The 130383-nt window shown below is 41.7% G+C and overlaps 4 protein-coding genes and 1 pseudogene across 10 annotated transcripts in view; 1 reads left to right on the top strand and 4 right to left on the bottom strand.

The window, feature by feature from the left end:
• Positions 1-7978: 7978 nt before the first annotated feature.
• Positions 7979-16703, bottom strand: LOC113155167 (toll-like receptor 13). 3 transcript variants are annotated; one of them, XM_033326196.1, is made up of 5 exons: positions 16645-16703; positions 15679-15756; positions 12380-14982; positions 10634-10751; positions 7979-9145 (listed from the first exon to the last, which is right to left on the bottom strand). In XM_033326196.1, the coding sequence occupies exons 3-5, from the start codon at positions 14919-14921 to the stop codon at positions 8908-8910; spliced, it is 2898 nt and encodes a 965-aa protein (XP_033182087.1). In that variant the 5' UTR covers positions 14922-14982; positions 15679-15756; positions 16645-16703; the 3' UTR covers positions 7979-8907. The 3 variants fall into 3 exon arrangements, with proteins under 3 accessions (XP_033182087.1, XP_026205507.1, XP_026205508.1); XM_026349722.2 differs by lacking the exon at positions 16645-16703 and having other exon boundaries at positions 12380-15740; XM_026349723.2 differs by lacking the exon at positions 16645-16703 and having other exon boundaries at positions 8982-9123; positions 12380-15743.
• A 16-nt stretch (positions 16704-16719) lies between these two features.
• On the bottom strand, positions 16720-21129 carry LOC117152919 (annotated as a pseudogene).
• Positions 21130-21624: 495 nt separating this feature from the next.
• Positions 21625-25654, bottom strand: LOC113153564 (toll-like receptor 13; the record flags this gene model as incomplete). The annotated part of the gene is made up of 4 exons (XM_033326197.1): positions 21625-22017; positions 22463-22580; positions 22828-24683; positions 24948-25654. Coding segments are annotated over 4 exons (2916 nt in total), but the record flags the coding sequence as incomplete, so codon positions are not given.
• A 4869-nt stretch (positions 25655-30523) lies between these two features.
• On the bottom strand, positions 30524-118816 carry LOC113155173 (toll-like receptor 13). 4 transcript variants are annotated; one of them, XM_026349736.1, is made up of 4 exons: positions 118702-118816; positions 115543-118116; positions 114347-114461; positions 30524-30879 (listed from the first exon to the last, which is right to left on the bottom strand). In XM_026349736.1, the coding sequence occupies exons 2-4, from the start codon at positions 118028-118030 to the stop codon at positions 30642-30644; spliced, it is 2841 nt and encodes a 946-aa protein (XP_026205521.1). In that variant the 5' UTR covers positions 118031-118116; positions 118702-118816; the 3' UTR covers positions 30524-30641. The 4 variants fall into 4 exon arrangements, with proteins under 4 accessions (XP_026205521.1, XP_026205520.1, XP_026205522.1 ...); XM_026349735.1 differs by lacking the exon at positions 30524-30879 and adding an exon at positions 113360-114163; XM_026349737.1 differs by lacking the exon at positions 30524-30879 and adding an exon at positions 113360-114163 and having other exon boundaries at positions 115543-118105.
• An 8027-nt stretch (positions 118817-126843) lies between these two features.
• Positions 126844-130383, top strand: part of LOC113155170 (toll-like receptor 13) — a 4627-nt gene continuing 1087 nt past the window's right edge. For both annotated transcript variants that reach the window (XM_026349730.1, XM_026349731.1), the window contains exons 1-2: positions 126844-126880; positions 127780-130366. In XM_026349730.1, coding sequence (XP_026205515.1) covers positions 127867-130366 — 2500 coding nt within the window. In that variant the 5' untranslated portion in view covers positions 126844-126880; positions 127780-127866. The remainder of the gene's footprint in view (positions 126881-127779; positions 130367-130383) is intronic.

Here is a 130383-nt window from a genome sequence, read left to right as displayed (position 1 = left end):
GCAGAGACATTAATCCACAACAGCTCCGCTTATTTCCACAAAACGGGAGCAAACCGGCGGGAAAATCCTGCTCCAGCCCCGAGAAGCTTCAGGTATAAATCCACCGACACGCAGAGCTGACAGCGGGACACACGCTGCGTCCTGTCCGGTCCAAACACACAATGAGGCGGCTCTGCGCAGCTCAGCGCCCCCGCCTCCAGACCACGCCCTCCTGATTATCATAACACATGCCCGAGCCAATCAAAGCTCTCCGACCCCGCCCTCTAATTTAAAAGAACTATTATTCTTATTATAGTTTTTTATGTTGGAAATAAATAATATTGATAGACAGCACGTGTCTCATCATCAACATGACATTTAATGATTTAATAAACGTCATGAACAGTGATTCATAGAAAACGTGAAGATCAGAATCAGCACGTTTGAACATGAGATCAGACAAAGAGCTGAACAGAAACATCACACACACACAGACCCCTACAGAACAAGCTGAAAAAGGAAAAGTTAGAATAAAATCAGCTTCAAAAAATGATAATTACATGATTACTGAAGATCATCATGTAACGCTGTCATTATTAAATGTTATTATTATCATATTATAAGAATAAAGTGTCAGGATTAAACTAATATTAAATGAAAATATTGAAACTTAAATGCAACAAATATATTTTCATCAACTGAACAAATTCTAATAACATGACATTATTCATATAACCTGACAATCCATGAATCATTGAACACAACACTAGAAGACACAGACGAGCTCAGAGAACATGAACTCTGATTTTCCTCGTCTGTGTTTCCAGGTCGACATCAGAATAACGAGCTGCTGCAGGACGAAGAGGCTGCAACAGCACAAAACCCCAAACTGTGATTATTTAACAGTCTGATCATGATTTTACATTTGATAACAGTTGATTCATCATTTCATATTAAACATCAGAACATATTTAAATGTCCTTCATGTTAAACCAAAGGTCCTCAGATGATTGGACTAATGAGTTACTATAATTAATATTCTAACTCCACGTCTCTCTTACTTTAGGTCAGTAGAATCTCTTCCTTCCCTGTTCTTCTGTTACAGCACGTGTGTGTCAGTACTAACGTCTTCCATCATGTATGTAGTAATAATGATGAATATCATAAGAATCAGCTGCAGAGATTAAAGGTCAAATCTTTATTTCTTATGTACCTACTCAAACATCAGTGTGTAGAAGTACTGCAGTAACTGTTGACTAACAACACGGAGCGAGTCCTCTGCAGCTCTTTGTGGATGTGAAATTATTTCCACCAGGAAACTTCTATTAAATTTCAAGCTGACAAATTGAGTTTGTTTCTCTGCAGGATAATTAGAGACGAGTGAAAAAAGAAAAGTGATGGAGACGCGTCACACGCTGCGCTGGGATTAGACACCAACCCCCCGTGCTCCGTCTGTCCGCACGTCTTCCGTCTTCATATCTGTTTGTCCTTCCTCCTCCTCCACTCAGTGTTTATGAAAAACAACACATTACAGGATATGAGGACTGCTGATGTCTGGGGAAATAAGCTTTTGATTGTGCTTGAGTTAGCGTTCCTGTGTGCCTGATTAAACTGTGATGTCTGCATCTTCACTGTCTCTCTGCAGAACACTTGTTTGTGTTTACAGTGAAACAGTTGGAGGAGAGAAACCAGAACCAGCAGGAGGTCCAGGTCAAGGAGGAGCATTCAGAAGGTGCAGCCCACGACCTCACAGGATCAGGATCCTCATTCATCTCATTATCAAATCACACAACGGTTCAAAGTGTCGAGTAAAGCAGCTGCAGGCATTTCAGGGATTTTCAGTTCAGGGTTTTTAGATTTGAATGGATGGTCTGATGTTTTCTGGAGCAGACACACTGTCCTCACATGAATGACACTCACAGCTATTCATGCTCCAGTCCCAGTCTGTCACAGGATGCAGACGAATCACAGCTCACATGGACTTCTGTCTCCAACAAACCCACCAGTCTGTAGACGTCAGTCCAACAAGTCCTCTAACTTTTATGCCCGATCCTCTCATATGACCAAAGTCAGTTTGTGGTCACTGAAATGTGGCTTTTTAAAGGAAGTTTGTCACATGACAACATGATGTTTGCTCCGCTCACGTTGGTCACGTCACTGGTAACACTAACGTCAGTAGAAGGTTGTCTTATACTGACATCCATCACCATCCATCCCAACCTTGTCCGGACAAACCCTGAGGGTGCTAATAGCTGGTGCCCGTTCAATCTTCACTGCAGCTGCTTCAACCTACATGTTATTTATTACAGCTGTTACAAACAGCGGGGCGGTCTCAGTGAGTCTCTCCACTGCTTTGGTTCAAACTCTTTATTTTCAGTTCAAAGTTCCCTCAGGAAGAGTCGTACCGACTGTTGTTTTGTTAAAGTATAACTGGTGCTTTCATCAGCCTGTACTTTAACTAAGATGCTGATCATGAGAAACATTATACCTGCAAACACGTTAGCGTAACCGTGCTGTTATTGTCTCACAGAGCTGCTGCTGTGCTGAAGAGATGTAGGAGCTCAGTTTACTGCTTCATGTTGTTTCAACCACTGAGTGGATGTTATAATGGGAGCAGTGAATGGAGCCGGTGCCTCAGACACAGACTAGGAACCAGTATGAACTTGTAATGAGGCTTTGGTTCAGTTGGTGGAATGTCCTCCATGGTGAAGTGGTTTCTCGTTCATGTAAAAGAAATTGAATATCTTATAAAAGAGTTCCCGTTCAGGCTGCTTGTGAAACTGTGTCCGGTTTCCTGTTAACATCGTCTAAAAATGCTGCTACTGAATGTAAAATCTTCACAGACAACATGTCGTATTTGTTTTCTGCCAAAATATCAGACGTTACACTAGAACGTTTAGTCGTAGAGACTGTGGCGCCTTCTGCTTCTTATTAGACTCTCAAGGCTTCTTGGTGAAGACAAAGGTGGCGGTCGGCTATGAAACAGTTCACAGTGACTCCAGACAGAGTAAATCCTTATTTACCTTTAAACAAAATCTCCTCTGAAGCTTAACAAACGGATTTTCGTTTTCTACTCTAACACAGACAAGTGGGTGGATGTGAACTCTGGTCTCTGGTGTCACGGTCCTGCTCTCTTGTTTTAACAAACCCCATCTACAGCCACAGACCTCGGGCAGTTGTTGACTTCAACATCTTTGTGTTGTGATCGTCATGTGAAATCAAGTGACATACAACAACATGCAGCTTCAGCTAACACTAGAAATCAATCTGTTCTGCTCCAACCACCCTCCATCTTCCTGCTCTGCTATACTCTTCTACTGTCTGCTTCGCTCCTCCACGCTCTGCTAAGCCCTTCAGGTATTCGTCATTATCATATCATACTGTGCTCTGCTGCATCTCGAGTTTTGGAAAATATTTCTACTCCAAAAATATTTCAAATGAGTAAAAAACACAACAAACTGCTGAAAATCAGCAGCTAAATAAGACCTGATGTCAACAACAACAACAACAACAACAACTGGCAACAAACTAAACAGAAGAACAAAACTGAAGATATACACACGTTCATATATTTTTATTGCACTTGAAACCCTCAGATCTTTACAGCTGAATCCACCTTCCCGTCCCGTCTTGTGTGAATTTATTATTTGATGCTGTTTGGAATGAAAACAGCAGCGGTATCGTCCCGGTCTGCAGTCTCATCTCGTTCAGATGTAAACAGCAGATTCCAGCACAGCTCACATATTAAACATCAGCAGCCTCGCTGAGACTCAACACAATGAAATGCATGAAATAAATAAATGCATGAGCGTTTCCATTTCACCCACTGACTTCTGCAGCTTGAAGCCGTCACTCGAGCTGCTATCGAAACAATAAATCAGAAACGTCCATCCCCTCAGGGCTGAAACGTGAACACACACTGAAGCACATTAGAAAAAATCATAGAAACACACAGTTGATGAGTTTAAAAAAGGCAAAGCCATCATCAGGTCCTGTGAGTGGTCCCATCGGAGCCACACAGAGTTAATGATGGAAGAAATGGATCAACCTCTGCACTGAAGGACTGTTCAGAGTCTCTGTAATTCATGCAGGAGCATCATAGTGTAAAAGCATCTTACACACGGCTGAGAAATAAAATGTGAGTACGTGAAAGGATAATTAGAAAATATGCCCATCTGGCCCTGAATTAATGTGTTCTATAAATCTAACACACCGGCTCAGAGATCAGCTGCTGAGCACACACAGTACTTTCCTGAAAATGAGTCTTTGGTGAGTAAATGTCTGAGAGGAACCTGCTGCAAACGGCCCTGTGTTTGGTTGTTGCCTCTGCAGGCCACCGTACCTGCTCTGTGACCTCCACAAAATGGTGCTCACCTGTTTTCCAGCGCAAAAGCCTGCGAGGAACCAAAAAACAGAAAGTGGAACAGTCTCACGCGTTTTCAGATGAAGATAGAATTATATTAAATACACATCACAGCTGCTGCTCCTTCGGTTATTTAAATCCTGCTCTTGGGTTTTACAGGTTTTTCTTCTGCTGCATTTTATCAGCTCAGCATGAAATTGGACCTTTGTGTGAAACAATGGAGGAATTCAGAACTATTTCTTCTAATGTGACAACAGTAACAGAAGATCATAGAAATATCACTATAGAAAATGTGATTTTACTTAATTACATTCTGTGTGGTGTGCAGCACAGTGGTTAATTGGTGACTCGAAACTTCCCATGGGTGATAGACTGTTCACCTGTCCAGGTGTACCCCGCCTCTCGCCCAACGACAGCTGGGACAGGCCACAGGAATCCTTTGAGAAAATGGATGTTTGCAGTGTTGAGGACACAGCACTGACTGTGAACAGCTGCTGACATGAAAACCAGCAGGAGGCAGCGGGACTCAGTGTATTTGTGAATTGGTTCATCACTGAATGTTGGAGCTGACTGATGATGGGCTCTGTCATTACTGCACTTTGGTAGAAATGACTCCAGCACCAACCTGTTGTCCTGGCCTGAGGGTGTGGCTGAGCTCTACAGATCCTGTAACAGCTGCTCCACCAGCACACACAGACACAGGAAGTCTCCATAATAAACAGCGTTAATAATTCATGTTTCAACTGCACGTATCATATTTTGTCATTTAAACTGTGTTTGTTGAACACAGCATCATTAATCACAAGATGTCTTCCTCACGGCCTGTGAACCGGCTCATCACATAGTCTGAGGACGAATCTAATCAGAGCTCCTGTCGTTCTCTGCTTCGTTCCCTTCATCCTCCTTCTTCCTGATTTGCTTTCATCCCTTCATTCTTTTCTGCTCCACCTCATCTTGCTTTTTCCGCTTTGCTTCACATACAAACTGTGTAAAATCTAATGGAAGTATATTAAACTAATGTTTCTGTCCATGACGTCCTTTTGTGGGTGTGTATGTGGGAAGGAGACGGTGCTGCTCAGGCAAACATACAAAAAATAACTTTTATTGTCATTTTAAGTGATAATTCATGTTGATGTGAACATTACTCTTTATCTCAGTTCTTCTCGTTTATGGATCTGTGCATTTTTTTGGTGTGTGTGTGTTAAACTGTGTTAATATTCACTTTCTTTTTCACTGACTCAGTGTGGTGTCCTCATTCCAAGCTTGAGAGACTCTTACTTAGAGAAATTAACCTGCTGCAGCTCTTTTTATTTTCTCCCAGTGGAGACACATTCTCATCTGTTCACCACCAGGAGCCTGTTCAACGTTCACTTCACTGTGCTGGATTTCAGCAGTCTGCTGGTCCAGTCAGCAGGTTGTTGTCGGTGGGACCGTCTCCTGTCTCCAGAGCTCTCCGGACGTTCTGCCAGAACACTCCTGTGTGTTGTCCAGCCTGAGGCCAGCTCAAGTAGGTGCTTCCACATACAGTAGTATGGCGACAGGAACTGAGCCAGGATCTCCTCCAGAAACAGGTGGATAAACACGTCTTTCTGCTCATCAAACAGACGGAAACTGTAACAACACACACAGGACAGACCAGGACCAGGACAGACCAGGACCAGGACAGACTATTCAGAGGAACCATCACTTACAGTAAATACTGTAGTGTCAAATCCAACCTAAAACCATTCCCAGGCCCCTATTAAGGTCATATTAAGGTCAACACTTTACAGAATTGCAGGGTGGGCGGCCATCTGCCTCGACTGGTGTGAGGGGAAAGTGGAGAGAGAAAAGAACTGCAGCATCAAGAAGCACACAGAGCACTGTCCTGGACCACGTTTACATCAGCAAAACTAAGAGATGGTTCAGAGTCACCTGAGTCATCCCTTACTGTGAGCTGTATCAAAAAGGAAAGTTTAAAGTCTAGACTTGATCTTGGAGCTGATTCCACAGGAGAGGGGCTTGATAGCTAAAGGCTCTGCCTCCTGTTCTACATCTGGAAACTCTAGGAACCACAAGTAAACCTGTGTTGAATGAAACGGAAACAGAGATGTGTTTTCTCTTGTAAATCCATCTAAAAAAAAGAAATAGTCCAGTCAATGAGTGGTGAAACGAGCTCGATCATTCCAGGGACTGAGAAAGCAGATTCAGGTGACTGGAAAAGGAAGTAATGTCTGGGGAATGTGGTGTGAATAGAGGAAAGAATCTCAAGAGATAGTGACTGGAGAACGTGAGAATAAGGCACCATGAGCCAACAAAAGAGGATCAGGACGGGGTTTCTTCAGTCTGTCTGTCAGTGAGTCAGTCTGTGATTTTTACAGAAGGAAAAGAAGCAATCATGACACATTTTGTTATATATATTGTTGATTGGCTTCCTTGAGTGAACTTCCTGCTTCAGGCTTCAGGTCCACAGAAACAATCCAGGCCAAGAACTGACTTCAGCTAATCCTAATCTAACAGAATGACTCCTGTGTTTACTGTGATTGGCTGACATTGTTGGACATTGATGCTAACCACTGTAAGACAGGCCTTTGGTTTTTTAGACATCACCCTGTGACCCTGCAGACCCAAACACGCCTTGCTCTTGGGGAGGGTAACCAAGCTGCATGTTCTTCTGCATGTCTGAAAGTCTGCAGTGAGCATCAACAACTTTACATCTTCAGAAAACTCCTTTGGTTGAGCAATGACACAAACCTGTGTTGTCAGGTTCATAGTGAAGAACCAGATTTCTCTTCTTTAAATAAAGTAGGGCCTCCCAGACGCCCCCACTCATCACTCTGATTGAGAACCTGACTCAAATTTCTAGAATGTTATTAGAATGTAATTCTTGTTGGGTAAGAATCCCAGAAAGACGTTTTATGTAAGATCACAAATTAAATATTCCGTCATAAGAAATGGTCCAAAGACATTAAGGAAACTAACTTAATGACAAAGGGTGAAACTATTTGGAATATTTATGGTCTGCGGGACAGAAAATATGATTATATTACTTCACAGCACAAAACTAAAACCAGACAGAGATGGAGGTCGAGCTCACAGGTAGAGCCTCGTGGCCGGTTAGTGGCTGGTTAGTGTAGTAGTAACATCACCACCTCCCATGTGGGAGACTCGGGTTCAAATCCCAGCTGTGGTCCACCTCCAGTAGGGGTCCTTAGGCAAGACCTCCTCATGCTGCCCTGCCTACCATTGTCTCAATTTGTAAGTCGCTTTGGATAAAAGCTAAATGTAATGCTAAATGACTAAATGTAAATGTAGAGCCCACAGCAGCTTTTCAAACCTTTGACCCAGAGATTGACACAGGGTGTCTGACCACGAGGGGCCTCTCATAGTGGACAGCATCTGATGAAGTGGGCTCTGAAAGAAAAGGATGTGAAACCCAGCTGTGATCAAAATAAATCCGCGGTACAGTACACTGTGTTAGTTTTGCATCTCAAACAGGAAGAAGTGAGAGGACAGTGGCAAATATGTAAAGTAAACATCCCGAGCACTCAAAGTCTGTTTGGTTCATATCAACTCAGCTGCACACGTGTTCCTCACTCCACGGGTCGCGTACAGTGACATGCCAACCACTACAAGTACAGCCACTCAGGTTGAAGTGAGTGATTACTACTTGGATGATGTGCTCCCTTGTTCCTTATTGTCTTGTTTGTGGTTAGTATATTTTGAGCCAGGGGTGTTGACTTTGCCCTGCTGTCTTGAACTCAACACTGGCTTCGTGGAAACACTGGTCAGGCTTCTGCTAACAGAACTACGTAAGTGTTATGGTACAAAATGATGAATAATTAAAAAATAAAATGATTAATAATTGTTCAAACTACGAAGACACACAGTTACGTTTAATAACGACTCGCATGAGTGTGAAACGTTTGCACAGAAAACACAGTGTGTAAGCAGCAGGTCAGAATCTGTTGAGGGGGCAGTTTAAGTGCAGGTTATTAGTTGTCACTGGTGTTGTACCTGGTTGGAAGTCAGACAGCGTCTCCAGCCCTGCTGTCCTTCAAGTACTGGAAGATCTCCCTCTTTAAAAACAGCTAAATATTCTTGCTCAAATCTAAGAACTTAGCATCTTTGGGCCTAGTTAAAGATTTCTCCTAATGCCGACAGCAGGTTATCACTCATCTCTAAAACATTCAGGTCATTTAGATCAGGTAGAAAAAACAGTAACATAAACTGCTAAGGGAAGAAATGTTTGAGTTTCATGACGTACAAGATTTTAAGTTTTTGCTTTTAATTAAGGACAAGAAAACGGGCATTAAGGTGCTGCTTATGCCACGCTTTCTGTGGAGGCATCATTAACTGAGTTAAGAATCTAATATAATATAAATTTGAAAATATTTGAAAATATTTAAAATATACATTATTAAGCAATTTAATGTTGGGCTCTAGCCACTAAATTCTAAAACTTCTCTACTTGAGAATCAACATCAACATTTTATCATCTTTACTTTTGTTATTATGATTTGTCCTCTGTTCACCACCTCAAATCTTTTCTCAGTAAGTATTGACATGTACAGTACAAAACATTCTCAGCACTGTGCTGGTCCAGTCAGCAGGTTGTTGTCGGTGGGACCGTCTCCTGTCTCCAGAGCTCTCCGGACGTTCTGCCAGAACACTCCTGTGTGTTGTCCAGCCTGAGGCCAGCTCAGGTAAGTGCGTCTCTTCACCAGCTTCCTCATCCGGTAGTATGGAGACAGCTGCTGGTCCGGGATCTCCTCCAGAAACAGGAGGATCAACACGTCCTTCTGCTCATCAAACAGACGGAAACTGTAAAAACACACACAGGACAGATCCGGACAAACTGTGAGGACCAGGACACAGGACCCTGAAGTTAAACATGAGCCTCTGGGGTTTCAGTCCTTTACATTATACACCCTCCATGTTAAGAACTGTGGAACTTTTATCATTCGGAGATCTAGCAGAACATAATTAGTACGTGATTGAATAATATAGAATATAATTGCATTTACAGTTTGCATTTTGCAAAACATAGTTTTTTAGGATACAGGAATATTCTAAACATGTTAGAAAATAAGTGCAGGTAAAACAACATACTGGAAATATATAACAACTATGAGCTCGAAGATGCCCGATAGAGGTGCACAAATTGTAGATTGAGTTGACATTGTGGATTGAGTTGAGTTGCAGATGCTAATGGAACAGAAGCTGGTCATGGTATCAGCAGCTTCACCTGACAAGACAACATTTCTATTCTTCACGATTTCAAAACTGTCATGATCCTACAGGGCTTCCTGTCCTGCTTTTAGTTTGGTGGCTGATTTCCTGTTTTTCTTTCCTGTTGCTGGCAGCTTGTTTCTAATTATCCAATCACTTTCAGCTGCTCATTGATTTCACCTGGTGCCAGCTCCCTTTATATTCTGAATCTTCCCCTGAGAGAGCTGCCAGATTGTCCTGGCACTGTGTTTGACTTTCCAGCCTTTCTAGTTATCGTGTTTGCTTATGTGTTACAGACCGGACCGTATTCTCTACCCTGAGTTTTTGCCAGTTCCTTAGAAAGACTGTGAGTTGATTCTCTTTGCCTTTACTGGTTTTGGACTCCTGCTCTCATTTGGACCTGCTCTCCTGCTCTTGCCCCTGTCTAAAATACTGACTGAGGATGACTGTTGTGAGTACTGGACGTGTACCTTGTGTATCTGCGGGATCTCTCTCTGGCCTTCTCTTGGATTGTCTGTATGTTGTGTGCACACGAAGAGGAGGACCTAATCCAACCAGCTACACCACACTGTGCCTAGCTAACCTCTTCGCTGACCCTGGGCCTCTACAGGCTACTCACCATTGCTCCCGACCCCTGCTTCATCATCAGCTCTCCTCTCTTTATCCATAGGTCAGTACATGTCTTCTGCACATTATTCCCTCATTCTCGTTCATATTCTTACCCTGCTTTGCTCCTGCAGATCCTCGCACTCTGGCTACCTGGGTCCTGCAATCAGACTCCTACCCATCTATTCATAATCTATAATAAAGGGCTGGTTCAACAACGAATTCTGGTACTGGCATTTTAATTGGGTTCAACATCCCTCGCGGTGGGTGGTTTAACTCGCTGCTGACAAAAACCTGATGGTTACCAACACAAGAGCTGATCTCCAGCCGCACTAGTTATAGAACAACTTCATTATGGGAACACTACTAGTGATTTTTGTTTTTCATTTCACTGTCCTCCCTCTGTCCTTTTGTCTATGAAGTTGTTTTATTGAGTCTTTACCAAACACAGACCAGTGGAATGCAGCACCCCACCTGGCCATCTGGATCTCTCTGGAGCACCACTCGCTCTGTAGGTAGTGTTGGCTGATCACACAGATGGTCTTCCTGCTGCCGTAGATTGCGTCTGTAATGTTCTCCATGATGGGTTTACCTGTGCAGAGAAAACTTTGTGTAAATATGTAGCCATCACCTGCAAAACCTGTTCACAGGTTTTTATTTGAAGATGCTCTGTGTGTGTGAATCAAGCTTTATTCAGAGTTAAAAAAAAAAAAAAAAAAAAAAAAAAAGGCATTCTCTTTCTCAGTTAGCAAAAAAGTGCCCAGCCTTAGGAACATGTGTCCCATGTGCCACCACATGCACAGAAAATCAAAGTTAAAATAGTAGAAAGAGGTCAAAACCAGGAAGCCAATACAATTACAGGTTAGCACAATACAACAGTGTACACTACTAATACATTTTCAGTTCAGTTTACAGTAACACACTGTACACAGGAAGAAATCTTCATCTCTTTGCAAGTCACACTCTTGTTGTTCAGTGTTCTCCCAATAGTGAACTCATGAACACGGAAAACAGCTACTGCTAGAGATGCTTTTAGTTTCCTAGACATTCCCCTGGTGTGTCCTGTGATTCCCAACCTATCAGACACCTGCTCTTGGTGTGATCTTTGTTGGTCGACTGCTCCTGGCGACGATACCAACGGTGCTGAATTTTTTAGTTTGTACATGCTCTGTGCGACTGTTGACTTGTGGAGTTCAAACTCTTTTTGTAACCTCTTCCCATTTGGTGAGCCTCTTCTACAAAGGTCCTTTGTTCGAGCCATGACACACTTCTACAAACCTGTACTGTCATTTTGATAGTGTTGGGACTTTAGTGAAGACTACGGTCTACAGCTGTGCAGCCCCCTACACAGCCAGCTGTGAGGCACGATGTATTAGGACACCTGTTGATCAGTGTCACCATTACATTTTTCCTAAGCTGAGTTCTGTGTAGTGCCAATATGAAAGAACACCAGTAATAAATGAAGTGGTGCGTAAATTAACCTTCCTACATCTGGCTGGAGTAGAGCTCACAGCAGCTTTTTGAATCAGTGTGACACGAGGGTCGACCTGACTACTGAGAAACACTAAATGTTCTAATTCAAACCACAAGCTGCATCAACACGTTGGAAGCAGAAAAAAGGATATGAAACCTATAACTGTGATCTAAATACAGCACACTGTATCTGCTGCGCATCTCTGACAGGAAGTAGACAGTGATAAACAGACAGAGACAAACAAAATGTAGTAGTAGTAACAGACCTGCTGTCAGCAGCAGACTAATCAGAAGTAAGCTTATCTTATATTCATTAAATCTCTAGTGGGACACAGTATAATTAAACTTTGAGCCTAAACTAGCAACTCAACCACTGGTACAAACAGGCTTTATTAAAATGCTGAGTACTGTAGCACTGGTTACTACTTGTTTGTGCTGCTTATGTCCTGCTACCTCAAACCAAACACTAGTTCAGTGTGCTCACCAGCCACGCTTCGTTCCTGCTGCCTATAGAAGTTTTACACACTGACAAGTGAGCTCAGTTAATCAGTTCACCTGAAGACACGAGGTTGTGTTGGAAAAACTGGAGCTACTAAAATCCCACTTACACCACCGACAGGATCAATCATCTACTTGCCCCACTAGCTGCTGCACCATTTAAAGTACAGGTATTGCATATAGTGTCTTAATGCTAAAGCGCATGTTAAACTAAAGCGCAGTCTCATAGTTTTAAAGAATGACATTTACCTGGTTGGAAGTCTCTGTGGTGCAGACAGAGTCTCCAGCCCTGCTCCTCCTCCAGCACTGGAAGCATTTCTCTGTAAACCCAGGCCTCGTCGTGAACGTTGTAGGAGACGAAGGCGTCAAACTGATGAGGAGTTCCCTTCTTCTTCTTCCTGCTGTCATAGAGGAAAGCCAGGAAGAGGTAGAAGCCGTAGGATAGTTGCCATCTTAGAAAGTGGTAGATGAAGGATGAGAGGAGGGTCAGAACAACCAGACAGGTGCTGGAAATGAAGCAGAGGAAGCCGACATCCATCCAACAGGACTGGACGTCAAAGTCCAGCAACTTCCTCCCCTGTTCAGCACCAGGAAAGGAACAGGTGTACTGATGGGCGTTGACAACCTGAGTTTGGTCGTTACTCGTCACCCACTGGATAAATCCAGCGTTGGAACAGTCACAGGTGAACGGGTTATTGTCCAGGTCCAGATATGTTAGAGCAGGGAGAGACTGGAAGACCGTCTCATTGATCACTGTGAGCTCATTATCTGTCAGTTTTAAATATCTGAGTGCTGAGAGGTCGACCTGAGCTAGAAAATCCAAAGACTTGAGATAACAGTTGGAAAAATCGAGGACCTCCAGATTGGGGATTGGGTAAAACAGTTCAGGATCCAGATCAGACAGATCAGTGTGTCTGATGGTCAGATTTTTGAGGAGGGTGTTAAACCTAAATGTGTCCGGAGCTGGTGCAGTAATATAGATATTGTCAGCTGTGAAGTCCTCCAAATGTCTCATACTCTCAAGTGTTTGCATCGGTATGTAAAGCGGGAAACCAAAATGATCAATGTTGCATATTACTGTGAAAACCTTCAGTGACTTTAAATGATAGAAAGCTTCATAATAGTTTGGATCAGGATGTTTGAAAGTGCCCTCCATATAGACATAAATTGTAAGAATTTCTAACCGCTCTAATCCTCTGAAGTTATAATACTGTTCAGATGGAATGGATATACTGAGAGTTTCCAGGTTTTTCAGCCCCTCAAAGGCACCATGTTTTACTCTTATGTTGTTATTTGTTGCATCCAAATCTTTGAGGGAGCTTAAACCTTGAAAATCCCCCTTTTCAAAAACAGTTAGGTAGGTTTTGCTGAAATGCAACATTTCTAGTGCCGGTGGACCTATTTTGAAGGAACCTCCAAATGTACGCAGCATGTTATAACTCAATTCTAAAACCTTTAGATTATGAAGCTTTTCAAACACACAGCTATGCAGTCGGGTGATGCCGTTGATGTCCAGATAAATCTCCGAGAGCTGTGTTGTGTTCAGAAAATCATCACAGCCCAACTCAGAGATATAATTATCACTCAGGACAAGGATTTCAAGGTAGGAGAGACTCCTAATATCATCTGGCACTTTGGTGAGAAAGTTTTTGTCCAGAGCCAGGGACTGAAGTCTCTTCATTGACTGTAATGAGCCTTTAGACAGTTCAGTCATGTTAGTTTCGGACAACTTAAGTTCACTGAGCTGAGAGCAGGAGACAAGTTTTGCACTCAAATTGGGGACCTTGTTCCAATACAGATCCAGCTTCCTAAGTGTTGGTATTTTGCAGACTGTAGCTAAGAGATGTTTGTGGATCAACTTCTCCATATAATTCAGTCTCAGATGTTTCAGTGAGTCCAGACTCTGCAGGACTTTCTGGATTTCTTCCAATGAAATCAAAGTCTTACAGAAATACAGCTGAGTTACGTTCTTCAATAAAGCCTTGTCAGGTATGTCCCATTTCAGACCATCATCTTGGCCACATTTAGAAAGGTCTATGGATTGTAGGTGAGGAAAGATCGGTGTAGTGATGCTGAAATAATTCAACTTGTTCTCAGAAAGATCCAACTCCTTCAGACAAGAGGACACATTAAGCTGCAGATCTTTGGTTTCAAAGGACGTAAATAGATTCAACCTAACGATCAGCTTCTGTAAACGAGGTAGCTGCAGAATGGGCTGAATCTCAGTGATTTTATGGAGATTGTTCTGTTCTAATGACACGTTTTTTAAGTTGGTCAGAAACTGAAAGGCCGATGCATGAATGAACTGAATTGTGTTACTGCTGAGATCAAGCACGGTGAGGCTGGAGAGTCCCTGAAAGATGTTGGCTGTCAGGCTGGTGAGACTGTTTTCATTCAGAAAGAGCTTTGTCAGTGCACCCAAATGGATAAAAGATCCATCGTCCACATGAGCAATCTTATTGAACTGCATGTGTAAAATTCTCACCTTCGACAAGTTGCCAAAATCTTTTTTGGTAATCCGTTCAATATGATTGTTAGAGAGATAAATCAAGCTCACGTTTCTGGGGATGTCATTTTCAGGTACAGTAGTCAGTTTACGGTTTGCACAGTTTAAAACCACATCAGCTGCAGGATTCTTAGAGTAGACGATAACACAGCTTCTCAGTGAATAAGCCAATAAAGGGTTAAGATACAGCTGGAGAAACGCAAGTATGACAAGAAGTCTCAGGACATGGTGCAACAACAGAGTTTTCATTGTTGGCACACTGATCTCCTGGAACATCGCTGACATGTTTGTAGAGTTACTGTGTGGTGGAGAATTGTTGGTGATGATGGTGTTGAAGAATGAACATCTGAAGAGAACAAGAAGCTTTTTCATTCTCATGATGACAGAAACGTGATACCACTCTTTTACCTGTTTGACAATTTGGCAGCTACAACAAGAAAACTAAAAACTGTTCCTATGCAACTGAACTGCAGTTAAAAATGTGATGTGTTGTACATCTGTCAATGATCACATGTTCACTATCAACGTAAATGTGTCGATAGTTGACATTTCAAATGTACACAGTGAATGTTTTCTGGACAAGATACCAAATCACCAACAACCTGTCTTCTCTTCTGCTAGAATGTCTGATGTACAGTTCAACATCCAGATATGTGACACAAGCATATTGAAGTTTTTTACAGCGTCACTAGTTTAAGGTCAGGGAAGAACTGAGAGCTGGATCTATAGACAAAACTCTAGCAGTCACCTTAAACAAACACGACTGCTTTCAAATTTGAACAAAAACCCAATCTTTCTCTAACTCTAACTTCAGGACTTTTCTTGTCTAATCCCAACGTCAATACTTTGACTTTGGTCTCAAACTCAGCTCTGCACATTTCTGAAACACTGTGATACAAGTTCATTCCTCAGCAGGATGTCGAGTTCTCTTTAGGACAAATACCTTTTTGACTCTTAAACTTAAAGTTTTTAAATAATTAATTTGAACTTTAAAAAGTTTTAACATAAAAATTGATCAATTGCAAATATTTCTAATACTCACAACTCTTCTGTACATCACCACCAGTGAGTCGTCAGCGCTCAGCAGGGAACAGAGAAGTCCGGTTTCACTTCTCTATTTCTGCAAAAGCAACAGGGGCGTTGAACATCAGTTCACAACTGACAGCAGTCACTTAACTTCCATTTACATTTTACTAAAAACTGTGACAGAGAAGTGTTTTTCACAAATGTATTCAGACACAGCTCATTTCAATAGTAGAAGGAACATGATTAAGCTGTATAGGCTGAAGTAGGACTCTTTGAGAACTGGGCTTGCAAGTACAACATATACACCACATTGTCCAACACCAGTCTAACTTGATCTAATATTTAAAATACCAATACTAATACTAATACTATTTTAAAAAAAAATTGAATAAAACCACCATGGTACTGCATCAAATATAATACACTGCCTTCTGAGCTGTAATGTACCAAATTTAGTAGTAGTAGTGAACTCTAAGAAATGATTTGATTCAACTCATAATTTTAAAGTAAATTATGAGTTAAGACATCAAATCAGAACAACTAATGTTTATAAGTTCTATCTATAAAAACTCAAAATTTAAAGTTGAATCAACTTGAAAATAGAAAACATAGATATTGAGGTTAACATTATTCAAAAATACTTTCCATTTACCATCTCTAAGTACTAATGTAAAGGAAAATTTTCACACATTGGTTGATTCCATGTGACAGAACTATATTCTACATTTGTATATTTATACTTATATATATATTACATCTTATTATCACAAAGCAAGAGGCTCTGGAGGCAGTAGTTCCTGTTTGGGGCGTACTCTTTAATGTACAATGATGACAATGATCACTGGATTATTTTGGTTCTGAAGAAAACTTTATTAACATAATGATTCTTATGTGTTATCTGTGCTTTTTCAGTAATGTATGTGAAGAAACATCGTTTCTGTTTTAATAATTTCAGTTGTCTACACGGCAACTGTGTACTTACATGTGTAAACATGATCCAAACCGTATTATTAGACTTCAAATCTATTTCCTGCATTTAACAACAGTGTGTGTTATTAGTGGTATGTACGTTCACAGGTTCAGTGATATTCTCAGCACTGTGCTGGTCCAGTCAGCACGTTGTTGTCGGTGGGACCGTCTCCTGTCTCCAGAGCTCTCTGGACGTTCTGCCAGAACACTCCTGTGTGTTGTCCAGCCTGAGGCCAGCTCAGGTAGGTGCGTCTCTTCACCATCTTCCTCATACGGTAGTATGGAGACAGCTGCTGGTCCGGGATCTCCTCCAGAAACAGGAGGATCAACACGTCCTTGTGCTCGTCAAACAGACGGAAACTGTAACAACACACAGGACAGACAGGACCAGGACAGACCAGGGCCAGGACAAACCAGGACCAGGACAGACCAGGGCCAGGACACACCAGGACCAGGACAGACCAGGACAGACAGTGAGGACCATTAATAAAACTGAATAAGAACACTAGACTTTAACATAGGAGACAGATGTTTCCTGTTTCTAACAACAATCGACATTGTTTCTTTTAACTTTGACATTTGCTATCTTTTATACTTATTATTAATATTAATATTGGAATGCAGCACCCCACCTGGCCATCTGGATCTCTCTGGAGCACCACTCGCTCTGTAGGTAGTGTTGGCTGATCACACAGATGGTCTTCCTGCTGCCGTAGATGGCGTCTGTAATGTTCTCCATGATGGGTTTACCTATGAAGACAAAGGTTTGCGTGCGTATGGAACCATCAGCTGCCACAGAGTTCTATCTGTGAGAATCCAGTCTTACCCAGAGTAAAACAAACACCACCATGTTTTCTCTTGCTCTGTTAGTACAAAGGTACCCAGCCACAACAGTTGCTAATATTTGTTGTACGGTTTAATTTATTTTGAATTTATTATTTTAGTAGTGTACTAGTAACTTAAAAATTTATAATTGTAGCTGTGACACTTTTGCCAACATCAAGTGCTTTGTGCAAAGAAACAAGCACTTTGTCATTTTATTTGTATTTAATTTTTGCTTCTTTCTCACAGTGTGTGAATGATGTCGAACACAGACAGCAGCATATTAATTATAACTGGTGTTGTACCTGGTTGGAAGTCTCTGTGGTGCAGACAGAGTCTCCAGCCCTGCTCCTCCTCCAGCACTGGAAGCATCTCTCTGTAAACCCAGGCCTCATCGTGAACGTTGTAGGAGACGAAAGCGTCAAACTGATGAGGAGTTCCCTTCTTCTTCTTCCTGCTGTCATAGAGGAAGGCCAGGAAGAAGTAGAAGCCGTAGGATAGTTGCCATCTTAGAAAGTGGTAGATGAAGGATGAGAGGAGGGTCAGAACAACCAGACAGGTGCTGGAAATGAAGCAGAGGAAGCCGACATCCATCCAACAGGACTGGACGTCAAAGTCCAGCAACTTCCTGCCCTGTTCAGCACCAGGAAAGGAACAGGTGTACTGATGGGCGTTTACAACCTGAGTTTGGTTGTTGCCTATTACCCACTGGATAAATCCAGCGTTAGAACAGTCACAGGTGAACGGGTTATTGTCCAGGTCCAGGTATGTTAGAGCAGGGAGAGACTGGAAGACTGTCTCATTGATCACTGTGAGCTCATTGTCTGTCAGTTTTAAATATCTGAGTGCTGAGAGGTCGACCTGGGCTAGAAAATCCAAAGACTTGAGTTTACTGTTAGAAAAATCGAGGACCTCCAGATTGGGGATTGACCTAAAGAATACAGGATCTAAATGTGACAAATCAGTGTGCCTGATTGTTAGACTCTTGAGCTTGGTGTTAAACTGAAATATGTCCAGATTTGGCAGTGAAATATAGATGTTCTCAGCTAAAACGTTTTCTAAATGGATCATACCCTGGAGCATTTGCATCTTTACTTCAAAGTAGGAGCAAGGAAGGTCCGCATTGCAGATTATTGTTAAAAATTTCAATGACTCTGAATAAAGGAAAGCTTGAAAGTGATTTGGACTTTGGAGATACTACTGACCATACGGAAGTAGATTGTAAGATTCTTTAACTGTTGTAATCCTGTGAAGTCGTAAATCTCATAGGGTAACGATACCCTGAGAATTTCCAAATTCTTAAGTCCATCAAAGGCGTTTTTTTCAACAAATGTCTGAAACCACATCCAAATATTTCAGACACCCTAATCCTTGAAAATCCCCTTTTTCAAAAACAGGTACAAAGTTTGTGCTCAAATCTAAGAACATGAGCATCTTCGGACCTGTTCGGAAGGTGTCTCCTATTGTTGACAGCAGGTTATCACTCAAGTCTAAAACATTCAGATAGATTAGATGTTCAAACACACACCTGTCCAGTTTAGCAATATGTTTGGAATTCAGATAAAGCTTAGTGAGTCGTGTTGTGTTGATGAAATCATCACAGCCCAACTCTGAGATTAGATTGTCACTCAGATTCAGAATCTTAAGGGAGGAAAGGCTCCTAATATCATCTGGCACTTTGTAGAGGAAGTTGTGCTCCACGTGTAAGGCTCTCAGTCTCTTCATCGATTGTACTGAGCCTTTGGACAGTTCAGTCATGTGAGTAAAAGACAAGTTAAGTTCAGTCAGCTGAGAGCACGTGTCAAGTTTCAAACTCAAGCTGGAGACGTTGTTCCAAGACAGATCCAGGTTCCTAAGTGTTGGTATTTTACAGACTGTAGCTAGGAGATCTATGTTAATGCACCCATCCATATAATTCAGTTTCAGATGCATAAGTGAGTCCAGACTCTTCAGGACTTTGTGGATCGCTTCAAAAGGAATCAAAGATTTACTAAGATACAGCTGAGTTATGTTCTTCAGGAAAGTCTTGTCTGGTATGTCCCATTTCAGGACACCAACTTGGCCAAATCGACGAAGGTCTAGTGACTCTAAGTGAGGAAAAATTGGTGTGGTGATGCTGAACTTTTTCATCTTATCACCAGAAACATGTAATATCTTAAGGCCTGAGGACACATTGTGCAAATCTTTGGTCTCAAAAGACGGAAAAAAGGTTTCTCTTAGGTTCAGCTCCTTTAAGTGTGGTAACTGTAGGATGGGCCGAATGTCCATGAGATGTTGGAGTTTGTTGGTGTCTAGCATCACTGCTTGTAAGCTGGCGAGGAAGTGAAAAGCAGAGATATGAATGAACTGAATCTTGTTGTAACTGAGATCAAGCATATTGAGGCTGGACAGTCCGTAAAAGAGATGGGCAGTCAGGTTAGTAAGCAGATTGTTGCTCATGTAGAGTGTTGTCAGTGCACTCAAGTACATAAAAGATCCATCGTCCACACGAGCAATCTGATTATCCTGCAGGGACAAAATTCTCAACTTTGACAAGTTGCCAAAATCTTTCCTGTGAATCTTTTTAAGCAGATTGTGGAAGAGTTTTACTGAGGTCACATCTCTGGGGAGGTCATCAGGGACGGTAACAAGTTCACGGTTTGAACAGTCCACAAAAACATGATCCAGAGGATCGTCAGAGTAATCGATGGTGCAGTTTTTCAGTGAGTACGCCAACAACGGTTTAAGGTGAACCAGAAAGGACACAAACAGGACAAGTCTCTGTACAAATTGTGAATACAAGATTCCCATTGTTTGCATGGACTGTTCCTTTTATGTTTGTTTGAGTCACTGTGAGGTGCTGGTAATGATCTGTAGAGGACATTAAATATACCACACATTACTTGAATCCCTTAAAGGGATATTGTCACATTTTGGAAAATGTGCTTGTCTCCACCACCTCTCCACAAGCAGCATGTCTACAAGATAAATATGCAGCTTAATGATCATTAATAATTAGTTCTATTTAAACATCGACAGTTCCAGCTGAAGAAGATAAATATTTGTAACACTCACAGTTCTTCTGTAGAGCGTTAGGTCGTAGCTGTCACAGCTCAGCAGTGAACACAGAGGCTTTGTTTCACTTCTTTAAGATTTCCTCAAAAGCAGCAGAAGTCACGTGATACACGCATCTGGCAACTGACACTTCACTTCCTGTATTGCAGACAGAATCTTGACATTGGGCTTTGAAATGGGTCATTACCCAAATGTTTTTCATTGGATATTAAAAACATTTGAGCAAATCATTAAAACTGTCTGAAAATATTAAATTTGTTCAATGCCTGATTAAGATTCAATAAATATTCAGCAAGTTATGCTCATATTTCAGAAGGTTTTGACTTGAGACTAGTTTCAGTCAGTACATTTTACATTTTAGGAATTTTAAAGTCAAACATGTTTAATCTATGTTACAGACTTCACAAAGGAGTGACATGCAGACTGATAAGATGACCAGGAAAAAGCAGAGAAAGGAGACATTAGTTGTCTTCATTCAGCCCTTAATAAGCATACATGTCTTTCATTTTTCATTTGATTCCCTTTTTTTATTCATATCATAACTTCCACCATTAACTTTAGAGTCATGGCATTTCTAATAAAACACAATATAAGCTACATTTCACCTGTGATCTTGTCCATTTTTTCTTATTTCTTCTTCTTATGTCGAGTCATTGTCTCATCCAGCTTCTGAATCACTGACTAGTTAAGATGACAGTTTTGGTGGAGTTTCCAGAGACTGTAATAGCACTTGTAACTGTAAAGGCGTGACTTTTGAAAGAGACAAGACACATTAATGTAGTGCTTTAGGTTTAAGAAAAGGAAGCATTTTATTTTGGGTATGACATATTGTTGCACAGACGAGGGGATGGTTCTTAAGATAATCTATAAATGTGAGGAAAACAGTTCAATACAGTAAATCATCAAACATCATTAAAGAAGGATAAATACAACCTTTATGTTGCTTATGAGCAGGCACAGGTTCAGAAGGACTTATTTCACTTACCAGAAGATATTGTTAGATTAGAATAATTAGAAGATTAGAGTCTTTAGAAACTCCTACAGGTTAAACGAGACACATTTAGAGCTGAAAAACTGAAATACTGCAACTTGAAAAACATTTATTAGGGAGGTAGCATAATAAAAAACTATGAAGGCCATGATGCACTGGTTCTTGTTCAAAAACAGCATCTGACGTTGTCTATAATTTAAAGAAGAGAATTTCTGCAGCTCTATTTTTTTCCCTTAGTTAAAAATTCTGTGAAATTCTGATCTGATGTCACAGGTTCAGTGTTCTCAGCAGTCTGCTGGTCCAGTCAGCACGTTGTTGTCGGTGGGACCGTCTCCTGTCTCCAGAGCTCTCCGGACGTTCTGCCAGAACACTCTGTGTTGTCCAGCCTGAGGCCAGCTCAGGTAAGTGCGTCTCTTCACCGTCTTCCTCATCCGGTAGTATGGAGACAGCTGCTGAGTCGGGATCTCCTCCAGAAACAGGAGGATCAACACGTCCTTCTGCTCGTCAAACAGACGGAAACTAAAAGAATACAGAGGACAGACCATGAGGACCATATAGGGGGGAAAACTGAAGACTGAACATTAACATGGGAGGTTCCTGTTTAAACAATTGATCCATAACATTAATGTTAACAACAAGTTTTAATGCCAAAGTCATTTTATGTTTAACGATGCTAAACATAAAATGACCCTAACCTTTACCCAGGGGCGTCACTAACTGCCACACCGAGTACATCACTGTCTGATGCTATGACAATGATGGCGGCTATTTGTCGGACATCTCCTCATAACAATAAGTCATAAACTATTGGTTTTAGGGTGAAAACATGACAGTTGACTTTATGACAACTGGAATGGTCTCATTACAACCAAAAAATGTATGTGTAACTTACTGTATGCATCTTACACTATCTTTACACTTTGTCTTTTAAGAAAGTCAGAATAACAAAAGGTGTTGACCCCACCTGGCCATCTGGATCTCTCTGGAGCACCACTCGCTCTGTAGGTAGTGTCGGCTGATCACACAGATGGTCTTCCTGCTGTCATAGATGGCGTCTGTAATGTTCTCCATGATAGGCTTACCTGAAGAAACAAGAGCTGAAAATTTAGGAACCCATTCATGGAGTTGTTAACTGTTACTGTGCAGTGGAACTTATCATTAGCAGAAATCACGCATAGTGTGTGCTTGTAAGAAAAATCTATAGACACTGCCCACTGCAACTGAAAGACTGAAGATAGTGACAAGAAAAAGTAATCGAATACTGGTTTCCTGCATAAATTGGTCGTGAAATATGATGTAATCTTCACTGAAGTCAGTGGAGACATATACCTGGTTGGAAGTCTCTGTGGTGCAGACAGAGTCTCCAGCCCTGCTCTCCCTCCAGCACTGGAAGCATCTCTCTGTAAACCCAGGCCTCGTCGTGAACGTTGTAGGAGACGAAGGCGTCGAACTGATGAGGAGCACCCTTCTTCTTCATGTTCCTTTTGTCATAGAGGAAGGCCTGGAAGAGTTTGAAGGTATAGGCAAACTGCCACCTCAGAAAGTGGAAGGTGAAGGATGAGAGCAGAATTCCAACAACAAGACAAGTGCTGGAAATGAAAAACAAGAAGCTGATGTTCATCAAACAGGCGTCATAGTTAAAGTCCAGCAACTTTCTTCCTTGATGAGCCACAGGAAAAGAACAAGTGTACTGATAAGCATTTACAGCCTGAGTTTGCTTGTTGTTCAACACCCATCGGATAAATCCAGCATTAAAACAGTCACAAGTGAACGGGTTATTATCCAGGTCCAGGTATGTTAGAGCAGGGAGAGACTGGAAGACCGTCTCGTTGATCACAGTGATGTGATTGTCTTTGAGTATTAAACATCTGAGAGCAGACAGGCCGGCCTGAGCTAGAAAATCCAAAGACTTAAGTTCACTGTTAGAAAGGTCGAGAACCTGCAAGTTTGCGATTGGAAGAAACAAGACAGGATCCAGATGTGACAAATTAGTGTGTCTGATTGTCAGATTCTTCAGCTGGGTGTTGAATTGAAAAGTGTCTCGGTCCAGTGCAGATATGTAGATGTTGAAGGCTGTGAAGGTCTCTAAATGTGTCATACTTTGAATTGTTTGCTTCAATGCAGGAAAGGGGAAGTCACATTGATTGCCACTGAAAATTACTGTAAAAACTTTTAAGGATTTTAAACCATCGCAAACTTCAAAATCATGGAGATTAGATTGTTTGAAATGTTTGGAATGAGCAGCACCACTGAAGATGATTGTAAGGTTTTTCAATCCCTGCAGTTCTCTGAAACTGTAGTACCACTTGGACAGAAGAGATATCCTGAGAGATTCCAGGTTGTTCAGTCCATCGAAGGCCTTATCTTTTAATCTTACAATGTTATTTGACACATTCAAATATTTCAGAGACCCTAAACCTTGAAAATCTCCCTTTTCAAAAACAGGTAGTAAGTTTCTACTCAAATCTAAGAATGTGAGCATTTTTGGACCAAGTTTGAAGGTGTCTCCTAATGTCGACAGCAGGTTATCACTCACATCTAAGACATTCAGGTAGTTTAGATGTTCAAAGACACACTTATCTAGTTTGGTAATGTTGTTGCTGTCTAGATAAAGCTCTGTTAGGTGTGTTGTGTTGATGAAATCATCACAGCCTAACTCAGAGATATAATTGTCACTGAGAATCAGGGTCTCAAGGAAGGAGAGCCTCCTAATATCATCTGGAACTTTGCTGAGGAGGTTTTGCTCCACATTCAGTTTCCTAAGTCTCTTCATTGATCGTATTGAATCTTTAGACAGTTCAATTGTTTGAGTCATGGACAAGTCAAGTTCACTGAGTTGAGAGCAAGTGACAAGTTTGGCACTTACATTGATGATAGTGCTCCAGGACAGATCCAGCCTCTGCAGTGTTGGTATTTTGCAAACGGTAGCTAGGAGACCCTGGTTGATCCATCTCTCCATATTATTCAGTGTCAGATGCCTCAGAGAGTCCAAACTCTGAAGAACATTTCTAATGTCTCCAAAATGTATTGAAACATCACCAAAATACAGTCGGGTTATGTTCTTCAGTAAAGACTTGTCAGGTATTTCCCATTTTAGGACAGGGCCTCGGCAAAAATGAGACAGGTCTATTGTCTCTAGGTGAGGAAAGGTTGGTGTTGTAATGCTGAATTTTTCCATCTTATAACTAGAAATAACTAAAGATAAAGATAAAGATAAAGATAAACTTTATTGTCATTGCAACATCGTACAACGAGATTAAGGTGCCAACCAGTCTGTGCCATATATATATAGAATGAAAGGAATAAAAAAACTAACAAAAAACAGAATAAATAATCAGAGACAGTCAAAAGACAAAATAAGACACAAACAACCCTTCAAGTAATCAAAGAGGTCACATCACATTGTGCTCCAGACCAGCTCTCACTCCCACAAGTGAGCATACTGTCACTATGGTCCGTTCTTTATGGTGTTTAATGTAGTTATTGCTAAAACCTTAAGACCAGAGGATTTGTTTGTCAGCAGATCTTTGGTCTCAAATGAGATAAACCGATTATCTATGATGCTCAGTATTTGAGGTAGCTCCAGAACAGGTTGAATGTCAGTGATCTTTTGGAGCTGGTTGTTGTCTAGTATTACAGTTAGTAAGCTGGTCAGAAACTGAAAGGCTGATGTGTGAATGAACCCAATGTTGTTGTAAGTGAGATCAAGCATTGTGAGGTTGGCCAGTCCTTGAAAGAGGTTCGCAGTCAGGTTGGTGAGTTTGTTAAAGCTCATATAGAGTGATGTCAATGCACCCAACTGGATGAAAGCTCCATTGTCCACATGAGAAATCTTATTTAAATGTAGGTCCAAAAATCTCAGCTTTGATAAGTTGCTAAAATCTTCCCTGTTAATCTTTTCAAGCAGATTGTTGAGGAGTGTTGCTGAGGTGACATCTCTGGGGATGTCAACAGGGACAGTAACAAGTCCACAGTTTCCACAGTCTACAAACACATCAGCCAGGGGATTCAGAGAATATTTGATGGTGCAGTTTTTCAATGAATAAGCCAACGAAGAGTTAAAATGATGCAGGAGTGACAAAAGTAAGACAGACTTTCTGTTGTTAGCATGTTGATCTTCAGGATAATCACTGGTACGTTTGAGTTGTTGAGTTAATGTGAAGTGGTAAAGTTACTACAGTGCATAAATCTGTAGAGGACAAAAGACTAATGTAACACAACAGTTTGTTGATGAAAAAATCCACAACCAGGAGGGGAGGTTAGCTTAGCATTAAAAAAACAGCTGGCCTGGGTGCATAACATGCCCATAGTTTCAAGATTCAAGATTCAAGATTCAAAAAACTTTATTGATCCCAGAGGGAAATTGTTTTGCCTCATTACCATTGTTCTCAAAACAGACAGAAAGAAAAGGAACCACAACCAGGAAAGATCCAACACCGACATAAATACAAAAACATAAATACACAATACCATCAATACCGAAAAACTCAATATATATACAGAATATGTAAATAGATAAATGAAATTGGGTCAATATATGCACAGCAAGGTTATGACAGTATCACTTCCCCCACACCTTACAGAGGGGGGAGGAATTGTACAGATTGATTGCCACAGGTAGAAAGGATCTCCTGTGGCGCTCTGTGGAACATTTAATGTTAATAAATCTTTGGCTGAACGTGCTCCTCTGTCCAACCAACACACTGTGCAGTGGGTGGGAGGGATTGTCCAAGATTGAGAGGAGTTTGGACAGCATCCTCCTTTCAGCAACAACATGTAGGGTCCAGCTCCACCCCCAGAACAGAGCCAGCCCTCCTAATCAGTTTGTTTAGTCTGTTAGTGTCTGACACCTTCATGTTGCTGCCCCAGCAGACCACAGCATAAAAGATGACACTGGCCACCACAGACTCATAAAACATCCGCAGCATGGTGCTGCAGACGTTGAAGGACCTGAGTCTCCTCAGGAAGTACATCCGGCTCTGAGCCTTTTTGTTCAGTGCTGATGAGTTTTTGGTCCAGTCCAGTTTTTTGTCCAAGTACACTCCCAGGTATTTGTACTCGGACACAACCTCCACCTCCTCTCCCTGTATAGAGAGAGGGATGACAGGACTCCCAGATTTCCTGAAGTCCATCACCAGCTCTTTTGTTTTGTTGATGTTCAGTTGCAGATGGTTGAGTCCACACCAGTCAACAAAACTGTCCACCACTCCACGGTACTCCGTGACATCTCCACCCTTAATACATCCTACAACTGCAGAGTCATCAGAGAACTTCTGAAGATGACAGGACTCTGAGTTGTACCTGAAGTCTGAGGTGTACAGGGTGAAGAGGAATGGAGACAGAACTGTCCCCTGTGGAGCACCTGTGCTACAGATCACAGTGTCAGACACACAGTTCTGCAGGCGGACGTACTGTGGGTGGTTAGTGAGGTAGTCCATGATCCAGGAAATCAGGGGAGTGTTGACTTGCATGTTTTTTAATTTCTCTCCCAGCAGTGCAGGCCGGATGGTGTTGAATGCACTGGAGAAATCAAAGAACATGATCCTCACTAAGCCCCCAGGCTTGTCCAGGTGGGTGTAGGTGCGATGGAGAAGGTGTATGATGGCGTCATCCACTCCAATATGGGGTTGGTAAGCAAACTGGAGGGGGTCAAGTGAGGGTTTGACCAGAGGTCGGAGGGACTCCAGGATCAGCCTCTCAAAAGCCTTCATGATGTGTGATGTCAGAGCCACTGGTCTGAAGTCATTGAGGACTCTGGGACGTGGCGTCTTATTCACTGGAACAAGGCACGACTTTTTCCACCCTAGAGGAACTCTCTCCAGTTGTAGGCTGAGGTTGAAGATGTGTTGGAGAACAACACATAGCTGAGGAGCACAGGCTTTCAGCACCCTTGGGCTGACTCCATCAGGACCTGCAGCCTTTGTGGGGTGAAGCCTGTGCAGCTCTCTTCTCACCTGCTCAGCTGAGATTGTTAGGGTGGTAGCTGAGTCGTGTGGGGGAGGGACTGAGGAGCAGTTGGTGAACTGAAGTGGGCTCTGTGGCTCAGCCTGGAATCGATTGAAGAAATTATTCAATTCATTGGCTCGGTCAACAGTCCCCACATTCTCCTGGCTGCTGGACTTGTAGCCAGTGATGGTCCTCATGCCCCTCCAAACCTCCCTGGTGTTGTTATGCTGAAGGCTTTGTTCCAGTTCTTTCCTGTAAACCTCCTTCCCCTCCCTGATCCTGACAGACAGCAGTCTCTGGACCCTCTTTGCTGTCTCCCTGTCTCCTGATCTGAATGCCTTCTTTTTGTCATTCAGGATGGCTTTAATGTCTTTAGTGACCCAGGGCTTATTGTTTGGGAAGCAGCAAATGGTTTTTGTAGGTACCTGGGTGTCCATACAGAAATTAATGTAGTCAGAGATGCAGTCCGTCAGTCCATCAATGTCCTCACCATGAGGTTCACAGAGAGTCTTCCAGTCTGTCTCTTCAAAGCATCCCTGCAGGGCAAGGTGTGCCCCCTCTGTCCACCTCTTTACTGTTTTAATGGTGGGAGGCTGCCTGTGAACCAAAGGTGTGTATTGTGGGAGGAGATGTACCAGGTTGTGATCCGACTTTCCCAGAGGGGGGAGGACAGTGGAGCTGTAGGCATCTTTAACATTAGCATACATCAGGTCCAATGTCCTCTCCCCCCTGGTGGGACAGCTCACAAACTGTGTAAAGGTAGGAATAGTCTTATTGAGGGTGGCGTGATTAAAGTCTCCAGAGATCATAAAGAAGGCGTCGGGGTGTCTGGTCTGCAGGTTGGAGGTGACCGTCTGAATGACGTCACACGCAGCAGCGGCGTTAGCGGATGGAGGAACGTAAACAGATTAATATGGAGTGAGAAAACTCTCTGGGCAAATAATATGGACGAAGTCCCACAGCCAAAAGTTCAATATTAGGGCTGCATACACGCTCTTTCACAGTGACATGGCCAGGATGGCACCACCTGTTGTTAATGAGAACGGCGAGCCCCCCTCCTCTCCTCTTACCGCTCTCCTCTCGCCTCCTGTCCCAGCGCACGGTGCTAAAACCGTCTATATTAACACTGGAGTCAAACCTCAGTAGTTAACATTTTATACAGTGTTAGGACTGAAAGTAACACTTGGGTTTATTGATAATTAATAAAAATAAAGATAATTAATAGAAATAAAGATTCATCAACTGCAAATATCTCTATTACTCACAGTTCTTCAAGTGTTAGTCGTCAGCAGCTTGTAGTCAGTTGCTGATGTTTCATGGTTGTCACTCCACTTCCTCTTAAACGTATTTAAATGGTTTCCTGTATTTTTTATGAAGCAGAGTGTGAACACGCTTTTTAGTCTAATTGAAATACTAACGAGATGAATATAAATAAGTAATAAACTGTCCTTACAGTGCACAGTTCGCAGTTTCAACATGATGCGTTATAGATAGAAGATAAATTATTAAATTATATACATCTATACTTCAACAACTACAGCTAAAGTAGACAAATATTTTTAACACTCAGTTCCTCTGTTGAGCATTAGGTCGTAGCTGTCAGAGCTCAGCAGTGAACACGGAGGCTTTGTTTCAGTTCTTTAATGTTTCTGCAAAAGCAGCAGAGGAGCTGACGTGATATTCACGTGATACACACGTGGCAACCGTCTGGATAAAATATAAAACAAAAAAATACAATAGAGACTAAACTGTCTGCTGAATATTATGAACACTAGTACAAGTCAGGTGAATATTTGAGTGTTAAACACAACAATAACTTAATCAAATGTTTGTAATGTACAGTACTGACACTCAATCACCTATTTTACATGACATTACCTTACATTAAAAACTTTGTTGAAGCTCTTTGAAAGAATTTACAGCTTCAAGTCTTCTTGGTTTTGTCTCAATAGACTTCTAACAACTGGATTTTGTCAGATTACCCCAGTCTTCCTGAAAGATCCTCTCCCTGTGGCCTACCTCTAGTAGGGGTCCTTAGGCAAGACCTCATTTATGCTACCCTGCCTGCCTTTGTACCTTGTACCTCACTTGTAAGTCGCTCTGGATAAAAGCTTGATACTAAATGAACAACTGGTCACTGAAGGGAAAATGTCACATTTGAAGCTAAATCAATCATTTCTGTGTAAGTTAAAGTTACTGAAGCCAGTCCAGGTCAGGGCCAGGCCACTTTAAGCAGTCATGTGTTTAAATTGGTGCATGAGTTCATATACTGGGACATATATTATATTATATTTTGTGTATAAACTGTTGGACACACTAATAACTCTTTTGCCCACATAGTTTAGACTTGCATCTGGTTTCAGGAACATAATTCATCATAGTTCTATGCATTGTTGAATTCTGTAAGGTCTTAAACTGTACCCTGTAAATTGATGTCATTTGTTGTGATCTGGCACCACATAAATAAATGAATAACCCTAACCCTACCCATGTAAATAAACTGAACTGAACCGAATTCTGTTCTTTCAGAATAGCAGGATCAGTCACAGTGGTGACATCAAGGAAACCTTCTCCCATCTCTGCAGTTGTTGGGGAAGATTCACCAGGTCATCAAAGTGAAGTTATCACTTTATCAAACTAACAAAAGGAAGTCCAGTTGTCATGAGTCAACTTCCAGATCTCTGCAGATGATTGCTTTTAGAGTGACCACTGGGTTTTGTGTGCTACTTTTGTCCATTATCCTAACAGCTTTAAGGGTTGAGGGAGTGCTGGAGCCAATACAACCTCAGTTATGGTACACCCTGGTCTATCATAATTTGTCATGGGGCAGGAAATACATTTAGAAGTTAGTTGAAAACACACTCTAAAGCAATAAATGTATGCACAAGGTTTGTTATTTTATGTTTTCTAAAATAACTTTTACATAAGCAGTTTGTTTGAATCAACTACTTAACAACAACTTAAATACAAGAAAAGACGATAGAGCTCCATTAACAGATTCTTAGCAAGAAGGTATTTATTTGAAGTTATTCTCATTGAAGTAAATAATGAAATTATGTCAATGATGCAGAAGATACATGTAATATTTCTGTAGTTCGTCACTGGTCCACATACATTCTGATCTGATCCCAACCAGGATCCTAGTGACCATAAAATTAACCTGTACTGTTTGTGATCCTAAATGTTAAGTGACGTTCTCAGCAGTCTGTTGGTCCACTCAGCAGGTTTGTGTCATCAGGGGTGTTCCCCGTCTCCAGAGCTCTTTGCACATTCTGCCAGAACACTCCTGTGTGTTGTCCAGCCTGAGGCCAGCTCAGGTAGGTGCGTCTCTTCACCAGCTTCCTCATGCGATAGTACGGAGACATCTGCTGAGTCGGGATCTCCTCCAGAAACAGGAGGATCAACACGTCCTTCTGCTCGTCAAACAGACGGAAACTGTAACAACACACAGGACACACAGAACAGACTGAGGACCATTCACAGGCTGGAATCACATTCGAATTTCAAAGAGGAGACCCTGGTTTGTTTGTTTGTTCAATGACCAACATCATTTCCTTTAACCATCACCATGATCGCTCTGGGTTTTTTTTTATTGTGATCATGACAATGAATGCAGTGTGTACTTGTTTTGTAGATTTCATGGCTCAAAACTAAAAATCACATGTTCATTATTTGTCTAAATAGCCAGTGTTCTTAAAGAACACAGTGGAAGGCAGCGTGCACACCTGGCCATCTGGATCTCTCTGGAGCACCAATCACTCTGCAGGTAGCGCCGGCTGATCACACAAATGGTCTTCTTGCTGCTATAAATGGCATCGGTAATGTTTTCCATGATGGGTTTACCTGTGGAGGGAAATTTAAAATCACTGAAACATCACAGAATCTTAATTCTTCATGATTCCATTCACCAGCACAAGGTCCCCGGTGCCTAATGCAACAAAACAGTCCCACAGCATTATGCTCCCACTACCCTGTTCAACTGCTGGAGTGGGTTGAAAGCTTTTTTATTTCTTCAAACAAAGGCAGTATCCATGTACCCAAGCAGCTCATGCAATTACACTCATTTCCATGGGCAAGTTAAGGTTTTGTTTGATTTCATAATGGGGCTTAATAGTTTGGTGTTTAACTGTATATGGGATTTAGATTTAGATTGGGTGGCTCGGTGGTTGGTGAATCTTGCAGAAGTGAATCTTGCATCTGCATCTTGAAGTCTTTAAGCTAGTGAACAAGAAATAACACCAGTCCCCAAAGAATTCTAAAGACATGTTGAACATGTAGTAAATTCTTCTAACATGGGGATCAGTGGAAAGATTGAAAGAACAATGCGACTTATTCCGTACAACAGGCTGAGGTAGAACTAACTGCAGGTTTTACAAACCTTTGACTCATATTTCGACAAGTAATTTGCTGAGAAGATCTAACAACACTGAGGTTTTCTAATTCTGGGCTAAAACCACAAGCTGCATCAAAACCAGTGAAGCCTGTTTAATGAAGTGAGCATCAGCCACATAGCAGAATATAGAGCCTATAACATAGAAATGATGAACTGAAAAAAGGATGTGAAACTCCTCTCTGCAAGAAAAATAGTGTATGATGTACCCACTGAGACAAGAATGAGAGGACAGTGATGAACAGAGATATAAAGGTCATTGTTTAAAAAACACTTCTTAGACTTAAGTTGAATATTGGACATAAACTGGTAAGTCAAAGTCAAATGGATAATTGTGATATCTCTTTATAAAGGTTATGAGAGTTATCTCTTCTATCTTAATGGACTATTAAAATGTTATTGTGGGCTATTTAACAAGGTGTGTCTTCACATGATGTTTCTTAACTGTATTAACCCTTGTTAAAGTAGTTTACTAGAATAACTGAAAGTCAAAATTTTAAGGTTTAATTCTAATTCTGTCTGAATGTGTTGGCTTGGCCAACCTGTACAGAGACTGCAGGAGTTCTTTATGGTGCTTCTACCCAACCAATAACTCACTAGTTCTTAACAAACACCCTGTAAAAGACAAACCCAGTTTGTTCTTTAAAGGTAAAAGTTGTCTCACTATCTATTAAAATTGTCAAGTCTTTTAGATTTTGACTTTTTATCCAAGTTTTAATTACTACAGTGTATTCCTGTAGTCATATCACCCTCATAGCTGATAGCCAAGAAACAAGCATTTAGAATTATTTATTCTCTGTCACACTGAATGAGTCTGGGGGCTTACATGATGCAAAACACAAAGTGCAGCATATTAATTATAACTGGTGTTGTACCTGGTTGAAAGTCTCTGTGGTGCAGACAGAGTCTCCAGCCCTGCTCCTCCTCCAGCACTGGAAGCATCTCTCTGTAAACCCAGGCCTCGTCGTGAACGTTGTAGGAGACGAAGGCGTCAAACTGATGAGGAGTTCCCTTCTTCTTCTTCCTGCTGTCATAGAGGAAGGCCAGGAAGAGGTAGAAGCCGTAGGATAGTTGCCATCTTAGAAAGTGGTAGATGAAGGATGAGAGGAGGGCCAGAACAACCAGACAGGTGCTGGAAATGAAGCAGATGAAGCTGACATCCATCCAACAGGACTCAGTGTTAAATTCTAACAACTTCCTCCCCTGTTGAGCCACAGGAAAGGAACAGGTGTACTGATGGGCGTTGACAACCTGGGTTTGGGCGTTACTCATCACCCACTGGATAAATCCAGCGTTAGAACAGTCACAGGTGAACGGGTTATTGCCCAGGTCCAGGTGTGTCAGTGCAGGGAGCGACTGGAAGACCGTCTCATTGATCACTGTGAGTTCATTATTGCTGAGGTTTAAGAATCTTAGTGCAGGTGGGCGAGCCTTCACCAGGAAATCCAAAGATTTGAGATAACAGTTAGAAAAATCAAGAACCTGCAGATTGGGGATTGTTTCAAACAGCATGGGATCCAAATCCGACATATCAGTCTGTCTGATTGTGAGATTCTTGAGGTGGGTGTGGTAATGAAATGTGAATCCATTAGGTGCAGAAACATAGATGTTCTCTGCTGTGAAGCTCTCTAAATATTTCATGGTGTATATCGTGTTCGTTGACACTTCATATGGAAAGTCAAAGTGATAGCCTTTGCAGATTATTGTGAAAATCTTTAATGATTTTAAAGTATAGAAAAAGTCATAATCATTTAGATCGGGATGGTTAAAACCATCTTCTACGTTGTAGTAGATTGAAAGACTTTTCAACTGCTGCAATGCGCTGTAGTTATAATATAACTTGGGTGGAACAGATATCCTAAGGCTTTCAAGTTTGACAAGTCCATCAAAGGCCCCCGGTCTTATTTTCTCAATATTAGTCACATCCAAATGTTTCAGGGACCCTAAACCTTGAAAATCTCCCTTTTCGAAAAAAGACACAGAGTTTCCACGCAAATTCAAAAACTCCAATTTCTGTAGGGTTATTTTGAAGGCGCCTCCAAACGTCCGCAGGAGGTTGTTACTCATATCTAAAACCTTCAGGTCATTCAGCTTTTCTAAGACACACCTGTGCAGGTTTACAATGTTGTTCATGTTCAGATAAAGTTCTATGAGGTGTGTTGTGTTAGTGAAATCATCACAGCCCAGCTCTGAGATAAGATTATCACTCAGATTCAGGATCTCAAGGGAGGAGAGGCTCCTTATGTCATCTGGCACTTTGGTGAGACTATTGGTCTTCACAGTCATGAACCTCAGTCTCTTCAGTGATAGTATTGAACCTTTAGGCAGTTCAGTCATGTGAGTATTGGACAAGTCAAGGTCACTGAGCTGTGAGCAAGTGACAAGTTTTGCACTTAAGTTGGTGACATTGCTGTGAGACAGATCCAGACTCGTAAGTGTTTGTATTTTGCAGACTGTCTCTAAGAGACCTTTGACGATCCACTCATCCATATAGCTCAGTTTTAGATGAATCAGTGATTCCAGACTCTGCAGGACATTTTGGATCTCTTCAAAAGGAATCCAGGTGTTACTAATAAGCAGCTGAGTTATGCTCTTCAGTAAAGTCTTGTCAGGTACGTCCCATCTGACAAAAGTACCACTGTTAATTTGACAAAGGTTTATTGTCTCAAGTTGAGGAAAAACAGGTGTTGAGATGCTGAAAGTCTTCAGCTTCTCACTAGAAACATATAACACCTTAAGGCTTGAGGACATGTTCAGCAGATCTTTGGTGTCGAATGAGGTGAACTGGTTGTCTATAATGTTCAGCTTCTGTAGATGTGGAAGCTGTAGAAGTGGTTGAATGTCGCTGATTTGTTGGAGCTGGTTGCTCAGCAGTATCACAGTTTGTAAGCTGGTCAGGGACTGAAAGGCCAAGGTATGAATGAACTGAACTTCGTTCCAGCGGAGACTAAGCACGGTGAGGCTGGACAGTCCTTGAAAGAGGTTGGCAGTCAGGTTGGTGAGATAGTTACCACTCATTTCGAGCACTGTCAGTGCACCTAGATCGATAAAAGAGCCATCGTCCACATGAGAAATCCAATTGATTTGCAAGTACAAGCTTTTGAGCTTTGACAAGTTGCTGAAATCATCCCTGTTTATCTTTTCAATTATATTATTATCGAGTTTTATTGAACTCACATCTCTAGGGATGTCATCAGGGACAGTACAAAGTTTACGGTTTGCGCAATTCAAAAAAACATCAGCTGTGGGATTGACAGAGTAATCGATGGTGCAGTTTTTCAGTGAATAAGGCAGCGAAGGGTTAAGATAAAGGAGCAAAGACAGAAGTGAGACAAGAGGTTTCATGATTAAGTACAAAGACAAACTGTCTTCTGTTGGCCTCCTGAGCTTTAGGGAATGTTTAAGAACCTGTAATGTAAGAATAAAGGTGTTAATGCTAAAATTAACAGAATAATAAAAAGGACATTTTCAGATTCAAATGTAAACAGCTAAATGACATCAACCTTATTTAACTCCTTTGTACAAAACATTTCCACTCAGGTGGATTTGATCGACTCATCAGAGGCTTGTTCAAACAAATCAACTTGTTCACTTGTTAAAAATATGACTGACCCTCAAGTTTCCAGAAGGAACCGGCTGAATAAGCAGCGCTGTGATGGTGGAAACATGGCAACAGAACAATATAAAGTAAAACAAAGAGGCGCTTTCTCAGTGTCATATCATGGCTGAACTTCATGTTCTGAAGTGCTTGGTTTTAACTGAGAAGATAAAGATCCGGCACCAAAAGTGACCCAACATGATTTGTTCACTGAGACGTAGAAAAGCTGATTCATCGTAGGCACAGACTTAAATACTTATAATAATAATTATATGTATATAATTATATGATTTATATTATATAAAAATACATAGAAATAATATATTAAATAAAGAAAACCAGAGCCCAGTCACATGGTCAATGCTGTTTCACTGTAGGTTAGATATACAGCACAGTCCAGTATAAAGAGTTTTCTTAATTCTTTGTAATGGAAACTAAACAAACAAATATGGATTGATGTGTCAAACTTACCGTTCTTTGAGTGATGTGCCTCAGTGGTTGACACTCAGAGCTGATCGCAGTCTGTGTTACATCTCTCTATTAATCCCGTAATAGATGCTCACTGAACACATCTAATAGGCTCTGATCACATCACTTCCTTTTATTTTTTTATTATGATTTCCTGTGTTTGAGAGCAGTGACACTCCCAAACGTACTGCGTGTTATTAAAACCAACATATTATCACAAAATGTTAAATAACATTTACTCTTAATGTGAAGGTGTTATAATATTTCATATTGTATGAATGTTGTGTACAATGTTGTGACTGCTGCCAGTTAAGTTGAATCTTGGGAATCCTCATCAAACACCTTCTTTTTGGTTCATACATAATTTATTTTGTATTCAGTTCTGTAACTTTTTTTGTATGTTGTTAGTCATTATTTCTGCTGTTGAGTAAAAGATGCACCCCTGGGTGCAGAGCTGTTAAAAACAGGAAGTAGCCAGTCAGGATGCACTGAGCGTCAGCCTCATCAGAGGGCAGTGATTTGCAGGTTTTGTATTGTTTTGGTTTAGTTGATGGTTTAAGAAGAAGTTAATTGACCCGGTATGATCCATTACATCGTTGGTTTAGATCCGGTCTGGAGTTGAATTTGGCAGCTGTTTACCTGGAGCGACCAAAATGAAGTCCAAGGAGAGCTCAATGAAAGTGAAGGAGGCAAAAAAACTACATGAATCAGTAAGAGAGGTACTAGGTGAGACGAGCTGGGTACATTCTTAAAAATAAAAAGATTCAGTCACTCTTCAGCACAGTAACACAACCGTCAGGTGCTCCGGTACGATGTAACACACCATACTTCACTAAGAGAGTGACCAGGAGACATCAAATATGAGCAGAGCCACAATCAGAGCCTTGGACTCAAGACAAACTATGGGACAATTAGCAATTCAGCTGTTGAACAGATGCATTCGCATGTTTGCAAAAATGTCTTTACACTCACAAATCAATAAACCACAAACGTAGACACACAAAGTCTGCAAATATAAAGCGACATCCCCTCTCTCTCCCATCACTTTAAATCTGCTGACTTGGTTTATTTCCTCTCAGGGTCGGGAACTTCATCATGACTCAGCAGATAGTTCATCCTGTGAGTATCGGAGTCTTCGTCAGCAGCAGCAACGATGTCCAGGATCCGCTGTGTTTACTGCAAAGAGGATTATGGGGCAGCTTTCCGGTGGATCTGTCTCCCAAGAGACCCACAGAACCTCAGTCAGAGTCTCTGCATGTCATGATTATTTCACATCAATGAACGTGTTGTTTTGTCTGTAATGCAGCGACAGTCAGTGTGATCATAACAGCTATTTATCAAGAGCATGAAACAAACGATGAATAGAATTAGAAATAGTGAAACCACTGTGGCTGTTTGTGAATATCACCGAGCATTGAGGGAACTGCTTGAATATTCATGCATGAAACTGAGGTTAAAGGTTAAACTGTGGCAGTAACACAACTTTGATGTCCTTTTATTAATTAGAAACTGTTCAGTAAATTAGATCATTTCTAGAAAATGATTTTCTCTGGTGCTTCACGCAGCACTGAAGTGTTATAAGACTGTGAGACAGCTCAGTTTGACCCGAGTTTCCCTCTCGCAGCCTGCAGCTCTGCTGTAATAAATCTAACATTAAATCCCATTTTACAGTCTCATTTGTCTTCCTGTAAATGCACCGTGAGGCTTTTTGCTGAATCACCCAATGTCCTGTGATTTAACAGGAGAAGTTGACATCTATTAGCAGCCACTATGTGGAGACTGCTGATCAGCTGGGGGGAAGTCAGGCAGATCTGACCTTTTGACCTCTGGCTGTCAGACAGAGGTCTGACCTCTGCACCACCCAGCAGGATAAAACACCACAGATCCTCCAGAGGTACCTGGAGGTTAAAGCTGGTTTTCCCTCAGAGAGACATTTAAGGTGCTGTTAACATTTCTGCACTGAGCCTTAAAATCCTGCAGGGTCACTGCTAAGTGGGCAGACATCTCCCAGAAGTCTCTAAGGCTGAAACAATGGAAAGATGTCGGTGAGAGGTCAGTGAGAGGCCACTGACGTGTACAGAGTCAGAATACAGTAGCAGAAATATTGATCTTTTACCTCGTCATCTCCTGGTTTCTCATTAACTTGTATTTAAACCAAACTGTGTGAGAACGACACCCAGGAACTTACTCCTGTATCTGCACACATCCATTCATCATGTTAACCACAGACGAGCTGCAGCTGTCACAGGTCCTCCTCCGTTCATACCACTCTGTGCCACCCGTTGTTAAGTCAGTGGTCCTGTTATTGTTTCAGTGTCATTTCCTGTGTGTAACATCCCAACGTCAAATCTGCATCTGGAGTTTAATTTAAAATCTAGAAACTAAGACAACGATCCTTTGTGAACGGTCCACACTAACATCTGACATCAGCAATAACTGGCTAATAGGTGCTAATCCCCATGACTATTTCAGAGCAGCTTCATCCAGACAGCTTGTCAATGCCCCGTCAGAGCTGCTGCACCAGGTTCCTGACAGGGTTCGGGGGATAGTAAAAGCACTTAACGGGCTTTAAGATGTCACTAAACCTCCTGGAGCCAAAGACTGAACAGGAGATGGTTGATCTAAATATTTACCTGTTTTAGCTCCTTCAGTTTGCATCATGTCCATTCTCCTCCTCTCATCTCTCTTACTCTTCTCTAGTGTTTCTCTGGTTTTATCCTTTTAGCTGGTCCGGTGTTCCCCCCTCTATCTGTTGCTGTTTGAAGGTTTCAGTAACCTCTGTGAATTCACCTTTCTGTCATTTCTCTGCCTTTAATCACAGTTTTTTATTAGGACAAATAGCAGCAGCATTAATGAAGCGAAGCACTCAAACAAATCAGCATCTTCCTCTAAAGGAAGGAGGAACAGGCCGATCGGGGGCAGCAACATTTACCCACAGACACACCGACTGCATTAATAGATCATGGAAATGGAAACTAACTAACTAACTAACTGGTTATAGACTGATGAATTACTGACTATTATTATCATTGTTGGTGTTCGTGACTTAACATGAGTGTTTGTGCTGCTGGACGTCAACTCTAATAGTTGTAAATTGTGTCTTGTGTCTTGTCTGTGTGGACATTTGTTAGAAATGAGACGAGTGTCTCATCAGCCGTGCTTGCAGATCACATGCTGATCACATATTTAACGTTGGCTTTTTAGAAGCTTATGAAGAAGATTTGAGTGTTTAGGCTTTGAGCTGCACTCGAGAGATAAACAGGAGCTGTGAACAAAAACAAGACAGATGAGAGCAGGATAAATGATGATGTTATTCAGTAAGGAAGCGAAGGAATACTTTAAAATAAAGTCAATCAGTGACAGGGATATAAAATAACTTAGCTTAACACAGAAATAAGAAATTAGAGATAGAAAAGGACATCAAGTGAAAAGAATAGAAACAAAAGAAAAAAATATCTCTGACATGTTGGAAAGACGTGATAAAGGACAGATGAAACTGGAGAGACAGAGACAGAAATGAGGATATGGAAATGTCACACGAAGAGATAGAAATGAAATAAAGAAAGATGAGGAGACAGTGAAAGAAGGAAAAATGCAAATGAGAGATGTAAATGTAGATAAATGAGGAGAGAAAAGGAAAGAGAGAGACGGGACGGAGAGGATGATATGAGTGATGAAGGTATCGAGACTTGAATCAATAGATCGAAGCATAAGTCAAGAGATCGATGGAAGAATAGATGAGTGGATGCTTGAAGGAACACGCAGGCCGACAGAAAGATGGATGGACGAACGAGGGGATAAATCACTGAAATGAGTTCGAGAATGATTTGTCATTTTAAAATGTCACCGTGGATTCGCCTCTCTCCATCTTCATCACTGAATCACTGTCTGAACATTTATCCATCTGTTCATCCACCCATCTGTACATCTTTCTAAAGTTGTACTTGTGCAGCTCTGATAATTACTCAGAGTTTTCATGACAAATAATTCCACACATTAAAGCTTCTGTCGCTATTTAATCCCGGCTCTGGTCTCGTATATGTAGAGCTGATAAATAATATAATCACAACACAGCTACTAACTGTGGTCGGTTCATTATGTTCACTGTTGGTACCTGTTCTTATATTAGAAAGAACTCTCCCTTCAACTTAGTCACATACTTATATGAAAATACTTCACACACAGTAGTTATGGGACGTCATGTCACACTGAGTCACAGCACATGGTGATGTTAAGTCACGTGACACTGAACCACAGCTCAAGATACGTTGAGTCATGTCATGTTGAGTATCGTTGAGTCATGCTCTGCACTGATGTTGAGTTATGTCAAGTAGAGTCCCAGTGACTCATGACTCACATTGAGTCACATGATGCTGAGTCACAGCTCATGGAGACATGTAGAGTCATGTAGAGTCTTGTAGAGTCACATGTAGAGTCATGTAGAGTCATGTAGAGTCACATGTAGAGTCACATGTAGAGTCATGTAGAGTCATGTAGAGTCAGGTCATGTAGAGTCACATGTAGAGTCACGTGTGGAGTCATGTAGAGTCATGTAGAGTCATGTAGAGTCACATGTAGAGTCATGTAGAGTCATGTAGAGTCAGGTCATGTAGAGTCACATGTAGAGTCATGTAGAGTCATGTAGAGTCATGTAGAGTCATGTAGAGTCATGTAGAGTCAGGTCATGTAGAGTCACATGTAGAGTCCCATGAAGAGTCACATGTAGAGTCATGTAGAGTCATGTAGAGTCATGTAGAGTCAGGTCATGTAGAGTCACATGTAGAGTCACATGTAGAGTCAGGTCATGTAGAGTCATGTAGAGTCACATGTAGAGTCATGTAGAGTCATGTAGAGTCAGGTCATGTAGAGTCACATGTAGAGTCCCATGAAGAGTCACATGTAGAGTCATGTAGAGTCATGTAGAGTCATGTAGAGTCAGGTCATGTAGAGTCACATGTAGAGTCCCATGAAGAGTCACATGTAGAGTCATGTAGAGTCATGTAGAGTCAGGTCATGTAGAGTCACATGTAGAGTCCCATGAAGAGTCATGTAGAGTCATTTAGATTCATATAGAGTCATGTAGAGTCACATGTAGAGTCCCATGAAGAGTCATGTAGAGTCATTTAGATTCATATAGAGTCATGTAGAGTCACATGTAGAGTCATGTAGAGTCACATGTAGAGTCCCATGTAGAGTCATGTAGAGTCATTTAGATTCATATAGAGTCATGTAGAGTCACATGTAGAGTCACATGTAGAGTCATGTAGAGTCATTTAGATTCATATAGAGTCATGTAGAGTCACATGTAGAGTCATGTAGAGTCATTTAGATTCATATAGAGTCATGTAGAGTCACATGTAGAGTCATGTAGAGTCATTTAGATTCATATAGAGTCATGTAGAGTCACATGTAGAGTCATGTAGAGTCATGTAGAGTCTTGTAGAGTCATGTAGAGTCACATGTAGAGTCATGTAGAGTCAGGTCATGTAGAGTCCCATGAAGAGTCATGTAGAGTCATTTAGATTCATATAGAGTCATGTAGAGTCACATGTAGAGTCATGTAGAGTCATTTAGATTCATATAGAGTCATGTAGAGTCACATGTAGAGTCATGTAGAGTCATGTAGAGTCACATGTAGAGTCATGTAGATTCATATAGAGTCATGTAGAGTCACATGTAGAGTCATGTAGAGTCACATGTAGAGTCATGTAGAGTCATTTAGATTCATATAGAGTCATGTAGAGTCACATGTAGAGTCATGTAGAGTCATGTAGAGTCACATGTAGAGTCATGTAGAGTCATGTAGAGTCACATGTAGAGTCATGTAGAGTCACATGTAGAGTCTTGTAGAGTCATTTAGATTCATATAGAGTGAGTGAAGTGTCCTGCTTGGTGGCTGAACCAAACCACATAGTGATGGAGGTGCAGAGGACAGACTGGATGATGGGGGTATAAAATATGGTCAGCAGCTCCTGGTGCAGATTGAACTTCCTGAGCTGTATTACAGCCTCTGGTGAGACTTTTTGTGGACTGTTTCTATGTGGGAGGACCACTTCATGTCCTGGGAGATGTGGATGTGGATCCTAGGAACCTGAATGAGAAGTCAGGAAGCTCCTGATGCACGGACACGTGGGAGCAGGTACGGTGGGCTGGGTCAGTTTATGGTCGAGTATCCCAGCGGTGATCGTGTTGAAGGCTGAACTGAAGTCCACGAAAAGGATCCTGACATACGTGCCAGGGAGGTCCAGGTGCTGCAGGATGTAATGGAGACCTGGGTTTACTGCATCATCAGCTGACCTGTTTTTCCTGTAGGCAAACTGCAGGGTGGTGATGGTTGACTTCTTAGGCAGCCATGTGGCCATGTAGAGTCAAATTGCATCATAGAGTTACGCTGAGTCAGGTCACACAGAACAATTCAGGGCATCACTTTGAGTCACATTAATAAAAATAGTTTTCACAATAAAACAACGATCAACAACAACATGTGTGATTAATAATGTTACTGAGAGGAAATAACGACAGTTCCGAACGTGGACTGAGGCTCCGACATCTCTACATCAGCGTGTGAACACAGAGGTGTGCTCACATTTACATCCATGCTATAAAATGTGATGTCATTGAATCAACAACACAAAGCTGACGTTCATTATGAACACACGAGTCGAGAAAACACCCACACACACACACACAGTTGACATCCTGTCACAAGATAACAGTCTCTTAACGAGCTCTGGCTCGACAGCTTCATCACTTCTTACACGACTTCATTAGTGGGAAGATTTACAGCAGATTCCTCCGCATCACTTCTTCAACATACCGTGGAACGAAGGCGACACCGATAATGGGAGTAGAACCTGAAAACAGTTAAATATGCAGTGTGAGTGGTTGTGACAGCAACTTCAGCACCATTAATGAATCAGGCTTTTGTTGGAGCTCAAACTGGTCTCAGGTGTGGACTTGACTGATTCATAAACATTCACCTGAGAGACGCACGAGACATTCACTCACAGACGGGACTGTTCCTGTTGGATCATATCAGCAGCCTCAATCTGAGAATGAAGAAACCAAAACTCAACAAAAGTGAAAGAAAACAAAGCAGATTTTCAAACTGCACGTTCGATGTCTTTGTTCTCAGGTGGCAGTAAAACAAAAAACACTGACAGGAAACAAACCTGTAACTGAACACCGACACAAAGAGTGTGAGAGTGAAATAAAATGACCTGTGACAGCTGACGGTGGTGATGTTTCCACTTCTGTTATCATCACGACTCCTCTGTGATCAGTCTGTCCTCAGCTCGTTCGTATCCATCACACCGTTGTATGTAACGATCATCACGCGTCTGTTTAACCTGACGCTTCCCTTTATAACACGTGATACTGTTCAAGTATCAACATCAGCAGGCGAACAGACGATTCTGTTCTTCTCAAGCTCGACCACATCAGATCAATGTGAGCAGCTTTGAACCCACACTGTGGATTCATGTTAGTTCACACCCTCAGTAAAGTGGGAGTCCTTATGTAAGACAAAATGAAACGTACACAACAGAGGTTGAGTCTGTTTTTTACCGTGTGGTTGATTTGAACAAAGCTTCACAGCAGGAGGTAAAAATAATAACATCACTGCATCATATACAAGATAAAACTGAACAGGACAGAACGTTGTGAGCTTCATTTCATTTTCACTGAGTTTGCTAAAACCTTGTAAATCCACGGTTGGTAACTGAGGAGGAAAACAGCTCCCAGGCTGCTGTTGTAAAGTTTATTGATGTGAATCAAAGGAAAACTTCATTTTTAATGTGATAACACCAAACAACAGTCGAACCTCTGATGTCTCTTTACAACATGGATTCATCCCACAGGCTCCTTCTGAATTAGATGATGGACTCAGAGTCAGGAACATATATAAATACAGGTACAACAACACAAGAGAGAAGCAGCTGACACGCGACTCCTTCCATCACGTTCTGCACTGCACTGACTGTTATTAACCACATCACAATAAATAAAATTGTGTCCCCTTTAGGTTTATAATGAGGTGCTGCCTTTGATAATTCTCAGTTTCGCTGCAGTCTCTTGTTTAATAGTAGTTTTAATTGAGTTTATTGTTGTCGACAGTGTCTATGAACGCCGCAGCACCGAAATTCAACTAGATTAAAACAGGTGTTAAACACCTAGCTGGTGAAGAATCAGCAGCAATGTGGACGTTGGACAGAACTAAAAGAAAAGTTGGATCAGATTCAGCTTCTTCATCAAAGTGGCAGCAGGACGCAGACTTAGTAGATCCCAGTTTATATGAACGGCGTCCTGACTAATGATTGTTGACGACATCGTCTGTACGAAGCAGCATCAACAACAGCTGCCTGCTGCTTGAAATAGCAGGTAGCTGTCGGGAGACAGGTTAGTTTTACCCAACTGATGATGTGTTGTTGCAATAGTAACTCTTACATTCATATATATGTTTTACATATGAAACAGATTGAAAACACAGAGACCTCTTTGGCTTTTGACATGTAAACACAAGCAAACACTGTTCTGCTTCTTCAGCGTCAGATGATAATCGTCGGTTTTGTGTCCTTGAAAAAGATCCTAAATCCAATCCCCAGTCCCCCAAATCTGTCAAATGCATGTAACATGGTCCCTCAGAGAGTCTGATCTACAGAGGGTCTCCAAAAGCTTTTTGGCTGATCATTCATCAAACTGTCTAACCCGACTTTTTGCTTCAGAGTGACATTTTGGAGCAGCACTGTTGTAATTAGTGAGGTTGACCTCACGTCGAGCTCACGTGGAGCTGACAGCAGCTCTGATCCTATAGATTTGCTTTGTGTTGTATTTATTTATCTCTTCTCTTCCTGCTTTGTCATTTATAAAACAGAAACCAGAGTAAAAAGGATTCGTGAAACCCATTTTAAATACATAACATCACATTTTTCATGGTTTTTCCTCATCTCTACCTGTTTGTCAGGAGATGGAGGGCAGGTGACCCTGTTTGGAGCGATCCGTCCTAATGACACTCAGAGCGGGGGGGCTGTTCACTAACACACAGACCGACATAATTAATGAGAGCCAGTGTGGATCTGAGGCACCAACAGAACCAGCGTTGTTTGTATGAGCGTCACGACCTCCCTCCATTTTCATAATCATGTTGATACACTCTCTCTCCTGCTTGTTCCTGTGACAGGATATTACACACACACAGACAAACACAAATGAGGATGTGTCCAACACCTCTGGTTGAGCTGCAGGCAATTTGTCCCCAGTTTAAAGGGACTTTGGTTGAGTTGATTCATTTTTGGGGCCACACATGCACAAATCTGTTTTTAACAAGTAGAATAAAAGCCACAAACTACTGAATATTAACGAGGCAGATTTATCCTCCCTCCAAAGACCAATGCTGTGAAACTCGTTCTATTTATTTACAATGTTCAAGCAAATGTTAATGAAATAAATTCTGCTCTGTCAGCTGCAACGAGGATTTGATTAAAAGAAGTTCCTGCTCAGATCTTCTTTCACGGACGTGTTAATGGCTCAACGCGATGCTCTTTTTCATAAATACACATTTTTCATTATAGTGGCAGCTCATTAAGTTGGAACATTAACATCTTGAGCCATCAAACACCTGAAATCAACCGAGTTTCCACTGGTGCTGACTTTGCTGATATGCACTGAGGTGGATTCTGTGCTTCCAACCTTCACTTCCTCTCTGCAGCAGGGGACTGAACACTCCTCTCCGTCAACCGTCTGACCTCCAGCACGATGTTCAGATCTTACTCAGCTGGATTTTCTCCAACATGCTGTATGTTTTATTGAGCTGCTGCTTGTATCTAATATGAACGCCCTGCGTCGAGGTGCAGCGGTGCATGTTGGGAGGTCCTCCTGGATTCCTTCACAGTCACGTCAGTCCATGTGTCATCCTGCATTCACTTTGTGATTCGTCTGCTCTGTATTATTTAATCTGAGCCCAGTGAAGCTGCAGGAGTCTGTCTGTTTGTCTGTCTGTCTGTCTGTCTGTCTGTCTGTCTGTCGTCCAGCTGAACACTGGCTGCAGGTATTATTACTGATATCACCTCCACACCTTCAACAGGCTGCTTTAAAACTACTTGCCCATGTCTACCTGTGAAGGTAGACCAGGTTTCTAATTGTCTTTTTACAGTGTAAACATAGGACAACAGGTCACAGGAGGAGAAAAGCGTGGAACTGACTAAAACTGAAAGTAACACAGAGCAGCCTGCAGAAGTTTGAACTGGTGAAGCTGCTTTGTGCTGTTTCTCTGTCTCTAGCTGCTCCCTGTGTAACGACCCCTCAGTAGTCGGCAGTAAATTGAGACTAAAGCACATTTCATCCTCACTCATAAATAATTACTAATAGCTGCGTGACAGTAATTTGTAAAATCTCTTGGAGCAGTGCATTGTGGGATTGTTAACAGAAAGAAGTGAACAGTGTGCACAGCTTATTTCATTTTTCATTTCTTGTCATTATTTGGGTGTTTGACTGCACTTTAACCCTTTCATGCATGAATTAGTGTTTTTATTCTCTATCTTTGCTATTGAATTTTTTTATGAACATATTTTTCATGCAGTTACAAAAAATGTACAATCATTTGACAAAGACCCGTATTTAACAAACCAACAGCAGAAACTGTGTGAAGGTTATGAAATCAAACGAATAATAATAATCTGATGTTTTCTCACATTTGAACACATTCTAATAACATCGTATTATATTATCATATTATACATAAGATAAGTCATATATGCTGCGAGCCTCCACCTGTGGACCAGTCAGCTTGTCCTGCTCGTGGTCTCCAGCTCGTTCTCTTTCCATTCTGACTGTTTCTCTTATCAGGCTGAACCTTTGTTTCATTTTCAGGTGAAAAACTTTTTGTGCTAGAAAATTTATCTTTACTTGTTGAGGCAGCAGAGACAAATTCTGATTGGACTTCTCCGATAAAAATCTCCTCAGCCGCTGTGACTTTGTGCGACGTGTGTGATTTTTGTTTGGTGGTTTTATTTATAGTTTTCAATTATTTTACTTTGCGTCTTTGGTTTTAAGAAGATAAAGATGATGATGACAAAGCTGTTTTTTATTCATTTGTTCGTTCTTTTTCGATCTCCCTACTTTCCATTTAAATAGACAGGAATAGAAAATATGCATCATTGTGCAGGATTGCGTTGGGACCCTGAAGCCAATTATTTCTGCAGATAACAAACCACATATTGTTGTGTTTTTAGGAGGAACTTCCCCTCTGAAAACACAGAAACCTGCAGGAAGTGCAGATCCTAATCTTGCAGTTGATGCTAAACTGAAGGATGTGGACACCGTCGAAGCACAGAGCAAAAGAAGTTTGTGTTAAATCTAATGATGTCATTAGTTATAACAGGTTGGAGCAGAGGGAGGAAACAAAGAGCTGGTTCACTGATATAAGCTCAGGCTGATTTAGTGTTGGAGCTTCTCTCTAATGATTTTCTTTTGTTTCTGTGATTGTGGTCTGCATTGTTACTGAAGCTGCATTTAGAAGAGACAGACAGATGTTGGGGCATCAGATCAGTAAATCTTGACCTGAACCTGATCCTTCCTGCCTGTTCGGTCTGCACATTCGATAAGGTGAAGACGGGATCGTGCAGCCTGCTGTTGATGGAACTTCATCTATTCAATTAGCTTTTTTCAGGTCAGACTCTTGGTTCATCGTTGTTGTACTATGCACTTGATGGACTGGATTTGTCTCGAGACCGAAGTAGTGAAATATTTACAGTGAATGTGTCGCTGATTAGACATAGTTAACATTCCTATCAGAAGAAGGAGACGAGATGCTGAGTGTGTGAGTCTGTGTGTGCATATGGACATCAGATGTGTGAGAAATCAACACTTGCATGAATTATGCATGAACACACACACACACACACACACACGACTAGTCATGCAAACATGCTACCATATGCACAGAAGCTGAAGGAGACGCACACACGTGGAGACAAATCAAACCTCACACATGGGAGGCAGATGTTTGATATAAAATGTTAGTGATGTTTGCAGCCTCAGCACAATCTGTTGGTGTGTGTGTGTGTGTGTGTGTGTGTGTGTGAGAGAGAGAGAAAGAAAGATGTTGATGTAGAGAAAAACACATCGTGTTAGCGCGACTCTTGTCCGTCTATATTTGTGAAAAACACTTTGAGTTGTTCATATCACAAATCATCAACACTTGTATCTGAAGCATCGCTCACGTACGACCACAGTCTGTGCTGTGTTTAATATTATTACCAATCTTTCAGTTACCGTGTTTTTCTCCAGGCGGGTGGTGAATTACTCAGCTGAGTTCATATAGTACAAACTAGTACAACAGACAGAATAAGATTTGATCCAGTTGTTGCAAACAAGTCAAAGTAAACACGGTTTTAAAATATAGTTTTATAAATATAGTATAACTAAACATGTTTAAAGTTTGGGTCCAGTATTCATGTCATCATACTTTAATGTGCAGACTAAATAGTTTCGACCCCTCTCGTCTCTGCCTCCATCAGCTGCCGGCCTCTTCCTCTCTTTCTCTGACATCATGTTATTTTTGATTTTGTACATTTAAAAAAAATCTGCTTTCATTTTCACTTTGCCTCCTTTTCTCAAGGCTAAAGAGCGCTTCAAAGTCAGCTGCGAGGATTGAAAATGGAGCTGCTCATCCACAGCCCCCGCTGCCTTTTCACCCTCCATCATATATAAAAGACAGATGAAAAAGATATTATTAAGGACATAAAAGATTGAAGAGCGGTGTCAGGGCTCAGGAGGCGAGAAAGAGAGAAAAGACGGAGCAATGTCAGCTTTGTTGGTGAAGGGCGATTAAGAATATTCCATAAAAAAGTGCAGCATTAACACATTTATCAGCCGGTGTCTCCTGTGTGTAATATTTCTCATTTAGTCGAGCGGGGGCCGGGGTTACTATCACTGAAATGTATGTTGTAATAACTTTCATTACTCATCGTTATTCTAGGGTCAATGTCACCCCCACAAAAGAATAAATCCACTGACATGCTATCTTCAGAAAAACTGAATCAGTGCAAAACCTCCTTCAAAATGTTATTTCAGTTATTTAGATGAAGTATCGCTCGGTTAAAGGTTGAAATATTTTTCAGAAACCAGTGAAACACAGACAAGATCAGGGACACGAAGTTTACACTCGACACTGAACGATCCAAACAGGTCGACTGTTTTATAATCCAGAACACCACGGAGCTGTGACACAGAGCTGTCTGAGAACTATGAGTGAATACAGACAGTGACGTGTCTGTACTAACAGCTCCTCACACTAATAGCAGCCTGAATCAGTCCTTCTGTTGTTGAACTTTACCCTCTGACACCAGACCAGTTTCCTTCTTAAGGCTGGAACACGACAGCGTGTGAAGCTCCTGTTGTTCATCAGCCCCCTGGACCTGGACGGCTGTCCCCAGACGACGGACGGATTCAGAGAAGCATCAGATGTTGGTGAAACTGCAGCTTCTACTGTCCAGTACGTCTTCAGTCAGTAGATGATCGCTTCACTATCAGACCTAAAAACATGTTTGTCTGCTTCACTTTGCAGCTGAAGTTAAAGTTCTAGTAGAACAAATTAGGGTCTGATTTCCTGATGATTTCCTCTTTTACTACAAGGTTGGATGAATCTGAATCCGTCCATCATGTTTTGGATCTGCTCCGTAGTGTCCGGACACTTGACGTCAGGATAAACCTGAAGTGGAAGGTGGACGCGTGATTCTGGAACAAAACCGTTTCACTTATTAAATTGGATTAAATGAGAGAAAAGACGATGACGGCTTTGAGTAAAAGTCAGAGTGGTGAAAGGAGATGATTAACGAACACGTGATGATGTCGAGGTCGACAGCGGTAACGACGATGGATCGGTTCATCTTCTATGAGGGTGAAGGGTCAGTGTCGATCCAGTGCTGTAATTAGAACGAATCGACCTCAGTGTCTTTAATATTTGGTCTTTCCTCTCCGTCTTTTTGTCTTCCTCGTGTCCTCTGTGTCTCAGTTTTTCTGATTATTCTTGTTATCGGTCTCTGAAATCTTCTCTGTCTCATTTCTTTCCCTTTGTCTCTGTTACTGTTCCTTTTCTTTACCTTCTTATTTCTCTTTGTATCTCTGGACTCTCTCTGTTGGACCTTACTCTTCCCATCCTGTGTTCACACTCATGTTTCTCACATTTCTGTCAACGTCGCCTCATTTCAGGTGTGAACTCTGACCCGGCAGTGATCCTGTCAGACGGATGGATTTGACAGAGAGAGAGAGTAGCACGGCTTTTACAGCCTGCTGTAAATCTCTCCATTAAGTCGCCCTTTACCGCCTGATAGAATTTATAGAAGATAAAGAGGGGGGGACCGGGGGAGGAGGGGGGGGGAGATGATAAAATAGAAATGGTAAAAGTGTGAGGGGAGGATGTGGAGTAAAAGGTGAGACACTTGGATTATCAGGAAACCTTCGGACACTGGCTCCTTTATGTCCTGTTGAGACTGAGATGACAGAAGGAGACGAGGAGACGAGGACACGAAGACAACAGACCCCGTCCACCCGTGGTGGTGGGACACCCCATGAGGGGGTTCTTAAAATAAAAGTTGACAGTGTCAGCAGTTGTTCCCACTTCTCCTCCATCTGTCCATTTCTCCTTTCATCCTCCAGCGTCATCTCACTTTTTGCTGGGTCTCATCATTTTTCTTAACTGACGCCACTTCAAAGTGTCTCTTTCATCATGGTTTTCATTCCACTGTCTCTGCTCTGTTTAATACGCTGTGTAGAAATAGAACGTGTGCATAATAAACAGATGGACGGAGGGACAGATGGACAGAGAGGCGTACGTCTGCGAGCTGTAATTGGTTTGTCGCCTCGTCAGGTTGCTGCTTGACGCTCAGTGTAATGGACAGAGACATTCAATTTACCCCAAACACAAACTGAATATCAATTAACTGCAGGATCGAGAGAGGGGAGGAGAAACTGGAGCAGAGAGAGGGAGCAGAAAGGAAAAGAGGGAGGAAATAAAGACAAGAAACGAGAGGAGAGAGTGAGAGGATGAAGAGAGACGGAGGAGGGTGGAGGTAGAGAAAGAAAAGAGAGTGATAATGACGAGTGAGGAACGGTTCCTTTGGATTTCAATGACCTAATGATGTTTCCGCTGATAATAAATCAAACCTCTAGACGCTGTTGTGTCTAATATTTAACGTTGGTTTCCACTTTGTACAGAGTCCAGTTTAGAAGCTGTGAGTTCTAAAAGCTCTAAAATGTTGTGGTCAGATGTTCTCACTGTGTTGAAATGCTGGTTTACTTACATAGAAACATATATTTTAGCTTTGTAGATGACAGTGAGATTTAAAATAACCCAACAGAGAAGAGAACCAAGCACAAAGGGACAGATTAGTGATCCAGCAAACTGACAAACAGGCCTGAAGAGACAGAGTGTCCTTCATCCTTCCTGGAGGTCGTGTCTGACTCCTGGCTTGAATTACACAGTGGCTGCATTCAGCGGACTATCCCTTTAACCCCGCCGGGAGGCTCACGTGTCTGATCGATTGTGCAGGGCTTCCCCTCAGCCTCCTGTGACTGGGACAGACCGCAGGAAAAAACAAACAAAGTGAAATGTATGGACGCTGTTTGGTCTCAGACGTCTGATCGATGTCTGAGAGAAAGTGCTGCAGCAGGTCACATCGTCCAGTGTCTCATTACAGACGGATCTGATCCAGACGCCGCCCTCGGTGCACGTGGCCGTGTGTTTTTAGTAATATTATCTTAATAATAGAATATCCATACTGTCCATGTGTAGTGGTTCACTGACTTATCCAACCAGAGCCTGTGTACAGGGTGAACAGACAATCACAGACATGCAAATTAGATTGAAAGGACTTCAACATGACCATAAATACGACAACACACAGCACAGAGCCAGATGTCCGACTGCAGAACCAGCTGATCTGGATTTGTTAAAACTCGTTCCAGTCACACCAATGTTACCTGACGACGCTTTAGAGAACAGAGAAGGGGAAGAAGAAGGCCCCTCCTCTCCTCTGCAGCTCCCTCTGATAACACAAACACAGAAATCTAATTACAGTGCTGTTTGTTCTGGAGCTGCAGACACACAATAAAAAGCTTAAATTACCTCCCTCATTAACCGGGGAAATGAGACAGACAGAAACAAGTCGCAAAAAGAAAACTGATGACGCAAACAGAAGAGAAACGCATTGTGTTGCTCGTTCGTTTCTTTACTTTTTTACTAATGAGCGGCTTTGCGAAGGAAATTAAAGCGACAGATGAACAAGAAATCATCTGTGAAGACACTTTGTGGTGTTTTGTTGTTTAAAGGTTTAATGTTCACCTGCACCAGCGTCAGTATTTACTGCGGTAGCATTGTGACCGGTACTGTGTAGTACTGATTGATCCCAGTCTGGTTTGGAGCCGACTGCAGTGGACAGAGAGGTGCACCTCACACACCAGGACCAGAGATGCTGCTACACACAGGAAATCCTCAGCTTTGTTGTTGTGTGGCAGCCGGTGGCACAGGAAGCTCTGCACAGATTGAGGGGAGAGTGAAGAGAGTCAAAGAGAGAAGAGGCTCCAAATCCACCAGGAATCACTTCAAGTCCCTGACAGTTCCCTGACCTGAACATCAGTGGAGATATGTGGGGGATCACAGACGAGCTTGAAGTGATCTGCAGAGGAGTGGGTGGAAAGTCATCAGTGAACGAGAGAAAGACTCTGAGCTGTGATTTCTCTGTGTTATATTTTACACATCATGAAAAACGTGGAACATCAACAAAGTGGGATTCAAACCTTTGCACACAAGTGGCTCTGGCTACATATATACATATACACACCACATGCAGTATGTAAATAGTACAATTCTATAGATTCCAACTTTTAGAATTACTCATCACATTTACACCTGAGAAACAGGTGAGTGTCAGTAAAATGACTTGACGGTGCTTTAAACAAACCATTAGCAGCTTTAAAGAAATCTGCAGTCAGTGCTACAATATCTGAATGTGACAGCTGATTGACGCCCTCGCTGGTTCTTCATGCTGTGGAAACCTCCTGGTTCAGTGTTGGAGATACCTGTCCGTGCTGCTCTGAAGCTGCCGAGCGTCACGTCTTTAATGAAGTGACACGATAATGGGAGAAAGTTGTGTGGAAAAGAACCCAGATGAAATTCCATGTTTGTTATGATATTTAGCTTTTCTGCTTGTGAAGGACGATTTTAGTTTAGAGGACAGTGAGTGATCTTCAGTGTGATGTTTGTTCACAGTGATCCTGAATCAGACGATGACATGTTCTCTTTATTCCTCTGTGCGGATTCCAGTCTGAACTCACTCTGGTCCAACTACACTGGGGATGAACTCAGTGAACCTGTGGAAGGAATGAAGTAGCTGAAGATGACGTGTATGTAGTGGCATGAACTGCGAGGATCCACAGCCCAGTAAAGAGCTGTGCTTCCTGTACGAGGCTTTTATGAACTCATTGAATGTCGTCAGCAGCTTTCATAGAGAGATAAGTCAGGTTGAAGGGACTCCGTGGAAGAGCCACATGCTACGGCTCTTAAAGTGTGGGTTGAGTCAGGAAGAGAATCACATAATAACCACACAAGTGCTCTTTGATTTATCAACATCATGAAGTGTGACTCAATTCCTAGAAAATAGTGAGGATAACAACGATTATTGGAAATACAGTAAGTTACGAATAATCACAAAGCTGCAGCACAAACATTATTAGGATTGAAGTTTACTGTGGGAAATGAGAAGTTCTGAATATGGGAGATGATAATGGAGGTGGGATGGATCATAGAACAGCTTTAAATTTAAATTAAATTAAATTTGACAGCTTTAAATTTAAATTTAAATTTATATAACCTTTAAATTTAAATTAAATTTAATTTAACAGCTTTAAATTTAAATTTAAAATAATATAACACCTTTAAATTTAAATTAAATTTAATTTAACAGCTTTAAATTTAAATTAAATTTAATTTGACAGCTTTAAATTTAAATTTAATTTAATATAACACCTTTAAATTTAAATTGAATTTAATTTAACAGCTTTAAATTAAAATTTAATTTAATATAACACCTTTAAATATGAGGTTTCCTAAAATTCGACCTGTGTGAGTTGGTGTCGACTGTGTTCATGTGGTCTGTGCAGGACCTCCTGGATCATGATCTTCAGCCAGGTGTCATCCACACACCTGAACCAGGTAATGTTCCCATTTCTACTGGAGTGGATTATTATTTAGTAAGAGCTGTAGAACATACTCTGTTCATCTTTCATCAGAAGAAGCAGCTGTTGATCAATGGAGATGAACATTTTAAATCATGTTTCTCTTCTTTTTCTTCCAGGAACTTGACACTTCGTCGTCTATCATCGTCTTTGGATGAGTTTAGTTCCTGCAAAGCTCTGGTGTTAATTATCTGTCTATCACTGTCTGATTGTGATTGGTCCGGAGAGGCAGATGTGTGAAGTAAACAAGTTAATTATTAATCCGTCTAATGAATAATACAAACACTCTCCGTCTTCATTTGTCAGCTGCCGGAAAACAAAGTCATATTTCATTCTTTGTCCGGTGCTGTTTAACCGGGAGGAGTCATATTTCAAAGAACCTGGAAACCAGAGTGAAGTTTCCCCTGAAGTGCTGTCTGACTTTATCTGAGCTGATGGTTGGAAGTCTGCACTGATGTCACAGTTTAATGGTTTTAAAAAGTCATCAAGTGCAGGAGGTGAGCGATGAACGGATGATTGGAACAACAGACACCAATGAAATGACCACAGCTGACATATATCATGTGACATTTAAAGTGTAAAAGAAAAAAGAAACACATTCATTCTACTGTCACACTATCAGATAAAGGTTCAAGAAGCCCAAAAGAAACCTTTAAAAAACAACTACCCCACATGGCAGCAGCACACCTTCACCGAGGTTCATGATGTTGGTAGTTGTTTCTGTCTGGATGCTCCTGTGTAGAAGGAATATGAGACTGGCTGGTAATATTCAAAACAGCCCCAAAAGACACATGATAACCACAAAGTCAAAGAAAATGACCACAAACACATAAACAATCATAGAAAGAGCTTCAAGAACACTTAAAACGACCACAACGAGGGAGCAGGGAGCTGAGCCAGGCAACAAGGAGATGCTAAACTAGCACAAAGACACTGAGAACAATCCCAATGAAGCTCGGAACGTCTTCAAAGATGCACAAAACGTCTGTAAGAAGAAGCAAAACCCCACAAAACAAGACACTCGTCTGTGTCCAGGGGCTCTGTTGTTCATGCTCCATCTCTTCTGCTTGTGTCTGACTGGTCCGGTTCTTCCATCGTGGTGATGTGCTGACGTTTCCTAAAGCTTTTCCTCTGCTTCGTTTTCCACGCATCATCACTTTCCAAACTTTTCCTCTTGTCACATTAAAGATGAGCAGACTCGTCCCTCTCGCTCCAGGTGTTCACCCGTCAGCTGTTTGACCTTTCTTTAAACTCGGCGGGTTCCTGACGATGCTTCAGAAAACTCAAATCAAAGTGCCGATTGTCAGAGCTGACATGCTGCTAATTGGCATTCAGGTTAACACGACTCCCCCGTGTCGCTGCCTTTGTGTTGTCACATCGTTACATCAAAGATGAAGTGGATTTTGTTCGTTGGTTCACCCCGCGCTGTACTTCGCTTCACCTCCTACTGCTTCAGACAGTTAAACAGGCTGACGGTCAGTTTTCAGAAAGTTTCCAACTCCTTCACAGAACTTTTCTTTCATGCCTGACTGGATTAAAAATCAGAGAGGGACCAGAGCTTTCAGCTTTCTGAGCGTCTGCTCTCAGAAAAACAGCAGATGGTCATCATATTTTTTAATACCAGCTGACCAGAGAGGGGACCTGTGCAGCTGAAGTGTTCCTCCAGTGGGACATTTGGGAAAAATGAAGACTGGAAGTGTCCCAGCAGGACACGGGCATATGCTGCTTAAATTAAAAATGAAGGTTTATGCAGCTTCTAACTGTTGAGCAGCCCACAGCCCCGGTCTGCTCTGTAATCTACGCTGCAGATGCTGCTTGACCTTCTGTTGTCTCTTCTCTCCAGCACCTGCACAATCCTCGAACTCAGAAAGACACGTCCAGACTTTTGATGACCTGATTGTCCCAGTGGTTTGGTCAGTTTTCTTTTCCTCTTCTTATTCATTGTTTGGTCTGAACAGATTTTCAGTAGGAAGAGAGAAGAGGAAATCCTTTAGTCAGGTACAGGCCACAAACTTCCTGGATTTTAACATTTTAAATTGCAAACTAAGAGAAGAGAAGAACTTCTCAGTAAACTGCTCTAGACTGGACCACTGGACCTCCACTGGACCACTGGACCTTCACTGGACCTCTACTAGACCACTGGACCTCCACTAGACCTCCACTGGACCTCCACTGGACCTCCACTGGACCTCTACTAGACCACTGGACCTCCACTGGACCTCCACTGGACCACTGGACCTCTACTGGACCTCCACTGGACCTTCACTGTACCACTGGACCTCCACTGGACCACCGCACCTCCACTGGACCGCTGGACCTCTACTGGACCTCCACTGTACCACTGGACCTTCACTGGACCACCGCACCTCCACTGGACCACTGGACCTCTACTGGACCTCCACTGGACCGCTGGACCTCTACTGGACCTCCACTGTACCACTGGACCTCCACTGGACCACCGCACCTCCACTGGACCACTGGACCTTTACTGGACCTCCACTGGACCGTTGGACCTCTACTGGACCTCCACTGGACCACTGGACCTCTACTGGACCTCCACTGTACCACTGGACCTCCACTGTACCACTGGACCTCCACTGGACCACTGGACCTCTACTGGACCTCCACTGTACCACTGGACCACCACTGGACCACTGGCCCTCCACTGGACCTCCAGTGATTAAAATAAGCAGCTCGATTCGTTGTTTTAAGGTCTCTCTCTGTTTTCTTGTAATTAATCGTTGAAGCCTTTCGTCGAATGTTATTCATAAATCTGCGTGTTCCCAAACTCTGGCTGCACCACAGTGGCGTTCCAAACTCTCCTTCTCGCTTTATTGTCTGCGACTTTTGGAGAAGTGACTTTCTGCTGCACACAAAGAAAGAAGCCGCTTTCTTTTCAGCAGTGAGTCAGATCCAAACTATTTCTGACTTCGTCTTTCTGCACAATGAAAAGTGACTCATGTATGATTCACGGCACCGGTGATCGAGGTGTTTGCTGCTGATCGGTGCGGCGCTCATCCTGGAACACAAATAGCATTCAAGTGCATCCTGGGAAATAAAAAACTCACCTCTGCTGCTGAGGGTTTGTTTTTGCTCAGCTTGAATCATACGATGTGGTTTTAAAGCAGCTCATTACAGATTCCTGCAGCAGGTTTTTACCTTGAAACTGATTTTACAGGAGTCGTCCTCGTCTCAAAGATTAAAATAGATTCTTATCAATAGTTTCAACCTCACTTCATCGGAGTCGACAGTCCCAACTTTTAATTCAGTCGTCATGTGTTTGGACTTCTCCATCGGTCCAACAATCACGGCAACGTTTCTTTTCACCGGCAGAATGTTCTGTGCAACGTACATTAATCACGTTTCTATTTATTTCAGAGTGAACAGAGAACCTTTGCTCTATAAATAAGTTTCCCCGGTGCTGGTTTGTGTTGCGTGAAGCTTTTAATACTTAAAGGATTACCTGTCACGTCCTGAAAAACTTCCTGTGTGTGTCGGACAGGTCCTGGCGAAGCCTGAAGTTTTCCACCTTCACACACACTCAATTATTCAGCAGGTTATTGTTGAGTTCAGCAGCAGTGGAGCAGCTGTCACCGACCACAGAGCGTGTGTGTGTCAGCTGGGTGTGTGTGTGTGTGTCAGCTGGGTGTGTGTGTGTGTGTGTGTGTCAGCTGTGTGTGTGTCAGCTGTAGGTGTGTGTCAGCTGTATGTGTGTGTGTGTGTGGACAAAGTTTAGTGGAAACTAAACTTTATCTTCAAACAGCTGTTTGGGGCTTGAGGTTAAAATCAGGTTTAGGTTGGACTCACACAGTTAGTTTCATGTTTAACTTTAGGGGACAGAGAACATGTGACGCCACGAGTTTGTCGCTACAGTTTTATCTGTTGTGTGTCGGTTCTACCTTTAGTGGAATTGTTGCTTTATGAAGAGATGTTAGAGTCGTACAGCACATAAATCCTCTCTGTTTCTGTTAAACTGGTAGATTTAGAACATGGAAGAGACTAAAATCAGAGGCCTGTAGGTTGTAAACCGCACCTGTGTCAGACGTCAAATACTTTGTCCATAATGATGCACTGATATTAAAGTTTGTCTTTAAGGTGAAGATAACACCTGTCAGGTATTTTCATATTATATTATAACAGAGCTCAGCACCACCAACAATTAATAAAAAACATATGAAGAGAATCAATTATTTCTTCACAGTGTGTGTGGGTGTAGGTGTTGGGATGTGAAAAGTTAGCTACTTGAAAACGATGGAACTGAGCCAGTGAGAGCACGTTGTCAACGCTGTGGAAACATTTTGCACAAGTTATAGAAAAGATTTGTACATGAGCACTCTTTAATCTGTGTTTGTCTTATTTTATGAGTTTTCTTTAAACTATTGTTTGAGTGAGTATTATTAGTTCCTCTGTATTTGTTTAGCAGGAAGTCACACCCCCGCTGCTCCAGAGTTTTTGTGTCAGCTCAGGCTGAAAACAGCAACAGACACAAGAGGAAATGTTTGAATAAAACAGTCCAGGTGAGCAGCAGCAGCTTCACAATGAAACACTGAGCTTGTGTTGTTCCTGCTTCTCGCTCCATCACATGCTCCACCATCAGGTTACATAATGTGTGTGTGTGTGTGTGTGTGTGTGTGTGTGTGTGTGTGTGTGCGTGTGTGTGTGTGCGCGTGTGTGTGTGTGTGTGTGTGTGTTCCTGAAGTCTTTTGTGATTGTTGTCATGCGACAGTGTCAGGTGAACACTGAGCTCACGTGTTTTCAGTTCCACAGCTGATTGTTGCTGTGTCAGTGAACAATGCTACGTCCTGCAAAGACGGAAAAAGACAAAACCTTTTGCTTTACTCATCAAATCTGAGCAGAAATGGAAGTTAGGGTGAGTACATGTGCACAGGAGAGAGAGAAGGTGGAAGAGTTTCAATGCTTAGGGTCAAGAGTTATGAGGAGTGTGTAGTGAGAGAGTGAAGTGAAGGAAGGAGCACAGCCAGGTGAGAAGGTGTACGACAGTGCTGAGACCAGCAGACAGCAGCTCTGACTAAAACGCTGGAGCAGAGCTGAAGACGCTGAGGTTTTCATCTGCGAAACTCCAGTACAGGTCCGATTATCATGACAGGACCTGGTCCTACTCTCCAGAGGATGAACTAGCTCAACTGTAGCTGACTGGAGCTTGTTGGTGGCGCTCTGCAGGTTTCTGTCACTGTTTCTGGTATTATTAGTGTCTCTGTGTAAAACGCTGACTCAGCACACCAGCAGGCGTCCAGCCACACAATCAACTCGTTTCAAACTAATTATCTCCTAACGAACTAATGAGGTCGTTAGAAAGGACGAGGAGGATAAACAGCTTCAGACTGACAGGAGCGAGGCACAGACTCAAAGTACAGGTACTAACTGCTGTACTTGAGTACAAAATACTCCAAGGTACTGTGTTCTGTGTTCTGTGTTCTGTTTTACTGCTTTAAGATGCAGACCATACAAATTAAGAAACTAATTGTGCAAACTTCACCTTCAGGAACACTGAGGGAGGGTGTGTGTGTGTGTGTGTGTGTGTGTGTGTGTGTGTGTGTGTTTGTGAGTGTGTGTGTGTGTTTGTGAGTGTGTGTGAGTGTGTGTGAGTGTGTGTGAGTGTATGGTAAATGGTGTGATCACACTGTGCTATGTCCAGATGGTTTGCTTCGTTTTGCCTGTGGTCGGTCTCCCAACACACACACACACACACACACACACACACACACACACACACACACACACACACACACACAACACACACACACGATGTTTGAGGCCTTTCAGAGTAAAATGATGTAAAAAGCTCAGTGTGTTTCTCAGTGGGGGGGCCAGAGACAGAGGAGCTGATTCAGAAACCTCAGTGTGAACTCCATAAACCTGAAACTGGCAGATTCCTGATCCACAGACTACCCAGTTCAAATACTGTGTGCAGTCCAGCTGTCCCTGTTCAGTACAGCCACGATATGAAGCTGAAACATGTTTATCGATGTTTCAGTTTAAATACAAATCGTTTTTAAGACACAGACCTAAGAAGAACTATTTTTTTCCTGGCAGCACAACATCCAGATCCAGCAGTTTGGCATTTTCTCAACCTTGACACCGTCTCAGTGCTCAGGTGGGAGGAGTGTGGGCGGTAGGTTCATTGAAATGAGGCAGTTTGATCTTGATTTAGTTTGGTCTCACTGTGTCTAGCTCTGGGTGGGTTGTATTAAACACAAATATAATATTTCTTCATGTCCTGGTAACTTATTAAAACCCCATCGCGGAGCCACTGTTTACTCTTTGTTCTGTATTTTGAATCTTTCCATCGTTTTGAGGCTGCAGCCTGACTCTGATATTCAGTTTTAAACAGACCTGATCAGCGTGGAGGATCAGATGATCTCCCCATCCCTGCTTTCTGTCTGTTTTTTTTCTCTAATGAGAAAATATTAGAAGGACAATTGGAGGTCAAACGCAGGCTGCCGTGGTTACTGTCTCTCAGGTAACAGCATCACTGCCTTCCCTCCCTCGTGTTCTTCCTGTCTACATAAGCATCCATCTTCCATCCTCTTACTTCCATCCTGTCTTTTTGTTTTCCCCTGGTAAATGCGGGACAGGATGGAGTAACGAGCTCTGCAAAGACCTACTGAGTTTCTGTTTTTTAGTTTCCAGCTACTCATTAGGACGTTTGTTACACGCTGATTAAAAGATTCCTAATGCATTGAGAGATCACTTATACTACAGTACTTTTACCAAAGTAGTATTTAGAAGGCCTTGGAATTAAGTATTTTATAGTGTTTTATTACTGCATTTAGTTCTTTCCCCACCACTGGCACTAGAATTTAAATCTAAGGAGACCAAAACAGTAAATATATGAAGTCTTTCACTGTGGTTAATACTCACACGCTGAGCTGGTGTTTGGAGCAATAAAAAGATCGGCGCTGTGCTTTCAGGGATTCTTCAGCCTGCTGGGAACTCATAAAAAAACAGAGGATCATAAATAATGGAGAATGTGAATATCTCACTCCCTAAAGTAAGAGCTGGGGTTTAAACTGATGTCATCAGGGATCTGCAAGAGATATACTGTAACAGCCTGAAATATAAAAACACAGTACAGTAGTTTCAGTCTCATCAGAGATTCATCCACAACTCAAACATGACACATTAAAGATTAGATTAAAGAACATAAAGGTTTGTTCAACTGTCTTCAGTGTGGAGCTGGTTTTTATCTGTAATGGGAACGACGGAGGTGAAAGGTACGAATTCAGCAGCTGAGTCATGGTATTGATCCAGTGACCCTGCAGATCGACAGGAACACGGTGCAATGAGGTAGAAAACTCTTTAACAAGGTCGGTCTGACAGAGAAAGAAAAAAAAACCAGGAGAACAGAAGAGAGACAGTTTGAGATAAAAATTAAATCTTAACTAACTTCTTAACTAAATGTTATGAACAAGAACCAGACTTGAAATAGGAATTTAAAATATACCTTCAGCAAAACCAGTTACCAACTGTGTTTAGTTATTGTGCTCAACATTATTTGTTATACTGCAAAATTAAAACAACCACAAACTTATTTTAAAGAGATAATTTGCTAATAAAATTATACAGCAATAATTAGAAAGCTAAATTAATCCATAAATTAATATAAATACAGTAAAATACTGTAGCTAGGCCGGATTAAATAAAATAAAATAAACCGATTTAAGGGAATTAAACCAAGAGGTAACTAAATAATCTGATCCTTTCTTTAAATGCCGCCAGAATGATGAGTGACTGTCAGGACGTCCACACCTACTGTGGTTCCAGTAAAGTTCATGTATTCGTTCTCCTTCTGTGGAACCCATTATAAATGTGGGTCACGTCTTACTGCACATCACTGCACTGACCTGTCTGTCCTCAGCTGAATATTACATATGACTGTACAGCACTCATGTCCAACATCAGCCTTGATCCAAAGAAAAAATGCTCACAAATAAATGAAATGTGGAGAACGTGCACGGGGGAGTGCCGTGGGACGCAGAGCTGTTAAATTCAACATAAGTGAAGTCAAACAGCTGCCGGCTACAGAAACACACAGACATCGTCCACCGAGAGCAAAGCTCTGATCAGACGCTCAAGGCCATGATTCATGCTGAGGGGAAAAGGTTTGGAGCTGCTTTCATTACACTCATGTTTATTTTCATGGCAGCTAACTGCGGTCAAAACACCGTAACAGCTCCTCCGTCTTCACTCAGACCAACAGCACCGACTCACACAGCTGCTTCTTGCAGTTTCTGTCCAGCAGATGTGATTTGGGATTCGGCTCCAAGGGTTCTATTAGTAACCACATCAGGAGAATTGTCCAGTGAAGATAAATGCTGGCTGTGCTGCAGCAACAATTAATGGCTGTTGGCTGCTGATATCGGTTATGGGACCATGGGACCTACTGTCAAACCTGTGTTATATTAAGAGAGCGATGCTGTAGTTGTGCCCGCACTCTCAAAATCCCATTCAATACATTTTACTGCAGTGAGTTGCAAACTAGGGGCTGTTGGTGGACAGTGATGGTAGTTGGACAACTGAGCTGGCCACCGCAGCTCAACCTGAGCCAATGCAGAACAGATGTGATGCTGGGAGATGTTCAAGTATCTGCTCTGTTCTTGATTTTAAGGCTGAGAGCAGAGGTTGGTCAAAATAACAACAAGAAAACTGGACGATGGCCACGTTCACCCAGTCTTTGGTACATCAGTAAAATCAATGAATGACGTCATGTGTCAAAGTGTTTTTGAGGAGTACTGGACTTTTAATACCTGCGTACAGTAACTTTATTATCATCATCTCCTGCTTTCTGATGACATTCAGAGGGTTCGGGTTTTATTAAAGGATGTGTTGGCGTTGGGTTGTGGTCAGACAGCCAGCGAGGGAAGGACTGCCAATCTCCTGTCATTAAAATTCACTGGCAGCATATGATGAGGCCATATGGGCTATTAACAAACCCAACCTCTCTGCAGACGGAGGGATGGAGGAAAGAGGGAGTGTGACCCAGCCATATGGACTAGGAAGACTTAAAACTAAAGAGAGAGATGGAGGTAAAGATGGGAGGATTTGGCAGGTGTTCATGAACAGTTAGCACATCCTATTAGCATTAATTACAGACACACAGATGAATATGGATGGATAGGTGGAGGTGTGACAGAGGAAGGAAGACAAGAGGAGGCAGAGATGACAGGGGGAAGAGAGGGACATATTAAAAAGGTTTTCAGGTGGTGTGATACTCTCAGGCCGCCATGTTGGATTGTTTATTAGCTCTGAGAATGGCTCATGGTGCTTCACACACTAACTACAGCAATGATTTTATGTTCACATCAAATCAGACTGAAAATAACCTGAATTGGCAGAAACGGAGCTCCACCTGTAAAATATTGACCTGAACATAACCAGGGTAAAGTGGGAGAGGACAACATTAATTGGTATCTATCCTGACTGACGGAACACACCTGGTCCAGGTGGGGTACAGGACAGCAGCCCTTGAGGTTTAAAATCATCTTCCACTGCTGCACAGCCTCTGAGCCAATACGGCGTGGCGATGGTCTCATGGGAGACAAGCAGTCGAACCGTCTTTTGAAGGTTTTTCTCTAAGCTGAACTGTCAACATGAGCACAGTTTACTTCTATATTGAGCCTTTAGGTTGTCAGAGACATCCTCGAGTGATTAGTGCAGCACGATGGTTAGAACAAAGAAATTAAATATTAATTAGACAAACTGAGCCTTTGTTCTACAGAAGAGGCCGACTTCTGTCAGAGATGGAATGAGTTGTCCACAGCAGCGTCCGGTGTCATCAGTCAGGCAGAGAGATGATGGAGTCAGAGATGAAGCTGTACGAGCTGCAACCATCTGCGCTGCTAATGTCTCCGACCTCAGGGGAAGAGAAAAGAGAGGGACGGAGGAACGTGAGGTGTGGAAGCCGAATGTTGAGGATGTACTGGAAGAAGATTAAGCTCACTTCTTATAAATATATAGAATAAATAGACATAATAAAGATAACAATGTTCAAGGTTTCTCACAGTAATCTAATTTGCCTTTATCGGATTTCTAACTACACGTCTGTGTGGGTGGAAATGGCTGCTAACATGAGAACGTGCTCAACATTCAGCAGCTTGATAAAGAGAGCTGAAAGTGACCAAGGTCTCTGTCGTTTATCCTCAGCTGCAGTTTAACTAAGATAAATAACAGTCACACAAATTCACCTTTGCTGCTCGAAAATCATCAGTTGATTTTCTTCCTTTTCTAAACTGAAGCACGTGTCGAAGCATCTCATTGTGTGTCATCATGTGCTGTCAGAAAGTAAAGCACAGAGACAGAATGTTTGACTCTGAAACAAAACTCATCAGTCAGAGAGCAGCTGAGCTCATTTTAATACAGACAGGACACAGCTTCTCCATCCTGATCCATGACTCATCACAATGGGTTTTCACTGCAAACACTGCAGTTAGGAGAAACCCCTCCATTAATTACCTTCATCCAGCCATGTGCAGTACGTATCCATGTCTCCACCTGTCTGTCCATCCATTCAATCATCTTTGTAAACGTCCACCGTCGTCATTCCTGTGTCAAATATCTGGATCTGAATAATCCAACTCGTCTTCTCGTGTTTTCAACCTTTTTTTACTGTGCTCCTGGGAAAATAATTAAATGTGGAATGGAAACATGTGTGTCCTGTAATTAAAACTGAATTCAATGGTTATAGCAGTTGTGCTGTTTAGAGACACCAGGAAAATGATTTACACTTGAAATGTGACCCTGACAGTCTCCATGCTGTTTTTAAATCAGCTCTTGTTCCTCCTCTGTGACTGCGTACGATGTTTCCTCCGTCTCTTTTCATTTAAAGCAGCGTGTTAGTGATCCTGATACCAAGTTCAGGAAAAATAAACCACCAGGATCTGAATTGTCCTTCATATCAGGTCATGAACCAGAATGTAAAGAAAATGAGACAAATTCAGATTTAACCTCTCGCTCCATCCACACGTTGTGTTGATCAGCAGGTCGGTAATTCAGACAGCAGGTCCCAACCTGCTCCTCTTTCTCACCAACAGAGGTCTATTTCCTCTCCTCCTCCTGCTCCTGCAGAGTGAGGGATGAACGCTAGGAGGGCCATCTGTGGGCGAGGTGCATGCTGGGAGGAGCAGATTGTAGGGGAGGAGGGAGGAGGAAGGAGAATGAAAGGAGGAGAGATGGTAGGGGAGGAAACACTGGGGATGAGGAAACATCAGGAGGAAATATAGGATGAATAGATAAAAGGAAAAACAAGGTGAAGGATAAGTTGGTGGGGGCTACAAGGAGGAAAAGAGATGAGCTAGAAATAGGAAACACTGTGAGATACAGAAGAATGGCGATGGGAAGCAAATAAAGGGAGAAAGGATGGAGGAGACAAAGGATAAGATAGAAGGAAAGAGCAAAGGAGGAAAAGAGGGGAGGGGTTGGAGATTAGAAGATAGAAGATAGAGAGAGAGAAGAACTAGGATAAATAGAGAGAAACAGGAAATAAGAAGAAGGAAGTAGGAGACGAAGGTAGGAAGAGACAGAATAACATGAAGCATAATAGAACTGAGGGAAATGAAAAAGTAAAAGGAAACAAGGACGAGGAAGGGAGGAAGGAAGGAAGGAAGGAAGGAAGGAAGGAGACAAAAAAGAGAAAGAGAAAGTTTTCATTCATCCATTAATCTTTAACTCTGCTGTGAAGGATCATCAGCATCTGCAAACACATCTAGAGGTAAATGAAGACATCATCAGTGAGGAGCAGTAATGAGGAGCTGATTATGTTTCTGCTCTAATCCAGAGTTCTTCCTCTGAAGAACAACAGACACTTCATCAGCAGGAGGAGGAACAGTTAAAGAGACGATGAAGACAGACGGCCAGCAGGTGGAGAAAGTGATGAGGACGAAGAAAATCCAAATCAATCGTCTCAGCGTTTGAATTTAAAATGATCACATAGATGAGGTTACATCAGACGGTGGAGGAGCCGTCACATGAAACAGTAGAAGGTGAAGTTCTGTCCAGACTCGTTCTAATCAGTTCATCAAGAAATGTCTCAAGTCGTTCCTGAGACGTTGACATTAGACAAACTGACACAAGTAAATTCATTTGAATTATTTATACCTACATGTACATATGTCAACATTTCTTTATTTATATTGATTATATAAAGTGAACATCAGGTTTATTATTTATACCTACATGTACATATGTCAACATTTCTTTATTTATATTGATTATATAAAGTGAACATCAGGTTTATTATTTATACCTACATGTACATATATCAACATTTCTTTATTTATTATTTATATTGATTATATAAAGTGAACATCAGGTTTATTATTTATACCTACATGTACATATATCAACATTTCTTTATTTATTATTTATATTGATTATATAAAGTGAACATCAGGTTTATTATTTATACCTACATGTACATATATCAACATTTCTTTATTTATATTGATTATATAAAGTGAACATCAGGTTTATTATTTATACCTACATGTACATATGTCAACATTTCTTTATTTATATTGATTATATAAAGTGAACATCAGGTTTATTATTTATACCTACATGTACATATATCAACATTTCTTTATTTATCATTTATATTGATTATATAAAGTGAACATCAGGTTTATTATTTATACCTACATGTACATATATCAACATTTCTTTATTTATATTGATTATATAAAGTGAACATCAGGTTTATTATTTATACCTACATGTACATATATCGACATTTCTTTATTTATTATTTATATTGATTATATAAAGTGAACATCAGGTTTATTATTTATACCTACATGTACATATGTCAACATTTCTTTATTTATATTGATTATATAAAGTGAACATCAGGTTTATTATTTATACCTACATGTACATATGTCAACATTTCTTTATTTATATTGATTATATAAAGTGAACATCAGGTTTATTATTTATACCTACATGTACATATGTCAACATTTCTTTATTTATATTGATTATATAAAGTGAACATCAGGTTTATTATTTATACCTACATGTACATATATCAACATTTCTTTATTTATCATTTATATTGATTATATAAAGTGAACATCAGGTTTATTATTTATACCTACATGTACATATATCGACATTTCTTTATTTATCATTTATATTGATTATATAAAGTGAACATCAGGTTTATTATTTATACCTGCATGTACATATATCAACATTTCTTTATTTATTATTTATATTGATTATATAAAGTGAACATCAGGTTTATTATTTATACCTACATGTACATATATCAACATTTCTTTATTTATATTGATTATATAAAGTGAACATCAGGTTTATTATTTATACCTACATGTACATATATGAACATTTCTTTATTTATTATTTATATTGATTATATAAAGTGAACATCAGGTTTATTATTTATACCTACATGTACATATATGAACATTTCTTTATTTATTATTTATATTGATTATATAAAGTGAACATCAGGTTTATTATTTATACCTACATGTACATATATCGACATTTCTTTATTTATTATTTATATTGATTATATAAAGTGAACATCAGGTTTATTATTTATACCTACATGTACATATGTCAACATTTCTTTATTTATATTGATTATATAAAGTGAACATCAGGTTTATTATTTATACCTACATGTACATATGTCAACATTTCTTTATTTATATTGATTATATAAAGTGAACATCAGGTTTATTATTTATACCTACATGTACATATGTCAACATTTCTTTATTTATATTGATTATATAAAGTGAACATCAGGTTTATTATTTATACCTACATGTACATATATGAACATTTCTTTATTTATTATTTATATTGATTATATAAAGTGAACATCAGGTTTATTATTTATACCTACATGTACATATATCAACATTTCTTTATTTATTATTTATATTGATTATATAAAGTGAACATCAGGTTTATTATTTATACCTACATGTACATATATCGACATTTCTTTATTTATTATTTATATTGATTATATAAAGTGAACATCAGGTTTATTATTTATACCTACATGTACATATATCGACATTTCTTTATTTATTATTTATATTGATTATATAAAGTGAACATCAGGTTTATTATTTATACCTACATGTACATATATCAACATTTCTTTATTTATATTGATTATATAAAGTGAACATCAGGTATCAGACTCAGAAAGTTCAACAGAAAGTTTGTCGAGCTCAAAACTTCCTCACAGTGCAGTTGTTGGTCCCCACAAAGACACAAAAGCAAGAACTTTCACACTCGTGCTTTGTTCTTTGGGCTCTGCCAACCTGCAGCAGGTGTACCGACGGACACACACACACACACACACACACACACACACCGACACAAAGACACCACCTCCCTACAGTCGAACACCATCTGCAGGACCATATGTCAGCAGCCGCACACACACAAACACACACACTCACTCACACACTCACACACACACACACACACTCACACACACACACACACACACTCACACACACACACACACTCACACACACACACACTCACACACACTCACACACACACTCACACACACACACACACACTCACACACACACACACACACTCACACACACACACACACACACACACACACACACAGGTGTAAACAAGCTTGTCTCCCAACAGATGTGTTTTCTGTCATTCTTCATATTGTTCCACTGGATCAGAGTGTGTTTGTGAAGACAGGCTTCACTTTAATACTGTTGTGAGGACATTTGAATGAGGTTCAGGTTAGAATGAGGTTCAGGTTGAAATGAGGTTCAGATATGAATGAGGTTCAGGTTAGAATGAGGTTCAGGTTGAAATTAGGTTCAGGTTTGAATGAGGTTCAGGTTAGAATGAGGTTCAGGTTAGAATGAGGTTGGAATGAGGTTCAGGTTAGAATGAGGTTCAGGTTGAAATGAGGTTCAGATATGAATGAGGTTCAGGTTGAAATGAGGTTCAGGTTAGAATGAGGTTGGAATGAGGTTCAGGTTAGAATGAGGTTCAGGTTGAAATGAGGTTCAGATATGAATGAGGTTCAGGTTGAAATGAGGTTCAGGTTAGAATGAGGTTCAGGTTTGAATGAGGTTCAGGTTAGAATGAGGTTGGAATGAGGTTCAGGTTAGAATGAGGTTCAGGTTGAAATGAGGTTCAGATATGAATGAGGTTCAGGTTGAAATTAGGTTCAGGTTAGAATGAGGTTCAGGTTTGAATGAGGTTCAGGTTAGAATGAGGTTGGAATGAGGTTCAGGTTAGAATGAGGTTCAGGTTGAAATGAGGTTCAGGTTTGAATGAGGTTCAGGTTGAAATGAGGTTCAGGTTAGAATGAGGTTCAGGTTTGAATGAGGTTCAGATATGAATGAGGTTCAGGTTTGAATGAGGTTCAGGTTTGAATGAGGTTCAGGTTTTAATGAGGTTCAGGTTTTAATGAGGTCAGGTTAGAATGAGGTTCAGGTTGGAATGAGGTTCAGGTTCGGCTCAGTTGAGGGTTCACATTTAGCCGTGATGGTTGATTGTCAGTGGATGTTTTTACAGCTACAGAGAGACCAGCCTCAGTATGTGTGTGTGAGCTGTGACAGCCTGGTGTCTCTAAAACCTAGCTTGGCTTCAAAGAGTGAGTGTATCACACACACACACACACAGTGACAGTAGAAGAAGAACAGCCGGAGAATTTCTTCTTTCCTCTTGTGGAAATGAACTCTCTCACGTGTTCAGTGTGTCTGTCTGCAGACGGAACAATGGCTCCATCACACATTCAGGCCTCAGCACAGACAATAGATTCTAGATACGAGGATTCAAAACAGCAGCACATCTGGTATCTGGTAAAAAAATGTGTAGCTCAGAAAGACGAGAGTCTGTCTCATCCCCGGGGGACTGTGGGGATTTGAATGAATATGAGCTGTAACGTGAAAATACTTTTCCATGACAGTAAACATCTACTAACTACATAATGTGAATGTTATCAACAGGCAGGTTGTGGGTATGAGGCATTCAGGGACCCCACAGAGTGTGGGTCAGCTCTGTTATGGAGGCTCAAAGCGTTCAAACCACTTGGAAAAAGCCAAAGTAGGTTCAGTTACAGTAGAGAAGAAGTTATCGAGACCTGCGGTCACGTACAGTCTCTTACAGGTCGTTGGAATAAGATTAATAGGTTGAAATATATTCAGGTGTAAACACCAACGCTCCGTGTTGTATTTTCATTATTGACAAACGAAACGTCTTATTATTGAATCACTCCTCAGTGTTTCAGGCTGCTGCCACTTTAACAACATTTTCTCTGCGTCTCTTTGTAGTCGGATGTTTCTGCTGTTGATGGCAGCAGCGCGTCTGAAGGATCGGGTGGGATTCAAATCCACGGGGGGAACAACTTAGACCGCAAACCAACATAAAGCTCTGCACAGTATGGAGCAGTGGAGCGAGGAGGAGCAGGGCATGCTGGGATTGGGGATCCAGATCAACACCAGGCTGTCAATCAAAGAAGGCGGGTTTGGGTTTTATTCTCGGAGCGGGCAGAGAAGGAACGACGCGCTCAGAGGCAGATTTAGACTCAGCAGCACACGAGCTAACACACACACAGTGACAGCCTCTGAGCCTCCGAGAGTTAGCGCAGGCCAGGGAACGCTTTGGAAAGTTTTAAGACTGTTTATGTTTTGACATTTCTGGGACATTTTTGTCATTTTGCTGAACACACACACACACACACACAAACCTGTGTCTGTCTGTCTTTGTGGGGACTCTTTAGCAACTAAATCTAATCCCCAACCTCTCACATGACCCTGAACGTGACCTCAACCATTAAAACCAGTGGTCACATCTATGAACGATGCACAAATCTTAATCAAACATGTGCACCTCACAGCGTGCACCAGAGGCAGCGTGCATGAAGTGCTGAGCAGATTAAATACTGTACAGGATGAGAGATCGTGTTCTGTGTAGGTGTTGTGTTTTGTGATTTTCAGGTGTGTATAGGTACAAGTGTTCACGTTGGCGTCACAGGAAATTATGTGTTCCTTCCTCTGCGGATCAGAGACTTGGTTTCATGCCTTAAATCTAAAATGTAAATGTAATTTGTAGCATTAAAATTTCATGCAGTCTCATTTCCATGTGGAAGCCTGATCCTCCTCCTCCTCCTCCTCCTCCTCCTGCTGCTCTCTGCTCCATCTTAATCTGCAGCCGAGACGCCTTGAAAAGCGTCTTTTAAAAGCATCCTGACAGTGTTTACCCCCATTAGTGGAGCTAGTTGACAAACTTCATGCCTCCACCAGGAGTTTTCTTTTCACACAAACCCTCCGGAAAGCTCCCCCACCCGCCCAAAACCAATTACCTCCTGCAGCTTTATACCTCGGCTCATAATCCCAGAGCCGGGCTGATATGAGGATTCCCTTTCAGCTACTCAGCGTTTTTCAGAGAGAAGAAGAAGAGGGGCGTCGGAGGGCGAGCGTGTCCGATGAGACCGGAGGAGGAGGAGGAAGAAAATGAAGCGATTCAATTAGAGAGGCGAGGACTCGGTCGGGGGTCACTGAAGCGGTCTGCGTTGGACACCACAGACAAATCTGCGAGCTGCCCGTTAATGGGTTTTCTATTTTGGAGCTGAATTTTGCCATCTGTCTGCTCGGCCTCGTTCTGCCACTTTCTGAAAGGTTTAAACTCCACAATGCTTTGTGGGCTCTGATGAGTTTTTTCTTCGAGACAACACGGAACACAAAAAGAGGTTTAGAGCGACTGTTCAGACCCGGAACGGAAGATTAGAGCAGATTCATTATGAGACACCGAGCTGATTGTTGTGACCCCGCAGAGGAACAGTCGAGGCCGCTGTGGGTTCAAGACGCTCACAGAGAAACCTGACAGAGCCGTCAGCTCACTGTTAATTAGTTTACCATTGAAATGAGAAACATCCACCCAGGCGCTCGTGTTATGAGCTGATGAAGAAAAAGCTGCTTCAGTCAGAAAAGTAAAGTGCAGTGTTCTACGTCAGTGCTGGTCGTTCAGTTCAGAGGTGAGAGAAATAAAAACCATCAACAATCTGGGGTCGAGTCGGGCAGAGAGTCAATAAGTACCTGTAGCATGTGGTTTTAACTAGAGCGGAGGTTCCCAACCTCGGCCCCACCCAAAGGCTAAAAGCTAAAAGCTCATCAGATCAATCTGAAACCAAAGTTTTAATAAAATAAATAAATACAAATTGCAGAAAATGTCAAATTACTGTTAAAGTAACTCAAACAAATGTGTTACTATAATGTTTTATTAGTAGCTACGCCTGTCAGGTACAGTAAAGGCGGTGCAGACAGGTAACGCGTTACTATAATATTTCATTAGTAGCTACGCCTGTCAGGTACAGTAAAGGCGGTGCAGACAGGTAACGCGTTACTATAATATTTCATTAGTAGCTACGCCTGTCAGGTACAGTAAAGGCGGTGCAGACAGGTAACGCGTTACTATAATATTTCATTAGTAGCTACGCCTGTCAGGTACAGTAAAGGCGGTGCAGACAGGTAACGCGTTACTATAATATTTCATTAGTAGCTACGCCTGTCAGGTACAGTGAAGGCGGTGCAGAGAAGTACAATATTACTGAACGCACGTCGAGTGACTCTCCACGAGCACAGAGTCACTCCCTCATTACATTAAACTGAATCACGTTTCCTTCAGACGTGGTTGCTGCTGCCTCAGTGATTTCTAGATGGAGTTCATTCAGATTTTACTTCATCAGGCACAAGCGTCCACTTGGACTCATAGAGGAACTGATTAGAACCTGGACAGACGTGCGTGTTCACCCCACCTCGACTGCTGGTGAAGGCACGAAACCACCAGATGGGAATTCTTCTTCTGGTGTGATGAACTTCACAGTCTCAGAGAGCTGCTGTTGTGGCTGTAAAGCATTTGAATCCTGTTTGTTTCTGACTCGACTCAGATACTCGTGTGTGTAATCGAATGTCCTGCATGACTTGCAGCCTGGGAGCTGCTGTCGTCTGCTCAGGTGTGTCTGTGTCTCACTGTCGACCGCTACACTAAATAAAGTCCCACTCCGGTGTCACAGAGATAAACTCGTGCACATCCTGCTGTACCCACACAGAGACTGACGTGTTTATCAGGGAGGCAGCAGACCTGAGAACAGTTTAATGTGTGTAAAATAAAGGCAGCATGCAGCCCCGACAGCTTCACTATCAGCAGAGAGCATGAAACTGACAAGAGGCCCAGTCACATGTGATACTACTCACAGATATGATCCCTGAGCAGTGAGCACCTCAGGAAGTACACACATGAAAAACATGCGTTACCATAAAGTAAGAAACACGTGTGTTTGGAGGCTCGGGCTCATTTAAACCACGACACAGGTTTGTAGAAGTGTGTCTGAGACAAACACTGTCAGACTGTCCAACACTGTTGTTCCCCTTCCCAGGAGTGCTCGACCAACAAGGGTCACACCAAGGGCAGGTGTTTAATAGTCTAGAGGAAAGGAAACTCTGCAGTGGCTAATAGGTGGTGTTTATCAGTCCACCCTCAGGAGAGCACAGGACGATGGTGTTCGTATCAGAGGAAGCTGCTGCTCTCCAATAAGAAGAGTGCTGAGCTGAGCTCCAGTTTACTCAAGGATACCGGATGGATGAGGTCATAAGGTTACAGACACCAAAACATCATCAAGCTGCAGCGAAAGCATCAAAGTAGCTGTGGATCAAAAGAGTTGATCTGTGGTGTAGTGGACTACTTGGTCATACTCAGCCAAGACGGATTAACCCCATCCACGTCGCCCTGGTGAGGGTGTCTGATGATTTAAACCACGAGATAGTCAGATAACCTTTGATCACACCTCTCGGTGTTTCAAGAACCTCACATAACTTCTAGAGAACAGTGTTGTTGGGAACAGACAAACTGCTGCCACAGTTTCAGCCAACACGAGCACCAGGTCACTAAATTATGAATAATAAAATGAACCTGTCATCAGAGATTTATCCTGCAGCTCCTAAAGTCGTCTTCACACTCAGTTTTCTACTTTACTCTTTCTTTTTATTCCCATTAACGTCCACAGACCGCTGCTGTTTAACAGGTAACTTCCACGTCAGGTCTAAAGAAGCAAAAAGCAGAGTCAGGAGGAGACAAAGCCAAGTGCAGTGACTCATTCACTGCAAACTCTATTACTGTCTCCAACTATTTCTCCTGAGAGAGAAAGTTACCACACACACAGCTTCAGTTGAGGTGTGTGTGTGTGTGTGTGTGTTTTCTCTGCAGATCCTCAACTAACTGGAACTTTACTTTTCCGACTCGATGAACCGACTTTGACTCCGTAAAATGAAAATAAAAGACTCCACTTCCTCTCCACATTTCTGACTCCGTTTAACTTGAGTGATGCTTCTCGGCGAGGGGAACATTTCCCTCCACTCCACTCAAACACTTCTCCCCGTGTGGCGGCGCCATCACTCCCTCTCCACCCCACCACCAAACCGTCACTCTCCCGCTGTTTCGCAGCAAAGATCGACCATCTCCAGCTCTTTCTCTGTGTCCTGACAGCCGGGAGACCGCCTGTCATCCCGCCTGTCAGCCTCCCTTCAGGAACGACAACGACTACGCGTGACAAACTGAGACAGACACACACTCCCTCTGCTGCTGCCGCTGTGTGTGTGTTTCCTGTGCTTCCTGTTAGGCTCACAACATATTTAAAGCATTTATTTTCCCTCCTGCTCCAACTTTCTGATCCGGGAAATTCTGGAGTTTCCCTCAAAACTTCTCAATGTACAATAGTTCCTGACTAACAAACAAACCTGTCTCCAAGAAAACAATTAACAGTTAAGCATGGTGAAATGTGCTGAATGTGCAGCAACACGTTTGTATTCTGAAGAACCACTGGACTGTGGGGCTGAGATGTTTCCACATCAGGATCCATGTGAGACCATGTCCCCTCGTACACCATCCTCAAGTCCAGCTAAATCTCTATTTCAAATGTTCTCCCACTGACACGTTCTGTGAAAAGTTAGTTTAGCACAAAACACTTAATTATCCTCTTTGGGAGTTTCTGAATTTTCACTTGTTTGAAGTGTAAATTTCTCTCTTCTTACCTTGAACCGACTGATTTATTCCACTGTTCAAACAGGTTTATGATTATTTGTAAAATGGGTTTTAAAAGCCCAGAAAATCTAAATATGACCTCCAGCCTGAGAGGAGGAGGGAGCAGCTCCAACAACATGGGGTGATACAGATGATCTCTGTATTAATGTGATAATGATCCAGTTTGAATCGTTGGACTTTGTGTGGTTCACACTTGTATCAGCGTGTAGATCAGTCGGGATAATTAATGAACCCCCACTCTGCTGCTGCTGGAATCGCTGCTAATTAACTGATTCTCATCATCACACGCTGTCGTGGATGGCTCCAAGTTTAGTCACTGAGATCCAGGAGGAGACAAGAGAGTGGACTGAAGAGGAGGGAGAGAGAGATGAAGGAGGAACAGAAGGACGAGAGCAGGAGACAAAAGAGTATGTTAGAGAAGAGGAAACAAGGAGAGGAGGAAAGAAAAGAAGAGAAGCAAGGATGTAAGGACAGGAGAGGAGACCAGACAAAGGGAAGGACACAAATGAGAAGAAGACTGGAGGAAAGAAGGCAGGAGACAAAAGAACGAACGAAAAGGAAACGAGAATAAAGAAAGATGGAGGCGACTTGAACAAGAGGAGAGAAGAGAGAGGACACAGAGACAAGAGAAGGAAGGACAAGAGGAAACAAGAGAGAACAGAAGGAGAAGAAAAAAGGAAAACTAGATGATAAAACCAAATATACTACAGAAAGAGGAGGACGGGAAAGAATAACAGAAGGAGAGAAGAGGAGAGAAGAGACAAAGAAATGAGGATGAAAAGGAACCGAGAGGAAAGAATCATTTAGAAAAGAAGGACAGGACCAAATGACAGCAGGTGGGAAGAAGTAAGGAGGAGAGGAGGGTGGAATCACGGTTACCTGAGAGATGGTAACCACGGTAGCAGAGCATCTGACCTCCAATCATCATCCCTGCTGGATGATATTTAATGTTTCATCTGTGTGTGGGACAAATCTTGGTTCATTACCATAAGAGTGAGGTTGTAGATCCAGTTCTTAGAGTTTCAAAGAGCAGCTGATAGTTCTCACACACACACACACACACACACACACACACACTACACTAAAGTCTGTTCCCACTAAAACATGTTTGTCTGACTATTGAAGGAACTCTGCTTCCTTCATTAAAACGATGTCCTGGAACAGAACCCAACGTTTCCTCCAGAACCGTGGCAGCGTTTCCTGTTTGGCTGTCGTGTCGTCACGTGGGGTCGTTTTAGGAGACAGAGTCTGGGGTTCAGCCCCTCCACGGTCAGGGTCAGGGTCAGGGTTACAATCGGACCACTTCAACGTGCAGCAGGGCTCAACACTGGTGCTGCCTCGTCTTATTTCAAACCAGGGCTGTGAAGAGAAATTGACGGTTGTGTCTCGTGTTCAGTGATCTTGTTTTATTTCCTGTGGCTGTGTCAGGATGTTATCTGGATTTTATTGTGTGGTTATATTGTTTTAACTGTTCTTCTGTTCTCGTCTCTGTTTGAATCTTTACAGATCAGTTTCTGACCTGTAGGAACAACCTTTGACCCTGAACCCACAGATTTTCTGTATATTCGACTGGAAGCTTTTTATCAGTGTTTGAATTCAGTCTGCAACAATAAATCTCAAGTGTCTTAAAACTGAGGACCTCAAACCTAAAATCATGGATTTACCTTTAAGCTCAGTTACATTTACACATTTCTCACTTTACAAAGATCCAAACAACGGAGCTCACTTCAGAAACGTGAATTAATCCGCTGCTGAAAATAGTCCCAACACATCCTGTTGACTTCGTTAAGAACTAAGGTGCTTTCCAGCTTTCAATAGGAATCCATGGACACAGAGGGAGAGACTCTAAAACACTGATGATTTCATGATTTCTTTTTTCCATTTTGTTAAAGCACATGTGAAAAGTCCGTCTCCTCCCGGACATGGATCCATGTATTATGAAGACGTACAAACGGAGCTGCAGCAGAGAGTGTGAACATGATGCTGATCAGACAGGACACTTTATATTGGTCCTCTGTGTGAGCTTTATATTTTATTCATCACGTGAAATGAGAAATAAAAACTGTTTCCCACCTCACTGAGCAGGATCTCTGAATTCTTTGTAGCTGTTATTGGATTTCAGACCAACACTCCTGAAGGTTAATCACATTTATTCACTCACACAGATTCAGCAGAGTCCGTTCTGATTCTACGAGATGTCACCTCATCATCACAGATCTGCTAAACTGCCAATAAACCTGAAACTGTTCCATCACATTCGCTGACGTTTGTGTCATTAATGCACAAAACCAGACGTTGGGAGAGCAAATGCAAAGCTGACAGTTGTTCAGTTTACTCGTTGTTCACTAGCTTTTTAAAATATCTCCTACATTTCCACAGTGAAACTGATTTTCCTGAATAATAAGTCTGCGCCTCTCACACCACCCAGAATAGAAAGAGCGCCCCCAGAGTAGCAGTGTTGAAACTCCACTGTCTGCTCTGGATTAGACATTAGTGTTTAAAGAAACGTCCCTCACGTCTTTCCCAAATGTGTTCCCACCATTAAATAAATGTTAAAAACACTGCTCACTATCCTAAAATCATCAACACAGTTTCTTTTATGAAGACAAACGACGACAGCAGCTTCATAGTAAACGTGGTTTGTAGGACTCTTTCTTTTTTTATCACATTTCCTCTGATTAAACTCTTTAGGTTAAGAACTGAACGTGTTGTTTCACAGGAATAATGAAATAATTCACTTATACAAAGCTCGTGTATCTTCTCATTTAAAACAAAACAAAAATCTTTTCAAATCCAAAACCAGCCAACAAACACCGGAGGTCGGCCTGGAAGTAAAAGACAAAGATGAAATATTCCTTTGAAGGATTCTAATGATATTAAAGCAGCCGTCAGCCATCATTAACCATCGGTGAACAACTTCTTCAAAGCTTCTTACTGTAACTGTGTCTCAGCAGAGTGAACCCCTTGAAGCTAAAGCACTGAAACAACCTTTAGTTTACCAGCCTCTCAACTCTGGACCTCACTCAGACCTCAGTTTGTTTAGATTGAACAATTTCTGCTGAGGCTTCGTTAGAACAGGAAGTAGAACATAATTCTCTAATGACCTTCTAATGCTGCAGTTTGGTTCCTCGGTAAAAAGATCCAAACAGAATCAAATGAATAGAATGTTTTTGTTTCTCCGTCCTGAGGTCGCCCTGAGGTCGTCCTGAGGTCGTCCTGAGGTCTTCCTGAGGTCGTCCTGAGGTCGTCCTGAGAGTCCTGAGGTCGTCCTGAGAGTCCTGAGGTCGTCCTCTGAGGTTTTTCATGAAGGTTTTATTTCATTTGTCTGGTTTATGGACAGAGAGAGTTGTTGTTGTACAGACTGTACTTGTGAAACAGGGTTTTATAAATAACACGTGATTTGTCCTCAAAGAGGAAAATCTGCTCTTTTCTCTTTAACACAATCTGAGTAATTACACTAATTATAGAAGCAGCTTTGATTTGATCAGATTTCAAGTTTAGATTAGGTCGTAATGTTACGCAGCTAAAAAACGAGAGGAGGCTTTTCAGAACAGTAGAAACACATCATCCAGTTTTACAAGCTCAGAATCTTTGTGACGTGTTTGATCCATGATGTTTTTTCTAAAATATGGAAGCAAACAAACAAAAACTGGGTCACGGGCTTCAACATACAGTTTTCACATTTTAATAATCTGCCTAGCAACTAAAGTAGGCAACATTAACATGTTTCCCTTCAACGCACTCAGAGCCTGAAGGCAACTTATCAAAAGAACATCACTAATGAACCGGCACCATCAGTACTGACATTAGCATGTTTCCACAAAACTTTTCCTCCTAATTTATTCTGGGCTGTAAAATCTGCTTGACAACAGTTGGTTCTGTACAAACAACACAACTGTCTCGTCGTCCCCCGCCTGGATCCTGTTTAGCATACAGCGCTGTTTGTCTTTGATCCTCCGGTACCCTGACCTGCTTTAGATCCTTGTGAAACCCCTCATTAGAATATCAAAGTTACTCGGTTTTACCCCCGAACTCGTCTGCTGAGGGCTGAGCGTGAGTTTTACCTCAGCAGCACAGAGGTTTCCCTGAGGAGAGCGCTGCGAGCTGCTCTGCAGGGAGAAACCCAAACTACGGAGCAAGAAGAAGGAGAAGAAGCAGAAAGAATCGGGCTCGATGTTTAACTCTTTACTGCACTGAGGAGGACTGCTGCTTCCTGTGTGGGGTTAAAGGTCACAAACAGTTAGGTTACAGAGGTGCAGGAACATTTTCTCCAAGGTTAAAGGGGCTTAATTCACCATCTTCGTATGTTTGGTTCCAGTCTCACACGTTTACTTATTTAGGTGTTAGTGGGTGAAACAATTGAATTTAAATTAGAACAAATAACTTTTCAGCATTTTCTGACTTAGTCTGTGGAAAAATCTGTTGGGGAAATAATTGGCAGAATTCCTCCCTCGTGCTTGTTCGAATGTAGAAAACCAGCCAGCACTGTCTCCTGGTTGTTAAATCTGCTGTGGACACTCTGCTCAGCTCGTCAGACACCAAATAATTCACACATCAGTGGTAAAAATGCAGCAAAACATCCTGAATAAACTGTTGTTGCCATGCTGTAAAGTCCCTGTGGTCTGGGTTATGCTGGACAAAGTACAAGGCTGTAAACACAGAGACACACACAACATAGTTTAATAAGCTAACTGTGGCTCTGCAGCATCATCGGTATAATAATACTGTAAAGACGACAGAGTGTTAGTGATGAGCTTATTTACTTACTGTATATATAAAACCACAATCTTTCCTCAACCTAACTAATCAGCATGTGTTAGTAAGTAACCTAAAATAAGTATCACTGCAGATCCCATAAAACTATAAGAACACAGACAACATTACATTTACAACGATTCTACTTTATTTGTCTCCTCACTGTCTCTAAATGCTGCTCAGAAGTTGGTTTTCAGTTTGTTTGGAGCCTCTGATCGTCGTTCTCTCTGGGCTTTTCCTCCTGCACCATCAAAGCAGATAATAGCTACTGTACAAACTGTGTGTGTGTGTGTGTGTGTGTGTGTGTGTGTGTGTGTGTGTGTGTGTGTGTGTGTGTGTGAATTCACATATTGTGCTGAATAAATTCTAATAATACAATATGTACCTCTGCTGATCCCTGCAGGGAAACGCTTGTGTTTAATTCTCTTTTCAAAAGGCTGTTTCCCTGCAGAGAACGCCACGAGCTGATCTGCAGGAAATGAACAGGTTTAAAGAAAAAGCAGCTCTGAACTGTACAAGCACTGATTAAAGACGAGGTGAAGAGACAGCTTCGTGACGTTTGAGGAAAAACTGCTTCCTCGTTCCCACATTCATGAGGCCAAAGTGTACGAAGGAGCAGAGCGGGAAAGTTCCCAGAAGCAGATTCATGACGAGGTTTGTGATGCAGCAACTAATAATGTGCTGCTGGAACAAGGCCGCTTTGTTTCAGAGCACAAACTTTATTTATTTAAATATTCAGTGTGTCTCCTCATGTTAACAAAAAGAGACAAAGAGACAGAAGAAGAGAGAGACAGGAGCTCCAGAGAGAGTCGGGGGGTCTTGCTCCTCTCTGGGACCGCTGAGCTGTCTGGTCCCCTGGGCAGAGCTCAGCAGATTTGCCCCTTCTGACACTGGAGCTGGAGATCTGCTGTTTCCCAGGACCTGAACACACACACACACACACACACACACACACACACACACACACACAGTACCAGCTGTCTGAGCTGTGAAACTGTACAAACTAGGAATTGTTCTTGAAACATTAGATCATTATATGAAGACAGTTGGATGCAAAGTGAGGACGTTTAAAAACAGTGGGGACATATTTAAAACTTTAAAGACATGTCCTGGAAATAAAGACGTTTTAAGAGAGCGGAGAAGAGGAGGTTGTCAGGATGTTAAGAAAAGAGAACATTTTAGATCGTGTTGGTTTTTAAGGAACTGAGCTTATTTTATTCTACATGTCTGAATCGTTTTGACATTGGGGACATTTTAGGAAGATAAAGACATTTTGAAAAATTGAGCATGAGGACATTTGTGAAAACAGGGGACACTGGTGATATCAGAGAAGATGAGGTTTTTGGAAACACATGAAAAGTTGATAATAGTTTTTGGGGTGTGATGACAGTAACATTTAATAAACTCAATGATTTTAAACCATTTAGTCTGTGAAGGTTCAGGTAACTCATCAGTTCACCGTCTGAGTGACAGCGTTATGATGTTATTGTGTTTCTACTATTCTCTTTCATCCAGTCCAGAGTTGGCAGTTTCCTCACTTGTGTTCTGGGATGAGTTCAGTGTGCTGACAGTTAAATTCTTCCTCTGACAGCAAACAAACAAATATAAAGAAAAAGAGGTCATGGCCGTCTCCCAACACTGACATCCACTTCCCTGAGAAACACAAATAGCAACTCTTCCACCAGCTGGATTGGTGGGATTTGTTGGGGGTCAAAGGTCATAGCGTCAGGAAGGAGGAAGTCAGTCAGTAAACAGCAGGAGATCGTCACAGAGTGGAGTCAACAGAACCAGAGATACTGGAGGTCAGAGTGAGAAAGAAAACATGATTCTCATGGAAATGAAACACAATCTAATTAATTATAGGAAGAAAAGTTAAATAAGGAACTGAACCGGGAGAGAAAGACAAAACCAAACCACGAACAGAGTGAACAGAGACATGAACTAAGGAACAACAGCACAAAACATAAGCTGTAACAAATGGTACAGAATAACACGGGCTCAGGAAGACTGAACCTGCAGAGAGCGAGGACAGAGTCACATGGGAACTAAGCGACAGACCGAGCAGACAAACTCCTGTTAGCACAAGCTTGGAGACTGAAGATCAAGGTGTGCTTGGCATAAGTGCTCACAAGGACCTGGCCGTTCCTGAGGCTGAGTGACAAGCTTACATAGAGAGGCTGATTATCTGAGCCGCTGCAGGTGTTGGGGTGGAGCTGAGGGCAAGTAATCAGGAATCTCCTGCAGCTGTGTGAAGTGGAGAACAGGAGAAGCAACAGACAAGTGGCCAGGTGAGTGGGAGAACATGGCATGGTAGAGGAGATTTGAAACCCAAGGCTAGGAGGACATGTGAGGACAAAACTCGAAGCGTTGATACACACGCCTGCTAATGTGGAAGCTGATCCTCAGCTGCACAATCATCAGCTCAGAGCCCCAGACACCGAGCAGAGGAATCGAAGCAGAACTAACTTAAAATCCTGACAAATGCACTCAACATATCGACATTGACTGACACAGGATCTGTGTGTTCTACTGTTCTGTTAAACAAAGTACTGGTACACATGCTTTTTAGTTTAGCTACGAACCAATCAAGGTACCGGGGTCATTTACACTGTGGTACATGAAGAAGAGAATATCATTTCAAACAAACTGACATCCTGCAGCTGCAGAGCATGAACAGCTGGAATTTCTGTTTTCTCATCAGGGGTCAGGGGTCAGGGGTCAGGGTCAACCCAGCATGTGGCAGGCAGAGGGAAAAATCACCATAACAAAAATAGCTGCAGCAAACATCTTCCACTGCAGCTCACACTGAAGCAGGTTCATACAGTATGTACTTGTGCAGTCGGTGCACTGCACCCAGTCCAGTATGTTAACTGACCACACACACCACTCACAGTGAGGGGGTGTTTTAGGGATTTGTGTCCAGCTTTCTTCATGTTTTTGTGCATCAGTGAGAATTTGTCATGGTTGAATTGTGTCTTTGTTTTTAAGTAGTTACAGTAAAAGAGTAAGATCAGCATCATGTGAATGATGCATTTAACTTGAAACATGCTGAAGTTCACCCAGAGGAATCAAATGCATTGACAGCGATCAGCTCCGCTCACAGTGTCAGAGCTGCAACACGTCACAGCCAGTTGTGGTAGAGTTGTTTAGTTACTCTCACGGCGTTAGTGAAGCTCAGAGAAATGTGGAGGTCCGATTTAATACAGAAAAAGTGGCTTCAGACACAATGTGTTGACTTCATTTGAACCAGCCGTTGTTCCTCCACCTCATCCATTTAGGCTTTTGGTCCTAAATCCACAGAATGTGAATGTGAACGCTGGTCTTGGCTCCGTCTCAGCTGTGCTGATGTTAAACGTGTCTCATTCTTTGTTCCAAATGTTGCCGCAAGACATAATCTACCAGAGAGCTCCTTCAATTTAGTTCTGAATATAAATGTAATTCCTACAAGACAGTTCAAAAGGACATTTCAAGGCTGTGTATGCGAGCTGCTGCAGACCTGCTGTCTAACAGTCACATGCAGAGCTGTGTAAACTCGCGTCACAATCCTGTGTGAAGTGTTCCTTCTCTCTCGCTCACCTCTGAAGTGTAAACATACTTTAAATCAGCGTTCGTCAGTCAGTTGTCCAGAGACTGCTAAAGGGCAGGACAGAAACGAGGACAGAGTGGGACCCAGGCTGTGTTCAGGCAGAGCGTTATTATATGAGAAATAAATGCAGCTCTCCTAGTTCACTTGAGGGGAGAAATGTGTTTAACACAGCACAGACCGTCACCACAGGATGCACGACAGAGATGTGCAGAGAAAAAGTTGACGTTCTTATCCAATCACATGCAGCCTTTGGTTTAGAGCCTGAGGTAAAAACAGAAGTACACCAGGAATGTGAGTTTGAGTGTTCGTGATTGGCCAACTCAGCACATTCCAGAAAAAGTTGACTTTTTCTTCATGCGACGCTGCGTCAGTTTGATAAAGGCCCTCCCGTGGTGTCGATCCCTGCTGCGTTAAACACACCACCCCACTGAAATGAACGAGAAGAGCTGTGTTTCTTTTTTTACACACAGTCAACGTCTGTGTGAATCCAGCCTGAATGTCAGCGAGGGAGAATGGATGAAGGCAGGATGATGATGCTGAGGAGGAAAAAGATGTAAGAAGCTGCAGGAGAGCTGCTCTTCATTAAAACCAGATTTAGCTTCATCTGTGGGCTGCTGCTTCATCAGCACGCAGGGGGCTGAGTGTGTCTGTGTGTGCGTAATGAGAGTGGTGAAACCAGCCAATAAGAGGCCAGGTGTCCTCTTTGCACCTGAAATGAATCATCAGAGACAAATGTTTTAAATGAAAACCTTAAAGGAGATGCATTAAAGTAGGAGGATTCAGTTTTTAATACAGTGAACATTTTCTCTTAGCTTCAAACTCAGCACCAACGTAGAATAGTTTTAGTACTTAGCAGGAGAGGAGTAATTATTACTCTGAATCCAGAGCCAGTGGGGGAAACTTAGACCTGTTCATGATAGATGGAGGTATGAAGGGAGGAGGACCCAAAAACAGACAACAGCACAGGTCCACACAGGTTCACGAGAGGATACATAGAACCTGACAACCTGGCAGGAAGCAGCAGGTGGAGTAGGATGGTGTGGACACTGTGAACACCTGGAAGCAAGTGTCTTAGTAGAAGGAGGCAGGATGAGTGGGACTGGAGGAAAAGTGCAGTGACATCTAGAGACAGAATCACCCAAATGAAGAGTCCATGACCCTGATAGATCCTATTAATAACTGTCCTTTCAGTTTGGATACAGGACGTTGAAGTTCAGAGAACTATAGTAAACAGAATTCACTAAAACCAATCTCATATCTCCTAAGATCATTCCTCCACTCGGTAAATGTTGTGCTGCACTGGTCCTACAGGGACTTCAAGAACACAGACCTTGTCAAGGTTCTGGTTTAAGCACTATACACACTATGATGGCCACAGGATGGTGAATACAAAGACAACCACCATCACTTAGAGTGGGAAACCTAAAGGACTGTAATGCTGTGGATGTAGTACGGAGACTGTGGAGGAGGACAGATACTGACTGCAGCTGCATGGATGCAAGATATTCCCGATGAGGTAACTGTGACCAGCAGGTCCTCCCAAAGGAAAGAAAGTTCTCTATTATCTGTTTTCTTTGTTATGCAGAAAAGTTTTCAGTAATTAATGACATGATAATTTTGAAATTTCAAAGAACATAAGATCTTGGAAAAACACATAAGAATTTAATCAAAGAAGAGTCGGAGCAGACAGGGAGAGAACATGTTTAGATGAATTTGTGTTCATTTCAATTCCCTCCTGTTGGTTTTAATTCTCTCCTCATCAGAACAAGCCAAACATCTCCATATCAAAGAGTTTCCTGCTGACCTGATTGTCTGGAGATGAACTGGAGCATCAAACTTCATCAAACCATCTTTCAACCCAAACTCAAAACAGCTAAATGTCCTTCCTTTAGTTTATTCATGTGGGATTTTAGAAGTTCAGAATGTGCTGAGGAAGAAGTGAGAATCTGGTGCAGTAAAGACGGAGGTGAACCTTATGTTAAGACACAAAATGGACCCAAATGTGGAGAGAGACAGAAGGACAAGTCAAGTCAAGTCAAGTCAAGAAGCTTTATTGTCATTCCAACCACATATAGCTGAAGCAGTACATAGTGAAATGAGACAACGTTTCTCCAGAACCGTGGTGCTACATAAAACGGCAACAAGACAAACATGGGGCTGAGGACTGCTAAGTTGTCCTAGCAAAACACATAAAGTGCATCCTGTGCAACCTAGTGCAAACAGTGCAAGAACACAAAGAAAAAGTGCAGACAGACGTCAGAAGACAGTGCAAAAACAGAACACAAAACACAAAACAGCAGCGACCAGTAGCGGAAATGAATACAATTTACAACTGAAAGATGGAAACATGTTAAATCTAGCGAGTGTGTGTGCTCAGTGGGTCACAAACAGGCAACGACAAGGGAAAGAAGAGTTAGGTGGGGTTCCTACTTATAATTCATACTTTCTGTATGACAACAGCACAGGTTTCAGCACCATGGACAGCGACGGTGACACATTAGGGTTCTACTGACTACATTCGACACGTTCCACAGGTTCACCACAAACACGATGGAACTTCTGGAGACCTGCAGTTCTGAGTAGAAGATCATGCATTGTTTGCTGTATTTGACTAAAGAACAAGTGAAATAAAAGAAAATAAGTAAACCAGCATGTGGAAAACGAAGACTGGAAAAGGTAAACGTACTATAGAAGAGTTTAGTTTCTTATTTTCAGTGCACCGGCACAGCACACAGTCCACAGTCCACTGGACACTGAGCTGCATGTGGTTATATGTGGAGTTTCATTATCAGCAGATTTCCAAATTCACATTTAATCATTTATTTGTACAGTGATACAATGTGAGAATACTTGTACTGTGTAGAAGTATATAAATGTGTAAATATAGTAGAGTACACTTTAAGCTTTGAGTCAATGTTTTATACTCAGTGTCTTCAGATCAACAAATCATGTTTTTGTTTCTAATTAAATCTCTGGAGAAGTTTCCAACACGAGAGCAGAGGTCGCGATAATCAAGTGTCCAATCAGCAACCAGTGTTTCATATGTGGAGAGAGACAAACAACTGCTTTGTGTGTGTGTGTGTGTGTGTGTGTGTGTGTGTGTGTGTGTGTGTGTGTGTGTGTGATCAGACATTTCCTTTTGTCTGACTGTGTGTACTTGTATGTTTTTGTTTGTGTCCATCCTGCAGCCAGCGTGCTGTGAGGAGACAAACAGTTGAAACGTAATTACACTGAGCTGTGTGTGTGTGTGTGTGTGTGTGTGTGTGTGTGTGTGTGTAATTATGTTGACACCTCCAGCTACTGCTGTCATGTTTCTGTGAATTCATTGAACAGCAGTGTTGCCTCTGTCGTTGAGTGTGTGTGTGTGTTTCAGACTCGACAACAAAGCCTGCTTCTTTTCCTTCTTGTTGCTTCTTTGTGAGCAGAGCTGCTGGTTGTTTTCAGGCGGTTTGATACAGTCGCTCTTTAAATCCAACAGTTCTCTTATGCTGCTCTTGCATTCTGCTGCAGCTGGTCGCTTTAGAAAGCTCCACTATTGCTGTATTTAAAGTTCAAGATTTTAAAGCTTTAGTTATTAAGGCTGTTATCAAAGCTGTTGGTGTGAAGGCAGCGAGCTGCAGTTGGTTCTTTTTCACACAGTTTTCAGAAATGAGAGTCGACGTTTCTACAGATCAAACTCCACATTTTATTTAGGTTTTTCTATCTGCTGCTCACACATCAGTGTAGCACTGAAAATAATCCTATTACTGCATGAAAGTAGCTGAACTCTGATACTCTTTTGATACTACTTGATACTGTGCTTTTACTTAAGGAGGAGTTGTGTGAATGCTTCACAGTATTTGTCATCGCTGCATTCCTGCTCGTAAAGAAATTAATTCTTGACATAGTTCACAGACGAGCTGCATTGTGTCCAGAAACTATGCTGTTAACTAAACTTTGAAGGTGTCAGAGCCACATTTACAGACTTGTTATTGTCGGAGTGAATTAGCTCATGACTTCCCTTTAAAACGAGCTGAAGCTGTAACAAAGACTTCGTCTTCTCCTCTCTCTGTTCCCACAATCTCCCGCTCTGCTCTGTGTGTGACCTTTGTCCTCTGGGATATTTGTGAACTTTTAGTAGTGACCCATCGCCTGAAGGAATGAAGAGCAGAGGAAATGTTCACAGGCGTAAAGGAAACTGAATTGATTTTCATTTTCTGAAGTTTCTGAACCACAACCGTCATCCTCGGAGCATCCTGACGGCTGAACAGTTATAGCACGTTACCACAACTTCCTCAGTAAGAGGCCAACAGGGGGCCTTTGTTGCAGGTCTCTGCCTCCGTGTTTCCTGTCTTTCCCTCTTCTCTGTTATCTGCAAAGTAACGGCTAAAAACACATCCTGTGTGTTTATTCCCATGACCTGAGTGTGAAACACACACATCCTACTGAGCCATTTCTTTGTTATGATCCTTTGATGAATGGAGGTTTGAATCATTGAACATTGTGTAAAACCTGTACATCAAAACCTACTAATCATAAACGTCCACTTTATCCATAACATATATAGATATATAGACATCACCCGCTATTCTAAACACTTGTCTGTTTAGAACCACTACCACCATGCCACCATCTCTATAATCCAGGGTGTGTCGTATCTGAACTAATGTAAGCAGACAAAGATAATGAAGACGGGTTATTACTGTGCTGATTTACAGATAATTAATATTAATACTGAAAAAAGTGATTAAAAAAACTTTGAATGAGAATTTTTTTTCCTATTTTGACGCAGCAGCATCATGACTGTGAATCCAGGGAGGAAGGACAAGTGACGATGGACAGAGAGAGGAAGTAGAGATTGGATTAGGAGACAGTTGAGGAGACTAGGAAGGATAAATGTGAGGAAGGAAGGAATGACTTTGAGGATGAATAGAACTAATTAGAGCAGAAAAGGCCGTAATTACAGTTGGTAAGATGGCTGCTGAACAACAAGTGAATACGTCAAGGTGTGTCTGTCTGTGTGTGTTTGTGTCTGTCTGTCTGTCTGTGTTTGTGTCTGTCTGTCTGTGTTTGTGTCTGTCTGTCTGTCTGTGTTTGTGTCTGTCTGTCTGTCTGTGTGTGTTTGTGTCTGTCTGTCTGTGTGTGTTTGTGTCTGTCTGTCTGTGTTTGTGTCTGTCTGTCTGTGTTTGTGTCTGTCTGTCTGTGTTTGTGTCTGTCTGTCTGTGTTTGTGTCTGTCTGTCTGTCTGTCTGTCTGTGTGTGTTTGTCTGTCTGTCTGTCTGTCTGTGTTTGTGTCTGTCTGTCTGTGTGTGTTTGTCTGTCTGTCTGTCTGTCTGTCTGTCTGTGTGTGTCTGTCTGTCTGTCTGTGTTTGTGTCTGTCTGTCTGTCTGTCTGTCTGTGTTTGTGTGTGTGTGTGTGTGTGTGTCTGTCTGTGTGTGTGTGTCTGTCTGTGTGTGTGTGTTGACAGCAGCTGGATAAGTGATTATTTGAAGTGGTAAAGTGTGTGATTGCCATAGAAAAGACTCAAGTTCAGGCTGAAAACACGTTGACGTCCGTCACTAAGACAAACTAACACGTCTGAGTCTTTCTAGGACAGAAACCAGTGTCAGTGTCATTTTGTCTCAGCTGCTACATATGTCAACGTCAAAATCAGGTGAGTGTGTGTCTACATGTGAAACAGGTAGAGTGCTGGAAACTGCATGAACACGTCCTCCCTGCTGTTCCTCCTGTTCTGTTGCTGGTTTGGAGCCAGAACTGAATCCACTTGCGTCAGGGGCCGGGGTGCTGGATCATCACGATCAACAAGAAAAGCTTTTTAATCAAAATAGAAATCAGTGAATCATTGATTGGATTGAAAACTGTTGGAACAATGGTTTATTTTCTGTTGACACTTTCATCATTTTACAGCATCTCTATCGTTTGATACCATCTTTAGATCTCTGAGAGACAGACCCGGATCCAGCTGTTTCCTGTCTTCCTCTGTTTTCCCACAGCTCTCACAGGTTGGTGGACTTTGGGCTGAACTCAGAACAGCTGGTGGTCTATTAAGGTCGATCTCCTCCTGAGGGCTCTTCCTCTGTTGGCAGATAATTGGCTGAAGTGTCAGTGAAGCTCTGCGGGTCTTTAATTAGTGCAGGAGGAGTTCTTCATGGAGCCACACTGGGCCCTCAGCACTTTGAGCAGCTGCTTTCACTCCTTTCCTCGCATCACTTCTGGGTTTCTCTCTTTTGTTGTTCATATGCCACAAGGTCAGGGGTCTTTCTCTGCCTCTCCCTCCCTCTGTTTCCTTCAACCTGATATCTGTGTCTTTTGTCACTTTGCGCCTGTTCATCTAGGTTTTAAACCCTTTCCTCTAAATTGTAAGTTCTTTCCTTTGATGCGTTTTATTTCTTGAAACACTGACCTCCCTTTTTAAATGTGTTTTATTATCCTACATGATTTACACTTGTCACTCCTCATGCACTTCATTTGTTTCATATTCTCTCTTCTGTCTTTTTTCTTGTTTGAATTTTATTTCCAGTTTCTTCTTCTGCACTTTAAGGTTTGCACGTTTTATTTCATACACTGAACTCTTGGTTCTTCTTCCTCATCACTCTCGTATCTTTTTTAGTGAAAATTTTCTCTCTCAGCCTTCATCTAGCTCTCCTTTCTTCCTTCCTGTGACCTCCAGCTCCCTCTATCTTCTCTGTGGTTGAACAGTGTTTTCATGTTCAAAGTCAAGGTCGGGAGTTGACGGGGTTGCCAGAGACGAGCGGAGAAAGTGCTGGAGGGATTGAACCTCCCAGAGAGACAGTGAGGAGGTGGAAGGAGGGAGGGAAAGGATGAAGGGAAAAGCAGCAACACAGAAGGATGCACGAACAGAGAAGAAGAAAGACAACGGAAAATAACATGTTGCGTCTGCTTCCTGTTGGAAGTAGAGGAGAATATTTCAACATTCGCTTCTCGAGATTTAATCTCCTGCTGCTCCTCCTCTTCCTCCTGTTCTCAGCTGTTCCAAAGACAGGAAAGTCTGATATTAAGATATGACTAAGAGGTGTTTTCTACATAGGGGAATGTGGGTGAGTGACAAAGGTTTACTGATGTCAAGTGAAAACAGATGCTAACCTTTGTCCCTCACAAACACATTCACATGCTGTTTTCTTCATTTCTTCCACTTCAGCCCAGAGTCCATCGCTGACTCCATTCACCAAGGAGCTGAATGGATGAGACTGATCCTCCTCCTGCTGGAGGTTTCACTGCTGCTCAAAAGGATTTTATCACTGAGGCTGCTCATACACTCTGATAACACTCCTCACATCCCACTTCTCATTTCACTGTGACTGCTCCTCGGCAGCAGGGTGACTGACGTGTCGTCGCTTCAGTCCAACACAGATACAAGCCGCTCTTTATGTTACAGGAGAACTGACTGAATGTGAAGCAGCGGTCAGACTCTGCAGCTGCTTTTAACCTGTGTCCTCGCACAGAGCAAAATAAGATTCATGGGCTGACAAAGTATTTCTGTCCATGTTTTTATCAGTCTTCTTTTCTCCTCAGGATCAGTACTGACAGCTCTTAATACATTTAATTCAACAGAACACACACACTCACTTATACGCATTTTTAGAATTCATTTTAGAATCTGAAAACATTTGCAACCTTTGGACTGAACCAGTTGTAACCAGATGTATTACTAAAGTTTCCTCCTATGGTAAAATACCTCAAGGTTTTCATTAATGTGTATATTGAGTGAAGAGTCTGCTGCCAGAGGTTTTTATGTCGCTACAGACTTTGATCATATGGTGGAATCAAATGATTATTCTGCCAGGACAGTGTCGTTTGGATTCTGGAGACGTCTTCCAATTTTGTTGTGGAGATACTGAAGAGTTGGTGGTTAAAACCTGGTTGGTACATAATTGGGACACGTGTTTCACTTCTTTTATTTTTGTGTTTGAGTTTGTGGCCCTGCCGTCATATTCCAGGTCACGGCCAAAGGTCAAAGGGGACAGGAGTGTGAAATGCAGGACTTCCGGACGGAGGAACTTTTCCCTCTCAGCCATTAGACTAAACTAGATGATAATGCTGTTTACCGTGGTATCTGCTGTAACCTTGTGCATGCAGTTGTACATAATTTATATACTTTAAATATATATATATATATATATATATATATATATATATATATATATATATATATATACTTTAAATATATATATATATATATATATATACTTTAAATATATATATATATATATATATATATATACTTTAAATATAAATATATATATATATATATATACTTTAATATATATATATATATATATATATATATATATATATATATATATATATATATATATTTAGTATTATTATATATATTTAGTATTTGTGTATATCTTTGGCATTCATTGTGGACAGCAAAGGTAGAAATTTTGTTAGAATGTTAGAATTTGAATATTTCTGTATTTTCTGAGTTTAGTTTTTATTGGTTTATTTTATTAAAGCTCCAAGAATCTGGCGGAAGTTAACTTTTCATGAAACTTCAGTTTCTATTGGGTCACAACGGTGACAGCTAACCTGTCCTGGAGGTCGGGACCAGAGGCCACAAAATAAAGACACAGCCAGGAATGAGAGGAGTGATTTAGTGCTGTTTGAGGTTTGTTGCACATCAGCTGACTTTGTTTTAAATAATTGTCCATCTTAGAAAGTTTCTGGTCAATAACAGGAAGCTATTTTTCCCTTGTTCTGTGTATTTCTCATTATTTAAAAAGATCATGTGAGGCCTGTAACTGTGTAATAACCTCACAGTTCAGTGATCGTCTACTGTTTGTTGCAGCTGATCAATAAAAGCCCATTTACTTTTCCTCAGTGCTTCCTGCCTCCGTCCTTTAACATGTCCTCCTCTTCTCCCCCTCCTGCCCTCTCAGCCTCTTTGTGTTTGTTTGCCTGATATTGAACTATTTGGATTATTTAACTGCAGTTGGAGGTTCAGATTCCTTCACTCAAGCTTCCTCAGCAGCAAGCGCTGATGGAACCAGATCTTTCAAAACAAAGAGTCATTGTGGACCACGAACCGATCCGGATCAATCAGTTCTATTAAGTCATAGGAAACATCAACATTAAAGTGGTGGGGCTGATTATTGAAAGCTGTGTTTGTTAACACACAGTGAATCTAAGCTGCTGCTGATGAAACTGAAGACTCCTGCAGAGCCTGAGGCAGCAACTGTCGGACATGTGGTGTCCTTTCATTGATTATACTGATACTGAAGCGTGATTAATTCACATAGCTTTACATCAGAGGATGATGATCAGATGTGGTAACGTTCCTTGGGGCCTTACTCTTGGAACATTATCATTTTTCTTCACAGGCCATCATGTATTTGAACATCACAATCTGTCCTTTCATTTCAAATATCACACTATGGACATGCTCTCGGTTCAAAACATTATTTGCATTGCTCTTTTTTGCCAGAGGGAGTTTTTATATAACACCAGTCATGCAGAACATATTGGAAAAGCAATGGTTTGTAGAGCAGTGAGAAAAGTCTTCTCATTCCCTGGCGACACATCACATTACAGGTTACTGTTTAAATCAGTCTGAGATTGAAGGTAATGGCAATACTTAAAATGAAATATGATGTTAGGCAGGAATAATGTGATAGGTTGTACTGACGGTACACTCAGTGTTGTGGCTGATCATCATCATCATCATCATCATCACAATATGCTGCAAACAATCACTGTCGTCCAGTGGAACGCAGCTCACATCAGCACTGACAGTAAAGCTGAGTCGTGTCTGAGCTGCAGATTCACACAAGGTGGAAAATCATTTCATTTCCTATTTTATTTCAACAGGACAATTTAAACTGGACACTACCTGCTTAGTGCCAGCTCTCTCTAGAGGACAGTCAGCACATTGGGAGCCTGGTTTCAGTGTCTGGATGAACTCTGGGTCACTCTGGGTGGTGGCCTCCATAAAACCTCCACAGTGAACAGAGAGCAACACTCTACTGTACTGATGAAGAACCAGGAGGAAGACCGTTCCCTCCACCTGGCAGGCGTCCTGCATGAACATGTTAGAGTTTTGCTGCACTTATGCTGCGTTGGCAGAATTGGAAGAACAGGAAAACACCTGTTCCTCCAACTCAGGACTGATCACACATTACTCCAAGGTTGTTAGCTCTGGTGCTAACCTTACAATCACAGCACAGAAACAGCAGACTGCTGTGTCATGGATCTGGGTGGATGGTTATGGGTTGTGTTAGTATTTGTCGGTGTCTGACGGTCCTCTGGCTCCTTTACTTGTTATGTGCCTCTTTTTTCCTGTTATTCAGAGGGTTGCAGGACGCAGAGCCAGTCAGCTTGCTGCTGCTGTAAATCCCTGCCCTTCCTCAGGCTGAGGAGCTCTCTCCTCTCCCTCTCATCTTTGTTTGCTTTGTGCAGCCTTTGTTAGACTCCACGTCTCAATCATGCACGCGTCGTTTGTTTTTCCAGAGCGTCAAAAATCTAGATGTGATGCTGAATATAACTGTTGATGATCAACAGTTATATTCAACAGGAAGACAACATGACTGACTTGTAGAAATTCAAATACAGAATTCAGTTTCTTTCACTCATTTCGTCCTTCGTTCCTGTCGTGGCCCAGTTGTCATTTGACTGAACATGTTATACGAATGTTTGAAATGATGACTTCACTGCAGTTCAGTGCTCATTTCTGAACACAAACAGTGAAGTGTGTGAAGTGGTGATTCATCCTCAATCCAGATTTCTGCAAATTTATCAGCGCAGCAGATTAAAGGCTTCATGTTCTTCTCTGAACACCTGAGCCTCATTCTGTAGATTTGGAGAGAAGCCGCAGCTAATCAAATGTCCTTTATGAGAGTCGGGATGGAAATGCAGAAGTCTGCTCACAGATTTGAATGGTACTGATGAGTTCCCTGGAGGAAATGATTGAAAAGAACACGTCTCGTCCTCACCTGAACCAAGAGGAGGGGGCACTCTGTGCTGCTGCCGCTTTCACAGGACGAGGTCTGACGATTCACACAGGAAGGACTCTACAGTTACCTGACAAGGACACATGTCTCATCATCATGTTGTGATGCTGGACTCACACAGACTCTGTCACAGTGTGCTCATTCTTCCTGAAATTCCTGAAAGTGGTTTTACAGAATAAAGATACGGTGGTCATTCGTGTTTAAATGGAGCTGTATCATCACGGTGCCGGTGGATTTCTTAGTAAGCACCACACCGAACATGGACAAGAGGCCTGAGGAGATGAGGAAAGAATAATCACATGCAGATTGATTGATGACGTCTTTTCTTGTTTAGTTTCCTGTTTATTTTTTATCAGATTACAGACGGTGATCTTAGAATCGGACTCATCTCAACATCATTAGAACAATGTAAGCACAGAACTGAAATGTAAAAAAATGGGGTTTTACAGTGAGAGTGGAAATGAATCCATTCGAACACCACGTACGTGGCTCAGTGTCGGGATTCAGAATAAGTGACAACACTAACATTTTCATTAGAGAGCTAAGCAGACAAATGACTGGAAGGCAGCAATGGGGCAGAGAAGGCAACAAGAAGATGACTCAAAGAGCACAGGGGGTTGTGACGAGGGCCAGAAAGTCAAATAAAACCAGGTGACCAGCAGACAGGCAAAAACAACTGCTGGAAAGTCACAAGCCTGAGCTTAATGAGCAGTGTGGCCGCTCACGAACAGGTGGTGGAGGTGGAGCACGGCCGGCCAGGAGGGAAGTGTGCATACAGACACAAAGAAGAAATTTAAATCACTGCAAAATAAAGTAAATATGATCTTAAGGTTAAACACAGTTTGAGGCGCTTTGTTCATGGTTGTCTTGTTATTTTCTAATCAGCAGTCTGTGAAGTGCTTCGTTTGTGTGTGAGTGAAGACGATTCCAGATAAATGTGATAAATTAATCTTAAACTACCACAACTGTGCAGAATGTTGGGAAACTCACAGTAAATAAAAATGAGCAGCCGCAGTGTGGATACAAAGGAAGTGTTGAGATGTTCCTACATCTATTGATGGTAAATCATGGAAATGAGACCGACGCTCTTAAAGGTTCTTCTCTGGTTTATTGTTTTTACTGCTGATTCATGAACATTAGAAATAAAATTATAGATCAAAAAACAACATGACTGTAAATTTAAACTCAGATTTCACTGTGGACCAGAACAACAGAAACCGTTTGACTGAGAATCAGTTGTTTGTCATTAGTGTTCGTATTTTATGACCAGGACTGTTTCCTGTAGGTCATCCTGTCAGCCGGTCAAATAATATCCACGTCAGATTTAACAGCCGTGTAATCGTGGTGGATTGAGAAGCAGGTTCAGTGTTTACAGGTGTTTACTTGAAGCTGTAGGAGGAAACTCTCGTCCTGCAGCTGCAGACTGAGACACAAAGAGCTGAATCCTACTGGATAATTGTGTTGGTTCAGACTAACATCCAGCAGCAACCTCTAACATTCAAATGAATCACTCATGATGGAGAAAATGAGCAGGAGATGGAGGAGATGGAGAAACATGCTGTGGCTGAGAGTTTTTGTTTTAACTGATTTAAATTTGTTGCAACTGAAACAGATTGAACTTAATTCAAATGTGGGGGACACACCGTGTGGGAGAGACAGAGACCGGGAGCCGAGTACCAACCAAACAAACAAGCAGGAAACTGGATTCTGTCTCCTGTTACAACTGTTAGTTCATCGGCTCCTGTGATAATTACTTTAAGCATCTGGGTGTTTTTTATTTATTAGTTAGTTCATTTCAGTTCAGTTCACTTCTGGAAATCACTGCTGGCCTGTTGACTTCTTCCTGGCTACTTATGATTGTTCCAGGTTTATTAGTGTGGTTACTCCCACCTACCTACTTTTTGTCAGTTCTATGTGACCGTGTTCTCGTCCAGACAGTTGTTACCTGCTCATTACAACTCACCCAGTTCTTCTTACCTTCCCTACCTTCATTTCTGTTTGGCTGGTTGGTTGTTGCTGACCTTCAACCATCAGGCTAGTTCTTCTTAGTTAAGGTCTGGTTAGATTTATGTTATGATACTGTTATATTAAATAGGAGCTGTATAGTATTAAATATTATTAAATAGCATTAAAACCATAAATTAACCTGTCGAGCAAGTTCCCAAAAAATCCAAGACCTCCATCTCCTGCATAGGTCACAATGTTTTACATCAGACGGCCTCATAAATCTGGTAAACGACAGAGCAGCAGATCAGATGACCCCATACATCACAGAAAGGTCAGCAGCATGACGGAGTGGACGCGATCTGTCTTCTCACAAGGAAGTGAAAGTCTGCAGCGGCGACACGACAGCGGAGCGTGAGTAATGAAAGAATCAGCTGCAGACGGGAAGAAGCACATTAGTATGGAGGAGAAACACGCGGAGACCTTTGCAGAGAAACGAAGGTTGGTGAAGGTCTGAAGTGGAAGTCGCAGTGACCTGTAGATCTTAAGATGAAAGTTTTAAACTGCAGCACAGGTTGTTTTTACTTTTCCCTTTAGAAACTCCTATTGACTAGTTCAGTTACTGTCAGTTTTATCCTAATAGACATAATAATATCTTCATCTTCTCTGTTCCAGTGATGTAAACCTTCATTTTCAGTGGACACAGAGACGTTTTATACAAGATGGGAACTATTCTCCTCACCTGCTGTTCTGCTGCCCATTCGTAGCAGCTCCTCTCGAGACTCCTGCTAGTTTATGTCTAATAATCTTCTCAGAAACAAGTATTTCCTTCTGACAACATCGATCAAACGACCACGCTGTCCTCTAAACGTGTACCATGTGCTTTTATTAGCAACGGTTTTGGACACGTGCATGTGTCATGAGCATGTCATAGCACGACCAGACCGAGCAGTCAGAGGCGGACGGTTGACTGAAACTGTGAAGTTACCTCTAGCTTCAGTCTGATTCTGGTCCTAAACATATACACGGCATCATGTATACTCCCCTGGACCTTAAAGTGAAAAGGTAGAGTGCTGGGACAGAATATATATTAGGAGCAGTCTAAAGACGTCTTTCCAAATACAGCTGAACACGACATCAGAGCTCTAATATAAAAGTATGAAGCTCAGGAGACTGAGAGCACTTAAGACACTTAGGACACATTATACATGTGCAGCGTATACATAGTATATATAGAGCAAGTGCATCAGAGGAGGCTCCTGGGACTGTCTGATAGCACTTAAAGACCACAGACTGAGACACACAAAAACATTCATTTATCAAAATAAAAGCTTTTAATATCGGAGTTTTCTGTCCAGTCACGTACAGATGATGGTTTTTATTCTAATGGGATCTTCCTGTAATAAATACATGTAAACTTTTAACAGATGAACACTTTGTGTTTCTCGCCAGTATTTTACTGTTTGTATTTCATATTTTTGAAATATTCATTCAAACTGAAGACTTACAGCAGAGAAAATCATATTTTACCTTTGATTTCTAAAGAGTTTAAGTTGTTTTATGTATAAAAGTTCAGAACAATCATCTCAGTGACGACTTCCAGGAAATGGTGATAACTGGGGGGTGGGACACTGACGAATCATCTCCAGTAACATACATCTGTGGTCCTCCACAAATTACATCCACCAGGTCTGTTTTTGTGTTTCACATCATTAAACCTCTGTTTGTCTCTGTGTGAGCTGACGTTTGTCTGAATGCTTTACTCCTCATTCCTCCCACACGGCAGCAATTTCCATAAACTTCCCAGCAGCCTTTGCTTTGGTGCGTCCCTTGATTTGGTCCAACCCACTGCTGACCTGAGGCTATAGAGATTGAACAGTGAAGAGAAATCCTGCTGTGTGTTCTTAAGCAAACCACCAAGCAAAGAAACATACATTGAACTAAATCCTGCTCCTGAACAGTTTTAAGAAACTAATAGAAAGTAACAGAGTTTGAGACCAGGTGAGATCTGAACTCAGGTGATAAATCTGACCTGGACTGAAGGGACCAAGCTGGGTCAAGTTTCCTAAACTGATGCTCACAGTGAAAAGATTCAATCATGTGATGTGTGATATATTAAGGTTTAGGACCAGAGATGCTGAACCCTGTCCAGCTGCTGGTTGGTGTTCTTTGTTTTGTGGGACACTGATCCAGCACCACAGTCCTCCAAGGACCACGGCCGTTCTGCACAATACAATTGTTTTATCGTCAAAACATTTGACAATAATTTTCTGTACGTCACTTGTTCAGCGTATAAAATGTCAGAATGCAGTGAAATAAGTCTCGACGTGTCCAGACGCTCCTGATGTTGAAAGATAAACTAACATTTGCTGGTAACATGAGTGGTTCATTAAAAATAGATATACTCTAAAGATCTTTTTCACAAACCCATTTTCTGTTATGTCACTGACTAAACTTTTCTTCTACAGTATTAATAATAAAATAGTTGTAACAACTGTCAACAGTTATTTTAGCTAATAACAGCTAAACCTCAGCTAATAGCTGAATCTGAACAGGCAGAAACCCCAGAAATCCAATCTGAAATCAAATGAGAGGAGAATTCACTTTGGACTGTTCCCACCTCCCAACAGTCTGCACACGTCACAGTTAGAGAGAAGCTCAGCAGGAGACGGTTAATAATCGAAACAATAGCGTCCTTCAATATTATTACTGCAGAGAGAGAGCTGAGAGTTCACACAGAAATATTACATAAATCATTTATGAGCCGTTAGAGGGTGAGGCACAGCGAGTGTGTGTGTGTGTGTGTGTGTGTGTGTGTGTGTGTGTGTGTGTGTGTGTGTGTGTGTGTGTGTGTGTGTGTAATAAGCTCCCGTTGTCCTTCAAGCTATATTGTTTCTCAGAGCGTCCTCGCTCTCTCTCTTTTCCAAACAAAGGGGAGAATCTGTGTATTCAGTTTGCATGTCGAGTGTGGAGGGACGGAGCCTCTGGGAGCGGCTGCCACCCAGAGAGAGAGGAGGGCTGAGGGGGATGAAGGGATGACAGACTCTGAAACGACTAAACCCTCTGAAAATCAGCATGTGGTGTGCATTATGCAGAGTAACAGGGACACGGTTTCTGAACGTGTGAGCAGTGGAAACTGAATTCACCTTCATTAAACTGGGAGGAAGGGACAAATCTCAGAGACAGCAATGAACATCAAACCTAAACCACCTGCATGGACACAAATCAACAATCTCAGCATAGATTAAACGACTGGTGATGAATTCTCAAAGACCGAAATCAGCACTTCAAAATAGGACGGATGTTTTAGAGCCCCTGTTCCAATCAGGCCTGATGAGGTGTATAACATAATCAAGTGCAACAAGATAAGAGGCCTCGTATCTCTCGAACACTCATATGAAGGAGGAGCTGTGCAAAAATAGACAGCTCACTGGGTACAGATCGGATTACAAACAACACAACGTGGAATTTCTATACAACTGGAACTGAATGTACTTTTATTGACTACAGCACTATTTTTATAATTTCATGGTCAGAGGCCGTTAGACTCCTGCAGCACTTGGTTGAGGTTAGAGAAAGAATGTGTTCTAGTTAAATAGAGAAACTTCACACACAACATAGTTCACAATCTTTCTCTAACCGTGACCAAAGCGTTGTGTTTCCTAAACCGAACCACTGTAACACAGAAATAATCTGCTGCGTTGAAACAGAATCATTAACATCAGCTGCTCAGTGTTAGAGTTTGATTTGATACTCAGACCACAGTCAAATAGGAGCGTTTGGGTTTTTCTCCTTCAGAACTCCCTCGAGCTCAGTGACTAATAGAACCTGATCCATTCATCCAGCCTCCATCGCTGATTCCACATCTCATCTTCATCCTTTTTTCCCTCCAGAGGCAGAAGGACACGGCCAATGAGAGACATTTATTCTGCCTGCACCTGTGTGTGTGTGTTGCTAGATGAGCATCTGGTTGACTGATCTTAATACGTTTGATACGATACAGACTCAGCAGGAAGTGTGTGTGGCTTAAGATACACACCATTTGTTTACTGTGGGAGGGGTTTTCTGTTGTTGTGGGGACAGTGTCAGCTTGTGAAATAATACAAACATACATCAAGAACACACACACACACACACACACACACACACACACACACACACACACAGCTACTCCTCTACCTGTGAATGTGTTTTACATCAGACTCAGCAGCGCCCTCTGCAGGTGGAGAAAACAGCTTCAAATGGTCCAATGGTCCATTTTCTGCTGCTGATTTGGAACCATGACGTCCTTTTCCACAGCTCATCCTGGGAGATGAACTCTTCTATCTAATATCCTTCTAACCAATCACAGTGTGCTGCTGTGAGCTGCTTTCAGCACCATGCAGAGACTTGTTTTTGTTGATGATGGTGTTCATGTGTTCTCAGTCTTCAGAGCGCTGCTTCTTACTTTGATACCTCGAAGTTCACAGAGATGATGCAGATAGATTGTTGTGTGCAACATACCTGTGCTGACAGTATGACGCAGACCGTTTGATGTGAACTGCACTTCAGCCACTTTTAGGATGAAAAAGAAATGATTTAAAAACTGTCTGGGTGCGATCAGGCAGAGCTGCTGCGGTTCAGACAGGAAGTAGAAAGGCTGAGAAGCATCGACTCAATGAGATCAAACACTTTACTGAAGCTTTTATTCTTCAACACTGACACTTTACAACACTGACAAAATTAATCCACAGCCATACAACAGACGCCTTTGAACATATGATGGTCAACAAATGGTGACGTCACAAATTCACAATAATGAAATAACACAGCCTAACCCTAACGAGGAACATGTACATTCACTCTGTCACAACCACTCATGTAAATGTGCCTTTAACAAATATATGACGGTGAGTGGTTTGAATTAAAGTGCAGAAGGTACGGCTGATTCTACTGGTCCTTGGTTTGTATCAGTGGATTCTGATTATCTTGTTGACATGTTCCATAAATGTGTTTCTTACAGTCTGTGAACCAATAAAAACATGACTCTCTGCTCTCACACTGAGTCGCAGGTACAACTGAAAAGGTTTCCAGTCAGTTGTTCTCTGGTTGTGATGCTGCTGTGACACTGATTCAATCAGTGACTGTTGTCACTTCCTGTTTCCATGCTTTTATTTTGACTTCCTGTCGTCCTCTCCGAGCCCTGTGCTCACCTCTCTGTCACTATCTCCTTCATTGATGTCACCTGGTCCTCTGACTTCACTCTCCACCTTCACCTTCTCCTTCCAGATTGTTGGTTTCTATACTGCGTTCAAGCCACTTTAGCCTAGTTCCATGTCTCTTGATTTTTCCTTTCGACCCTCGTTTGCTCCCCGACCTCGTCTCTGTTTTGCCCTTTGTGGATTACTGCCTCGTGTTTTTGGACTTTCCTTCGCCTTCAGATTCCGTTCTTTGTACCTTGGTCCTTTAGTGTCTTCTTTTCTGTGCCTAGTTATCTGTTGCCCTGTTTCTCCATATGTTTCCATTGAACCGTGTTTTGTTTCAACTTGTGTCTGACAATTATAAAATGATACCATATGTATTGTAACTTAAGTGTATGAAAATCTGGCTCCAATTGTATTGCTTTCAAAAACATTTGTGTTTGCAGTTTAATTGTATACAAATGTACTTGTTAGGAGACTTGGAAATTTCTTCAAGCTGCTTCAACAAAGTGGATTTTCACATTAAAACGCTGACACGACAAAAGAAATCCAGCAAACGCACAAAGAGCTCTGGTTGTTGGATCGTCAGCATTATACAGAACAGACAGGAAGGAGATGTGTGTGTGTGTGTGTGTGTGTGTGTGTGTGTGTGTGTGTGTGTGTGTGTGTGCAGAATGCTGCAGTTGGAAAATTCATGTTTTTATCAATAATTCAGGAGGAAGGAAGGAAAAAGGTTTTTGTGTTTCCAAAATTCATGATCACATTTTTGTTCTAGAAAAAGCTCTTAGAGAGTAAAAGTCAGAGCAGCAGCAAAGCTTTGTGGTACTTTAACACACACACACACACACACACACACACACACACTCACTCACACACACACACTCACTCACACACACACACTCACACACACACATACACATAGCTGTAGTTTCAGTGGTGTAACATCCCTGCAGCAGTGACTCAGAGCTGGAGAACTGCTCTTCAACAGCAGCCAACCTGCAAACACACACACACACACACACACACACACTCCACCCACCATGAGAGCAGATTAAATTGATCGCCCTCAGGGACCAAAACATGAGTCACTGTTATTCATGAGTGAGCTTGTGATCAGTGTGTGTGTGTGTGTGTGTGTGTGTGTGTGTGTGTGTGTGTGTGTGTGTGTGTGTGTGTGTGTGTGTGTGTTCACCTTTCTGCAGAACAACAGTTGTTATAAAAATCTAAACCCTGACACACCTGAGCTGAACCTGAACTAATATTTAGTCATAAATAAACAATCCAACTCGTCCTCGGGCGGCGATCACACTGAAGCAGCTCTGTGCTGCTTTTCACTCTGTTCCTAGGCAACATGTGCTCATCAGTTATTTACAGTTCCACATACATTTAGGAGATAAAAGACACGTTAATACCACAAAAACTCACCGACGCTCCTCCAACTTCACTCTTTGTTGTTGAAGACTGTCGTCACTCATTTCCAACCCAGTCTTGTAAAAAACGTTGTTAATCAGCGTATTTGCCAAAACACGAGCAGGTTGACAGCGACACTGAATTTATAATCAATAAGAAAAGAATAACTGGAATTCTCTGACTGGATAGAACATTAAGGCAAAAACCTTAAAAGAAAATATCTCTGCAGCGTCTGGGAGCAGACGTTGTTTAATTTACTTTTTTACTTCATATATTTTCTTTAAAGTGAGAACATGAAGCTTTAAACTGATCTTGACTGACCAGGAAATTCAACAACATCTTACAGACCTCACAGCAAAGGTGAAGGTAGAAGTCAGAGTTAATGCCGACACTGCACAGTTTACACACACACACACTCATATACACACACGTTCATTCACACACTGATAAACATGGATTCTGTAAATTTCACAGAAACACATCAGTAAGTAATTTATCTTATAAATCATACTAAAGATAAGATCAGACCTGCTGATCGTGTTTAAAGAATCTTTCACATTTTAAGTTGTACCATGTGTTTAATAAAGATGAAGACCTGCTGCTGCAGAAAAACATTAGTGACATGAAACATGTTACAGTGAATTCACTGATGTTAATGATGAAATACACAGAAAGAAAGAGAGAAAGTACACAGATAATAATTAAGGTACTATGGGGGGGGGGTCTGTGTTCGACATGTGGCCTGTAAATGATAATAATAAATAAATAAATGTTTCTTCTCAGCTGATTCCTGTTGAACCAGCTGTGTTTCTGTGTTTATGTCCCATTAAAACATTTTCCAGTGTCTGTTGCTCAGTATCTTGTCTCAGTGGAAGTTACCCGGAGCTTCCAGACACTTCCTGTTTCAGATGTGATGGGACTCCAGCTGTCACAACGATGCAGTCAGTCATCACTTACCTGCTGCTGCTCTCTCAGCATCAATCACGCTGTGTCTGAGGGCAGAGATCCACAGACGACGGCCGACGTGACTGAATAAAGTAGTAAAACATCATCCGCTGCTGTTTTATGACACTCAACACAAATCTTATTTATTTCACCGCCACTAAAAGTTGATGATGATCATTTCTAAATGTTGTTCCATTAGAAAACCACTCACGTCCTCTGTGTGTCGTCCAGCTCCTGCTGCTGTTCCCCAGCAGCTCTGACAGCAGCTCACCCACTCACTCCTGCTGGACTCACAGAATAAAGGATATTTAGTGTCAGAAATCTCTGCAGATGACTGGCACCGGCTCCTGGTTTCTCTGCCAAGCCCTGCAGCAGTCACCTCGAACAGAGGAAGAGTCCATTTCATGGCTAAACTCACGCTGAGAGACACAAATGTGCACATCGCCTCATTCTAACATGTCCACTGTTCCTAAGAATCAGTAGTGGGAGAAGATTCAGAATGTACAGCTTTATGACTCTATAGATTCAAATGGTCTGCTGTCATACAGTGTTTGACCAAAGTGTTGGACAAAGGAGCTTCTCATTCACCCTTTGATACAAAGACGATCAGACGAAGTGAGGTGAGATGAAGATTGAATGAATCTTCATCGAGCTGATAAACGTCCACTACTGTCAAACTCCACTCTGTGCATTAGATTCAACAAGAGACAGAAAAAAGTGACTCTGCCCAATAATTATTTTGTTTCTCCCCTCGGATGAGAACATCCCGCCTGCGGTGGAGGAGTTTCTGTGGGTTCTAATCTCATCTGTCCTCTGTGCTGCAGACGGCAGCAGATACACCACTGAAAAACAATAACTGAGTTATCACAGTTAAAAAACGCAGCGACGTGTCAGAGGGGGACAAACACACAGCTCAGTCATCAGCCAGCTAAATACAATCAGTTCGACGGGAAAACATCAGTCTGTCTGTTTCTGCCTGTCTCCCAGTTTGAATGTTGCTCATTTACTGTGTATTAAAGATTTGACCTGATCAACTGGCAGGAGTGAAACTCGGGTTTAAACCAGGCCGTTTAAACAGCTCACCTTTACTAACAGGGGAAGCAAACAGACACAGGCAGAGCATCATGAAACATCATAAAGAAATAAAGATAAACTTTAATGTCATTACAACATCGTACGAGATGAAGCATCATGAAGCATCATCTAGTTCCTTCCTCACCTGTAATGAATTTAATGCCATCAGACATTTTTCTTTCTCGTTTGGTTTCTGCCTCGTTACAGCTGAAGTCCTACATCCACCAGATGAATCTCTACACTGAGTGCCACTAGTCCCACACAGAGAAACATTTTTACCTTCTAATGCTTGAGATGTGGTTCTGTGTTAAATCACGTGCAGCTCAGGTCATACAACCAAATGGACAAGTCTAAAGGTCCCGGTCCAACAAGCTCAATGTGAAAATGTTCCATGAAACTTGAAGTGGCTGTAAACTAACCATCGGTCTGAAAAGTAAAAAACAAAAACAACTTGTTGTTTCAAGAAGTTTTCAGAAAAGACCAGAGAGAAGACAGATCTCAGTCTAATGGACAGAAATGTACCCACTCGTATCGACAGCGATGGAGCTTTGAAGCTTGTTCATGCTGACCACATAAAAGCAGCTTTGATGGAAAGACGTCTGGTCCATCTGTCCGGCAAACACCAAACGGCCTGTTTGCTGGTTGGCGATGAGCTTTTCATTTCTGCCTCCACTGCAGTTTTAAATTTCCAGCTGGAGGATTTTCATCAGATTGTCTCAGTGTGGATAAACCAGCTTCTTTCAGCTTCCCACCAGCAAAACTAGAGGAAACACAGGAGAAACAGGATGAGTGCAAGCTAATCTGAGTGCAGGGAAACACTGTGGTCCTCACCTCTACCACTGAACACCAACCCAACATTTAGTGTGTTCACAGGTAGCAGTGTCCCAGCTGTCTCCAGGGCAGTGACAGGGACACAGCAGCTGCTGAGTGTTTTCACAAGCTGACTCAGAGTTGAATAAATTATCTATTATAATAACATTTACCTTAAGAGAGTTAAGATAGATGGTAAAATAGGACAGTGGGAGTTTTAAACAGTGAAATCTGTGGGAGGAGACGCTGCTGTCCTCTCTTCCCTCAGTCAGCGCTCCAGGCTTTCACTTTATCCTCCAGAGTCATTTACTTTTCTATTTCATACATCGTTCTGAAAGAAAAACTTGGAATTCAGAGGAATTTAAAAACCAGCCGGAGCATGTTTGGTTCTGCAGAGAGATCCGGTTTTTGGATCAGATTGTGAGGCTCAGTGTACTTTAAACAATTATTATTATTGTTATTATTGTTGTTGTTGTTGTTGTTGTTGTTGTTGTTGTTGTTGTTGTTGTTGTTGTTGTTGTTATGTTGTTGTGTTGAGCATGGTGTCTGTGACATATTCAGCTCTAACACGTGTTAAACATGTTTAAAAGCTTGTGTTTGAGTATTGATGTAAAACATGTTCAGAGCCTCAGGATGTGTTTTAAATAATCCGCTCAGGTGGCAGCGACGGTGGGTGGGGCAGCAGATCGGTGAGGGTGGAGGTTGGAAAGTGAATCCCAGTCCTCAGTTTAAGATAATGTTTCACCGCCTGCAGACACACAGGAGAGAAAACCGTTCCCCTCCTCTGGTCTCTTTTTTATTTTTTGGTTGTTTGTCTTTCACCTCGTCTTCTCTCTCCTTCCTCTCCTCGTCCTCCCTCCAGCCGTCTCTCCTCTCCATCCCGCCTGACTGACTCCTCTTAATGGAAGTGTTTTTCTGGCCTAGGGAAGCCGCCGGGCACAAACACAAACACACTCACAAGACCGTTTTCACGTCACACTTATGAGACCAAATGTACAAAACTCACATCTAAACCCATTTAAACAGAGAAACTCGACTCGAGTCCTGCACCGGGTTGAGTACCTGTGGTGCAGAAATCCACCGTCCTCCCTCTGTGTGTGTCTTTGTGTGACTTTTCTTTCTTATCCTATTAAAAAGACTTTTACTTTCTGACTTTAACTCTAATTGATCGAACAAACCCAACTGCTGAAGCCTAATTTTGAAGTAAACGTATCTGTTTAAGTGAATGTGAACAGCACAGGCTTTTCCATTGAGTGTGTGCGTGAGGCGTTTTCTCCTTCTCTCTTTCCTCCTCCGTCCTCAGTTTAAACCACAGTGCACTTGCTCTCTTGGCCCCGTCTCTCTCTGTGAACTCCCTCTGGCCTCCGCCGTCCGTCTGGCTGGCGGATGGAGTCAAACCGGACCAGAATCAAAAGCAGAATCCAGATGAATAAGAAATGAAATGAGAGGTGGAGGGAGGACAGCCGAGGAGAGACCAAGCAAGAGGAGGAAGTGATGAAACGACAGGAGGTCAGTACCTGAAAAACAAGGAGAGAGAGCAGGTTTCTCAGCTCAGGACTGAGTCAGCAAAACTTCAAACACACTCACAAAGTTCCTATTTAATTCTGTTTATTCTATTTGATTAAAGTCTTCAGTCTTTGTACAGCCTCTTCACTCCGCTGGATGATTGGTCGACTGGGGGAGTGATGTCATCGGGTCATGTGTCTTCGATTTTGTTCCAATCAAGCGTGGGTGAGAAAATCAGTCGGAGTTCTTTGTGTCTTTATTATTTGTTAATTGACCTGTGAAGCTGTAAAGAAGAGGTATGTTACAGTTCAGCCTTTCCACAGGAAGCAGCAGGGGACGGTGACCTGAGCGCCTCCTGCAGGTGAATCAGTGTGAGTGAGAAATCACCTCGTTAAAAACTGATGAGCAGCAGCAGCAGCTCCTCTGGTTTCTCTGACAGAGTCACTGAGAGGATTTAACAGGAAACAATTTTATTAGTGTCAGCAGACTGGGGGCAGACTGCTGACAGGGTGGGGAGGCTGAAATGTGCTCCTCAATGAGACGAGATAACCGAGGACATGCAGGAAATCCAGGGTGAGAGAGCATCCGACTGTGTCAGAGAGAGAGAGAGAGAGAGAGAGTGTTTGTGTGTAGTGAAGATAGAAAATGACAGAAAAGAGGGATTAACAGCAGACGGAGGTTTAAATGGAGTCAATATCTGTCTGACTGGGTTCAATTAAATTTAGTCTGGGACAGGGAGGGGGTGGGGGGGTGAGCAAATGACTGACAGCTGCTCAGTGATGTTACAGTTTTTCTCAGTTGCTTTAGTACAATTCTCAGATCAGAATTGAAGTTTGCAAATATGTGTGTGCATTTCTCAAAACAATTTGTACAAACAGCAAAACACTATGGATTTCTTGCAAAAGCCTGTAACTTGCTCAAAATCTTTAGTTCATCTCTCAAAACTAAGTCTTTATGTCATTGAACATGTCAGTGCCATCAGAATTTCAAGTCCTTGTGTCATTGTCTACGAACAAGACAGTCAATTACTTAGTCAAGTTGTCAATATAACTGTACTTTAGAGGGAGGTTCTGATGTAAACTAGGGCTAAAGTTTTGATGACAATTATTGTAAAATGTAAGTTACACATTTTTGTTTGATTGCAAGAGACTGGACAAGATTCACATTTACACTTTTATTGTTTATATTGTAATTTGTTGACAGGCCATGTCATACCAACATAGAAAAAACCCACTGCAAACAGTAACACAAAGAGAAAAAAAAGATAGGACAATATTCTGTACAACAGTACAGGCAGTGCAGTAGGATTTGGTGTGGTCTTCCTACACCTCTTGTCGTTCCTGTATGTTAGGCCACAAATTCTCATCCACATCACAGCAAATATCCTCTCTTGCAATGCAGCGTGGAAAGAATCTTTTAGAGTGTCTTATCCAGCCTCTGCAGGCGTCTGCTGTGATGTCATCACACGCTGCATCCATGGCAGCCAGGAGGGTCATTTGTGTATGTGGCTGGCGATCAGAAACTTTCCATCTCCATGCTGAGAAAAATTCCTCAATAGGGTTAAGGAATGGAGAGTAGGGTGAAATGAACTCCATCCGCATCCTGTTGTGGGCTGCAAACCATTGCCTGATGATGTTGGAGTGATGAAAACTCACATACGTTGGCAGGTGATCTCCACTCTGACCCCTCTATTCTTCAGGGATGAGATCTCTGTAGAGAGTTTCTAGAAAGGTTATTAGATGTTCTGTGTTGTATGGACCTATTATGGGAATATGAGTGAGCACAGCATTGTCACAGATGGCAGGACCCATGGTTATGTTCCCGCCCCGTTGGCCTGGCACATCAACTGTAGCCCTGTGGCCGATGATATTTCGGCCACGCCTTCTACATTTTGTTAGGTTGAAGCCAGCGTCATCCATGTAGATGAAGCTGTGCGGCTGCTCACTTGCTTCCAGTTCCATCATACGCTATATACAGAAGACACAAAATGAGTTTTATGAATTACAAGAATTTTCATTTTGGCCAAGATAGAGTTACATCAAATGTATAAATCACAAATTGCATCACTTTTCTACAGCCATAGCAAATGTGTAAAGATTTGTGTAATGTGTAAAAACACGCTTACTGTAATGTTATCGCTGTATGATATACATAGTGTTTACTGTGCAGTACAGTTGCTGCATGTCCATGCATGTTTTACCTGTACATACTGGTAGCGTAGTTCCTTCACTCTTTCACCATTTCTTTCAAATGGAACAGTGTAAAGCTGCTTCATTTTCATCTGGTGTCCTTCAGCACTCTGTCAATGGTTGAGATGCTGACTGTTTGGATATTTGCAAATATGTTGTTGTCCTCTATAATTGTACTCTTTATCTCCCTTAGTCTTATCGCATTGTTTTCTACAAACATGGTGCAAATAGCCTCCTCCTGTTGAGCAGTGAAAAGGGGCCCTCTGCCGCCCCTGTGAAGTTGTCTTGCAGTCCTATGTGGAAAATATACAGTAATGCAAAATACAAAATTCAGGAAGATAAAATGTCACTGTATAAAATGTAGGCCTACTTACAGTACTTACTGAATATTGCAAAAAGCATATTGTAAAAATACTGTAATATTGTATGAAGCATTAGAGAACAGTTCATATTTTAGATTACATACCTGTTCTCTCGACGAAAGGTCTGAATGATTGAGGACACAGTTGTTCTCCCAACATTTGGCTGCACCCTTCTACCAGCCTCAGCCATTGTGAGCCCATGGTTGACAACATGGTCTACAAGTGTGGCTCTTATCTCATCAGGAACACGTACATGTCTTCAGCCTCTTCCTCGGTTTTGCCCCCTAACTCCCCCACCACGCAGCCTCACTCCTCTTCCTCTTCTTCTTCTCTCTGGCTGTTGACCCCGTCCAATTCCTTGTCCTTCCATTGTCAGACATAGAACATTGTGTTGTGCTTCAGCCATATACAGTATATACTTGCCCATTGATTGACAATGAGATGCACCTTTGTTAGAGGAAGTCAAGTCACCTGAGAGCAATTTACCAATTCAGGACAGGTTTAGAAAAAAACATATAACGGAGATGTATAGAAATATGTTTGTCACATTATGACAACTTGGTCAACCATTTTGCAATTAATGACTTATACGATGAACTAATGACTAGGTGTTTTGAGGAGTAAGACTATTGCACAGTGAACTATATAATACATTTTGATCAACATGACATAAACAATTGATAATGTAGCAAAGAGCAGAGAATTGTACATAATCATTTGCATGGATGAACCAAAGCAACTTGTTCAAAGAAGTGAGAAACTGCTTATATGATGTGCACAAGTGACATCATGATGTGAAGATTGAACAAATAGTTTTGAGAATTTCATTCTGATCTGAGAATTGTACTAAAGCGACTGAGAAAAACTGTAATGGAGAATCATTCAGGGCGTTAACTAACGTACGGTCAGACGACGTCTGCTAGAATCCAGTTCTCAGGTCTCTGCTGGTCATTTACAGACGGACTCATCTGTGCTTCAACGTGACAACAAGACGTGAAACATCAGTGTTTTACTAAATGAGGTCACTTCTATTCATGGACATGTTTTAGAATCGGGTACCTGTGATCTTTATGTGATGTTGACCTCTTTATTTCACTACATTTACAAAATGACATCTTCTCTCTGTCCTAAGAAATTATTCCGTTTCTTCAACCGTGGCTTTTTTCAAACTGCTTCGTTGACGGACAGATGATATTACTACACATTATTAAACTATTTGTACAGTTTAGTACGACTTAAAACCACTTTGAGATGCTCGTTCAGCAAAATGCAGCTGAAGCACTGATGACCTGAGATATTATAGTTGAACCAGTTAGTTCTTCTTCAACCATTCACAAAACAACGTCGTAACAAAGACACTTCCTGTCCAACAGTGACGCTCTTGCAGAGAGGGAAGCTCTGCACTCAGACACGTCTCCTCTCGTGTGTGCTGACTAGTTTCTCCGTGGTCGTGTAACGCTGTGTGGCACCGACACTCAGCGTCTGTGAGAGTTAACTGTGTGGGGCTGATGGAGGTCAGATGAGGTGTAATAGCAGCAGATTGCTCTCCCTGTTTCAGTCGATGACTTTTGATGTCTCCAAATGAAGAGCTGTTATCGGATCATTGGTTGCCAGGTAACCGCATCATTTTGGACCATTAAAGTTTGGAGACGGCAGAGATGAGCTCCGAGTTTGGCCGACGATGGAAACTTGTCTCTGTGGTTTTGTTTTAATCAGCTTTTACTTTATGAGCTTGATTTAGCCTTTAATTCTCTTTTTATGTTCCAATCTTCTTTACTGCAAACTGATGCTGCTTTTTACATTTGGCAGATTTTAGGTTTATTGACTCCCAAACTCCATTTCAATAGAGTTGAGGTGGAATTTTATAGCTCATGGTCATTATTGTGTGTAAAGTGTGTGTATTACTTAATGAAACTATATGATTTTATTATGACCATAACTATTGTTATTACAGTTAATAAAGCCTTCTCCATTATTAATAAGTTGCCATAATCTCTGCTGTGGTTCAGCACAGTAATAATAACAGTAGTGTGTAGATTCATATGAGCACAGTCTCTGTTCCATTATTCATGAGTGACTCCACCTTGATCCTCTCTACTTAATATCACGTTATTCATCCTGTGTAATTTATAGAAGCAGTGAAGCAACATTCTGTAAATTTAGCCCCAGATATGTTTGGTCCAGTATCTGTGTTTGTATCCATCAGCGTATTAATGTTGCTTTATACTCGTTGACACCCCTTACTGCCAAGGGGGGGTCAACCAGTTATTTACCATTATATATATTAATTCTGTATTGATTTCGATGAAGATCAGATGACATTTGATGAAATATTAATCCTGAAAACCATGAAATTCCAAAAGGTTCACATACTTTTTCTTGCTACTGTAAGTATGTTTCTGTCTATCACAGTAAATAATAACAATGACATAAAAAGTGATGCAGCATTCGAGTGTTTTTTGTCTTTGTGGAGTTTTGTATTTTATATTTATTCGTGTAAATCATCTCCATCTTCAGATTTGACTCTGAAGAGTAACGGTCCAAAGACGTGCACTTAAATTCATCAGTGACTGTCGGTGTGAATGGTTGTCTGTCTCTCTGCGTCTACCCAATGATAGATTGGTTAGCTGTCCAGACTGTCTCTTATTCAGGGTCAGGTCCAGATAATCGGACATAGGTGAACTAAAAAAAACACATGGGAGCAGAGAGCTACAGAGACTCTGAACATCTAATAAAGCAGATTTCATTGTAATGAGAGTGTGATTAATTAGACTAAGTGTGAGGAACACACACCACACTCAGATCAATGCACACATATTAAAGTGGTACGTACTGACAGAGGCCATTAGAGGTTTAATCAGTGAGTGGCTGTTTGTTCATCTACTCTGAACCAGGTCCATGTCCTTGATCAATAACACACAGTGGACCTGCTGATACAGATTATTACAGATATAGCAGCTTTATGCTCCTCTCAGTAACAAACTGACTAAGTTTCATTACATTCAGTAATTAAAGTATTATTATTGATTAAATATCTGCACTGTAGTATAAGAGTTCAGTACCCAGTGATCAGGTTTCAGAACAGTTGACAGATGCTGCACAGTAAGTGTGGTCTGAGGCAGAAAAAAGCAGAAAACAGTTACAGCACAGCCATGTCTGCATCTGTATGAGATGTGATTATACTAAGCAGCTGAAGCTGTGTGGTTTAATAGATCAGAAGGTTGTATTAAAACGAGGATTTCACGTTTTTCACGTTGGGTAAAGGTGAAGGTACATACGATAGTAACTGTGCTGAGCATGTGACGTCTCACTGCTTCTGTACTAATGTTTGCACTGTAATGAAATAAATGTGAAACATGACATTCAATAAAACGACGTTAGATTTAAAAACTGCAGAAAAAGGTTTTTAAAAAGTCACTTAATAAAATTAAATATTGATGTTTAAATGAGAAATCTATTCTAATACAATCACATCCAAAGCAATTTTTCTTCAACGCTGAACTCCTGTCACTTTTTAATTCGCCCTCTTGTTCTCTAATGCTTCATTACACACACACACACACACAAAACAGTATTTACAGTATCTAGCACCTGAGTGTGTGTAATCAGTGGGGTCATAAAGATTAATGAGCCATTTATTTGAAAGCCAATCAACAGGAGAACTACAGGGACAGATTATGTCAAACTCTTGACCAGTACACATGAATTAAATCGGTCTGTGGTCCCAAACACAGCTCTGTGGACTTCAGTGGGAAGTTCAGAATTTATATTTACAGGTAATAAGGTAGGAAATCTATTTTGTCTAATCAAACAAGACAGAGGAAATAAAATATACTGAGCGATAAAGGACGTGATGCATTTCTTCTGTAACTGTGGAGAAGAATCAATCACAACAATCTAACAATGTTTAGTGACACTAAGACTCTGTCGCTGTGGAAGGTGAGGATCTGGATCTCGTTCACGGTAAAATTCTCCTTCAAACCTTCAGTGATATCTCAGCACTGTGCTGGTCCAGTCAGCAGGTTGTTGTCGGTGGGGTCGTCTCCTGTCTCCAGAGCTCTCCGGACGTTCTGCCAGAACACTCCTGTGTGTTGTCCAGCCTGAGGCCAGCTCAGGTAAGTGCGTCTCTTCACCAGCTTCCTCATCCGGTAGTACGGAGACATCTGCTGGTCCGGGATCTCCTCCAGAAACAGGAGGATCAACACGTCCTTCTGCTCGTCAAACAGATGGAAACTGTAACAACACACAGGACAGACAGGACCAGGACAGACCAGGACCAGGACAGACCAGAAGAGAGAGGACTGTGACATAAGAGCAGGACACACTGCTAGATGTTACCACAGGGAGGTCGTTTAATCTATCTGTGTGTAGCCATCATTAAAATACAGAAAGGATCATGAAGGCTGGCACCCCCACCTGGCCATCTGGATCTCTCTGGAGCACCACTCGCTCTGCAGGAAGTGCTGACTTATCACACAGATGGTCTTCCTGCTGCTGTAGATGGTGTCTGTAATGTTCTCCATGGGTTCACCTGTAAACACAACAGTATGTATGTGAGTAAATATGGAGCCTGGAGGTTTAAGACCATGTTCACAGAGTTCTTGTTTGACACCTGCATTCAGGAGTTACCACAACTACTGGAGCTGACACTGGTTCCATCAGGCAGCTAGATACAGTTGAAAGAAATCTGCACAAATCGGCTCCAGACTAAAAACGATAAGCTACAAAAATAGAGCGTTTCCAAAACCACTAAGAATTCTGTGCAGAACATCTGCAAGTCACAGAGAACAATTTAACTCCATGAAAGTCTTTAGTAAGGAAAGTAAATAAAGGTGAATTTAACAAACACAAACATCAGAATTTCAATAAAATACACCAAAATGCAAAGTTTCAGTTCAGATGTACTCAGAGTTTATTGTTTTAGCTTCAAGTAGCTGTGCACAACCACGTCCGAATGCTGCAGTGATTATTTGAAGAATAGTTATTGTCATGTCTTAGTGAATAAGCTAGACGTCAGTAATAATGCATGTCAGACGTGACGTGTTGTCCTCTGAAGTACCTCTTTAGACAGGACTGCTGCATCATTTATTGCTGCTAGACCTTAAACAGTGTTTAGCCAAACCCTCACTAAAATGAAAGATCACTTATCATCTTTACACATTTATACAAACATTTATTATTAATGGACAAACGGAGGCCGGCTCTGGTTCTGACTGAGGGTGAGAAACTTCTCAAAATAACTTTGTGGAACTGATAACAGCACGTCTTCCTTTTATAGACTTAAACTCAACCTCATACGTGTTGCGAAGGTCCAGTGGTGTTAACTGTTCGAGTTAAATGATAACAGGTCATAGAAAACTGAGCCTACTGAGAAAGTGTTGTTTGACTTTTTTAACTGTTCAAGGTATTTCCAGGACCATCAGAAACTGAGTACAGTGTATTCATCAGTGTTGTCATCTTTCTATTGAGAGCGGGTTTGTGTTTTTTTTTAAGGTGGGAAATTTGTTGTATACTAGTGCAGATTGCTGCTAAGATGTTGTTGATATGGGATCAATTCATTTTAAGCAGCAAGCAGAAAAGAAGAGACAGACGTAAAGACAGAACTGGTTTACCTGGTTGGAAGTCTCTGTGGTGCAGACAGAGTCTCCAGCCCTGCTCCTCCTCCAGCACTGGAAGCATCTCTCTGTAAACCCAGGCCTCGTCGTGAACGTTGTAGGAGACGAAGGCGTCAAACTGATGAGGAGTTCCCTTCTTCTTCTTCCTGCTGTCATAGATGAAGGCCAGGAAGAGGTAGAAGCCGTAGGATAGTTGCCATCTTAGAAAGTGGTAGATGAAGGATGAGAGGAGGGTCAGAACAACCAGACAGGTGCTGGAAATGAAGCAGAGGAAGCCGACATCCATCCAACAGGACTGGACGTCAAAGTCCAGCAACTTCCTGCCCTGTTCAGCACCAGGAGAGGAACAGGTGTACTGATGGGCGTTGACAACCTGAGTTTGGTTGTTGCCTATTACCCACTGGATAAATCCAGCGTTAGAACAGTCACAGGTGAACGGGTTATTGTCCAGGTCCAGGTATGTTAGAGCAGGGAGAGACTGGAAGACCGTCTCATTGATCACTGTGAGCTCATTATTGCTGAGGTTTAAGAATCTTAGTGCAGGTGGGCGAGCCTTCACCAGAAAATCCAAAGACTTGAGTTTACAGCTAGAAAAATCAAGGACCTCCAGATTGGGGATTGGGTGAAACAGTTCAGGATCCAGCTCTGACAGATCAGTCTGTCTGATTGTTAGTCTTTTAAGGTGGACGTTAAACCTCAATGTGCCGACTTGTGCTGCAGAATTATATATATTGTCAGCTGTGAAGTCCTCTAAATGGTTCATGCCCCTGAGCGTTTGTGTTAGTTTGTCACAGTCGAAGCCACAGAGGTGACCGCTGCAGATCATTGTGAAAGATTTTAATGACTTTAAATTAAAGAAAGCTTCAACGCTGTTTGTATTGAGACTTTTCAAACTACTGACATTACTCAAGTAGATTATAAGATTTTCCAACTTTGGTAGATCTGTGAAGTTATACTTAAAGCTGAGGGGAACATGTATTACAAGAGTCTCCAGGTTGTTCAGTCCCTTAAAGGCCGTATTATCAATGTCATCTGAAACCACATTTAAATATTTTAGGGATATTAAACCTTGAAAATCCCCTTTTTCAAGATGTTGTACAGAGTTTTCACTCAAATCTAAGAACTCAAGCTTCAATGCGCCTGTTTTGAAGGAATTTCCAAATGTCTGTAGCATGTTGTGACTCAGATCTAAAACCTTCAGCTCATTAAGTTTTTCAAACACACACTTGACCAGTTTGGCAATGCGGTTGGTTTTTAGATGAAGCTCAATGAGTCGTGTTGTGTTGATGAAATCATCACAGCTCAACTCAGAGATTAGATTGTCGTTCAGATTCAGAATCTCAAGGGAGGACAGGCTCCTAACATCATGTGGCACGTTATGGTAGAAATTGTGCTCCACGTTCAGGGACCTCAGTCTCTTCATTGAACGTATGGAACCTTTAGGCAGTTCAGTCATGTGAGTATCGGACAAGTCAAGTTCACTGAGCTGAGAGCAGGAGACAAGTTTTTTACTTGCGACCTTGTTCGAAGACAGATCCAACTTCCTAAGTGTTGGTATTTTGCAGAATGTGTCTAAAAGTCTTTTGTTGATCAATTTCTTGTACCCCAGTCTCAGATGCATCAGTGAGTCCAGACTCTGCTGGACTTGTTGGATCTCATCATAAGGAATTAAAGTGTGTCCAAGATACAGGTGAGTTATGTTCCTCAGTAAACTCTTGTCTGGTATGTCCCACTTCAGGACACCAGCTTGACCACATCGAGAAAGGTCTATGGATTGTAGGTGAGGAAAGATCGGTGTGGTGATGCTGAACTTCTTCAGTTTATTATAAGAAACATCCAACACTTTAAGCCCTGAGGATTTACTAAGCTGCAGATCTTTGGTCTCAAAGGACGTAAATAAATTATAGCTAATACTCAGCTCTTGTAGATGTGGTAGCTGGAGAATGGGCTGAATGTCAGTGATTTGTTGGAGGTTGTTGAATCCTAACATTACAGTTTGTAAGCTGCTCAAAAACTGAAAGGCTGATGTATGAATGACCTTAATGTGGTTGGTGCTGAGGACAAGAACCGTGAGGTTGGACAGTCCCTGAAAGAGGTTCGCAGTCAGGTTAGTGAGACGGTTACTTCTGATATCAAGAGTTGTCAATGCACCCAAATGGATGAAAGATCCATCGTCCACATGAGTAATGTAATTATCCTGCAGGTTCAGACTTCGCAGCTTTGACAAGCTGCCAAAATCTTTCCTGTGAATCTTTTTAAGCAGATTGTGGAAGAGTTTTACTGAGGTCACATGTCTGGGGAGGTCATCAGGGACGGTAACAAGTTCACGGCTTGAGCAGTCCACAAAAACATCATCCAGAGGATCGTCAGAGTAATCGATGGTGCAGTTTTTCAGTGAGTACGCCAATGAAGGCTGAAGAAGAAACGGAAGTAGGACAAGAAGTCTTAGAATGAAGCACAGTGACGAACGTCCTCCTGGTGGCATCTTGGACCATTGGACTGATATGTTCAGCTCCTGTAATTCGGACGTCCGAAGCTAGTAATGTTCAAAGATGTAAATCTGTCGAAGACCTCAGTGAAATAAAAGAGTGAGTATTTAAATGTTAGAAATGACTTTATCCTTTACAGGACTAGTTTACAATCCAATCACACAGTTGTCTCTTTGATAAACAGGAAGCAATATGACATTTAATTAGAAAACAGTTAACATGACTGTGACATAAAACGCTAATTAATACAGTCTAGATAGTTGACAGCTGGAACTAACGTAATTACTGAATGATTGTTTCTTTGATTAACTGTTTATCTTTAAAATAATAATTTGTGTAGTATAGACAATGGTGGTGCCTTCAAATGTCTCAATTTATTTAAAACCACATTTTATTCGAGAACATTCATTCAGTTTTACCATCACATACGTCATACAGGGTATGAATCCTCTCAGATTCTGATAGAAAATGTTCAAATATATTTTAGGAAGAAAAGCAACCTAGAAAAATAAGAGTGTGGACTAAAAAAAACAGTAGTAGTGGTGAGTGCTGGATTATATGTGACATGGTTAAAAAACTTAAGTATTATTGAAGCATTTTTTGTTTTTTTTAGGTTTGTTCATAAAGTAAATGAGCTTCAACAAACAGGAATATTGGTAATACTTACAGTCTCGAGTGTAGAGCCTCAGATGTCACGGTCGGGGCTCAGAACTGAACAAACAGGCTTTGTTTCAGTTCAGTAGTGTTAACTTCCTGCAGTGAAGGAATACGTGTCCCACTAAAAAAAGAGATGTGAAACCTCTGTGCTGCAAAACTTTCTAAATATATTTGAACTGTTAAAACCAACAGAACTAAGTCTTACAACACAAGGTGGTGAAATTACAACAGTTACACCCTGAGATGTGAAATACTCCAAGTAAACGTTAGCTCAGAAATGACTTTACTAAATTCATACATGACAATTAGCTGAAGTGCTTTTCCTAAAAACACATCAATACCGAGCACTGAAGGTATCACAGTGACTCCTGCGCATTCGTTCCTGTCAAAACGACCAAGCCTGTGTAAAGTCCATCCATCGTTATCCTGACCTCTAAAGGTTTTCAACAGTGCTAGCGTCTATCCGAGCTGTCATTGGACGAGAGGTGGGGTGCACGCTGGACAGGTGTGTTACAGGACTGACATACAGAGACAGACAACCGTTCACACACGACCAACTAGCCTAACCTAGAGGAATCCAGAGTACCTAGAGAAAAGCCATGTCGACATGAGGAGACATGCAACATGTGTTGAAAATAAAGGCACAGTTCAGTAAAAATCCTGCAGCGTCCTTCAGGGACTGGGTAGAAACCTGTCATTCTGTTCACCTGACATCGAAACATTGGAGCTAACTGAAACTTCTTTTGAGGTTTGTTGTGTTACTTGCTTTGATAGTTAGACTTGATTTAATGTTGTATCTGTTTTGTATTACAGGTGTATCCCTGTCTCCTGTCTGGAGTTGGGTTAGTTATGTTTGGTTTAGTGTGTGTTTAGTTGACTTGATCTTTTTAGTCTTGACTTTTGTTAGTTTCCATGAAGTTGTAATGAACTATGCTTTAGTTAACTATTTAAATTATGAACTGTTTGTCCTTTGTCTTTTCTAAATACTGATCATTCGTCTCTTCCCTGTGGACATTACAGTTTCTCTTCCATAGCTTCAGGTGTAAAGTGGAACTAACTGGACCATACAGTTGTGGTCTCTAACCACTCGGTTCCTGTTTGTACCTTCTTCATCCTGTCCTTTGGCCTACACTTTGCCCTTTGCTTGCTGTTGCTTTGAAACAATTTCCAATGCCTAAAGGGTCAGAGGTCACACAGGAATAAAATACATCCAGCAACTTCTACATCCAATGAAATGTTAAGACTAATTCTGGACATCAAACCCATCTCTGCTGTAGAAAAGTGCTGTACTCTGGTGATTTTCTGTTATTCGTGTCATTTAATCTTTACCTCCATCTGAGCCTGGACACCACTGACAGGTGATAATTACACCTTGGTGTCGCCCTTTTTCATTAAAGTGAAACTTGTTAATTAGCTTCAGTCCTCCCACAGCTTTCATCTCCCCTCATCTCTTGTCTCTTATTTTATCTTCTCTTTACGTCTGAGAAGGTTCTTCTGTGTTTGAACTTGTAAATGAGACTTTCTGTCATGGCCTCCCACAGGGGGCTTCTGGGTAACGCAGTTCAAAGAGAGGAGGAGGTGACAGTGGTTAATAACCTTCTAGGTGATGTTGTCTACTTTCATGTAAAGTTTTATTTCGTCTTCAGTTGAAAGGAATAAGACAGTGATGTTAAAAGAACCATCATGAATAAAACTTACATTACAATTACATGGTTAGTTGAATTGTTACCATGGTAACAACATGTATATTATTTATTTTATTATTTCCATAGAATCATGTTAATCTCGTTGTACGATGTTACAATGACAATAAAGTTTATCTTTATCTTTATCTTTATGTTTAAATAAAATGTTTTTGAATTATATATTTCATCGTGCTCATCCCTACCTATGACCTTTCACCTAAACAAGTCAGTTACAGAACTTGGCCTCGTAAACAGTAGTTCTTTAAAAAACAAAGCACAAGATGTTCTGGAGGTTCTACGAGGAACTTGTTGTTAAACCTTGATTTGAGATGAATATACTCACGGTTTTATTACCATGACAACACAGTGATAATATTCACACCATTACCTCGGCTCATGTGTCATTCTCCTCCTTTGACAGGAAGTCTGAAGAGGCTGCTCATTGATTATGCACATATTCATGAAGTAGACATGCTAATGAGAGCAGCCGCCCACTCAGAAGGAGGTCACACACTGGTTAAGATTACTGACTTCCCACAGTCCTCCTGGGACTCCATCTGTCTGTTGAACACACACACAGAGCCTGCTGGAAGCAGTGTGTGTGTTAGTACTGTAAGTATTGTTGTGATGACCTTCATGGCGGTCTGTAGTTTTCACTTCCTGCAGATTCACCCTTAATTAAAAACTCCCAGGGCGAGATCAACGTGTCTATTAACAAGAACCAGCAAATAGAACTGAGTCAGAGGAAGCACCTTTGATTTCTCAGACGTGACCAGGTCCGGTCTGCTCCACAGACGGGTTTCAGTCTTTTCTTTTATTCCTGGCGTCTTTCAGTTTTCAGTCTAATTTTCCTGCTGCTTTGTGTCGTTCGACTTTTCTTTTCCTCATCCCGTCTCCTCTCTGCTCGTTAGCTCCATAACGAGAAGAGGAGTCACCTTCAGCTGCTGCTCTTCACATTTACATCCTGCTCATCCATATTCCACATCAAACCTCCGAGGAGCCTCACCTGAGATTAAAGCACCTCTCCACTCACAGGTTCACACACTGAGCAGTAATGTGACGGTGGAGCAAGGCACCAGGACTGCCAGGGTTAATGGTTCAAGTCCCACAGGGAGCCAACGATGGACATAAGGGCAGGTATTCTTAATGAGGCAGGGATCATATAAATTTAAAGAGTTTAAATTCTCCTGAGACTAAAAGAGGACGTGAACTGTTTCTGCTTTTTATGACCCAGTTTTAAACTGAAACTCCTTCTGTGTTGCTGTTGATGTTTCATCCTTTATATGAAGCAGATCATTAGTTTTTGGATGTGCGAACTGCGGCTGCAGGAGGTTTTATGAGGTTGGTTCAGTGATGTTATCAGAAAATCTGATGAATCCAGAAGTGCCTAGCTGTCAGTCAGACTGTGTACAGGAAAAAAGGACGACGTTAATGAATAGAAGAGAAGCACAGTGATATTAAACTTCAGATGTTTTATTATAAATTGATCTCAGAGAGGTGAGTTAAAGGAGGATCGCGTCCAAAGTCACTGAGGGGATAATGTTTTAGATCTGATATTGCACGAAATGTCAAATGTGAAGCTCCGGTCCCACAGACATAGAAGCTCTGTGATTTATGTCACAGATCAATATTTGGACAGGTCTAATCCAAATAAAGCGACTCTGATGAATAGTGAGTGGGTATCAGGTGAGAGGCCAAACAGAAATCCTAAATCACAGCTCACTAAACTTCTAAACTTCTCACTGATGGTTGAACTTACATACACGGCTATGACCTTGGTTCCATGTGAGTGGTTCTCGTTGTAGGGGTACGTAGTGTAGACCTGAAACTAAAGAACATTTAAAAACAGGTTCTGCAGTTCAAGAAGCATCAGTTTTAATAAGACTTAGAATCAAACTGCAGGTTAAAAGAACAGTGATAATGTTTTACATCAGACACGCAGCCAATACATTTCTATTTTAATGAATCAACCACAGCCCCGTACAAGCTCCTTTGTTACTCCTGCTCTCGATTGTTGAGTTTGAACTTCCTGCTTCCGTTCACAGAGCCACAGTGACTGTGTGTGACCGACACTTTGTACTGAACCCAAACACCTGTGTCGTCTGTGTAGATGCAGGACCGAGGTTTCCACACTACACTGTGTGGAGACTACATGAGGAGACTTCATTCTGCCTTTCGATGGAGCAAGACTTGTTCACTCTACAACGATCAGTCTGTAGACTGTAACTGTCCTGTAGACCGTCTATTCCTGTCTGCTATTGTCTTTTAATGATGCTACTTCTTTGCTAACTGCTGTTTGTAGACTTTCCAGCTCTGATCATCCACAAACATGCTGTAGCAGGAACTGGCCTCATCTCTGAGGTCAGCAGAGGGGAGGCCACGGGGTTCAGTTTCTACATCTCAGCTAAATGGAGAAGCTCTGTGGTGTTAACAGAGGCTTCAAATTTAGTCATTTCACAGTCTGAAGCATATTTTCATTCTCTACGTCTGTTTTCCTGTGTTTACACAAGTTTATCGGTTTCTAAGGCCCTTCAAGGCAGTGCATTGGTTTCTAAGGCCCTTCAAGGCAGTGCATTGGTTTCTAAGGCCCTTCAAGGCAGTGCATTGGTTTCTATTTGTAGCTGACAGAGATTTGACATAAGAAACACCAACAAATAATAGTAAAAACGTGTTTGGAAGCATAAATGTAAATTTGTGGGTTTAATTCTGTGTTTTGAAATTAATGAAAAGTTATCAGTGCTTGAAATACTTGGAGATCTCACTCTTTCCATCTGCATCTAAAAGAGTAATAACTCCTTGTGCTTCGTGACGATAGAAATTTATTTACAGTCTAAAGACAGTTTGTTGGTTTTCAAGCAGCTCTTACAGAGTGAAGTGAGGCGGTCGTCATGTGGAGAAGAGTCCTTCAGACACATTTCACACCTAAACACATTTAGTGAAAACAAACCCAGACATCATAAAAAGCCTCAAGAGCCTGAATTTTCCATTACAAGCATTCATCAGCCGACAACAAGTGAGCAGTTTGAAGAGGTTTAAGGACACTTTATAGCGATCTCAGCAGTTTCCAGGCTCCATCACCATAAAACTAGTCCAACATTTAATATTAGGAAAACTCTAAATGTTGATTTAAATCGTTTCAGATATTGTGAGCACATAGAGGTGGTTTTACCCTCAGAATAAGAGTCAACCTGCCTTAAACTAACTTTCTGCAGCTTTTGACTCATAATTCAACACAGTTCTGTCAGAACAGCAATGATGCTCAATGTAATGCCCTTAAAAAAATAATACATTAGTTTAAGGCAAGTGGAGACAACCCCACTACCGCCCTGCTTGTTTTCCAACCACTCCTGCACTTACAGCATCTGAATGACTGATTCTGACTGATGTTTTTAATTTTATTAACTGGAGTCAAAGTAAGTTCTTTTGGGATTTTAATAAAGTTGAGCTATGGAGTGAAAGGAGAGGGACACTGAGAGGGTCAGGTGGAAAAGGAGCTGAGTAAAATGGTAGAGTTCAAGTAAGTAGAGACACAATGTCAGAATATCCAGGTGAGCCCAGCACACAGAAAAATCCCAATCCACAATCCTCCTAATGAAGCCAGAATCCCAAATCATCAAAACATCCAAAATCATCAAGATCCAGAAAAGTTCTCCAGTACAAACCATAAAAAGGCAGAATCAAGGTGGACCAGGTGAAGGAGAGGGAGGCGTTGGGAAGCTACCACTGATGCCAAACCAAAACCAGCAGAGGAAACCAGAGCAAAGCTGCAGGACAGACAAGATAATCAGGTACCAGCACGAGTCTCCTCAGTTTGTGTTTGGTTAAAAAAGAAATATAAAACTCGGAGTCTTACTGACTTCAAGAACTACGTCACAGACAAATATTGAAAAACTCTAAGGTCGACTTTATTAACCTGACAGCTGCAGCGATACGGTGAAGCATGGAGAAGAACAGAGGGATTACTGATGATTAGAAAGCTGAGCCCATTTTGTCTTCCAGAGCGTAATCCAGCACCGGACCACGACTCCATCAACAAAAGCCTCCAAAATCCAAACCTGCCTTTAAATAGCTGGTGAATGGCAGCACAGAGCTTTACCTTCTCTGTCTCCTCCCTTTCTACAGGAAGTGGGAATGAAGAAAAACCTGGAACATCCAAAGGGAAGGCTTCAGATTCATGTTTTTATTTTGTCAAGGAAGGGACAGGGTGCCCCCATCCCTGCTGCCTCTATTCACATTCAGCTTCCAGCTTATAAATAGATGAAATGTTAATGCAGTTCTTTGATGGGAGGACTTCCTGCAGATAAATCTTCAGAGGTAGGTGACGGGAACATACAGCTGGAAACAGACAGAATGATATCAGATCTGCGGCGGCCATGTTGGAGGTCGTGAAAGACGATTGTGCTTCTGTCATCGTCACAGGTTTGAAAAGGAAAAGCTAAAAAGGAAGAAGCTTCTATTTTTTACACAGTCTGGGTCTTTTTTACAGTTTAACCTTCTCTTCATGTCAGACAGGAACTCTGAGTCAGTGTAATGCTCAGTACAGCACCGGTACAGTCACTCCGTGGTCATTCTGGGTCTTTTTCAGTCGGAGTCTGTATAGAAAGGTGGGGGGGGGGCTCTTTAAATGTCTGTGCCTCGACCTCGTGTCTATGTGGAACCAGGTGAGACACACAGACATCAGGTCACCCTCTTAGACTTCTAGTCTGACTGAACTTGCTGGTTTGACTGAGGGGTGGGACCGACTTGTTGTTCGCTGCACAGTGAATCAATTTCAGCAGCAGGGAAGTGGAGACAGTGACTGTGAGGACGGTTGGTGAACTTCCTGTTGGTCATTGTACCAAGAGAACCCACGTTACTTCCTGTCTTCTTTTACAACACACAAGCAAATGTCATCCTCATTTAACTGAAGTGGTCTATTAAGATAAAACTAGTGAGTTTAGTCAAAGCATGAATGATTTAATCTGACGTTTAGTTTGAAATGAAACAAGGACCTTTACAGAAAATTGATGCTGATGATGATAATAAGAGATAATTGAACAGAGAAGGTTTGTAGCTGCTTCAGATTCTGTTCAGTCCAAGTGGTTTATGTGTACGAACAGCTTCTTCTTCATTAATTAAATATGGCTCTAGTTGAGAACACAGAAACAATTTACTGTACCGCTCACTAACAGCAGTTTGGTCATTAGACAAATCTAAGTGCTGAAACATTAAGTGACAAAATAAAAATAAGTGCTGGTACTAGTGGAAGACTAGTCACAAACATATTACATCCAATCGGTTTCAGATTCTAAATACAGAGCTCTACATGCTGTGATCAAACTAAATGTACAAGTGTTTGGTCACACAACGTGTTTGAATATTATCTGTCACAAGAGACCAGAGACATGAATTTAATCCTCAGGGTTAAAGAACAGGACCCGTTTTCTTTTGGTCTGATATTTTCAGCCTGTGCACATTAACTCTGATCTCTGTCTAGTTTGTGTTTGAGCCATGAAACAGAATATGATGTGTTTGGTATTTCTGCTGACTCTGAGCTTTAATCCTCTCCACTGAAGAACCATCATGTGGCATTTGGTTTTCACCGCTGCACCTCTGCTGTGGGCGAACGTGCCTTTAAATCTGGGAAGTACTATTCAAGGTCATCTAACTGTGGCCTCACACCACAGGCTGCATCCAAACCAGTGAAATGTACTAAACAGGGCTTTGCAACAATGTGGAAGTTAATGTGTAGCAGGAAAAAAAGGTGTAATGTAACAGTTCAGCAACTATAATACAACTAATCTCAAATATCAGTCAACGTGCTGCTTTAACAAAAGCTCCTCCAGAGGTTTCAAGGTTGATTTGAACCTTGAAAACAGGCTCATGCTGTGGTGGAGAAAGTCCTTTACTATACATTTACTACTAAAATTCCAAATATCTGCAGGTATCTCTAACTACTTTTCATTGTCAAACGTGCATAAAGACCTGATACATCTCTTGAATTTTAAAGGTACATTTCCACTGGATGTTGTTGTGGTGTGTCAACTAAAAACATTCATGTTTCGACTAAAACCATCGGCTGAGACTCTTGGACAGTGGCACAAATTCTTTAAAATGCAGTGAAAATAAATATAAAAATCTAAATATACAACTGTTGTGAACGCTGCGGTTTTGCTAAAACCTTCCATCAGTCAGTTCTTCACCTGAGTTTGTCTAATATATTCTGATCATGCTGCTAAAACCAGTACAGTTCAAAGCTGATTTATCAGCATCAGGGCTTCATCACAAACAGCAGAAATCTGTCAGCAGCTCAAGAACATCTGCTGTAAAAACATCTTTTTGTGTTTGTGGGGTTAAAGAAATAATTTTAATATAAAGTCAGTGAAGTGATGCTGTCAGATCTAAAGACCGGCCACCACCTCAGCTCCTCTACTGCTGCAGTAGAAATATTAGGGAACTGACACGAAGGCTCTGTGTTCAATGCTGAGCTCTGACAGCTGGGACGTGGCACTCTACAGAAGTACTGTGAGTATTAGAAGTATTTATTCATCTGTCGAGCTGCTGTACTTTAATATTTCTAGAACTGTGAGGTAACAAAAACTGAATCCTGATCAAATGCAGCACCTTAAACACACAAACACTTCAATTCTTCTTATTTCACAGTCGCACACACTAACGGCTGTGAGCCACACCATCACACTGGGGGACATGTCTGTGTTTTATTATGAATTATCATTATTTACATGTGGAAAAAATGACAAAGGTGATTTATATGTGTGCAGCTCCAGCCACAGTGAAGTAGGAACTTTAAATGTGAAAAATATAAGGAAGCAAAGAGCAGTAAAATCTATGTTACTTTAAAAACGGTACATAATATATCTGTATATATAATATTCTGCAGCTGTAAGCTGTCTTTTTTAGAAAAAACTATATTGTTATTGCTTAAATTTCAGACAGTAATATCACCAGTGTTGTTAAAATGAATTCTTTTTAAGGGATTTAAACAGCATCCTACATTTTGAAAACTGTGAAATAATAGTACAAATACATTAGTGGTGTCTTCAGTTGTGCATCAGCCTGTCCTGTCTTCTTGGAGGCTCTATGTTATTTACAGGAAGCAAAGTGAATGTGAAGTTTGGAGCAGGAGTCAAGTTTTTAAAAGCCGCTGGCTCTTTACAGCAGGACTTGCACAATCAAGTGTCTGTTCCATTCAAACAGCAACATGCACTCAGCTCCAGTTGTTGTTTGTGGAAGTGAGACTGAGAAAAATGGTTCCACACTAACAGTCTGTTGTTTTACAATCAATTTGTGAATTGACATTCATTTTGTAGCAAGAAAGTGTTTATGCGTATTTAAAATGTCAAAGTGTTTCTTCAGGATTTAAAATAATTCTCTGTAACATTTTCATTCTGCTTTTATTTCAGTGTTGTCTGCACATTAACATTCTTAAACATTAACTGCACGAACGCTCAGCTCACAACTGAACAATCATATCAGTCCAATGGTCCAAGATGCCACCAGGAGGACGTTCGTCACTGTGCTTCATTCTAAGACTTCTTGTCCTACTTCCGTTTGTTCTTCAGCCTTCATTGGCGTACTCACTGAAAAACTGCACCATCGATTACTCTGACGATCCTCTGGATGATGTTTTTGTGGACTGCTCAAGCCGTGAACTTGTTATCGTCCCTGATGACCTCCCCAGACATGTGACCTCAGTAAAACTCTTCCACAATCTGCTTAAAAAGATTCACAGGAAAGATTTTGGCAGCTTGTCAAAGCTGCGAAGTCTGAACCTGCAGGATAATTACATTACTCATGTGGACGATGGATCTTTCATCCATTTGGGTGCATTGACAACTCTTGATATCAGAAGTAACCGTCTCACTAACCTGACTGCGAACCTCTTTCAGGGACTGTCCAACCTCACGGTTCTTGTCCTCAGCACCAACCACATTAAGTTAATTCATACATCAGCCTTTCAGTTTCTGAGCAGCTTACAAACTGTAATGTTAGGATTCAACAACCTCCAACAAATCACTGACATTCAGCCCATTCTCCAGCTAGCACATCTACAAGAGCTGAGTATTAGCTATAATTTATTTACGTCCTTTGAGACCAAAGATCTGCAGCTTAGTAAATCCTCAGGGCTTAAAGTGTTGGATGTTTCTTATAATAAACTGAAGAAGTTCAGCATCACCACACCGATCTTTCCTCACCTACAATCCATAGACCTTTCTCGATGTGGTCAAGCTGGTGTCCTGAAGTGGGACATACCAGACAAGAGTTTACTGAGGAACATAACTCACCTGTATCTTGGAAACACTTTGATTCCTTTTGGTGAGATCCAACAAGTCCTGCAGAGTCTGGACTCACTGATGCATCTGAGACTGGATTATATGGAGAAGTTGATCCACAAACATCTCTTAGCTATAGTCTGCAAAATACCAACACTTAGGAAGCTGGATCTGTTTTGGAACAAGGTCCCCAATTTAAGTGCAAAACTTGTCTCCTGCTCTCAGCTCAGTGAACTTGACTTGTCCGATACTCACATGACTGAACTGTCTAAAGGTTCAGTACGGTCAATGAGGAGACTGAGGTCCCTGAACGTGGAGCACAACCTCCTCACCAAAGTGCCAGATGATGTTAGGAGCCTCTCCTCCCTTGAGATTCTGAATTTGAGTTACAATCTTATATCTGAGTTGAGCTGTGATGATTTCATCAACACAACACGACTCACTGAGCTTTATCTGACATCTAACTTCATTACCGAACTGAACAGGTGCATCTTTGAAAACTTCGATGACTTAAAGGTTTTGTATATGAGTGATAACATGATAAGGACATACGGACAGGTCTTTAACGTGGGCCCACCAAACCTTGTGTCTTTGGATTTGAGCAGAAACTTTGTATCTTGCTTTGATGATGGGGAATTTCAAGGATTAAGGTCCTTAAAATATTTGGACCTGGTGTCAAATTACATCGAAAGAATAAAACATGAGGCCTTTGATGGACTGAACAATCTGGAAACTCTTGTAGTATCTCTTCCTCTTGATTTCAGATATAACTTCCGAGGGTTACGTCACTTGGAAAATCTCACAGTCCATTTCAGTATGGGTGGGAGTTTCCAAAGTCCTCATGCAGATGATTATGAAGCTGTTTTTGATGTTGAGTGTTTGAAAGTTTTTACAATAATCTGCAGTGACTCTCACTCTGATATCTCCTTGGATGTACAGATTCTGCAGGCAATGAAACATTTAGAGGCCTTTACAGCTGATAACATCTCTGTTTCTGCACCAGATCCTATCACATTTCAATTCAACCCACAGCTCAAGAGACTAACAATCACAAGGACTGATCTGTCAGATCTGGATCCTGAACTGTTTCACCCAATTCCCAATCTGGAGGTCCTCGATTTTTCCAACTGTTATCTCAAGTCTTTGGATTTTCTAGCTCAGGTCGACCTCTCAGCACTCAGATATTTAAAAGTGACAGACAATGATCTGACAGTGATTAATGAGACGGTCTTCCAGTCTCTCCCTGCTCTAACATACCTGGACCTGGGCAATAACCCGTTCACCTGTGACTGTTCTAACGCTGGATTTATCCAGTGGGTGATGAGTAACGCCCAAACCCAGGTTGTCAACGCCCATCAGTACACCTGTTCCTTTCCTGTGGCTCAACAGGGGAGGAAGTTGTTAGAATTTAACACTGAGTCCTGTTGGATGGATGTCAGCTTCATCTGCTTCATTTCCAGCACCTGTCTGGTTGTTCTGACCCTCCTCTCATCCTTCATCTACCACTTTCTAAGATGGCAACTAGCCTACGGCTTCTACCTCTTCCTGGCCTTCCTCTATGACAGCAGGAAGAAGAAGAAGGGAACTCCTCATCAGTTTGACGCCTTCGTCTCCTACAACGTTCACGACGAGGCCTGGGTTTACAGAGAGATGCTTCCAGTGCTGGAGGAGGAGCAGGGCTGGAGACTCTGTCTGCACCACAGAGACTTCCAACCAGGTAAACCAGTTATGTCT

The sequence above is a fragment of the Anabas testudineus genome, chromosome 11 (assembly GCF_900324465.2).
Source record: "Anabas testudineus chromosome 11, fAnaTes1.2, whole genome shotgun sequence".
Taxonomy (NCBI): domain Eukaryota; kingdom Metazoa; phylum Chordata; class Actinopteri; order Anabantiformes; family Anabantidae; genus Anabas; species Anabas testudineus.
This window is presented reverse-complemented; position numbering and strand designations above follow the sequence as displayed.

Coding starts and splice junctions, on each gene's coding strand:
- LOC113155173 (XM_026349736.1), bottom strand. CDS start 118,030: ATGCCACCAGGAGGACGTTCGTCACTGTGCTTCATTCTAAGACTTCTT. Junction 114,462..115,542: donor CCACAGAGACTTCCAACCAG/GTAAACCAGTTC, acceptor TTGTGTTTACAG/GTGAACCCATGGAGAACATT. Junction 30,880..114,346: donor AGAGAGATCCAGATGGCCAG/GTGGGGGTGCCA, acceptor GTGTTGTTACAG/TTTCCGTCTGTTTGACGAGC.
- LOC113155167 (XM_026349722.2), bottom strand. CDS start 15,014: ATGAGAATGAAAAAGCTTCTTGTTCTCTTCAGATGTTCATTCTTCAAC. Junction 10,752..12,379: donor CCACAGAGACTTCCAACCAG/GTAAATGTCATT, acceptor TTCTCTGCACAG/GTAAACCCATCATGGAGAAC. Junction 9,146..10,633: donor AGAGAGATCCAGATGGCCAG/GTGGGGTGCTGC, acceptor GTGTTTTTACAG/TTTCCGTCTGTTTGATGAGC.